The sequence below is a fragment of the Amblyraja radiata genome, chromosome 14, assembly GCF_010909765.2.
Source record: "Amblyraja radiata isolate CabotCenter1 chromosome 14, sAmbRad1.1.pri, whole genome shotgun sequence".
Taxonomy (NCBI): domain Eukaryota; kingdom Metazoa; phylum Chordata; class Chondrichthyes; order Rajiformes; family Rajidae; genus Amblyraja; species Amblyraja radiata.
In genome coordinates this window covers 17,480,300-17,624,478 of record NC_045969.1, presented here as the reverse complement: position 1 = coordinate 17,624,478, position 144,179 = coordinate 17,480,300, and the positions used below count along the sequence as shown (strand labels likewise).

Sequence of the window (144,179 nt, the reverse complement as noted above, 5' to 3'; positions counted from 1 at the left end):
ACAGGAAATGCAGAAATCGACCACCATCTGTTGGATTCAAGCTTCTTTTCTTCTGGTGCAGATGTCCTCCAGCTACATAATGAAGGTGCAACACCGATAACAGGCATTAAATTGTGTAATTCACCTGAATACACGGAATGATTAACCTAACACAGGCAGCAAGCTATTTTCAACAAGGTTAGACTGTCCCGGTTTTTGACTTTGATGCATTGAATTTCACAGTAAACGTGCTTTTTCTTACGATTTTATTTCTTTTGAAAAGTCAACAGTTAATGAAATTAAAACAATAATTCCATGGACCTTATCCTGCACCAAATATTATTCCCTTTATAATGTATCTGTACACCATGGACGTCTCGATTGTAATCATGTAAAGCCTTTCCATTGACTGGTTAGCACACAACAAAAGCTTTTCACTATACCTCCGTACATGTGACAATAAACTAATCTAAACAATACAGTGAAGGATGAATTTCACAGTAAACATGCTTTTTCTTACGATTTTTATTTATTTTTAAAAGTCAACAGGTAATGAAATTAAAATAATAATTCCATTATTATTCTAGAATATCTATTGAGAGATACGGTATGATAAAAAAAGGTCTGGCCCTCAACTACTGTCATAGCTACATGGACATTAACAGATAGTGACTATGCTGGAAAAAAAACTTGACCTTTTTCTGTTTCGCAGAAAACAAAGTAAATATTAAAAGAGTGAAGGGTGGGCCATTCTTGTCAGAGTCCTTGACTGTTTTTGAAGCAGAGTAAGGAGGTGGAAAAGCCAAATGTGTAGCATTAAACTAATAAAACGCTGTAGCTGTGGGCTTCCTCCATTAAAATAGTCGCCTAGAAATTAATTTGCCCCTGAATATAAGCATTAAAAGTGTGCTTGGTTTTACCTTTGCACTTTAAAAATAGTACACTATCTTTACGATTTTCAGAAATTGCAAATGAGAGCGTGAGTGCCATTTTAAATTGGTCATATGTAGAACAAGCAGTCATGGAAATCCAAATTTGAAGAAGGCTCCCGACCAGAATCTCTTGGACAACTTTCCATGTGTTATCAGATGGTGGCGGCATGCTGGTTGTGGAAAGCCTGGCCGATTGACTCCAGAGACGGTGACCTGCTTTGAACTAGGCTGTTTTGCATATGATCTCCTTGGGTTTAAGCCTCCAAATTGTACAAAATTAAGATATGAACGGGTACAGATTTGCCAAATGAAAAGTATGTATGTGATTTGTCAGACAGAACAGGAAACCAGCAGAGGTTCCAATAAAATAACATGGTTTACACCAACTTTGGATGCCATTGAAAGTTCTGAAGCTATTTTTATGCCAGAATAACAAACATTTATTTCAATGTACCATTTGCTAAGCTACTTCAGAACCATTTGCATCTAAAGAAACATTTACTTCTGAGGCAAACAGGTTCACAATTGGATTTGTAGCCAACATTTGGTTCTGTCAATTCTAGACCTCACAAGCTCTCTCAAGTAATCTTAAAGAACCTACAATATACCACAGGCTGTTAGCGAGTGAGGAGGATTGTCACTGGAATAAGTCTGAAAGAATGTGTTAGGATTGTTGCCTCCACTGTGGCTGCCATCGCTGCTGACCTTGCTATTGCTGGGAGCCACCTCTTCTTTTCCCTCTGTGCATGTCCTCATGCTGCTGTGACCAAGATACTTCTCCTTTCGTGTCACTGCTCTGTGTTTCAGATGCTGAATCCCCTTCTCTCAGGCAAAGTCTGGCTGGTATCTCCCACAGCATTTCTTGCGACTTATTGGCTACTAATTGCCTCCATCTTTCTACATCAACCTCACTGGCCTGTCTTGGTAACTGACTTTCAGCTGAGATGATGAGTTGGTGAGATCTTCGGAGGCATTTGGTATTTTTACGTAGGATAACGAGACAAACATCACACACTATCTTTCTGTTGATCAAATAAAAGCACTTTCTTTTATTCCCGATTGTTCCCGATGTTGGGGAAGTCCAGAACAAGGGGTCACAGTTTAAGGATAAGGGGGAAATCTTTTAGGACCGAGATGAGGAAAACATTTTTCACACAGAGAGTGGTGAATCTGTGGAATTCTCTGCCACAGAAGGTAGTTGAGGCCAGTTCATTGGCTATATTTAAGAGGGAGTTAGATGTGGCCCTTGTGGCTAAAGGGATCAGGGGGTATGGAGAGAAGGCAGGTACAGGATACTGAGTTGGATGATCAGCCATGATCATATTGAATGGCGGTGCAGGCTCGAAGGGCCAAATGGCCTACTCCTGCACCTATTTTCTATGTTTCGATGTTTCTATGTTTCTTCATTAGGCAGTGTTTTCATAGTTGTCTTTGTTTGGAATTCAACATAGCTCTCTCCAAAGATAAGAAGCTGGCCAAACTGTAAACCTGGATAACTATTTCTGTTTGCTTTCCTAAATTTAATGGAGAAGGGGGAGAAAATAATTTGCACATACTTTCTTTCACTCACTCATTATTTAACTGCAGCTGTGAAGTTGCTTAATGCTTAGTATATTAAGAGGTCATTTGCAATTGCCTGAAAGTATTTATTGACAATAGCAGGAAGATGAGGGTGGGCAGAAATGAATAATTTGCATTGCATACTTCTCTTTGGGGGAGCATTCCTCTGGACCCTGCAAGGAGACCTCCCATAGTTCTCAGGTCTTCATTCCATTTCTCGTATCTAAAGATGATCTGAAAGTGGCAGAAGGTCCCTGATATTTCCGTCAGATTTTCTGGCACAGAGCCAGACAGCAAAATTGAAATCAGTGGCTAAATTATTCTGGGCCTTATTTTTTAAATTGGCAGGTGAGTTTTTGAATCATAGTCATGGAATCATAGAAATAGGCCCTTTGACCCAATTCGTCCAATCCAAACAAGATGTCCATCTGCGCAAGTCCAGCGTCTGCCGCTGTTGCCGACTCCCTCCAACCTGCTCTCCGGTTCCCCGTCTTCGGAGGCAAGAATTTTACAATCAAAAAGGCACAAGATAGGAATGTTACTTTTCGACTCCACAGTCAAAAAGCCACAACAGAGGATGTACTTCCTGCGGCAGCTGAGGACGCAAAATCTACCACAGGCAATAATGGTCCAATTCTATACACCCATTGTAGAGTCTGTCCTCACCTTCTCCATCATGGTCTGGTTTGGCTCAGCCACCAAGCACGACATCTGGAGGCTGCAGCGAATCGGCCGATCAGCTGAGAAGGCTATTGGCTGCAACCTTCCCTCCATTGACGAACTGTACACTGCAAGGGCCAGGAAGCGAGCGGGTAAGATCATCTCTGACCCCTCTCACCCTGGCCACCAACTCTTTGAATCACTTCCCTCTGGAAGGCGACTCCAAACTGTCAAAGCTGCCACAGTCAGACATAAAAACAGCTTATTTCCATGAGTAGTAGCTCTACTCAATAACCAGACATCTGTAGCCTCCTTTTGCTCTGGTATTTTATTTAATTCACGTTTAATTAATAATGTTTTATGATTAATGTTTAATGTTTTATGTGTCATTCCTAACTGTCACTGTATGTCATGTTGTCACTTGCGGGCGGAGCACCAAGGCAAATTCCTTGTATGTGAATACTTGGCCAATAAACATATTCATTCATTCATGTTATGGAAATGTCTCTGCACTTGACTGCATAAGGCCAGCTCCTGCAACTTACGAATTTGACATAATTCAGAACAAAGCAGCATCTTAATTAGCATCCAATTCTTCCATCATGAGCCCAGTGACCATAGTGTGTAACATCTGCAATATGCATTGCAGTACCCATCAACGGTTCCTTTGCCATTACACAGAAATACAAATAGAGCAATGTATTTTGGATCACTATCATCTTTGGGTGCCTTCAATTCAAGAAGCTGCCTCAATACTGCCCTCTCAAGGACGTTTAGAGATGTGCAATAAGTAGTCTTATTCCATAAATTTCTACAAATCCACATTGCGTCACAAATTTTGGTAAAATAATCTCATCTACATTCCTCATTTCATGTTTCATTGTATTTTCCTTAGGACTTCAGCAGCGTTGTACTGGTGATATTATGAAATCACACAAGAAGTAGATCAGAGAGAAACACATTGACTATATTTCATCTCTTATTTCCCTACTTGTGAGATGTAGAATTCTGTGTTATTACCTCTATGCCTCTATGTATGCCTTTATTACATATTTTCAAAATATTTATAAACCCTAAAACTAGGAATCATTCCACCAGAGAAAAAAATATCATAGAACAGTAGTATGATGGCAAATAGGGTAATCAAAGAGACGATGTACTTTGCATAATAGGCACTAGATGGAGGCAGTGCACTATGTGGAGATCAGTGTTGTAAGTAGTGTTGCAAAAGTAATAGGGCAGGTTTTGCAGGGTAATACCACCATATTCAGGAACCACCATCCTTCATGAACATGGATGTCCTGAACTTGTTGGCCGCCCTCCGGTAACCTTTTCTGAGCTGTGCTCCGACATAGAGTCCAGTGTCAGAGAACAAAATTGTGGCATTTGCGCACACATTAGAATCCCGGCCTTGGAGCATGCGTGGAGGACCCACTACAAGCTAGTTAATTCTTATTATGTTTTAAAAATTCTTAACATGTTTAGGAAAAAACAGAAGATGTAATTTATGAACTTGAATACAGCGCTATAGCAAACGTAGAAAGCAAATGGGAAATATATATAAGGAAAAAGTAAAGATTAATGTCCAAAGGTATCAAGAGTTAAGAGTGTTTTATTGTCACGTGTGCCAGATAGAACAATGAAATTCTTACTTGCTGCAGCACAACAGAATATGGACACATACTACGCTGTAAACCACTAAGAATAGATTAATTTATCATTCCAACACGTTATCATTCACAATCAAACTGGTCTCATTTTTTAGAAACAAGGAACTACAGATGCTGGTTTACAAAAAAGGACACAAAGTGATGGAGTAAGTCAACAAATCCGGCAGCATCTCTGGAGAACTTGGATAGAAACATAGAAATATAGAACATAGGTGCAGGAGTAGGCCATTCGGCCCTTCGAGCCTGCACCGCCATTCAATATGATCATGGCTGATCATCCAACTCAGTATCCCGTACCTGCCTTCTCTCCATACCCCCTGATCCCTTTAGCCACAAGGGCCACATCTAACTCCCTCTTAAATATAGCAAGAGGGAGTTAGTTGCATAAATATAGCAAGAGGGAGGGATAGGTGATGTTTTGGGTCAGGATCCTTATTCAGACTAACCATCTGAATCTGAAGGGTACAGATGATCAAGCTGCAGAAGGTTCCCACAACATCACCTATTCGTGTTCTCCAGGGATGCTGCCTGACCCGCTGAGTTACTCCAGCACTTTGTGTCCTTTAGTCTCATTTTGTTGGTATAATTTATGATGTCGATGTATATTAGTGATGATTAATTGTCTGCCCAATAAGAGGGATTACATTCTTCATCAAACTTAAATAAAATATTCTTTATACTGATTCTATCCATATTAAGATCAAGTGTACTTTCAAATTAATCTTAACATTTTGTTACAATGACATTAGGATATTCCACTTCTGTTTCTCATTATTTTAACCACTAGACTCTGCTTCATGCCACGAGCATGCAATGACATCTTTTAATTCTGGTGCAAATTATGGATGAGTGATATCATTTGACATCATGCTTCCTGTGTAAGCCACATCTCCAGCATTCTCACTGAGTCATTGGAAAAAAATACTGTTGAATCTTCACACCATAACCAAGCTGTCATGAAGTTCATTTGTGTATATTTCTTATTGGAAAGTTAAAAAAAAAAATTTAACTAAAAAGTGAGCACAGAACAAGGAAATTGTTGCCCTGGCCCTCATCTTTCACCAAACCAGCCTCCGCATCAAGCATACCATACTCTGATAGGTGGTCTGCATAGACCATTCACTTCACAACTTCTTGGGTCGTTCAACCTGTTCCATCTCAGCCACTTTCCCATACAACTGCAGGAGATGTAACACCTAAAGGGCCTGTCCCACTTGAGCAACCTAATCTGCGAGTTCTGGCGAGTTTGCCCTTGACTCATACTCGCAGCATGGTCGACACAAGGTCGTAGCAGGTCTTCGTAACTTTCTTCCATGCTCGAGAGTGGACTCTGCGTACTCGAAGCCTCAGCTAGGTCGTGGTGTTTTTTTCAATATGTTAAAAAATGCCCGCAAGTAAAAAAGGTCGCCATGGAAAAAATTGATACTTTTTTTACTTGTAGGTTTATTCGTAGTAGGTCGTAGTAGGTTGTAGTAGGTTGTAGTAGGTCGGCATGTTAGTCGTAGGTAATCGAGGGTAGTCGAAGGTAGTCGAGGGTAGTCATAGATAGTCTTCATCATAGTCGAAGGGAGGTCGAAGGAGATCGAAGGAGGTCGTCTTCACTCTCCACTATTCGGATTCCAATTTTCCCGAAGTTAGTCATAGCTAGTCGTAGCTAGTCAAAGCTAGTCTTCAACATAGCCAAAGGAGGTCGAAGGAGGTCTTCTACATAGTCCAAGGATGTCTTCAACGTGTCATTTTTTCAAACTCTTCTTAACTCGCCAATTAGGTCGCCCAAGTGGGACAGCCCCTTTACCCTCCAGCTCCTCTTTCACTTCCATCCAGTGACCCCAGCAACCATTCCAGGTAAGACAGCGGTTCACGTGCACCACTTCCTACCTCATCAATCGCAATTGGTGGGACCTATGTGGCCTCCTTTACATCAGTGAAACCAAGCATAGACTCGGTCATGATTTTACCGAATCGTATGCTCAGTCCGTCGACTCCATCAGTCTGAAGAAGGGTCCCAACCCGAAACGCATCTTCCATTCCCTCCACAGATGCTGCCTGACCTGCTGAGTTCATCGAGTATTTTATTTTTTTGACATTAAACACTATGCTATAATCAATAGAGTAAGAAACTTTTCAGAAGTACATGTGATGATAATTATCTTCATTACTGTATTATATTGAGGGCATCATTTAGTTGAACTGTAAAAATTATTGGTGAATCATTTTATTCAAGCGTTCGTTTCATGCAATGCCACACCACACAGATTTTGTTGACCATTCAGTAAAATAAGAAAATTTAGAATGTAGAAACAATGAACTGCCTATGCTGGTTTACAAAAATAGACACAAAGTGCAGGAATAACTTTGCTGACTGCATTGTTAGCAAATATTATTGCTTGCAGCTTCTATGTCCACTGAGAGTGTAGACAAAGTGATTGTGGAATATTGATTATATATCTCACATTTTAGCTGCCATCTGCCTGGAGATTATATGTTCAGCAGGTTTTTGTCAACTGGCAATATTTAAGAATCTTCATATAGATTTGCTGCTAACTGATTTTTACTGAATTATGCTAAAGGCATTAAATGCTTCCTATTGTTTATTCAAAATCCTTAGATGTTGCCCCTCTACCAGCTAACGACCAGCCTCTCATCAAAGGAACAGCGGCAAGCAGTTTTGTGCAAGATGCTCATGGGGGTGCCGCAAGGTATAAGGAATTTTGAACAATTGAAATACTCAACAATAAACATGGTTCCCAGGCTTTCATTTTAGAATGCAGAAATGACAGGGAAAAGGAGCAAAATACACGCCGAGCAGGATACGCTGCTGGAAGAGAGAGAAGATAGAGGAAAAGAAAGGGTCACAGCAAAGGGCCTTGTACCCAAGATCTCCAAGAAGCAATTTTCCTGTAAAAGCCTCAGCAAAAAGCAGTGAGATAGCTATAAAATAATAATATTGGCCCATACTCAAATATGGTCCATTCTTTGTAGACTGGGGTCTTGCTGTGTTGGTTGGGGAGAGGGTACTAGGGTTATGTTTCTGATTTTCAAACCTGCAGTAAAACTCATTCAGGTTACCAGCATTTTCCATTTTTAATCTAATATGAGAGCATGGACAGTTTTGCCAGTAGCCATCGAGGTTACCCGAGTCGTGAACGTTTACACATCATTTTATTCCAGGCTGGATCTGGAGATAATTAGAATATGTCTATAATTACCTCAGAGAAGTCACTGATGTAATGCATTAAAAAACAGCTGAATCATTTTCTCTTCTCAGAGATACCACAGACAACGAAAGCACATGCTTAATGAGAATCACAGGGCTCCCCATTTCAGGGTGCAATTGAATGTCCTTGCGTCACTTTGCACATGCCAATATGGAGTTTTGCTTTGTGTAGTTGATTATTGTCAAGTCTACTGAGATACAGTGAAAAACGTTTATTTGCATGCTATCCAGTCAAAGAAAAGGCTATTTATGAATAAAATCAAGCCGTCCACAATGCACAGATAAAGGATAAATGGTACAACATTTAGTGCACAGATATGACATTGAAATCCAATAAAGTCTGATTAAAGAAAGTGTAAAAGTCTCTAAGGAGGCAGATATGAGGTCAGGACAATACTCTAGCTGATGAGAGGACCTTTTGGTTGCCTGATAACAGCTGGGAAGAAACTGTTACTGAATCTGGAGATATGTGTTTTTAAACTTCTGTATCTCCTGCCTGATGGGAAAGGGAGTGACTGGGATGAGACTGGTCCTTGATTTTGCTGGCGACCTTGACCAGGCAGTATGAAGTGTAGATGGCGTCAATGGAAGGGAAGAAACCAAAATGTAGAAAGAAAGAACTACAGATGCTGGTTTGTCCCAAAGATAGACAGACACAAAGTGTTGGAGAAAATCAGCGGGTCGGGCACCATCTCAGGAGGAAATGGATAGGTGACGTTTCGGGTTGGGACAATGGAAGACAGTGTGTAAGAAGGCACTGCAGATGTTGGTTTACACCAAAGATAGACACAAAATGCTGGAATAATTCAGCAGGTCAGGCAGCATCTCAGTCTAATGAAGAGTCTTGACCCAAAACGTCACCTATTCCTTTTCTCCAGTTGCTCCAGCATTTTGTGTCAATGCACAATGCAAAGGAGGTTTGTTTGTGTAATGGTCTGCGCTATGTCCACAACTCTGCATTTTCTTGCAGTCTTGGATGGAACTGTTACCAAACCAGCTTGTGATGCATCCCGACTTAGTCGCTTTCTGCCTGGGCAGTACATGGCCAACTCATCAAACTCCCAATCAGCTACAATCTCTCCCCTCATCTGTTCATTTGTCCTGAAGGATGACTTTCAGCTCTGGCCTAGATGCCCGGCTTAGGATTTCACTCTCACAGTATGAGGTGCAGCTCGGTTCACTGGCTGACTGACAACAGAAAGAATACTGGCAGGGTGGGATCCTCAGGAGTGCCAACATGCACTCCACTGAGCCACAGCTACTTCCCAGATAAGGATGGGGCAAGGAGCTGACTCGGCAATCCTAATATCCTGTTGGAGTGGACTACTGTGGTACAATGCAGGCCATTTCAAACACAGGTACCTATAACTATAGTGCAATGTATCCAATCTCCCAGGACTAAACTCATGACTACTTCCTAATGTTCCCAATGTTGGGCGAGTCCAGAACCAGGGGCCACAGTCTTAGAATAAAGGGGAGGTCATTTAAGACTGAGGTGAGAAAAAACTTTTTCACCCAGAGAGTTGTGAATTTATGGAATTCCCTGCCACAGAGGGCAGTGGCGGCCAAGTCACTGGATGGATTTAAGAGAGAGTTAGATAGAGCTCTAGGGGCTAGTGGAGTCAAGGGATATGGGGAGAAGGCAGGTACAGGTTATTGATAGGGGACGATCAGCCATGATCACAATGAATGGCGGTGCTGGCTCGAAGGGCCGAATATCCTCCTCCTGCACCTATTTTCTATGTTTCTAAAGTGCATTCAAACATTGTGTGCCTTCCACTTGTGTTACAAAAGAAACTCTGATATGGTCACTGGATGATGTGTTGGGTTTGGGTCCGCACATGAGCTAAAACCCCCTCCCTACAAACTCTTTGTAAGAATTATGCTGCATTCCCTCTGCTCTTTGACATTACATGCAGGCTTTATGGCAAGTCTACCAATGCACCAAGCAATTATTTTGGCATACCCATCAGCTTGCATAATAGTGAGTACACCGTCTGTAATTTATGAATCACAAGAAAAAGCCGAATAGATGGGATGAGAGAAAGTTAATTATTTTCAGAATACTTACAATAGTGGCATCTAGCATCAATGATCCCCACCATCTGGGTCATGCCCTCCTCTCGTTGCTACCATCAGGCAGGAGCTACCGAAGCTTGAAGTTACACACCACCACGTTCAGAAATAGCTATTTTTCTACATGGGTCAGTTTCTTGAATCAACGCACACAACCCTAATCCTTCTTAACAACCAAACACTACAGGCTACCGCTTGCACTACTGTGAATCTCTTTTCTTTCTTGTTCAAGTCAAGAGTGTTTTCTTGTCATATAACATAGGACAATGACATTCTTACTTGCAGCAGCACAACAGAATATGGAAACATAGTACACTGTAAACAATATAATAAATGTGGAAAAAAAGTTCAATGTGTGTATATACACACACACACACACGCTTACGTACACTTAAAAAACAAACAATAATAGTGCAATGATAGTCTATGTGGTTCAGAGCTTATTTGAGGTTGTACTGTTTAATGGCCTAATGGCTGTAGGAAAGAAGCTGTTCCTGAGCCTGGACGTTACAGTTTTCAGGCTCCTGCACCTTTTCCCCAATGGTAGGGGTGAAATGAGTGTGTGGCCAGGGTGGTGTGGGTCTCTGATGATGCTGGCTGCTTTTTTGAGGCAGTGACTTCGGTAAATCCCTTTGATGGTGGGGAGGTCAGAACCCATGATGGACTGAGCAGTGTTCACGGCTTTTCCCAGTCTTTTTCGCTCCTGGGCATTCAAGTTGCCGAACCAGGCCGTGATGCAACCAGTCAATATGCTTTCTACTGTACAACTGTTGACGTTCAAGAGAATCCTCTCTTACATACCGAGTTTCTGAAGTCTCACAGGAAATTTTATTTCAAATATTGTTTTGCACTAATGTCTTATTTTTTGCAGATTCTTTTTTACCGTCTTGCAGAATGTTGTGTATAATTTATGTTTTTGTGTGTGTCTGCGTCTATGTGCCTGTGATGCTGCTACATGCGTGATTTCCGGTTTTCTCCCACATTCCAAAAACGTACAGGTTTGTAGGTTAATTGGCTTGGTAAAATTGTAAATTGTCCCTAGTGTGTGTAGGAGAGTGTTGGTGGGTGGAGATCACTGGTCGGCACGGACTCAGTGAGCTGAAGGACCTGTTTCCGCGCTGCATCTCTAAACTAAACTAATCTGTACCGCACTATACTTGTGCATATGACCACAAGCTCAACTTGACTTGACTGTAAAAGACAGGTATGAGATTTACGACAGTGTAAGAGGGCACTTATATCCAGGCTATCAAACAGGTTTTCCGTAGTAGATTAATGCACAAGGTCAGAGAATGCAGAATCAGCATTGAAGATCTGAGTGGTTTGCAGAGAGTAGGTGCCACAAGAATCAGTGCTGGAAATACTGTTGTTCTGTTAGGGCCTTTAATTCAAAATACGTTTTCTAAATTTGCAGATGATACTAACAAGAGGCAATAGCCAATATTGAGAAGAAATCAACAAATTACATTCATTAATTTGTCATTAATACATTTGGGGAATGGCAAATTAAATTAACCCCAAGGTGGAACATCTGGGTGGAAGAATAGAGTCCAGGTAGTTAAGAGTCCAGGTAGGGCAGAGGAAAAACAGGTTTCAGAAAATAAAAGTAAAAAGACTGAATTGAAAGTAATAAAGTAAGAAAGTTACACTAAACTTGCGCTGAATGTTTGTTAAACCACATTGAGTGCATTGCTTATTGATCTGGTATCAGTATCATGAATAGGAGTAGTAGCACTGAAGAAGACACAGAGAAAATATATAAGGATGATACCAGAAATGTGCAGGTATACGAATCAGAAATGGATGAAAAGACTGGATTTCTTTTCTCTTGAGATAGGAATAGTAAGGGATCACCTAACAGCTCTTGAAAACCATAAATAATATTGGCAAGGTGAATGCAGATGAAATAGTTCTAAAGGGAAGAGGGTAACTAAAGCCTGTTATTATGAAGCAGTCTTATATCTTCCCTTACATATCTAAGGGGGAATTCCTTATCCAAAAAATTGTGTAAATGTTGAACATAGTACCTCAGGTGAGGCAACTAAAACAGATACATTTAGTTGGACAAGCGAGAAGCGAATAGGAAGTTAAGAAGAACATAAACATTGCCTTGGACTGGTGGGCCATATGGCCTGTTTTACTCTGATTATCCCATATTATATGTTTGTACAAGATTAATGTCACAACATGGAAGGTTAGTTGTCTTACAAATATGTAACTGGAGGGGGCTTCGACTATCTGTTGCTGTGCCACAAATGGGAAATGTCAACAGATACTGTAGTAAAATTACAACAAACATCATATTGTTGCTGGAGGAGTCAGACTGTGAGATTGAGGAGAAGCAGAGAGTGATTCACTGGGATTCAGATAAGGATGGTTAAATAGTCTGGGTTGTCCAGGCTGGTTAATCACTAACTTTGAGCAAACTATGATGTTGTAGAACTCGCGGATGGAGTGTAATCCGAGCAAGTACAAGGTCAAATGTTAGGAAGAAATATGCAATTATTGGCAAGACCCTTAACAGCATGATCTTGGGGTCCAAGTCCTTAACTTACTGAAAGTCGCAACACAGTAGGTGTGGTAAAAAAGGGTATGGTATGCTAGCCTTCAATGGTATAGGCATTGAATATAAAAGTCAGTAAGTTATGATGCAGCTTTTTAGGACATTGGTCAGGCTGCATTTGGAATAGTGTGTGCAGTTCTGGTTGCCCCATTAGAGGAAGGATGTGAAGGCTTTGGAAAGTGAGTCCACACCAACCAGTGATCAACCATGCACAAGTTCCATCCCACACACTCGGGATAATTTACAGAAGTGAATTAACCTTAAAAACTTGCACATCTTTGCAAAGTGGGAGGAAACCAGAGCACCTGGAGAAATTCCATGCAGCCACAGGGAGAATGTACAATCTCTGTGCAGACAGCACCCGTAGTCAGGGTTCAACCTGGGTCTCTGGCGCTGTAAAACAGCAAGACTATCACTGCCGGATTATGGGGTATTGGCTATAGGGAGACTTGGATTGTTTTCTCTGGATCACCAGAGGTTGCAGGAGACCTGACTGAAGTGGATAAAATTATGAGAGGCATAGATATTTTTCCAGAATGGAAATATCAAATACTAGAGGGCAAAGTTTTATAGAGGGAGTTTTTTATACCGGGAGTGGTGCTTGCCTGGAACCCACTGCCAGGTGTGGTGGTGGAGGCAGATACGATAGTGGCATTTAAGATACTTTTGGAAATGTATGGTATGGAGGGATATGGCATGAGTGCAGGCAGGTACAAATTGGTCTTGGCATCATCTTCAGCACAGATAATGTGGACCAAGGGGCCTGTTCATGTGCTCTGCTGCTCTATGTTCTATACATTGCAAGATGACAGCTGTAGAAGAGACTTTTGCCTTACCTTTTGACTTATCTTTGCCTTCATATATGCTGCTTTAGCTGCTGAGTTCCTGCAGCATTTTTTTTTGCCCCCAGATTCCAGGATCTACAGGCCCTTTTATTTTCAACATGGTGATTCTGGCAATTTTAGGAACTCCCTCCAGGGTTTATAAAGTTTGAAACAATAATAACACCATTAGCATTGCAGAAGTTTCCAAGGAATTTTGCAAGATGCATTATCATAAAAATGTCATAATACTGACATATCAAGAGATTTATAGCGATAGATCAAAAGAATTGTCAGTGACTGGAATTATTAAAGCACTGCACTCTAATGTTCAAGGTAGTTCTGTTATCTAAGCAGTCAGATAACCTGGTGCTGATTCAATGAAATAGTTCCCATCTTTCACATGTAAAAAAAATGTTTCTTTCCTCTAGAAAGTTACAATTCAGTCAGAAATTACAGCCTTGAACTTAAAGAAAGGTAATTACCTAAATATTAGATTAGATTAGATATAATTTATTGCCACACAGCCAGGCTGGTGGAAATTTGGGTTGTCTGCAGCGATACAATAATAAAGAACACACAACCACCATAAAACTGTAACACAAACATCCACCACAGCATTCATCACTGTGGTGGAAGGCACAAAATTTGGCCAGTCCTCCTCCATTTCCCCCCCGTGGTCAGGACCAGAGTCCAGAGTCAGTCCAGGATCGGCTCTTCCTCACCGGAGACCGCGGCTTTAAGTTGTTGTAGGCCGCAGGCCGGCGGTCAAGATTTAAAGTTCTAGTTAAAGTCGGGGGAATTAACTAGAGCTTGGGAAATTAGATTATAAGGTTTAACAGTACGTAATAGGAAACATTTAAAAATACATTACAGTTCTCAATGGTTGTGTATTCCATTCAAAAAATTAAAATACAGTATGAAAGATGATTTGTCTGTAGCAATGAGAAAGCTAGGAATGGCGTTTGTTCATTTTAATGGGAAGCACTATAATTGAAAAGTAATCAAAAAATTTGTAAGATGGGAGATAATAGAACATGATTGTAAACTGGCAAGAGATATGAAAAGAAAAGAAAAAAAGAATGGAAGACAATAACACAAATAAAATTGATGCAAGGTCATAATAAGAGATAAAGGAAATAAAATGACTGGGCCATTAATCAAGTACTTAATTTCACTGTAGAATGCACAGTAATTATCTTCCAAATATCCTTGGATTTCAGCAGATTTGAAGATAGCAAATGTAATGCTTATGGAAAAAAGGAATAAAGAAGAAGATGTCGATCAATAGACCAGTACACTACCAACAATTACTAAAACTTCAGAAATCTATATTAGCTATCTGGCAACAGGTGACCAGAAAATCAGAATCTGATTAGACAGAAACAACATGAAAAGAAACATGTATTTTTGAAGAGTGTAACTAGTAATGTACAGTATTTGGCGGTAAGAACAAATCCCTGGGGGAACTCAGCGGATCAGGCAGAATCTGTGTGGAGTTGAAGCCTAATGGGCCTATCCCACTCAGGCAATTTTTCAGGCGACTGGCGGCGACTGTAAAGTTGTAGCAGGTCGCTGAAAGACCAGCAACTGGAACGGCGACTGTCAGAGTGGAACACACACACACATAGCTTCCTTCACCAGCCAGTTATGCAGGCGGGGGACAGGGCAAGCGGGGGAAACGCTGTCTGAGTGAAATTCACACGGTGCAAATCCAATATGATACAGACACACACCGCAATGAACAGGAAGGTTGGCACTGTAATTAAGATGGTGAAACACAGTGTACGGGAAGGGTCACTTAAGTCCTTTAGAAGAGGGGGGGAGAGGGGGGAGAAGGAGTGGAGACAACTTTTAAAAAGCCAGAGATACCAGGCTGTGAAGCTCGGCTGGCATTAACATTACCGGTCGGTTATCCTTGGTTCTGAAAACTGCTGTTTATGGGTTTTTTTTCCCAATAAGCCAATGAAATTCACCGGTCAGCACCGGCGACAACCTACGACAACCTTCGACCTCCTGGCAACTCACTACCACAGCACCTACGTCATGAGAATTGTCGCTACTCTCCATGGCGTCAAAATTCTGGTCTCCGCTAATTTTTCTACATGTTGAAAATTTAGCAGCGACCAGAATGAAGCTGCGACTGGTTACGAGAATGCGGGAACTATTCACCACCATGCAGGCGACACCCCGGCAACCTCCGGCGAACATGAGGCGACCTTGTGGCGACCTCACATTCTCCTGTAGTCACCTATAAAGTCGCGCAAGTGGGACAGGCCCATAAAACATCATCTATTCATTTTCCTCCACAGATCCCACCAGACATGCAGAGCTCCCCCAGCACTTTGTTTTTTTGCTCAAGAGCCCAGCATCTGCAGTCTCTTGTGCCCCCAAGGTATTTGGGAGATTCAGGTGGATATAATATATCTGGATTTTCAAAATGGAGTTGATAAGGCTTGTCATAAAATACTGTTACGTAAAGCAATGAAACTTTAGGGTTGGGAGTAGTTTATTAGCATTAACAGATAATTAGTTGTAACAGGGTGTTAAGAGGAGGAGTAAATGTAATTTTCAGCTATTAGGCTGTTAGTAGTGTAGTTATTACTTAGATACTGGCATCCAAATTGCTAATTTAGATGAAAATAGAGAGTGTAATATATCCAAGCTTATGGTTGATGTAAACCTATGTGAAAAAGTGATCTGTGAGGAAGAAACAAACAATCTGTGAAAGAATACACAAGTTGAATGATTGGGTAACATGGTGGCAGGTGGAACATAATTATGTAGTACGAACTAAACAACAGAATACTTTATAACTGGTGAGAAACCAGTAAACTATCTCAGCCATGATCTTAGCCTGAGAGCCATGAGCTTACTCCCTCAGGGGAATCCCTTAGGAGTAGGTTTAAGTGACCAGATGTTTCTACACCTGCTCTTATTTCTTATGTTCCTAGAAATATTGGTGCATGCTTCTTGATGAAACACAAACAAAGTAACATGAAGATACTGCAAACAATTAGGAAGTCAAATGGTATGTTGCTCGTCATTGAAAAATGAACAGATGGCGAAAGAATGGTTAAAAAGGAACTGCAGATGCTGGAAAATCGAAGGAAGACAAAAATGCTGGAGAGGCTCAGCGGGTGAGGCAGCATCTATGGAGCGAAGTAAATAGGTGATGTTTCGGGTCGAGACCCTTCTTTGGGCTGATGTGGGGGTGAAGGGGTGGGAAGAAGAAAGGAAGATGCGGAGACAGTGGGCTGTGGGAGAGCTGGGGAGGGGGGGAAGAAGGAGAAAGCAGGGACTACCTGAAATTGGAGGTCAATGTTCTCGACTGGGGTGTACCGCTGGAGTGTAAACTACCCAAGCAAAATATGAGGTGCTGCTCCTCCAATTTACGGTGGGCCTCACTCTGGCCATGGAGGAGGCCCAGGACGGAAAGGATGGATTTGGAATGGGAGGGGAGTTGAAGTGCTGAGCCACCGGGAGATCAGGTTGGTTAATGCGAACTGAGTGGAGGTGTTGGGTGAAGCGATCGCCAAGCCAACGCTTGGTCACACCGATGTAGAGCAGCTGACACCTAGAGCAGCGGATGCAATAGATGAGGTTGGAGGAGGTGTAGGTGAACCTCTGCCGCACCTGGAAAGACTGCTTGGGTCCTTGGATGGAGTCAAGGGGGGAGGTAAAGTGACAAGTATAGCATTTCCTGTGGTTGCAAGGGAAAGTGCCAGGAGAGGGGGTGGTTTGGGTGGGAAGGGACCAATTGACCAGGGAGTTACAGAGGGAGTGGTTTCTGCGGAAAGCCGAAAGGGGAGGAGATGGGAAGATGTGGCCAGTGGTGGGATCCCGTTGGAGATGACGAAAATGTTGGAGGATTATTTGTTGTATGTGACGGCTGGTAGGGTGGAAGGTGAGGACAAGGGGGAGTCTGCCCTTGTTACGAGTGAGGGGATGGGGAGTGAGAGCATAGTTATGGGGTATAGAAGAGACCTTGGTGAGAGCCTCATCTATAGTAGAAGAGGGGAATCCCCGTTCCCTAAAGAATGAGGGCATCTCCGATGCCCTGGTTTGGAACACCTCATCCTGGGAGCAGATGCGGCGTAGACGGAGGAATTGGGAGTAGGGGATGGAGTCCTTACAGGAAGGAGGGTGGGAAGAAGTGTAGTCCATATAGCCATGGGAGTCAGTGGGTTTATAGTAGATGTCGATCAGTAGTCTGTCACCTGCGATGGAGATAGTGAGGTCTACAAATGGCAGGGAGATGTCAGAAATGGTCCAGGTGTATTTGAGTGCCAGATGGAAGTTAGTGGTGAAATGGATGAAGTCATTGAGTTCTGTATGGCTGCAGGAGGTAGCACCAATGCAGTCGTCGATGTAGCGGAGGTAGAGTTCAGGGATAGTGCCATGGTACACCTCGAACAAGGATTGTTCGACGTACCCTACAGAGAGGCAGGCATAGCTAGGGCCCATGCACATGCTCATAGCTATACCTTGGATTTGGAGGAAGTAGGAGGAGTCAAAGGAAAAGTTGTTAAGGGTAAAGACCAGCTCCGCGAGGCAGAGGAGCGTATCAATAGACGGGGATTGGTTGGTTCAGCAGTCGAGGAAGAAACGGAGGGCTTTAAGACCCTCCTGGTAGGGGATGGAGGTGTAGAGAGACTGGACATCCATGGTGAAGATGAGGGAATGGGGTCTAGAAAACAGAAGTCATGGAGGAGACGAAGAGCATGTGAGGGTTCTTGAACATAAGTCAGGAGGGATTTAACCAGGGGGGATAGGATGGAGTCAAGGTATATGGGAATAAGTTTGGTGGGGCACGAACAAGCAGAAACACTGGGTTTGCCAGGACAGTCAGGTTGAAACAATGGGTCTGCCAGGTAGAGAAAGAAAGTGTTTCTGGAAGTGTACAGAGATCTTCGGTAAGACTATATCAGAAGTATTGTGTGTTACTGTACAGGTACATTTGGACAGGTACATGGATAGGACAGGTTTAGAGGGATGTGGGCCAAATACAGGCATGTGGGACTAGAGTAGATGGAACATGTTGATCGATGTGGGCATGTTGTGCCAATGGGCCTATTTCCATATTGTATGCCCTCTATAATGCCAAGATCGAGCTGGTGAATCTTCATTACACCCTCAATCGCAAATATATAATAATTGAGTAGGTTAGACTAATACACTTGATTTGTTTTTGTTGGAGCAAAGGATACTGAGGGGGGAGTTGATAGAGATGGACATAATTATGAGAGATAGGATAATATATCAGGAAACCTTTACCCAAGACAAAGATGTCCATAACCAAAGACCATAGGTCTAGGATAAGAAATAAGAAGTTTAAAGAGGATCTGATAAGAACATTTTCACCAAGATGGTAGTTGGAATTTGGAATGCACTTCTTGAGGGGATGGCTAACATAGTTACTCTCACAATATGCAAGGCATATTTGGATAAACACTTGAATTACCAAGGCATAGAAGGTTACAGATCAAGAACTGATAAATATGATTGGTATAGATGGGGTTTGATAGTCAGCATGAACATGATTAGACCAAGGGTCTGTTTCGATGCTGTATGACTATGACTCAATGGCAATATTCTAGATGTAGTCTCACTGGGGCCCCAACATCATTTCAATAAGACATCAATATTCTTGGATTCAAATTTGTGGGGTCAGTTCTTCTGCTTCAGTTGCTTATGATTTTATTATTTGTACCTTTGCACTCCATTAAGTGCTGAATGAAGTATCGGTTTACACTATCTGGCATTATGAAAAGATGTGATGAAGGATCGTCAACCTGAAACATTAACTGTGTTTGTCTTTCCATAGATGCTGCCTAACTTGCTGAGTGTTTCAATCATTCATTTGTTTCAATTAAGAAGTTGTTTGGTTCTTAATGATGAAATATGAAGGTTATATTTAATCCTTTGGCATTAAGTACCGTACTTACATTTTATGATTTTCTTTTACATTACATTCCATGATTTAACTACCTTGTGACACTGCAGTGCATCACTTATGATAATACATCAAGTAATTACCTGACAATTTGTGAGACAGATGGTCTATGTTCAGAAAGACTGAGTATTGGGCTTTGTTGGTTTCTCGTGGCCATTTAATGAAAGCCAAAAGCTTGTTTACTTCAGCCTTGTGATTTATGCCAAACATCTAATAAAGGACAACATGCAGAGTAAATTTAAGTCACCTCATTCACAATGCCACCCCACACTCTCTCACACATACAAAGAACTGGTAGCTTTATATCATTGGAAGTTTAAAAGGTTAAGCCACCCTCTGCCAAAGTGAAAGTGATTAAGTTTAGTGGAGCTGGAATGTTAAGCTGTTTGTCCTGTGGCAGCAGACAGTGAGTACTCCCTCCAGAATAATGTTTTACATTCCCAATGTTCACGATTATAAAGCAGGGGCTCTGCAGCAATAATAAGAGTAGGTATGTTTTCTAGTATTTTGATACTTCCTTACTAATTGGGTAATATTTTCCACACATGCACTTATTCATGCACACATGGACCCCATGCCCAATATTTGTTCTTCATTCAATATCATTAAAATAATGTTACCAGGTCATAATTGCTGCCACAGAATTGTGCCACACAGCACCAGAGATCTGGGTTTGATCCTGACCTCAGGTGCAGAAACAGTATGTGGAATTTGCACATTCTCATTGTGACCACGTGGGTACTCTGGTTTCCTCCAACATTCCAAAGACATGCAGGCTTGTAGGTTAATTGGCTGCTATGAAATGCCTCTAATGTGTAGGGATTGGATGAGAACATGGGATAACAGAAATAATCTCTCTCTCTCTCTCTCTTATGGGAGAAAGCAGGAGAATGGGGTTAGGAGGGAGAGATAGATCAGCCATGATTGAATGGCGGAGTAGACTTGATGGGCCGAATGGCCTAATTCTACTCCTATCACTTATGATCTTATGATATCCTGAGATCATAAACAGTCTAGTATAATGCTTACTTAAATTCATTATAATTTTGCCCAATAACAAAATTTGAAAATGTGCCACATTGCGAAAGCCAGTTTTGTGGTCATTCCCTATTAACCTTTCAGAAGGCAGTCATGATCTTTCTCTTGAAATGCTGCAGGTGTGATGAAGTTGTTTCCAGCAATAGTGCCAGGAGGAGGAAACAAGAGGATAAGGCAATATCAAATATGTCAAAGTTATAAAGAATAGGAACAGGAGTGCGCTGTGCGGCTCTCAAACCATTGCTGGCTTTGTACCTGGAAGGTAATGTGTTTCTAGGCATCCAATATTCTTGTTTTTCCATGTATGAGGTTATAAAAGCACTGTCAATAAAGCCTTAGTGAGTTGAATCAGTGCATCCTGTAAACAGTGCACAATGCACCCACAGTTTGTAGGGATATTGAGCACAGCAGATAATGTTGGAATTATTCAGCAGGACAAGCAACATTTGTGGAGTAATGAACAAAGTTAATGTTCCACATCAATCACCTTTCATCTGATTTTATTGGAAAATATCTGTACCGGTGGCTCCTGGTGAAAGGTTCAGCGCCGCCGCCTGCAGCTGTCCGTTTTTTCTCTCTTTTTTTTATTTTTAGTTAGTTGAGTTTTTTGTTTTCGGAGTTCTAGCCTTTTTATGTGGGGGGTGGGGAGGGAGCTGGTCAGAGAGGCAGCTTTTCTCCGGGTTGCACCGTCGACCCGTCCTCGCGGCCTACCAGCGGGCCTGGAGCGGCGTTTCCTGAGGGGACCGCCCAGAACCTCGGCTTCGGTGGCGGCACAGCGCTGGAGCGCTATAGCGGAGCGGGCGATGCCTTGACCGGGTCGCCGCACTGGAACTCCGGTGAGCTGAAGACCGGCGAGTAAAACATCGCGGAGCTGCGGGACTGTAGAGCGGCCAGCTGCGGGCGGCGGCGCTGAACTTTTCACCGGGTTCCTGGGATCTCTCGGTGAGATCACCAGTGGTGGAGCACCATCGAGCGCGGCTTGTTGGCTTCGGAAGCCGCGGTCTCCAGTTAGGAAGCGGCCGCTCCAGGTGTCCCAAGCCGCTGAGAAGGTTCTCCCGACGCCGGAGCACCATCACCCGGCGAGAGCGGCCTGGAACATCGGGCCGTCGCAGCGGCGACTGCGGAGGCCTCAATAGGCCCGACTATGGGTGGACATGGGGATGGGGACTGGGCATTGTGCCTTCCCTCATAATGGGAACCATTGTGGGGGGATGTTTTTTACGTTTATTGTTCAATTCTTTAATGTTGTGTCTTATCTTTATCTGTGTGCTGCATGGCAAGTCAAATATCACTACATCAATTGGTGTACGTGACAAATAAATGTCCTTTGTCCTTTGTCCTTACATTATCTGACCATACTTAACTATGCCTTAGTAAATTATGATTCTGGAGATTTTAAGGAGACTGGCCCTAGATTCTCTTAGATTTTGAAATATGAGAGGTGACCTCATTGATCTCATGAGCCTAACAAGGCAAATGGGGGATGTTATTTTGCCTTAAAAAGAGCAGGTCAGACAGCACCCGCAGAAAGAAAAATAGAGTTAAGTTGTCATCTCAACTGAGTTTTTGACCTACACCTACAACTCTTCTTTGCAGGGGTGGGCAGAGTGTAGCCAGAATTTGCTGTTTTTACTCTAGTTTTCCAGCGATTTAAAAATTTTTCATAATGCTTTGCCCGCCCAGAAAATAGAGGTTACAGTCTGAAAACAAATGGCTGGACAATCAGGACACGGATGAGAAGACGTCTTAACGTATAGGGTAGCGAGCCCTCGCTGGGGCTAGCCAGATGGGTGCGCTCCATTTCGCTGGCCCGCGGCAGCCGGCAGCCTGAAGCCGCGGTCTGCAGAGCTCCAGCTGGCGCGGCGTCTACAACCCGGGATCTCACGTTGGGGACCCGGGGAGTAGAAGAAGCTTCCACCGCCGGCTCGCGGCCAACTTCTACCGCGGGCCCGGTGGCGACTTACCATCACCCCTGGAGAGGAGCTTCGTCTGTCGGCCCTGCAGTCTGCGGTGCTTCTGGCTGCGGCGCAAACTTTAAATCTTCGACCGCCGGCCTGCGGCCTACACCAGCCTGAAGCCGTGGTCTCTGGTGGGGAAGAGCCGATCCTGGACTTACCTTGACTTTTACCTTGTCCTTTTACCATCTGGACGCCCGCAGCGATGGCTGCGGAGGGTTGAGGTCCCGACCACGGGGGAAAATGGAGGAGGACTGTCCAATTTCTGTGCCTTCCACCACAGTGATGAATGCTGTGGTGGATGTTTGTGTTAAATTTTATTGCGTTTGTGCGTTATTTATCATTGTACCGCTGCTGACAAATTCATTTCACTTGCATTTTATGTGCAATGTGACGAATAAAACTGATTGATTGATTGAGTGAATGCTTGGAATTCACTATCAAGAAGACTGCAGAGGCTGAGCATATTCATGACAAAGGTCCATAGATTTGTAGATATTAAGGAGTCTCGTGGGAGTATATAGAAGAGAACATAAGAAAGAAATTAAGAGGGCAAAGAAATGAGCAGTGAAATATCCTTGCCAAGCAAGATTAAGGAGAATCCTAAAACATTCGACAAATACATCAGGAGTAAACAAATACCAAGGAAAGAGTCAACTCTAATTTTCAAGGGCTAATTATTTGTGGAGCCAAGCGATATGGGGGAGGTTCCAAATGAATACTACTCAAATGAAATACTATTCATGATGGAAGACATAGAGGACATGGAAGATAGTGAGAGAACAGGTGATAATTAAGAAGCAGGTAGACAAAAATGCTGGAGAAACTCAGCTGGTGAGGCAGCATCTATGGAGCGAAGGAAATAGATAACGTTTCGGGTCGAAACCCTTCTGAAGAAGAGTTTCGACCCAAAATGGTACCTATTTCCTTCGCTCCATAGATGCTGCCTCACCCGCTGAGTTTCTCCAGCATTTTTGTCTACCTTCGATTTTCCAGCATCTGCAGTTCCTTCTTAAACATAATTAATTAAGAAGCAGTTCATTATCAAGAATTAAGAATTGTTAGATGTCATGGGATACATAAGAGTTGATAAACTCCCAGGGCTGTATAAGGTCAGGGTGAAACAGGAAGAAAGAGAAGAGATAGTTGAAGCAGTGATGGAGATATTTGCATCTTTCATCTATCCCATTACATTGCAGAATTGCAGAGATCAATCCAGGAAATGGAGCCACGTAATTATTTGTCTGATAAAAATATTCAAGGACAGAATAATAGCATTGGGATTTGCGGGCTTTAGAATTTGTTATTGAGAAATACAGAATATGCAGCTCAGAAACAGGCTATTTGGGTCAGTCAATCCATGACAGCTCATTGACCAGCTAATCTTGATTGTTTGACATAAATAATGGGATTTACAGCAAGAAAAGTGGCAGCTATGGTAACATATATTGATATAGTGGATAGAACAGGACATAAAGCAATCCACTAATAGCTTGTAGGAGCATGCTGTTGAATTCACTATTGGCTTCCCTCTACTATTATATCAACCAGCTCTATTTGGAACAAATAAATCAACCAAAATATTGCCATCGAAGAGATCCAATCCAATAAGTATAAAACCGGTACTTGTCTTCCAATATATTTGTTCTCAGAGAAGAAAACTAAACGTTTCTGAACTAAAATTTCAACTTGTCTTCCTACAAAATATTTACATTGTCACAGGAAGTAATTGTGCATTAATCAGAACAAAGGCTTTCCTGTATTACTGTGCAACAACTGTGCCTTGGTGGTTGTAAGTGAATGAGAAACTATTCAATGCAATCTTTCAAATGTTACTGAGTTCAGATTTTATGAAAAGACGTAACGCATTTATGTCACAATTCTTCAAATTCTAGCTCAACGCGTTGCCTGTTTACAGACTTTCCCTGGATACTGGTGAGAATTTCACACAGAGAGTTGTGAGTCTGTGGAATTCTCTGCCTCAGAGGGCGGTGGAGGCCGGTTCTCTGGATACTTTCAAAAGAGAGCTTAATAGGGCTCTTAAGGATAGCGGAGTCAGGGGATATGGGGAGAAGGCAGGAACGGGGTACTGATTGTGGATGATCAGCCATGATCGCATTGAATGGCGGTGATGGCTCGAAGGGCCGAATGGCCTACTCCTGCACCTATTGTCTATAATGCCTGTTCTGCAGGGGATGCAGCTGGAGGCAGGAGCTTGCCATCACAAATGGCTCAGATGCACTGGAGGGTGAAAAAAGAGCAATAGTGGAAGTCTAGGACCAGAGGGCATAGTCTTGGAATAAAATAACACACCTTCAGATGGAGAGGAGATGGAATGTTTTGAGCTAGAGGTTTGTAAATCTGTGGAATTCAGTGCCACAGACAGCTGTGGTCCAAGTCATTGGGTATTTTTAAAGCAGAGATCAATAGGTTCTTGATTAGTAAAACCATCAAAGTTTATGGGGATTAGGCAGGAGTATGAGATTGAGAGGGAAAAATAGATCAGCCATGAGCAAATGGTGGAGAAGACTCAGGGCTCTCACTTAACTTTTTTTCTCTGTTTTCAACCTAGGCAGCTTTTTAGGTTGCCAAATGAGAGTTTAGGTGGTTATTTAAGACGGCTTGCATGACGCTGGCGATAATGTGCTCGGACGAAGTGCGTGGTTACCAGTCAGAATTATGCTCAATGAAGCATTCGCATATTATTTCTGCTTCAAATAAAGTTCCAAACTAAACATATTCACCATATATACCACAATGACATGCAGCAAAATTATAATACAGTATATACAGTTTCTCAACTCTTTTTACATGTTGCAATGAATGTCATTTCTATTCTTTCTTTCCACTTCCAAACAGAAATGTGGTTGGATTATTCAGCGTATGATCAACCTCGGTGAGACCAAGCGCAGGCTTGGCGATCGCTTCGCAGAACACCTCCACCCAGTTCGCAATAACCAACCTGATCTCCCGGTGGCCCAGCACTTCAATTCCCCCTCCCATTCCGAATCCGACCTTTCTGTCCTGGGCCAGAGCGAGGCCCACCGCAAATTGGAGGAACAGCACTTCATATTTCGCTTGGGTAGCTTACACCCCAGCGGTATGAACATTGGCTTCTCCAATTTCAGGTAGTCCTTGCTTTCTACCTCCTTCCCCTCCCATTCCTAGCTGTTCCACAGCCTATTGTCTTCGCCTCATTCTTTTGTTTTTCCGCCCCCCCCCCCCCCCCATCAGTCTGAAGAAGGGTCTTGACGAAACATCGCCTATTCCTTCGCTCCATAGATGCTGCCTAACCCGCTCATTTTCTCCAGCTTTTTTGTCTACCAACGAGATCCCACTACTGGCCACATCTTCCCATCTCCTCCTCTGTCGGCTCTTACCACAGAGACCGCTCCCTCCATAACTCCCTGGTCAATTCGTCCCTTCCCACCCAAACCACCCCTCTTCTGGCACTTTCCCTTGCAACCGCAGCTACACTTGTTGCTTTACCTCCCACCTTGACTCCATTTAAGGACCCAAGCAGTCTTTCCAGGTGTGGCAGAGGTTCACCTGCTCCTCCTCCAGCCTCATCTATAGCATCCGCTGCTCTAGGTGTCAGTTGCTCTACATCAGTGAGACCAAGCGTAGGCTTGGCGATCGCTTCGCTGAACACCTCTGCTTGGTTCGCAATAACCAACCTGATCTCCCGGTGGCTCAGCACGTCATCTCCCCCACCCATTCCGAATCCGACGTTTCTGTCCTAGGCCTCCTCCATGGCCAGAGTGAGGCCCACCGTGAATTGGAGGAGCAGCACCTCATATTTTGCTTGGGCAGTTTACACCCCTGCGGTATGAACATTGACTTTTCCAATTTCAGGTAGTCCCTGCTTTCTCCTCCCCTTCCCAGCTCTCCCTCAGCCCACTGTCTCCGCATCTTCCTTTCTTCTGCCCGTTTTGTTTTCCAAGACACAAAAAATTATACGTTGATAACTTTGGTTATTAAAAAAAAAAAACTATCCATTTTCAGTCTTAAATCTCAAGTGACGCTATGTCCCCATTTACAGCTACTGTATGTTTTAATTCAGTTCAAGAATATGGGGCAGTACATTGGCCATAAAGTTGCTGCCTAAAAGTGCCAGAGACCCGGAATTGATCCTGAATATGGGTGCTGTCTGGATGGAGTTTGCTCCTTTTATCTTTGATCGCATGGGTTTTCTCCGGGTGCTCTTGTTTCCTACTACATTCCAAAGGTGTGCAGGAACCTTTTTCAGACCCAAACCAAAATGTAATATTTTCCTTTTGTCAAGGGATTCTGCCTGACCTGTTGAGTTATTCCAGCTTTTTGTGTCTATCTTCAGTTTAAACCAGCATCTGTAGTTCCTTCCTACACACACGATACCATACGATAGAGCTTTATTAATCCCAGGAGGGAAATTGTGTGTGTGTGTGTGGGTATATATATTATACACACACACACATATATATATATTTATATAGTTATATATTCATATATAAATATATAGTGTTTTGTTTTCTCCTTTATAACATTGTTTACAGAGTACTATGCTTACATATTCTGTTGTGCTGCTGCAAGTAAAGGGCTTGTCCCACCAGCATGCGATTGCATGCGTGTAGCGCGACCAAACGTGTTGGCTTGAGGCGTACGGCCTTGCGGGGCCGGTCCCATTTCCAACCACGGAGCCGTCTGGAGTTGTGCGGGGCTGGTCCTGGCATCATACTCACCAATCAGCTGGGCAGTAGGCAGGCCGACTGAATTTGGACGTCGCACGGCGTCGGGCGGTTACGTACGCCATCAAGATGCTGCGTACGGCGTCGAGACGATGCGTACGCCCGTCGAGGCGCTGCGTACGGCCTCAATGCGGCTGCGGGCCGACAGGCCGTTGCCGCGCGGAATGTTTGGACAGTGTCAGTTTTTCGGAGCCCCGCGCAATGTCGGGACCAGCCCCGCACAACTCCATACGGCTCCAGCGATCGAAATGGGACCGGCCCCGCGAGGCCTTACGACTCAAGCGACCACGTTAGGTCGCGCTCGCCGCATTCAGTCGCATGCTGGTGGGACAGGCCCTTAAGGATTTCATTGTTCTAACTGGGACGTGAGGGAATAAAACACTCTTGACTCGTGACTTACGTCGCTAATGTGTGGGATAGAACTAGTGTACGGGTGACTGGCGGTTGGCGTGGACTTCATGGGCCGAAGGGCCTGTTTCCATGCTGTATCTTTAAATTAAGCTAAAAACACTAAAACCAGAGGAAATCTAAAAAAGGGTCTCTACCCAAAAAGTCACACAATTTCTTCTATCCAGAGATGCTGGCTGCTCCAAGGAGTTCCCCCGCACAATTAAAGCATGTAATAGTCTTCACCCTACCATTGTAACCCAAACAGACGCAACTAAATTTAAGGTAGCGCTTTTTTCCCCAAGAACCTTTTTTTGCTTAAGTCCGAGTCAAGAGTCAAGAGAGTTTTATTGTCATGTGTCCCAGATAGGACAATGAAATTCTTGCTTGCTGCAGCACAACAGAATTTGTAAACATAATACAGAACAAGAGATAAAAGTTCAGTGTGGCTATATACCTTTGACCATGAACATACACAATAATTAAACAGATAAAGTGCAACAGGCTGTTATTTTTCAGAGTTTGGAGTTTGGTGGTGGAGGGTCCACTCCAGTTTATATTCTATTTGGAATATTTTTGGAGAACCAGGAAACCAAGAAGCAAGAGTTACTCCCGGAAGTTACTCCAGCTCCAGGGAGTGATTCTGCGTTGGTTTTCAGCGGTCGTGGCGAGGCAGTGACCGGACAGCAATGGCGGACAGATCGCCCACAATGCAAAGGGAGGGAGAAAGTGCCCGACGCCGACCAGTTGCCGTGGCAGTGAGCATGTGCAGGGCGTCCGATGATGTGCTGGCTGTGGTTGTGCGCATGTGCAGGGGGAGGATAAGCAGGCTGTGGCAGTGCACATGTGCAAGGCGGCCGGCTGTGCCGGCGGATGAGGAGCGGGTGGAGAGTGGAGAGCGGAGTGCCGGCGGCCCAGACGCAGATACGGATGGCAGGTGGAGACGGAGAGTGACAGAGAGAGAGATAGAGAGGGGGGCCCACTCAGAGTTGAACGATAGGTGTCCCGGGTGCTTGCCAAGCCCGGCAAAATGGCATGGGTTTTAGGTTGCCCGGCGGGTCTATAGGTGGCCATTGGCACCCGGGCAACCGTTAATTTAGAGCCCTGTGACAGTGGATTGAATGGCCTAATTCTGCTCCTATGTCTTATGGTCTTATGGGGTTCAATAGTCAGGGGAACAAACAACTGTCCCTGTAATTACATCAGTACATAATGGTAGTGACCTTGGCTGTGCAGAACATGGTATAGAATGAGGGTACTAGTTAAAATCATATTAATGTTCTTTATATGTGTAATGAGTTGCTAATGGTAAAGTTATGGGGGATGTCCAGTAGCTCAGACTACACAACAAAAAAGAAAAAGGTTAAAGAAAAACTGAACCAAAAAATGATATGCAGCAATACTAACAGAAAGAGAGAGTAAGTTACTTTGTTGGAGAAATCTATATTGAGTCCTGCAGGCTACCACATACCCAGACATATGAGATTTTGACCCTCTTTGGTTGGGCCATGTTGTTTCAGTGCAGGCAGCCACAGGCAAACGCCAGAGTGGGAATGGGATGGGGAATTAAAGAGGCAGGCAACTATCTATGCTGACCCATATGACAGCTATCTATGTGACCCATATGACAACTATCTATGTGGCCCAATCTATGCTTGGTTTTTCCAGTCTATTGGAAGGAAATAGGAAGGTATCTTCAGACTACAGGAAGGTAAGAGCTCCAAAGTTTAAAGGAGATGAGCGGGGCAAGTGTTTGCACTAGATGGACCCATTTCTGTGCTAGAGGAGACCATATTATGAACACTGAATGCAGTGCAGTAGATTGGGAGAAGTGCAATCAATGAAACACTGTTTAGGTTCCTGGATGGTGGGAAGGGAAGGTATAAAAGGACAGATGTTACACCTGCTGTGACTGATGGGAAAGTACCACAAGAAGGGGAGTGGTGAGCAGGGAATGAAGAGTAGTTCTGGGAGTCATGAAGGGTGAAATCTCTCCAAAATGCTGAAAGAGGAGGAGGGCTTGGAAAATGTGTCTGGTGGCAGAAATTTAGAGCTGGCGGAAATTGCAAAGGATGATCCACTGAATTATGAAGCCTGGTGGGATCAAAGATAACAATCTAGGGAACTGTTCATGGTCTGTCCAGGAAAAGGGGGCCAAGCAGAAGTGCAGGAAATAAATTAGATGCCATTGAGCTCCTTGTCCACAATGATAGAGGGGAAGCCACATTTCAGGAAGAAGGAAGTTAGATTAGAGGCATCTGTGCGGAAGATCTCATCATCGGAGCAAATGAAACAGTGAGAGACAAACTGGGAGAATGGAATGGAGTCCTGCAGGAGCCGTTAATAAAAATAGCTGAGGGAATCTGTAGTCTTGCATTAGACGTTGGTAGCTACCATATCCTCTGAAATGATTTAGTCGCTACAAACTGATGGGATGCCATTTATGTTGGCCATCATTTTGGCTCAATCTCCTTTTTCTTTTTCGTTTAATTGCATGGTCTGGCCTGCTGGCCTTGTTCAAGAACCTTACCTTTAGCAAGACCGGCAAATAAGTTTAATCTAATTTTAACTGCTGTACACTGGAGTGTAGCACTGTAAGCCATTTCAAAATAACGGATAAATATATATATTTTTTTAAAGGGGAGAAATTTATTCACTCAGTAGATAGTGAATCATTGGAATAGTTTACACTGGGCGGGGGGGGGGGGGGGGGGGGACTCAGACAGTGATTACATTTAAAAAGAGATTGATGGATTTGTGGATATTAGAAAAACCATGGGAGATGGGGAGAGGGCAAGGAATGATATTAAGGCCGAAGATTAGTCAGGATCTTGTTGAATGGTGAAGCAGACCCAAGGAGGCAAATGGCCAAATGCTCAATTCCTTATGTTCTTAATTATTCTTGTCACTTTTCCTTTTTTCCCTCAATATTATGTGATAATATTAAACAGCTTTTTGTTATTGAGTATCATCCACACTAGCCAATAGTTCCCTCAGGCACCAACCCTCCCTAGAATTATAACCTTCTCCAGCCACACAATCAACTGCATAATTTCTATTATTGCTTTTTTGGCAGCCTCCATGTTAATCATCTTGCTGTTAATAGCTGCCATGTACTCATCCAAATGTCTTTTAAATGTTGTTATTATACTTGGCTCAACTACCTCCTCTGGCAGCCCTTTTCAAATACAAACCACTCACTGTTTAGAAGAGGTTGTCCATCAAGTTTCCATTGGGTTTTTCTCCTTTCACCTTAAACCTATACCCTCTATTTCTTGATTTCCCCTCCCCTGGGAAAAGACTATGTTCCTCCACCCTATCCACTCCCCTCATGATTTAAAAAACCTCTATATGATCACCCCCTCATCTTCCTGCACTCTTAAGGAATAAATTGCTTGCCTGCTCAACTTCACCCTATGGCTCAGGCCCTCGTAAATCTTCTCTGTGCTCTTTCCAGCTTAATAGAGTTATTTCTTACACCAGTGACCCAATCAGAACATAATGCTGAACATAATGCAGTCTCACCAACGTTTTGTACAACTGTGGCATAACGTCCCAGCTTCTATACTAATTTCCCTGACTGATGAAGCCTTCTGCACCATCATATCTAACTGCGATACCACTTTCAGGAACTATATACAAGTACTCCTAAATTCCTCTACTCTATGATAATCCCCAGGACCCTCCGGTTCACTGTGAGGACCTGCCGGGGTTTAACTTTTTAAACTGCGACACCTCACACTTATCTGAATTAAATTCCATTTGACGTTCTTCAACCCACTTGCCCAGCTGCTGAAGATCCTGCTGTAATTCTTGATAAACATCTTCACAATCTATGACCCCACACATTAGCGTCATCTGCAAACTTACTAATCATGTCTTGAACGTTCTTATCCAAATCATTGATATAAATGATACAGTGATGGGCTCAGCAGTGATCCCTGAGGCACACCACCAGTCACAGATCTCCAGTCCGAAAAACAACCCTCCACCACCGCTTCCAGCCATGAAACCAATTTTGTATCTAGTTGGCTAACTTTCCCTCGATCCCATGCGATCTAACCTTCCAGAGCAGACTGCCTTATGGAACTTTATCAACGACCTTGTTAAAGTCGATATTGCAGCATCTACATGCCTATCCTAATTGTCCTTCTAGGTTACATCTTCAAAAAAGTCATCAAATTATTGACACCTTACACCACTTTTGATCTTGTTTTGATAACCAACTTGGGAAGTGTCTTTGCATGGTTCACTACATAAAGATACTTCATAAAGCTATTACTTTGGGAAGAAATGCAGAACCTTCAGGATCCAATAAGAGTATTGAGGCTAATTCACACCCTTCAGAGCTGAAAAGGACAAGCCAGAAAATCCACAGCATTATCCATGGATCAGATTCTGCAGATGGTTCTCATCTAGTTGTTTTGCACATTGCAAATCATCAATGAGGCATTACTCCCGGATGAGATCAATGAATTCTACGCACACTTCCATTGGGAGAACACTGATGTGCCTTCTTTGGCCTCATAGAATTACATAGATAGTTTTGCAATTTCAGTCATTTAGGACGATAGCAGAAGATCCTTCAGGAAGGTGAACCTTTGGAAATCATCTACACTTGATGGCGTACCTGGTCACGTTCTCAACACCTACACAGGCCAACTGGCTGGAGCATCATCAAAGACCCATACCACCCTGGCCACACTCGCATTTCATTCTTGCCATCGGGAAGAAGTTAAGGGAGTCTAAAACTGTGACGCAGAAGACTTGGCGGGCTGCAGCCTGCAGGGGAAAGCTGCCAAAAAGCTGGCCCCTGGTCATCCTCTGAAAAACAGAGACCGGAGAGGAGGGAGCTGGTGACGGCGGACGTGAGGAGAAAGGAATGATAGGAGAGCGAGTTAGGGTCTTGCCTTCTGCGCTCTCAAGGTCATCTGTGGGTGGTGATCCCAGGGCACAAAGGGGGACTGGCAAGGAGAGGGACGTTGGTTAATTGGACGAGCCAGACAAAAGTGACGGCTGGAGGCCGTGCAGCAGGCTGGGCTTGCCTGGATCAGTTGCCACTCATAGAAACATAGAAACACTCATACAGCCTAGACTTTGAACATGGTGCCAAAACCTGGCGCCTCTTGTATGCAGTCACAGTGGACTATTTCTGTACACCTTGCTAATCAGGGATTGTGCTTAGGTATAGCAATACTTTACTAAACTGTATGCAAAAAAAGAATTTCACTGTGTGCGTTTGCACATGTGACAACAAAGCACCATTGACCACCAGGTTCAGGAACAGCTTCTTCCCAACAGTCAATCAGGCTATTGAATACTACTAACTCCAACTAAACTCAGAACTACCAACTGTCTTGGATGCACTAGGAACTGCTGGTGTTGTTTGTTTTGCACTAATATTGAGTGTCGCTAATATTTAATGAACATTTTTTGTTTGTTTATTTGGGTACCTATTGAGTGGCATGTTTACAAACCTTATGAAGGAACTGCAGAAGCGGGTTTAAAGACAAAGATAGACACACGATGCTGGAGTCACTCAGTGGGTCAGGCAGCATCTCTGGAGAAAAGGAATAGGTGACATTTTGGGTTTACCAAAATGTCACCTATTCCTTTTCTCCAGAGATGTTGCTTGACCCGCTAAACTACTCCAGCTTTTTGTGTCTATCTTTGTGTTTACAAACCAGTTCTGCCACTGCAAGTAAGAATTCCATTGTTCCATTTGGTACAGATGACAATTAAACACTGACCATCAATTGATCACCTCAAATATGATAAAACATTTACATTGCTAGGTCTTGTCCCACTCGTTTCCAGCTCCCCCCCTCTAGTCAATGTGAAGAAGGGTCACGACCTGAAAAACATCGCCTGTACATTCCCTTCACAGATGCTGCCTGACCTGCAGTTACTCCAGCGCCTCGAGTTTTGCTCAAGATTCCAACATCTGTCATTCTTTGTGTTCTTTATAAAAACATTCACGTTGCTTTAAATAAGTAACTGAAATTAAAAAAACAAAACAGAAAACAGTGGATAAAAAAAACTTCAATGAAGAGAAAGAGAGCTATTGTTTCAGACATTAACACGGATTCTCGCTACATAGCTGCTGTCTGATCATTGTGCTATCTGGGACATGTGACAATAAAACACTCTTGACATTAATTGCAGGTCATTTCTGCCGTAGTCCCCGAAGTGCGGAGAAAAGGCGAGTACAGATGTGACCCTGTGTTCAAGAAGGAACTGCAGGTGCTGGAAGATCGAAGGTACACAAAATTGCTGGAGAAACTCAGCGGGTGCAGCAGCATCTATGGAGCAGATTTGACCCTGTACAGATCATCAGGGAGCAGGCAGTAAAGGAGCGGGAGTGAGAAGGGAGAGGATGAGGGCAGGCACGCAGTGACCAGGCGAGGGTGCGGGAGGGCGGCTACACTGTGTCGGGGTTGGGAGGGGAGGAGGGGGGGAGGCTCGCAGTGTCCGGGCTGGAGGAGTGTGTCCAGCATACGGACTGCATTGTGGGATGGGCGGAAGCGGAGGAAGTGGTTGACCAGTGATTGAAAGCAAAGATCCTTGATTGAAAGTGATTGAGAAGTGAGTGAGTGTGTGCGCGTGTGAACCTAGCCAGGGGGAGAGAGAGAAAGAGCAAGAGCAGGCAGCCGCAGCGCGATCGCCCAACGACTCCGCCGCATTATGCCTTCCTTTCCCCTCTCGGCATGGAGGCTGGCACCGTGAGAGGAAAACACACCAGAAACACCGGCATCTTTCTCTGCTTGATTGCGACGTTGAGCAGCGCGATCGGCCAGAAAGGTGAGTCGCGCACAGAGCCAGCCAGTGTAAAACTCTCGGCCCCTCTCCCTCCTATAGTTTTCCACTCGAGGTGGGCTGTTTGACTTCACTTGAGTGTAGTTTGTACTCTTTACAAAGTGTTCGGTATTTCTACACTCACCCCCTCCACCTCCTTCAGTGAAACAGTGGAGTGATCTTTTTTGGAATAGTTGAAGATTTAGCTAAAGCTTGTGATGGGGGATGGGGTTCCATTGAAGATTTAAAGTGGTAGGATCTGTTTTCTTTCTGTGGCCTACAGGCCAATTTTCTCTTTCCAGTTGTCAAGCTTTTTGCTTCAATCAATTTAGTAAGCTGTTAACTGGTTAGATGGTGGAGGTGTGTTATGTCTGAACGGCGGCGTTTTAAGGGTTGTAGCCGTCATGTTAATAATTGGTCAAAGCTAACTTCAGTTTATCTGTACCTGTTTTCCGGTTTCAACGGTGTCACACTCAGTGCACCAGCTCTAGAAAACAGTTTTTCACTTTGAGCAAGATTTCCAGAATTTCAATTGTGTAGTAAAAAACCCCACAAAGTGTTGGGATTAACTCAGCAGGTCAGGCAGCATCTCTGGAGAACATTTGATCAGGTGACGTTTCGGGTTTCTTTGTTTTCTACGTTTTGTAAATAAGTAGTACTTTTTTGATCGTGAACAAACAAGCTTCTTGAAATCCTGAAGCCGAAGTAAAGAACCATGTATATAAATATATTTTCATTTGAGGGGGTTTAAGGGAATGAATACATTGTCAAACAGTGATTAAATAACACTCCCAGATATTTTTCAACATGTATATTCCTAATATAAATGTTTGCTTGAATTCTGCTAAGATAGAGTATCAGTTTAAATTAAATCCCAAATATACTTTCAGTGGATTTATTGTCAAGAACCAGCAATATGTATGTCATTAAATGACAGTATTTACTTGTACAAGAAAAAATGAGATATATCTTTACTATTTAGTTGCAGGGTAACTTTTTGTAATAAACAAAAATGTTAAAAAGGATCATATTTTATGCTCTCCTAGTGTCTCCAATTGTTCCATTAACTTAGCTTCTACAATGTTATTAATTCCCTTTTCCAACTCCCCATGTTCAGTCCAATATACTAAAGCTTCCCTCCTGACGCTAGTTTTCCAATCTTCATTCCTACATTTGACCATAGCTAGCAGCTGTGACTTGATTAGTAGTACAGTCACTGTTGAGTCAGAGGGGGCATTGATTCAAATTTCCATTTCAAAGACTTAAGCAGAGAATTTGGCCTGATACTTAAGTCAAAATACGCATATGCTGGAAATCTGAAATAAAAATGCTAATCCTGGAAACGCTCAACAGTCAGGCTGCCTGTATGAGAGAATTAAAGTTTCAGATTTAAAAAAAAAAGATGGGTCTTTGTCCCAAACAAAAAAAATCTGTGTTAGAGTTGTTTACTTCTAGATGACATGCTTAATTAAAGCCCCAAATACCTTCTCAAGCAGGCAGAAAAGATCAAACAGTGCTCTTTGAAGAAGAGCTCTTCCCCTCCCCCTCCCGAATACTATTTCCTGGCTATATTTTATGTCTTAATCAATGTCACAAATAAAGAGCATTTATATTAGTCTTTGTATTTCACACAGTGACTGCATCTTTGAAAGTTCCTCTTTGGAAGTGAGGTGTGTTTGGATTGTGAAAGTTGCCACATACAGTGCCCTCCATAATGTTGGGACAAAGACCCATCATTTATTTATTTGCCTCTGCACTCCACAATTTGAGATTTGGAATAGAAAAAAAAAAAAGCACTTTGGTTAAAGTGCACATTGTCAGATTTTATTAAAGGGTATTTTTATACATTTTGGTTTCACCATGTAGAAATTACCCCCCCCCCCCCACCCCACCCCCAGAAACCTGAAGGGGACTAGCCCCCCAAAACAAGCATAAGCTAAAGATGGCTGCAATACAGACCTGGCAAATCATCACCAGAGAAGACACCCAGCAACTGGTGATATCCATGAATCGCAGACTTCAAGCAGTCATTGCCTGCAAAGGATTTGAAACAAAATGCTAAACATGACTACTTTCATTTACATGGCATTGCCGTGTCCCAAACATTATGGTGTGCTGTAATGGGGGGACTATGTATAAACACTGCAGAAATGTCTACATGGTGAAACCAAAATGTATAGAAATGGCCTTTATTAAAATCTGACAATGTGCACTTTAACCACATGCAATTTTTTTTAAAATTTCAAATCTTAAATTGTGAAATACAGAGGCAAATAAATAAATGATGGGTCCTTGTTCCAAACATTATGGAGGGCACTGTAGACATAAATATTTTATTTTGTATTCCATTTTTTCACCTATCCACTTATTTGTAACATAGGATCGGTTGCTCTTGCCACACTCAGACTCTCATTCAGCTGATGGTTAGTTAATCTCTGGCTTATTTAGGTCCATCAAACTAATGCTCAACTCTAAAAGACAACTCCTTAATGCTCAACCTCTGATCCAGTCAGCTGGATCAGTATTACTGCACCATTGACACACCTGTGTGCATCACACCATAAAAAGTTAACCTCTATTACTGTTTTTGACCACCTTGTATTACAGCCGATGTGTAGACATTAATGCAAATCTTCAACAGAGTCCACATATATACATCTGCTCAACTGTGCTCCAGTCAAATTAAACTGGAACTTGCATATTTACAACAACAAAATTTTTTTGACATCATCTATCCTGAGTTCCATACTTGTTTTGTGAGTCTGGATTTGGAGGCCAAGAAATGGCAGGAGATAGCAATTCAGAAAACCCTGCCAATTTCGCCCACTGTAATGTCAATTGCTTTTTGCAAACAGTCTGACAATTTAAAATGTTCGAGGCGTACCATAGCCCTATCCCCGAACTCTACCTCCGCTACATCGGTGCTACCTCCTGCACCCATGCAGAACTCACTGACTTCATCCATTTCACCACTAACTTCCATCTGGTCCTCAAATACACCTGGACCATTTCCGACACCTCCCTAACGTTTGTGGACCTCACTATCTCCATCGAAGGTGACAGACTACTGACCGACATCTACTATAAACCCACTGACTCCCATGGCCATCTGGACTACACTTCTTCCCACCCTGCTTCCTGTAAGGACTCCATTGCCTACTCCCAAATCCTCCGTCTACGCCGCATCTGCACCCAGGATGAGGTGTTCCAAACCAGGGCATCGGAGATGTCCTCATTCTTTAGGGAACGGGTGTTCCCCTCTTCTACTATAGATGAGGCTCTCACCAGGGTCTCTTCTATACCCCCGTAGATCTGCTCTCACTCCTCATCCCCCCCACTTGTAACAAGGGCAGAGTCCCCCATGTCCTCACCTTCCACCCTACCAGACGTCACATACAATAAATAATCCTCCAACATTTTCGCCACCTCCAATTGGAGCCCACCACTGACCACATCTTCCCATCTCCTCCCCTTTCGGCTTTCCGTAGAGACCGCTTCCTCCGTAACTCCCTGGTCAATTCATCCCTTCCCACCCAAACCGCCCCCTCTCCTGGCACTTTCTCTTGCAACCGCAGGAAATGCTACGCTTGTCTCCATCCAAGGATCCAAGCAGTCTTTCCAGGTGCGGCAGAGGTTCACCTGCACCTCCTCCAACCTCATCTGTTGCATCCGCTGCTCTAGGTGTCAGCTGCTCTACATCGGTGAGACCAAGCATAGGCTTGGCGATCGCTTCGCACAACACCTCCGCCTGGTTCGCAATGACCAACCTGACCTCCCGGTGGCTCAGCACTTCAACTCCCCCTCCCATTCCGAATACGACCTTTCTGTCCTGGACCTCCTCCATGGCCAGAGTGAGGCCCACCGTAAATTGGAGGAGCAGCACCTCATATTTCGCTTGGGCAGTTTACACCCCAGCGGTATGAACATTGACTTCTCCAATTTCAGGTCGTTCTTGCTTTCTCCTTCTTTCCCCTCCCCCTCCCAGCTCTCCCACAGTCCACTGTCTCCACCTCTTCCTTTCTTCTTCCCGCCCCACCCCCACATCATTCTGAAGAAGGGTCTCTATCCGAAACGTCGCCTATTTCCTTCGCTCCATAGATGCTGCCTCACCCGCTGAGTTTCTCCAGCATTTTTGTCTACCCTTCGATTTTCCAGCCCTTCAGTTCCTTCTTAGACAATTTAAAATAAATCACTGATTTATTTATTTTTTTAAAGCTGCTTTAAAATAAAATTAGTTCAGTGCCACAACACTTGAGTGGCAAGTATACATTTAAATTCATATCCTTGAAGTCTGCTCTATGTTACTCCTGTCTCCAACATGCTGTTTTGAAAGAGCTGAGCAAACAGCTGCATTCCAATTCCATTGTGCAGTCTTTAAATTGCAAGCATAATTAACTCAGTGGCTAACTATATTGAAAAGTAATTAAATTGAGCATTGCATTCCAGTAGTTTCATTTTCTAACACATTTGAAAAATCTATGTACATTGGCCCACAATTTTCTGTAATTGGAGAGCAAGTAATTATTGTTTCTCTAGGTTTAATTTTCATGTTACTTTGTATTGCAGGTTGCTATAAGCAAGAGAATATATTCTCAAATCGGGCACAAAAGAGAAAGTGCGGGTGATGTGAATTGGTGGGAGTGAGCAGGATGTTAGGTTCTGGCATAGAGATTTTAGCAAGAAAAGATAATAACATTGAGAAATATGATTTTTGTGAAAGGTTAATGTTGGGGTCATTGTTCCATGTTTCTGAGTTGATTGTGAACTTAGACATAAAATAAAGACAATTCTGGATTTTTATGCCAGAAAATAGAATAATTCAGCAACCCTATCTCTAATTTATACTTATCAGAAACTTTTTTTATGCTGCAGAGGAAAACAGTGTAAAATGCTTTAAATACATTTTGGATGTTGAGAGGAAACTCAATAAACCAGATGAGAATTAAAATCTTAAATTTTATGTGGAGTGAATGTCAAATGTAACTTGCATTGAAATTGTTTTGTTCCTGTATATTTTGTATACTAGAGCCAGTTAAATCTTTCAGCTGCATCTCACCAAATTCGTACCATTAAATACTGCATCACTTAGACCTTTTGAGTAAATTAAATGTCACAATGTTAAGGGTATGGCTGTGTCAGAAGCAGTAACAAATGTTTAGATGGCAAAAAACACTTGGCATTAAAAAACGTTTGATTGGTATAAATAGTTGTATTCACCATAAATCAAGTTTTTAGTCACCAGGGAAATCAAGTAAGACTTGGGTCTGAGGAAGGGTTGCGACCCAAAACGTCACCAATCCTTTATCAACAGAGATGCTGCATGACCCGCTGAGTTACTTCAGCTCTTTGGGTCTAAAGTCTTGGATAAAGTCAGGAGTATGCAAATCAACAAACCATGAGCAGCAGGTGGAATAGAAAGATAGATTGAAACCTATTAAAATATCTGTAGTTCCACATTATTGGTTTGTCTATCTGATACGACACCTTGTTGCTCGTCATTTAGCCTGAGACATTGTTCCTGCTCATGTTGATTTCAATGTCCTTGCGATGATCAGAGATTGTTGCTGATTGCCCAGGGCATATTAATATATGATATCAAATTCAAAAATGTTAAGATTAGTTTAACAATCTTTACTGTAGGAAGAGCTGCTCAGTTTGATATTTTACTGGCTTCAGTATTTCTTCCCCACCCAGATGACTATCCTTGAAGTCATTTATTTGGCATATAAACACAAATCTCTGGACAATGGGCTAATTAATAGAAAATAATTAATTTACAAACAAGTCTCGTGAAATTCACTTTGCATTTTAAGTATATTGCTGTTTTTTTATATAATGCTTGTTCCATTTCAGCCCAAAATGGGAATTGTAAGCAGAGGTTTAATTTAGTGATACTGCATGGGAACAGAGTCTTCGGCCCACCGAGTCCACGTCGACCTTCGATCACCTGTTCACATTAGTTCTTGTTATCTCACTCTCGGGTCCACTCCCTACACATTAGGGGCAATTTACAGCGGCCAATTAACATACAAACCTGCACATCTTTGGGACATGGGGGGGGGGGGGGGGGAATCTGGAACACCCGGGTGGAAACTCACTCAGTCACAGGGAGAACATGTAAACTGCACACCAACAGCGTCCGAGTTTTGGATTGAACCTGGATCTCTGGACTGTGAGACAGCAGCTCTACTGGCTGCACCACTGTGCTGCCCCAAGTTATTTGTACAATCTTCCATAGAAACATAGAAAATAGGTGCAGGAGGAGGCCATTTGGCCCTTCGAGCCAGCACCACCATTCATTGTGATCATGGCTGATCGTCCCCTATCAATAACCTGTGCCTGCCTTCTCCCCAAAAACTCAGTGCGGGTTTTGCAAATGCAACAACATTGGATCCAGACGCTTTCCAAGGGTTCACCCTCCTGAATGATCTTCTGAGGTCAGCCTCGGTGACTGGGATTGCAATATCTTTGGAGCTATGGAGGTCCTGAGAAGGCACATCCGTGCATGGACCGCATCTGGAAGTGAATCCTCACTGTCACGAGCTGCCACTTGGCTTTGCCTTGCCATAGCTGCAAAAATTCCGTCTCTACCTCCAATTTAGAGTGAAATTCCCTTGTAGCCTCTTTGATGACCCTATCTTACCTGGATTTCTTGTATGAATCTGTCACTAGGCATGAATGCCTGAGGTCTGGTCCTCAGATTGTGGACCTCCTGGTTCATCCAAGGCTTCTGGTTGGTTGTCACTAGGATGGTGTAAAAGGCATCAGCTTTTAAAACAAAAATCAAGCCAATCTGGCCATCTAGCACAATTGTTCTTTATCTCTCTACATCAACGTCCATATAACCATATAACAATTACAGCACGGAAACAGGCCATCTCGACCCTTCTAGTCCGTGCCGAACACATAATCTCCCCTAGTCCCATATACCTGCGCTCAGACCATAACCCTCCATTCCTTTCCCATCCATATAACTATCCAATTTATTTTTAAATGATAAAAACGAACCTGCCTCCACCACCTTCACTGGAAGCTCATTCCACACAGCTACCACTCTCTGAGTAAAGAAGTTCCCCCTCATGTTACCCCTAAACTTCAGTCCCTTAATTCTCAAGTCATGTCCCCTTGTTTGAATCTTCCCTACTCTCAGTGGGAAAAGCTTTTCCACGTCAACTCTGTCTATCCCTCTCATCATTTTAAAAACCTCTATCAAGTCCCCCCCTTAACCTTCTGCGCTCCAAAGAATAAAGCCCTAACTTGTTCAACCTTTCTCTGTAACTTAGTTGCTGAAACCCAGGCAACATTCTAGTAAATCTCCTCTGTACTCTCTCTATTTTGTTGACATCCTTCCTATAATTAGGCGACCAAAATTGTACACCATACTCCAGAATTGGCCTCACCAATGCCTTGTACAATTTTAACATTACATCCCAACTTCTATACTCAATGCTCTGATTTATAAAGGCCAGCACACCAAAAGCTTTCTTTACCACCCTATCTACATGAGATTCCACTTTCAGGGAACTGTGCACAGTTATTCCCAGATCCCTCTGTTCACCTACATTCTTCAATTCCCTACCATTTACCATGTACGTCCTATTTTGATTTGTCCTGCCAAGATGTAGCACCTCACACTTATCAGCATTAAACTCCATCTGCCATCTTTCAGCCCACTCTTCCAACTGGCATAAATCTCTCTGTAGACTTTGAAACTCTACTTCATTACCCGCAACCCCACCTATCTTAGTATCATCTGCATACTTACTAATCCAATTTACCACACCATCGTCCAGATCATTGATGTACATGACAAACAACAGTGGACCCAACACAGATCCCTGTGGCACCCCACTCATCACTGGCCTCCAACCTGACAAACAACCATCCACCATTACTCTCTGGCATCTCCCATTCAGCCACTGTTGAATCCATCTTGCTACTCCACCATTAATACCCAACCATTGAACCTTCTTAACCAACCTTCCATGAGGAACCTTGTCAAAGGCCTTACTGAAGTCCATATACACAACATCCACTGCTTTACCCTCATCAATTTCCCGAGTAACATCTTCAAAAAATTCAAGAAGTTTAGTTAAACATGACCTTCCAGGCACAAATCCATGTTGACTGTTCCTAATCAGACCCTGTTTATCCAGATGCTTATATATATCATCTCTAAGTATTCTTTCCATTAATTTGCCCACCACTGACGTCAAACTAACAGGTCTATAATTGCTAGGTTTACTCTTAGACCCCTTTTTAAACAATGGAACAACATGCGCATATCTCCCGTTTCCCTTATCCCCAAACAGTCTGAAGAAGGGTCTCGACCCGAAACGTCACACATTCCATCTCTCCAGAGATGCTGCCTGTCCCGCTGTTACCCCAGTTTTTTGTGTCTATCATTGGTTTAAACCAGCATCTGCAGTTCCTTCCTACACATCTAGCAAAAGAGTTGGATTTGGGACAATATTTTAAGTTTACCAATTACGGAGAGGATGAAGCATCATTTTGAATACAGCATGCGCATTGCATTGCTAATGAGGGATATTGTTAAATGTGTAAATAAGACTAGCTCTACTGCAATGTTATGATTGTCCCAACATTACCATTAACTCCCATTGGATTGTACCACCTTAGGGCGATGTACAGCAGTCAATTAGCCTACATGATGTCAATGCCGAATAGTCTGAAATTAGTGGTGGACTGTGGAGGAAATACTGGAAATCCAGAATCAAAATTCTGGTTTTGCTCATTATATGAAATTGTTGAACTTAGTTAAGTTTGGCAGACGGATACACAGCTGTTTGGAAGATGAGATGTTCTCCGTTGGGCTTTTGTTGATCGACTTTGGAACAGAGTACTGCGAGAGGACAGAGATCAGAGTGGGAGTAAAATGGAAAGTTAATATGACAGGCAATGAGGCGCCAGCTCTACTGCATTTGGTTATTCCATTATTGTACTTTAATTTGTTCCACTATTTAGATTTTGCACTTAACCCCCCTGGCACCATTCTGCTGTTTTGCATTTTTTTTTTGTTATTTAGCTGTACACTGAGCTTCATGTGAGCAAGGATTTCATTGCACCCTGCTGTACATGACAATAAACTGATCTGCCCTGAGTCCTGGGTCATGCTTGTTGCCAGCAAGTGGTCACAAAACATTCAGTAGGATCAAAAATATCTATTGTGCGCTGTGGTATAGAAATATGTAGGAGTATATTTCGGAGTTACTTGATGTTCAAAATCTGATTGCTTGGAGATAAAATCTACTATGATCTAAGCACATACTAAAGTCTGAATCTGCTAAAGGGAACAAAGTCCCAACATGTTATATTTATTTAAAGCCATGAGTGAGGTAACGTCTTGCAGTTCCATCCATTATTCTTTGGTAATGTATATTGGGCTATGAGAAACAGACAAGATAGCTATGATAAAGGAATGAACTGAAGAGATGATGAACATCCATTTCAAGCACATGCAGCAGGCCAGGCTATGCACAGAGAGGAACAGAATTATGAGGATGGTAGGCTGAGCATGTTATCTGAAGAGAGCAAATCCAGGGCACAGAAGAGGAATGTGCAAAGTGTGTCAATGATCCAGATGGTTTCTTTAGTCATTGAGAAATGGGGCAATAATGTTAAAATGTTTCTACTGAGTTCTCCTGCAGCTGGACTGCCAGTTGGTCTAATTAACTAGTCTTCCTCTAAAATTCATTGCTGCCTTGTTATCCATTATTCCAGTACTCTCGTGGTTGGCCATCTACCCTGCCTAGTCGTACTCGTGTAAATGCCTGTTTAGACTTTACATTGTACCTTAGAGATACAGTGCAGAAACAGGCCCTTCGGCCCACTGAGTTTGTGCCGACCAGCGATCACCCTATGTTACATCCTATATATTAGGGACAATTTAGGCACTATCCTACATATTAGGAACAATTTACAATTTTCACTGAAGCCAATTAACCTACAAATCTGTATGCCTTTGGAGTGTGGGAGGAAACCGGAGCACAGGGAGAAAACCCACGCGGTCACAGGGATAACTTACAAACTCCATACAGATAACACCCACATCAGGATTGAACCTGGATCTCTGGTGCTGCAAGGTGGCATCTCTACCACTGCGCCCCTGTGCCACCCCATTTGTTCACATCAAGTCTGCATCGCCACGACCATTATACTTACTGCATATATTCTCAGATTTAAAAAAAATAAAGATCCTTGTTCAAATCCCTTCTAGTGTCTCCCTCTTCCTCAGAAACTACTTGGGGCCCTGCAGCCACTATAATCACTGTTATTTGTGTGGCCCAAATTTCATTTGTTCCTTCATAGGTAAATAACCTCTCAACTGCTTAGTCCCATCGATCTGAAAATCCCATCCCTAATCTTGTTTATGTAACTTCCAAGGTGCTTTAAAAGATTAGTTCTTTTTGACCAATCATTTTGATCAACCTGTCGTAATAGTACTTCTGTTTTATGTTATCCAATTTGACTCGGTATTTGTCCTGTGAAGCTCCTTAGAAGTTTCTACTACTTCTAAAAATGGGCATTGTTATTGTTTAATCCTGATTTAAAAATCTAGCTATCTGCTTTGCGCACCAGCCAACTTTTCCATTGATACAGAGGGAGGGGGGGGGGGGGGGGGGGGGGAATCTGCAATAAGCCACAATAAATCTACATGCCTGCAGAAACGTCCGTGGGGAGGAAGGTGCAGCACAAAATTTGCCTATTGCTGTTCCAAAATAATAATCATGTTTTTTCCTTCTGGTTAACAGAGGTTTATCCCTTTGCTTCATATGGGTTGTGTTCAAAATTTGGGGTGGAATAAATATCTGCCTTAAACATCATTCCAACTGGAACATACCCAGTAACAATTATATTAAAGTCATCCATATAAAATATCTATGAAGTACTGTTAAACTGTTCCATACCACCACAAACGGCTTACTAAACAGCCTGCGGCATATAATTAAATATATTATTTTTATTAAATTGAGTGGAATACACTGCAGCTGACATAATTTTTGGAGACTCAGCTATTCAACTCGTTGGATGAGACACGTGACCCATTTGTCTCCAGAAACCAGCAACAGAATAGACATTGCTTGAAAATACACAGCTTTCCCCACAGTAGTTAAGCAACGTTGTACGATTTTCATAAGATTTGTAATTGGTGTCACAATCCCCAACTGCAGTTGACATCAAGTAATTATTTGATGAGATAACTGGTGAAGACAGTAACTTTCTATTTCAAAAATAAACTTTATTCATAATAAAAAAAGATCTATATGAAAGAAAACAATGTAACACTCTTAATCCACTCAGTGCCGGTCTGTACATTCAATATTTATTGAACTCGTTGATTTAGTTAATTTTACAGCTAACTTCCATTCTGCCCGCAAATTAACTTGAACTATCTCTGATAACCCCTTCCCTTTCTTGATCTCTGTAGCCATCACAAGGGACAGACTATCAACTGACGTTTACTACAAACCTACTGATTCTCATAGTTATCTGGGCTTCACTTCTTCCCACCCTGCCTCTTGTGTTATTACAGTGCCCTCCATAATGTTTGGGACAAAGTTCCATCATTTATTTATTTGCCTCTGTACTCCACAATTTGAGATTTGTAATAGAAAAAAAAATCACATGTGGTTAAAGTGCACATTGTCAGATTTTAATAAAGGCCATTTTTATACATTTTGGTTTCACCATGTAGAAATTACAGCAGTGTTTATACATAGTCCCCTCATTTCAGGGCATCATAAGGTTTGGGACACAGCAATGTAATGTAAATGAAAGTAGTCATGTTTAGTATTTTGTTGCATATCCTTTGCAGGCAATGACTGCTTGAAGTCTGCGATTCATGACGTCATGAGTTGCTGGGTATCTGCCTGCATCCCAAGCATTTTCCATTCTTATAATAATACAGCACAATGCACCATAATGTTTGGGACACATGGCTTCACAGGCGTTTGTAATTGCTCAGGTGTGTTTAATTGCCTCCTAAAGGGGCTGTCCCACTGCGGTGACCTAATTGGTAAATTTAGAAGAGTTTTTTTTTAAAATGTCATGTTGAAGACCTCCTTCGACAATGTAGACTGTATGGCACTGTATGTCAGCAAGATGGCAGATTATTGACTGCTAAAGAAGATTTTCCATTGTGTACAAAAATAAGAGAAAGCAGTATTAGGGAAGCCAGGATATAATTTAATAGACACCACATCAGCGATGGTTTTTCAAAATTGCCTGGGCTGCCCAGCGGTAGAGTTGTTGCTTTACGGTGCCAGAGACCATGTTTAATCCTGACTGTGCTGTCTGTATAGAGATCGTATGTTCTCCCTGTGACCACATGGCTTTTCTCCGGTTACTCCACTTTCCTCCTACACTTCAAAGTACAGGTTTACTGCAAGGCAACAACTCTGCCAACGTGCTGCAAGTCTAAAGTATGACAAATGCACTTCACACAGTTATGGGGAAGCCAATACCCATTGCTGCATATACTTTACTATATGAAGCTGAATTCCCAGTAACATTAAGTTGCGTTCAAGATCTTCAAATCTGACAAAATATCAATATATTGAGGGAGCCTATATTGCCGTGTTGATTTTCTGTGATGTGATTTGTTTATGAACGTTTCGGTTTTTTTTTCTTTACAGGTGATGGCTGTGGACACACTGTACTTGGTCCAGAGAGTGGAACATTTACATCAATAAATTATCCACAGACTTATCCCAACAACACTGTTTGTGAGTGGGAGATCCGTGTACACCCCAGTCAGAGAATTATTTTTAAATTTGGAGACTTTGATATTGAAAACTCTACTTCTTGTCACTTGAGCTACTTACGACTTTACAATTGGATTGGTCCAGGCCGAAGAGAAATTGGTAAGTAAAGCATAATCTATTCTTGCTTGACTATTCTAAGAGTAACATCTGCAGTATGTATAGGGCATGCTTAATAGTTATGAGACCTGAATAGCTTTAATCTTGAGAAAGAAGATAGACACAAAAAGCTGGAGTAACTCAGCGGGACAGGCAGCATCTCTAGAGAGAAGGAATGGGTGACATTTCGGGTTGAGGCCCTTCTTCAGACCCGAAGTCTCGACCCGAAACATCACCCATTCCTTCTCTCCAGAGATGCTGCTTGTCCCGCTGAGTTACTCCAGCATTTTCCGTCTATCTTCGGTTTAAGTGAGCATCTGCAGTTCCTACCTACACATTTACTCTTAAGAAAGCCGAAAAAGGATTAAAAGGCATTTGCTTAGAAATTCAGTTGCGTGCATTATACAGTTGATGATTGCTTTTCATTATGAAATACAATAAATGCATGTACGGGTCATTTTGTGTCAATCTGGAAATTTGGCTGGGTGCTTTTTGTGAGTCCCATGACATGCATTCCATGTTGAGGTCCATTCTCTTTGACATCACTTGCTCTGCTGTGGTCATTGCAGGAAAATCAGCAGTGTTGGCCCGGGAGCACTATTGCTGGATACGCCAGAGAGAACCTGGTCCTTGCAATGCCGTGCTAAACTGCAATGCTAGTATCCTATCAAATATCCCAGCCAGTGCATTCCTGGGGCTGAACCAGTCACTGCATAACAAAAAAATAACATCACTGATTATTTCATCAATCATCTTTTCATACTATGTCCGCAGGTTATTGATGCTATGGCAAATGGGAATGGTTTCTCCATGTGCTCTGTCTGTACCCTTCATATTTTTTTTATTTTTATACCTCTGATCTCCTTGAATCTGTTTATAATCCAACAAACCCAGATTCTTTAGTTTATTCATAATTTTGAAGTTCCTCATACCTGGATTTTTTGTAAATCCCTTCTGCACTCTCTCCAAAGCCTTAAGTTTTCAGTTTGGTGCCCAGAACTGGACACTATCCCATTTATGCAAGAAGGAACTGCAGATGCTGATTTAAGCCAAAAAGCTGAATTAACTCGGCGGATTATACAGCATTTGTAAAAAAAAAAAGGAATAGGTGACATTTCAGGTCAAGACCCTTCTTCAGACCGGAAACGTCACCTATTCCTTTTCTCCAGAGATGCTTCTGACCTGCGGAGTTGTACCAGCATTTTGTGACTATCTCATTTATGCTGACCCAGTGTTTTTTACAAAGGTTCATCATGACTTCCTTACTTTTTCAATGTATTCTTCTATTCATTAACCAAGAACATTAGCAAAAATTGTTTTCTGTACCAGTTATTGATTGGAAGATGTATTTTGGACAGAGTGGGGGCTTAATTTATTGCTTTCTTGATTGTGAAAGGTCTTGCCTCTTCATGTAAGATTGGGATTTGAAATACAAAATAATGTTTTGTACCCAAAATATTAGAATTATTCTATATTTTGATTCAAGTAATTCCAGTCAACTGCACACAATTACCTTTCTTAAAATATAATTTAAAGTACAAAGAGTAGACTTGCATAAATTGACCAAAGTCTAGCTGGTATTGCCTTTTTCAGCAGCAGTCTTGATATTATTTGGCCAATAATTTTACTGCATAGATTGTCTAAATATGTGGAACAATAATTGTGTGTTCAGCATGTCCTGAATATTTCAGCTAAGTATATTCAATGCAAACTTTGAGGTTATCATTTGACAACTTATTAAACACAGCAAAAGCACAACATATTATAGCATCACGGCATACAATCGGAATGATTTAGTTACAATTCTCGTTCACACTGAGCTGCTGATTTTACTACTCCTGGCTGATGCTCAGTGCCTTGGTAGAAGATGTACAATGGTATCAATTCTATGGTGGCCACTTTAATATTCTGCCAGTGTTCGTCCTGAAGTCAGATTGTTTGAAGGTATTATTGGGTGAGAGATTGGAATCAATTAAAAGCTCTGATGACGGAAATATGTAGAAGGAAGTCAATAACTTTGGAAATGGAGGGAGAGAAATGTTGGTGTGGAAAATGTTGGTGACCTCTTGCATATTTTACTTTTATTTGTAGCTTGAGCTTATAGATTTTACTCTTTTTTTTTTTTTAACCTAAAAGTTGGCTAAAGCAATTTATAATTTCCACACTGATTTCTAATCGTTATTTACATCTATAATTGAAAAATGTATAGGAAGGAACTGTAGATGCTGGTTTATACTGAAGATAGACACAACATGCCAAAGTAACACAGCAGGTGAGGCAGCATCTCTGGAGAAACATAATGGGTGATGTTTTGGGTTGTAACCCTTCATCAGACACTGTATTGAAAATTCTTAATTGATAACTTTTTATTTTTGTCTTTTGTTTAAAATGTAATGCAAATCTGTTTAGCAAATCTTCATTGATCTGTTGATTTTCCAGGTAAATACTGTGGACCTGGATTTCAGTGGGAAAGGGTTATAGAATCAGAGAGCAATGAAGTCACTGTTCAGTTTATGAGTGGGATTCACATCTCTGGTCGAGGGTTCCTTGTGTCATATTCTACATCAAATAAATCAGGTATGTTCGGTGTATTTCATATTACTGTATTACCTGTTTATATCATTACTATTTCACAGATTTATTGTGTCAACTCGCTGTTCTTATGTGACAAAATCTCCAGTCTTTCAGAGACAAAGGATTTCAGTCAAAGACATAGTTCAGTGAATTATTAAATGTAATGAATGGTGAGATTAAAATCGTGCATTTAAAAAAATAAAAAATTACTTCAGACAGCTTTTAGTGGAGTTCCTGTCTTAATGGGTTTGTATTATGAGGAAGAACAGGATCTGAGGTAGTACACACATTTATTTATTGCAGCTTTTGCTACATGCTTTATTATAAACTGCTGTTAAATGGATCATGTATAGCAGTGCTTTCATGTATAAGTAGCAATCTTGCAATTTGAGATTACATTTGGAACTAAAGTCTGCTGGGACTAAAATTGAAATGGATTAAATAGACAAAATCTAGATAGGAGGAGGAATAATAATAATTGCCTTGTCACAATGAAATGCTTCAAAGTGTTGTACATTACAACTGTTGTAAGCAAATGGAGAAACCATTTTGTAGTAACTCGGTTCTGCATGTTGTGAAAAAGATGTATTCTCTGCACCTGCCAACCGTGCACTCATAGTTGAGTGGAAATGGTTCAAAGCTAAGAATTGTGTCGAATCATTCTTAAATATTGGTAATTCTTCAGCAAATCTAATGAGCTTGGCTTGATTGTTTAAGAAAGAACTGCAGATGCTGGAAAAATCAAAGGTAGACAAAAATGCTGGAGAAACTCAGTGGGTGAGGCAGCATCTATGGAGCGAAGAAATAGGTGACGTTTCGGGTCGAGACCCTTCTTTTGAAGAAGGGTCTCGACCCAAAACGTCACCTATTCCTTCGCTCCATAGATGCTGCGTCACCCGCTGAGTTTCTCCAGCATTTTTGTCTACCTTGGCGTAATTGTTATAAAGGCACTAAGTTCTGAAAATACTTAGCTGGTCAGACAGCATCTGTGAAATAGAAAATGTTAACATTCAATTCCGTACTGAAAACAAGAAATCAAGTTACTTAACAGCAACAGAGTAGGGAGGGGAGGGGAGGAATATCTTGAGTATTTGCAGGATTTTTTGTTTTTATATCAGTTTTCCAACAGCTGCAATTTAAAATTAAAAACATAAATAATTTCATTCACTTTTGTAAATATTTTCGGTGATTGGAAATAGTAAAAGATATAGATTCCCTATATCAATTTTCATTCACTATTTCAATACTTTTCTTTGCTAGTCTGCTTTTATCCCTGTGGTGCTTCACTGAAGTGTTTTGTTGCTGTTAAATTATGTTAGAGTGCATTATCAAATCTTGTGGCAATGAAAATTAACCATGAAATACAATGTACTTGAAGGCAAATTGAGATTACACAGTATGTGGCATCGAAATCATGTGTGCACTTATGGTGCACCACATTCTAATATGTAACGGTTGCCTTCCCCCTGCACTGTAACCATATCCACAATTACATGCTGTGTTGGACAGTCACAGCTGCTGAGATCCAGCTGGACTTCTTCATTGACACCGATTCCTTTCACACCCATTTCTAATTGCCACATCTCTCGGCTTCTCATAAGTCATCTAGTGAGACATTATATGCTAGTCTCTGAATATTTCAATCCAAAAATGGAATGCATCAGCTTGTTCTTCACATTATATTGCATTGTTTGGCTTGTGTTATAAGATACTGCAAATGAGTTGGACGAAGTTCATAGTAATCATTCCAGGCAAACTACATCCTCGAGCCCTTGCCAGGTAGTGTATGCAATCCACCTACCTTTTTTAAAAATATTTTTTATTTATTTATTTATTTATTTTTATTTTTAAATCTTCAGAGAACATTGTTTTCAAAACTTAAATACCTTGATCATGAATGGTCAGCCCAGTAGGATTTTCTGGATTAAGTTTTTAAGATATTACCAAATAAGATTTAAGAACCTCTTGGAATTGGAGCCTTTAAATGAACATGTCTTCAGTGACGTTACAATAGTTTATGATAGGTATTTAAATTGGGCTCGTGTGCAGATTCAGGGAAACATGGAGCATGATTTGTCTGTAATTATGATTGTATAAGAGCAGTTTGAAGATCCAGCCTCTCTAGCCTGCTCCATATTCAATAAAATCATGGTCAACCCAATTTGGCCTCAACAATATATTCCTGCTCTCACCCCATCTCCCCTGCCTTCTTTGTAGTTTAAATATCTGTCAACGTCCACATGCATGGTTCAATGGGGTAAGAAAATCCAAAGATTCACAACCTAAAAAGAACAAATGCCTCCTCCATCTGAACTGGACAATCCATTATCCTGAAACACCTCCAAGATCTAGAGGAGACATCTCTTTAGCATTCAGCTTGTTAATCCCCCTCAGAATATTTTATGATTCATTAAATCACTTCTTGTTCTTTACCAATGAGACTACATCCCTTTCAAGCGCCATCACTTTCATCCCTGGAATCAACTTTGCTCTGGGCCGCCATTGCAAGGATATCATTCTTTAAATACAAGGACTAGAATTTTTCATAGTACTCCTGGTGCAATTTTACCAGCAACCTATAAAGTAGTATCAAAATCAAAACTTCTCTACTCTTACATAGAGATGACCATCCGTTGCCCCCACGCTGTGAAAGTTACCAGACCAGAATCCAGACCCCCAGATCAATTCCTACCAGAAGGGTCCTTGCCTGAAACATCACCACAACATGTTCTCCTGAGATGTTTCCTGGTCCACTGCGTTACTCCAGACTTTGTGCCTTTCTTTGTAAACCAGTATCTGCAGTTCCTTCTGTCTCTATCTCTCAAATCCTACCATAAGAGCTGTGGAATTTAAATTTAAATTCTGTTAACCTAAAATTTGGGAAGTTTTTAATGAAGTTATATCCAAAGTGATTTTACAATATATATGCCCTTGAAAAGGCATTACAGTAGAATGTTTAAGACAGTTACAGTGCTTAATAAAGAACTATAAAAAGTACTTTAAAACATGCAATGTATTTTATTTAGCTGGTCACAATGTACTTCAGCAATGATAGCACCTGACTCCTTGTAACACACTACCTCTTTCCTTTAGGCTGGCTGTACTGCAGTAGTTTCAGGTAGAAACATAGCTCGGCATCAAATTGTGGCCACCAGTCTTTTAACTTGTGGCTGGTTGTGTTCCTGAATGTCCAACTACAACAGTGCAAATTATGCCTGAGTAGATCTTACTTCATTAAGCACCTAAGTGCATCCGTAAGCAGATGTTCATACATGAGGAAATCAGGCTATCACTGTTGCTAAATTAATTCTTAGTCATACAGCACAGAAACAAGTCCTTTGGCTCAACTCATCCATGCCAACCAAGATGCCCTATCTAAGCTAATCACTTTTGCCTGCATTTGCCCTATATCCCTCTAAATTCTTCCTATCCATGTGTCTGCCCAAATCTCTTTTAAAAGTTGTTGTTATACCGACCTCAACTACTTTCTCCACAGCTTATTCCAGTCTTCATTGCTTTGGCAGGCAGAAAAGTGCATGATCTCAATAAATATTTGCTGCTTTTCAGAAAGATGATTTGTGAGCAAATAGAATAATCTTCCACTTTGAAATTGTTAATAGCATCAAACTTTGCTATCTGTGGCATTAAATGTAATAGAGTTGTCTGTGGCCACTTAGCTACAAATTGATTTGACATTTGAAGGAAATCTCTGCAGTAACACCGCGACTTTCCCATTTCCTGTATTGACTGTCCTGTGACCTCCGAGCTGAACTGTATTATTAGTGCTAATTGCGGCATATTTAACAGCAGTGTTTGGAGCTGATGTCCACTGGGAACTAAATTGAGTCTGAGCAACTTATGTCTTAACAGCTGCAGAAACCCTGACAGATGGTATACAATCTGTGGCTCCAGATGCAAACCTATACCACTCAAACACAAGAAAGCACACTACATTCTTTCCTTTTAAATTTGTCTTGTCTCCATTTGAATGAAGTAATAAAGAAAAATAAGACTTCAAAAAAATGTCAGCATGTGTATTTGCAAAGAACGTTGAATTACCAGAGCATTAATATAAAACAACAATGGAACAACATTCTGTTCACAACATCCATTTAATATGAAAGAATTAAACTGGTTCATGTTTTGGCTATCCTCATAATACAAGATTTTAGCCGTTGCATTTCGCCTTTGGGTTAAAACATTGTGTGTATCATTGCAAAGACTTGACCTAAAGAATCGAGAAATACAATCTGCAAAGGAATTTGGGCATCTTCAATTTTCATTCAGATTTCTTGCCTCTGTGCTATTTTGCTATTGTAACCTAGATGACTCTTCAGTGAATTATCTAGGATGTAATAATCTGTTGAAGATCTTATCTTTCATACGAGTCGTTACTTTGGCACTCCATTTATCCAATCAGATGAATGCAGCAGGCCCTAATAAAATATGAAGATCAGGGCATTCCATTTATCCTTCATCAACCCTTCTCCTCCTCCCGTGTTCAGGTCAGCATTGGTATGAGAGAAATTTTAGTCCAAAATCTCATTTCTGTCTGTGGAACCTGCTGTGCAGAAATTGTATCTTACGTTGTCTTGTGCCATAACTGTGACTATGTATTTCATAAACCGTGAGGTACTTATGGATTTTTTTAGGTCGTGAGGAGGTGTATATGAAATGCTGAAGAAGGGTTTCAGTCCGAAACTTTGCCTTTTTCCTTTGCTCCAAAGATGTTGCCGCACCCGCTGAGTTTCTTCAGCATTTTTGTCTACCTTGTATGAAAGCAAGTTGATTCTGCACCATCTTCACTTTACTAACTGATTTGCTGTGTATTTTATAACCATATAACAATTACAGCACGGAAACAGGCCATCTCGGCCCTACAAGTCCGTGCCGAACAATTATTTTCCCTTAGTCCCACCTGCCTGCACTCGTACCATAACCCTCCATTCCCTTCTCATCCATATGCCTATCCAATTTATTTTTAAATTATACCAACGAACCTGCCTCCACCACTTCCACTGGAAGCTCATTCCACACCGCTACCACTCTCTGAGTAAAGAAGTTCCCCCTCATGTTACCCCTAAACTTCTGTCCCTTAATTCTGAAGTCATGTCCTCTTGTTTGAATCTTCCCTATTCTCAAAGGGAAAAGCTTGTCCACATCAACTCTGTCTATCCCTCTCATCATTTTAAAGACCTCTATCAAGTCGCCCCCTTAACCTTCTGCGCTCCAGAGAATAAAGACCTAACTTATTCAACCTTTCTCTGTAACTTAGTTGTTGAAACCCAGGCAACATTGTTTCTATCTTTTACGAAACAATACGATAGAAGCTTGCATCCCAGGAGGGAAATTGTTCTGCCAACAGTCATAAAACACAACAAGATGCATGAAACATGAAATTAAAGTGACGAGTGGAAAGTTCAGGATTTGGGATGTGCAAAGATCGAGGGGAGGGGAAAGGGGAACGGGAGTCAGTCTACCCCACGACAGAAGGTGGAGAATATGTACAGTTTGACAGCTACAGGGAAAAAGCATCTCCTGTGGTATTCTGTGCTGGTGGAACCAATCTTGGTGGAACCAGTCTGTTGCTGAAGGTGGTCCTCAGGTTGACCAGTGTGTCATGGAGGGAGAGAGCTGTATCGTCCAAAATGCAAGTTTGAGGAGCATCCTCCCCTCCAAGACCACCTCCAATGAATCCAACCACTCCCAGGATGGAGCCAGCCTTCCTGATGAGCTTGTTGATTCTATTGGCATCTGCGTCCTTCACCCTGCTACCCCTGCACACTACAGCATAGAAGATGGCACTGGCCACCACCGATTGATAGAACGTCAGCTTTATTCTGTTACTTGCAATTTAAAACTTTATTTGGCCACTCCAGTTTGTTTTTTTTTAATTGGTTTCATCTTCTTCGTTGTGGTCTTTCACTATCTCTTCCAAATGTTTGTTCTTAACATGGCAGCCTAGGCTGTGATGGCCTGTGGTTTAGTTAACTGTGCCGGCATCATAATAATCTGGACCGGTGGGGATTTGTGGTTGCTGGATAATTGTTTTCCATTATTTTCCTTCAATTAGGGATGATGAGATCTTTGTAGCATTACTGCCAACTTAGCTGAGATCAGCCAGATCATATATGCTGGGAACATGTAAATATGAAATAAAAGGCTAGGTAAATACTTTATTATGGAAATATTTAAACCAAAACTTTGACAAATGCAAGGCACAGGAGTTTCTCCACTTATTACTTCCCAGCCTCTGTCACTATATCCACCCTTCCCTCACCTAACTGAATCCTTCTGCCAATTAACCCTCCTCACATGCAACTACCTTTCGCTTGCTGCTTTTGCCCATGCTCCCCTGCCTCTTTCCATTGGCTATCTCCTCTCTACACCTATAGTCTAAATGAAGGATCTCCAATGTGAAATGCTAACTGTCCATTTCCCTCCACTGACGTTACCTGATCTGCTGCGTTCCTCCAGCAGCTCTTTTTTTTTTTTCCCCAATGCAAACCTTCCTGTCCAAGTTTTTCTTGTATAATCTCAAATTTGCTTATTTAAAGCTTCCTTTTGGCACTTACAAAGATCATTGTTATTTTAAAATTAATGTTGATTAGTTAGTTCACTGGAGTGGTGCATAGACTCCAATATTCTGTGTCCTGGAGGAGTATGGCACAGTGGCACAGCGGTAGAGTTGCTGCCTTATAAAGCTTGCAGCGCTAGAGACCCGGGTTCGATCCCAACTACAGTCGCTGTTTGTATGTAGTTTGTGCTTTCTCCACGTGACGTGCTGGGGTTTTCTCCAAGATCTTCGGTTTCCTCCCACACTCCAAAGACTTATATACAGGTATGTAGATTAATTTGCTCGGTAAATGTAAAAATTGTCCCTAGTGTGTGTAGGATAGTGTTAATATGTGGGTATCGGTGGGCCAAACAGCCTGTTTTCGTGCTGTATCTCTAAACTAAACTAAAGTACTATCGAGGGTTATGGAGTTATGCAGCGTGGAACCAGCCCCTGGTCCACACTGGTCATCAAACATCCAGTTATGCTAATACCTGTTTATTCTCTTCATACATGCCCATCAACTCTACCAAAATTATAACACTCACCTACACAATAGGGATAGTGTAAAGTGGCCATTTGACTTACAAATCCCTACGTCTCTGGGTTTAGGAGTAAACCGGAGCACCCGGAGGAAGACAACATGGAAGGCATTAAATTCCACGCAAACAGAACCAGAGGTCAGGATCGAATATTGTTCATTGAACTGTAGTTTTCCCCAATGGTGAGGGAATTGTTCTGAGCTAGACATTGTCTTGTGGGAAGGGCTGCGGAATTAGGTCTCTTGGACATTCAAAATTATTTTGTCGTCAGTAAAATGGCAGCAGGTAGTAATTAACTGATGTACACTGAATCTCATTTCCCACTAGGAAATTCATAGGGCAAACTTAAATGCATTTTTCACAACTGTTTATTCCTTTACAAATTTGGATACATGTTTCAACCTCACTGGAATAACACAATGTAAAGGGGGCCTTGCTAGGAGTGCATATCAGAAACGGCAGCTTTGTTAATTTGGGGGATGTATGTTGCATTGAAATTTATTTTGATTGTAATATATTCTACTTGCTGTGGGTTATATACAAAGCTATCACTCAGTGTACATCCTAATGCTTTACTTTGCAAACATTACTTTGCATCTTTTATTTGCAAGCTTGGGGCATCTGTCACTGAAAAATGTACTTAGTACAATTGTCAGGCTTCACATTGAGAGCAATCAGATTATGTCAGTCAGACTGTGATTGGCACTTAGGAAATATGAGCACAGCCAGCAATACATCTTAGTCACTCAGACATTGCCCTGTAGGTAGGAAATATGAGAAGATATAAACCCATCCATTAACAGCGTAATCTTGGAGCCCTGTCTGACCTTGCATTCGCATTATCGGTTGCTTGTCTTTTCATTTGGCATGCTTCAATTTATCATTTTGGTCTATGATACCGTTGCTATTCTATTGGGAAACTAAATTATACTGTGTATGGTTTATAAAGCACCAGTGTATAAAATGAAGTGTACTTGTATTTTGTATTATAAGTCTATGATTTGTGGTTGCTAGGTTTGCGTTAATCTTCGTATTGCTTTTTCATCTGCTATATTGCGCACATAGCCTTTCACGACTGGTCTTGAAGCAGATGTACAGAGAAGAGTAGAGTGATGTGATTTGACTGCTGCTGTTCTGCCTGACTCTTTTTTTTGGGTAACTCCAACTGATGGAGGACTAGAAATGAATTGTGTGAAAGCTTGTGGGCCCAGAGGTTGGTTTGGCCTGATACTTCACTATGTTGGGCCACAGGGCCTTTTCCTATGGTGTGCTGTTCTATGTTCAAGATAGTCTATTATATTTGCAGTTTGTTTAGCAGGAAGGATGAGCCAATTTCCAGCTGAAACATTATTTGCATTACATGGGTAAGGAAAGAGGTGTCCTTGAAATAACCTTAGCCAGATATACAAACATAGAAAATAGATGCAGGAGGAGGCCATTTGGCCCTTCGAGCCAGCACCGCCATTCATTGTGATCAAGGCGGATCGTCCCCAATCAATAACCCGTGCCTGCCTTCTCTCCATATCCCTTGATTCCACTAGCCCCTAGAGCTCTATCTAACTCTCTCTTAAATCCATCCAGTGTCCTGGCCTCCACTGCCCTCTGTGGCAGGGAATTCCATAAATTCACAGCTCTCTGGGTGAAAACGTTTTTTTCTCACCTCAGTCTTAAATGACCTCCCCTTTATTCTAAGACTGTGGCCCCTGGTTCTGGACTTGCCCAACATTGGGAACATTTTTCCTGCATCTAGCTTGTCTAGTCCTTTTATACTTTTATATGTTTTTATAAGATTTTCCCCTCATCCTTCTAAACTCCAGTGACTACAAGCCTAGTCTTTTCAATCTTTCCTCATATGATAGTCCCGCTATCCCAGGGATCAATCTCGTGAACCTACGCTGCACTGCCTCAATCACAAGGATGTCGTTCCTCAAATTAGGAGACCAAAACTGTACACAATACTCCAGATGTAGTCTCACCAGAGCCCCATACAACTGCAGAAGAACCTCTTTACTCTTATACTGAAATCCTCTTGTTATGAAGGCCAACATTCCATTAGCTTTCTTCAGTGCCTGCTGTACCTGGAAGCCAACTTTCAGTGACCGGTGTACAAGGACGCCCAGGTCTCGCTGCACCTCCCCCTTATCCTAACCTAATCCCATTGAGATAATAATCTGCCCCCTTGTTTTTGCCGCCAAAGTGGATAACCTCACATTTATCTATATTATACTGCATCTGCCACACATCATCCCACTCACTCAACCTGTCCAGGTCACCCTGCAACCTCCTAACATCCTCTTCACAGTTCACACTGCCACCCAGTTTTGTGTCGTCCGCAAACTTGCTAGTGTTGCTCCTAATTCCCTCTTCCAAATCATTAATATATATGGTAAACAGTTGCGGCCCCAACATCGAGCCTTGCGGCACTCCACTCGCCACTGCCTGCCATTCTGAAAAGGACCCATTCACTCCTACTCTTTGCTTCCGGTCTGCCAACCAATTTTCTATCCATGTCAACACCCTACCCCCAATACCATGTGCTCTAATTTTAGTCACCAGTCTACCGTGCAGGACTTTATCAAAGGCTTTCTGAAAGTCTAGGTACACTACTTCCAATGGCACCCCTTCATCCATTTTACTTGTCACATCGTCAAAAAACTCCAGAAGATTAGTCAAGCATGATTTCCTTTTCATAAATCCATGTTGACTTGGACTGATCATTTTGCTGCTATCCAAATGCCCCATTATTACCTCTTTAATAATTGACTCCAGCATCTTTCCCACCACCAAAGTCAGGCTAACTGATCTGTAATTCCCCGTTTTCTCTCTCCTTTCTTGACAAGTGAGATAACATTAGCTATCCTCCAATCCACAGGAACTGATCCTGAATCTATTTCTAGAGCCACCTCCCTGAGGACCCTGAGATGCAGACCATCAGGTCCAGGGAATTTATCATCCTTCAGTCCCATTAGCCTACCCAATACTATTTCTCGCCTAATGAAAATTAATTTCTGTTCCTCTACCCCCTTAGATCCTCTGTCCTCCAGTACATCTGGGAGATTGTTTGTGTCTTCCTTAGTGAAGACAGATCCGAAGTACCTATTCAACTCTTCTGCCATTTCCTTGTTGCGCATAATAATTTCACCCGTGACAGTGGGTCCTTTGTAGAAACAAATAAGGGCTTTATTGAGTTTCACTTCTACATGATTGTTTTCTAAGTCATGGGGTATTGCTTTTTTTATCAAAGAAACTTAATAGGTGCTAAGGTGTAGGAAGTGCATTGTTTTAAGTCGGTTTAGTACAATAAAGAACGTAGAGCTGTAGAATTATTTAAATTTCAAGAATGTCATAATTTGAATGTAGACCTACACTCAGTTACCTTCATATTTCATAAATTAATGAAGGGATAGAATACAACAAAGCAAATGTGAGAAAGTGACCTGGCTGTGTATGCAGAAAATGTGTAAAATTATGAATGCATTCTTCCTTATGGAAGAGAGGGTTGATATGCATATTCACATACAGGAGAAAGAAGGTCAAGCTGGGAAATATTAGTTTTTCTTGAATGACCACACACTATAGAAAAGCAGAACTGAGTTCCTTTAGCATTCAGTTGCATTAGAATGTGGAGTATGAAGGCAGGTTCATTAGTCCAGTGAATTTACTGGCTGAAGGCCAGCGGAGGAGTCACCAGGGTAGGTGGTTTGCCTGCCAAATCCTCAGTGGGTGTTGCTTTGTTAGGATGCCATCACGGTGGAAAATGTTAATTGGAACAAACTTGTCTCTATAAACCTATAAGAACCAGTGTTTCAACTAGCAGAAGTTGAAGAAGCATCAACAGTTTCAAAGCTATTGTTTGAAACAACTAAATCATTGCCATTGCTGGAATTCTAACTCTAATGAAATGAGAGAAAATATAATGTTTTAGCGTAGGTATTTTTTTGCATAATCTGTCTTGATGTGGTTATGATGAACTTTGGTTGAGAACTGATGAGCATTCTGATGGAATGACTTGCACCAGCCCTTATATATTGAAGTGACAAAAAAAAAGATTAGAAGCTCAAGTCTGCACCAGATTGTTGCAAAGCACCCAAGAATGTAAATAAACCAGGGCAGAACTTTCATAGTGAAAGGTAAGAATTTGGGAGTGTTGTAGAGCAGAGGGGTGCACGCACATACTCATTTGAAAGTGGCATTGTGGCTAGATCCCACTTCGATCGCCGGAGCCGTATGGAGTTGTGCGGAGCTGGTCCCGACATCACGCGGGCTCTGAAAAACTGACACTGTTCAAAAATTCCGCGCGGCAATGGCCTGCCGGCCTGCAGCCGCATTGAGGCCGTATGCACCGCCTCGACGGGCGTACGCAGCGTCTTGACGGCGTACGCTTAGCGTGAACTTCCCGCGGACTTCGCTCGAACTGCACGTCAACTCGTACGGGATCACACGACCTCCGCGCGGCCCCCGCTTCCTAATTTGGTCGCGCTCGCCGCATGCAGTCGCATGCTGATGGGACAGGCCCTGTACGGGGATCACTCGACCTCCGCGCGGCCCCCGCTTCCGGTTTGGTCGCGCTTGCCGCACGCAGTCGCATGCTCGTGGGACAGGCCCTATAGGCATTAAATTAAGACACTAGACCCTCTTTAGTGAATATAAAAGTTACTATGATTATTTCAACAAACAGCAGGGATGTTATTCAGGTACGCAATGCAATAATTGTTATTGGTTAAAAAATAGTATATTTGGTTACTAATGTATTCTACCTGTGAAACCGTGCTGCAAAGTGTTGTTGCATTTCAGTGACATTGAAAACGCTTCAATAATTGTCAAATGCTTTGGAACATACTACAGTTGCATAAACTGCAGTATAATTTCAAATCCTTTTATTGAAACCAGACAACGCTAAGTTGGCTATGTTGCAGTCAGTGGCCTCGGGTGAATCACTCATTAATTTCCCATAACTGTTTATCGTCATTATTAAAGTTAGACTTAGATTTGGAGCCCAGACTCAGACATATATTGCTGTCCTCTGGTTAATCAGGATAGACCTAAAAACATAAATGCTGGTGTAGTTGCTTCCCATGCACAGTTTAGTTTGTTTAGAGATACAGCATGGAAACAGGCCCTTTGGCCCACCCAGTCTGCACCAACCAGCGATCCCTGCATACTAACACTATTCTACACACACTAGAAACAATTTGCAATTTTACCAAGCCAGTTAGCCTACAAACCTGTACGTCTTTGGAGTGTGGGAGGAAACAAGAGCTCTTGGGGCCACTATGTCACCGGGAGAACGTACAAACTTCATATAGGATCGAACCCAGGTCTCTGGCACTGTAAGGCAGCAACTCTCCCGCTGTGCCACCGTGCTGCCCAATGGTTGCTACTGAATGTTTCTTTGCACAATTCTAACTCTGTGGTTGTGTCAAACAATTACAGTTCTACCTGTTCCTTCTGGTGTATAATCGACAATGTTTGAGTTAGCTAGTACACAGTTGCACTGATATTAGTAGACCTCCTGTAATTCGCGTTTGGGTTATCAAAGTACTTGACATTTTTTTCTCTCCTTGAAGGAGTTCCTTTTTGTAGCGACGGTCTTGTATTTCTACTATTCAGGATAATTAAGACCTATTGGCGGTAAATATTTGATAATTAGTTTGATGCCTTGTGACAGCATTAAAATTTCAAGCAGACAGGGCTGGATATCTAAAGTAAAGCCAATCACTCTGCTAACAAAATTTTACATCCTCCATCGCTTGGAATGTACTTTCTTCTGCCTACAAATAAAGCTGAGTGATCCAGGAATTACAGCAGATTGTTCATGCATGCTAGGGCATGGCTCTCTTTGTTCAAAGACGGAGAGGCAGGCAGATTGTCAACCCTTCATCTGACACTCCCACTCTATCTTACATCTGTGATATTGAGGGCTTCAATTAAACGTTGCTGCCTTTGAAATGTGAGTACGCGGTTCACAAATGTATACTTCCTCAGCTGTTGTGTGAAGGGAATGCAAGAACGGAATGTTTAATAAATCAAGAGGAAACAAGAGAGTTGTGGCACCGGATAGTGAGGAGAAAATTGGCAAACAACGTGTGGCAGGCTGGGGCAGAAATTGTTAACAAAAGTATGCAGCACACAGAAAATTCAAGTAAGTAAGAAGTTTAACTGTCTTTATCTGAATGCAAGAGGCATTTGCAATAAGGTAGATGGGTAGACAGCGTGTATAGCTATTATGGAGATATGGTTGCAGGATGACTAGGCTGGGATGTTCAGCAGTGCAGGCTACACGATATTCCAAAAGAAAATACCAAAAGAGAAAGAAGGCAGGGTAACATTGCTGATAAAGGAAGGTATCAGTGCTGTGTTGTGTCCGATATGGAGGTGATGGACAGTAATGTAGAATTGGTTTGGGCTGAAATCATTGGACTAAAATTACAGTTTTCAACTAAAATAAGGGCAATTATAATGGTGTGAAGGTGAAATTATTTATGTTGGATTAGAAAGTAAGCACAGAAAATGGGTCGGGAGTTGAATGGTGGCAAATAAACAAATAACTGGCCCACAACTCAACAGGTTTTTATCTCAATTGCAAAGAGGGATTTCATGATGGGGCATCAAGGATAATATTAAATTGAGGACATACAAAGTGGCACGGAGTGGTATTAGGACAATGGAATGGGAATGTTTTAGAATCCTGTAGCAAAAGAATAAAGAGCTCATAAGGAAGGTTTGTGTATAATATGAAAACAAACAGTGATATATAACTGGGAAGAATGTAGTTACAGTCGTTATGGGAGCTCCAGAGAAAAAGGCTGGTGAATTAATTACTGGAAACAAAGAATTGGCACAGATGTTAAATCAGTGTTTTGCATCGGTCTTCACTGTAGAAACAGTAAATATCCCAGAAAAAAACCAGATAAGCTAATTTCAATCAACAGGGAGAAATTTGCAGAAATCTAAATAGCAAGAGATAAAGTATTAAAGAAACTCATGGTGCTAAATGTGAATGAATTGCTGGGACCTAAAACACTCTTTCAGGTCACCAAAGATTCACATGCTCCTCCTCCAATGTTATCTACAGTATGTTTGTGATTTTGATTTGACGCATGCTGACCTGTTTGTCCTCTACAACCCAATGAACGTTGAACTTTCCATTTTCAGATCACCCAAGCCTCCTGTGTCCCTTTCTCCTTCTGATTTACCATGGTTCAGTCAACCCCCCACGCCCACCCCCCCCCATTCTCCTACTAACTCGGCACTCCCATGACTCTGTTTCATTCTCCACCTCCCATCTGGTTCCATGTGTTCATCACCCACGCACTTTATCAGCTGGGTCTCCTGTTCCCCTATTAGTTCCATCTCTCATCTTCCTCCCTCATCTGGTTCTATATATCACCTTTCTTATTTAACAGATTCCTGCGTTTGCAGCCTCATGTGTCTCCACTTATTACCTTCAAGTTTCAGCCTTTGCCTCAACCTCCACCTCCTCTCCTACCGTACTCAATCTGCACCCTTTTCCTCTCAACTATTTCTACCTACAATCACCCACCTGTCTCCATCTGCTTATCTTCCCCTCTTTACTGTTGCTGCCAGCCCTGGTCTCGTGCTGCCCTCTCGCCTCTTAATACTCTTTACACGCTCAATTTTGATGCATTGTCTTGCCCTGAAATATAGACCATCCATCAGCCTCCACATCTGCTGCCTGATCCGCCGAGTTCGTTCAGCAGTGTGTTTCCTGTTCTAGCCAATATGGTTTTATGAAATGTAAATAATTTTATCAAATGTGCTTGAATTCTGTAAGAATGTGATGGGGATAATTGACAGCGGGCAGTCTGTAGGTATAATGTACAGTATTTATATTTCCAAAAGGCATTTGACAAGATGCCATGTAATAAGCTGGTGCATTAGTTCATACCCCCAAAGTATTGGAAGAAGCGTGTTAGCCTTGGATTGAAAACTAGCCATCACATAGCAAACAAAAGGGGTGAAATAAATGGGTTATTTTCGGACTGGAAGAATGGAACTAGCGGAGTGCCACAGAGATCAGTTTTTGACACTCAATTGTTTACTATTTACATTGTTGAGCTGGACAACATGACAACATGTAAGGTGTCCAAGTTTTGAGATGATGGAATAAAAAGTGGTAGGGCATGTTGTGACGAGGACATTGGGATTCCATGACAAGATATAGATAGATTGAATGAATTGGGCAAAAACAAGCAAAATGAGCTTAACACGGGGGAAGTGTGAGATCATGCACTTTGGTAAGAGGATTCAAAAGATGGATTATTATCAAAATTGAGAAAGAATGCAATTGAGCGAAGTTCAGTGGAATCTAGTTGTAGTGCACGAGTTACCAAATGTTAGCAGTCAGATCCAACGAGTAGTTAAGAAGGCAAATGACATGCTGGCCTTTATTGCGGAGGGTTAGGGGTTTAAGAATAGGGATGTTTTGTTACAGTTGTGTAGTGAGTGGGTTGATGACACCATACCTGGAATACTGTGCGCTCTTTAGATTCCCTTGCCTCTAAAAGGACACGGTTGCATTAGATGTAGTCCAAAGAAGATTCAACAGGCTAATTCCTGGGATGATATGGTTGTCCTGTCAAGCGAGGCCAGATAGTTTGGTTTTGTATTTCTAGGAGGTCCAAAGAATAAAAGTGACCTTATTCAAACGTGTAAGATCCTAAAGGAGCTTGACAGAGCAGATATTGCAATGTTTTCATTGGTTGGAGAATCACGAACAAGGGGATACAGCTACAAAATATGGAGCATGTCATTTCTTTCCTCAGAAGGTAGTAAATCTCTGGAATTCTCTATCGCTGAGAAGGCCAGATCATTCAATATATTTAAGGCAGAGATACATGAAAGATTGAGTAATTGAGGGTTAAGGGGAACTGTGTCAGAAGAGAAGATGAGGCCTTCATAGATCAACTTAGTTCATGTTGAGTGGAAGGACAGACTTGAAGGCCTGGTTCTCTACTCCTGGGCAGGTTTTCTTGTTTTCAGTGATGTGTGCTACATATATTTGGAAAGGGTAATTCATCACCATGGGTTTATAGTTAACAATCTTGCATTTGTTGATATATTGGCCTATTTGTAACCGGTCTGGTCTTGACAGAAAGTTAACGGCTGAGGAAAAATTGATGATTTTATACCAACGAAATGTAGATAAACAATATAGTTTAACCAAAGCAGATCAAATATAAATCATCAGTATCATGCGTTAAAGAAAAAGTGCTGGGTGTGTTCAGAGGCAGCTACGTATATCCAAGACGGATGCAATTGAAAGTTCACCATATTAAATGTTCTACATGGCAGACATTGTGATTGTTGTGAACCATGTGCTCACCAGTTCCATGGTTACTACAATTTGCCAATAATCCTGCTCAATACTGCACTTTGAGCTTCCTGTCAGTGGGTTATTTGCAGGGCTGCCAACTCTCAACATTGAGCGCGAGAATCACGCATTTCGCCAAATTCTCACGCATTTCGCCAAATTCTCACGCTCTCATGCTGATCACAAATTTATCACGCTCTGTCGTGAGAAATTCTGTGATCAACAAAAATTTCAAAATTCATATCAATTGCATGGGCGGCGGGTGTTGGAGAGCCTGGGCTGAGAGAGGGATGGAAGCAGAAGCAACGGCGGGGATAGATGCGGACAGGGAGCCAGGGCTGGCGAGTGTTTGCCGGGCTGGTGATTCGCTCGCTGCAGCTCCGGCCATGGAGCAGCCTCGGTGCAAGAGTCCCGGAGCATCGGAAGCATTGTACCATTGTACCTGGAGGATAACCAGTGGCTGCTGGAAGTAAGTACCAAGCACTGGATAGAAATGGTGGAAGATAGTGGCCTTCAAATGTGGGTGGTTGGAGAATGCATCCTGCTTGTCTGCTAGATTTTCACTTACTGTAACAGCTGGAAAAATATTCCTGATGTTGGTGGAGTTCAGAACCAGGGATAACAGTTGAAGAATAAGGGGTAGGCCATTTAGGTAATTAGGAATGTAATTTAGCCTAACCTTATTCATAGCTAATCCAATTTAAAGCATAAATATTGCATTCAAGTGAAAGTTAAAAGATTCGCTACAGTATGCACCAGTTGCACAATTTCAAGCTGAAAAATGCAAAAGCTCTGTACCAATGGGAGGGGGGACATCCCCCTCCCACACCCTCACCCCTCGGTCGCTGCGGCTCCTTGGACTGGGTCTCTCGCAATTTCTCACTCCCAACTCTCACCCAATGTTGGCAGCCCTGGTTATTTGGCTCATGTTATTCAAAAAAGCCCCAGTTGTTTGTTTAGCCTACAAGCAGATGTTTTCAGCTCGACCGACCAGGATAAATGATTTGGGTCCAGAGGTTGGACCACAGATTTAAACAGAAAAGAAGCTTTAAGGGCCTGTCCCACTTTCACGAGGTAATTCACAAATTCTCCCGAGTTTTCCCCTGATTCAAACTCGCAGAATGTTCGTAACGAGTCCATAGGAGGTTGCAGGAATTTGTAGATATATTGTAGTGACTCGTTATGCTAGCCGTAGGTACTCGTGGCATCAGGTAAGTTGGGATGTTTTTTCCTGCCCGATAAAAAATGTCCACGAGTAAAAAAGAAATGGTCGGGATGAAAGAATTAAGTCGTTAAAGTGGGACAGGCCCTTTAGTCAGGATATTTTACTGACCTTTCCTTGACCCACTAAGCCTTTGTGTCTTGGTGGAAGAGCAAATTTTGAGTTGAAGCCAATTGGCAACAGACGATTCTTTTTCAGTCTGGGGCTAAACTGAAATAAAAGCACAGCCGCATGCTGTAACTGTTTGGTGTATACTTGTGTAATCACCGATTTTGTCCATATGATTGAATGTTGTTTGAGAACCTGAAGTTGTAATGATGCAATTTTGCATTCTGGTAAACCTCTTCTGCACCCTCTCCAAAGCTAACACATCTTGAAATTGGGCAACCAGAACTGCATTCAATATCCCCAATGTAGCACAACCAAAATCTTGTAGAGCTGCATCATGACTTCCTTACTCTTATTTTCAACGCCCCTAGCAAAGAAGGCAAGCATACCAATTGCTGCCTTCACCACCTTATCTATTTGTGTTGCCACCTTTAATAAGCTATGAACTTGGACTCCCATGATTCTTCTGCACTTTAATGCTGTTAATTGTCTTGCCAACTGTATTCTCTCTCCTCGCGTTCAATCTCCCAAAATGCAGCACCTCTCGCATGCTTGGGTTAAACTCCATCTGCAATTTATCTCCTCATTTATGCAGCTGATCTATACCCTGCTGTATCTTCTGTCTGCAACTCCTCCAATTTTAGTGCCATTAGCAAACTTATTCACCAACCTATCTATATTTACATCCAGGTTACATCTACATAACTACAAACCAGTGACTGAAGTAAAGGATACAGTGGCATGAGATGGTGCAGATCTTGAGATTTATTAATAACAAAGTTACTGACCATATTAATGTTAGGTTTAAAGCACCCAGTGATTTAAAAAAAAAAAAAAAAAGCAGAATCTCTCGCTTTCTAGTACCTGTGGCCATTTATATTGGAATGATCATGTGCTTGGCGGAGGGTTCTTAAATCGGGGATTTCCTGTACTAAGAATGTAATTACTGGATCATAGAAACATAGAAAATAGGTGCAGGAGTAGGCCATTCGGCCCTTTGAGCCTGCACCGCCATTCAATATGATCATGGCTGATCATCCAACTCAGTATCCTGTACCTGCCTTCTCTCCATACCCTCTGGTCCCTTTAGCCACAAGGGCCACATCTAACTCCCTCTTAAATATAGCCAATGAACTGGCCTCAACTACCTTCTGTGGGGGAGAATTCCAGAGATTCACCACTCTCTGTGTGAAAAATGTTTTCCTCATCTCTGTCCTAAAAGATTTCCCCCTTATCCTTAAACTGTGACCCCTTGTTCTGGACTTCCCCAACATCGGGAACAATCTTCCTACATCTAGCCTGTCCAACCCTTTAAGAATTTTGTAAATTTCTATAAGATCCACCCTCAATCTTCTAAATTCTAGCGAGTACAAACCGAGTCTATCCAGTCTTTCTTCATATGAAAGTCCTGACATCCCAGGAATCAGTCTGGTGAACCTTCTCTGTACTCCCTCTATGGCAAGAATGTCTTTCCTCAGATTAGGAGACCAAATCTGTACGCAATACTCCAGATGTGGTCTCACCAAGACCCTGTACAACTGCAGTAGAACCTCCCTGCTCCTATACTCAAATCATTTCGCTATGAATGCTAACATACCATTCGCCTTCTTCACTGCCTGCTGCACCTGCATGCCTACTTTCAATGACTGGTATACTATGACACCCAGGTCTCGTTGCATCTCCCCTTTTCCTAATCGGCCACCATTCAGATAATCTGCCCATTCCCTCCACTGATTCTACCCGACCCACGAGTTCCACCAACCATTTTGTTTGTTGTTTAAGATTCCCTAAAAGCCACTCTCTTGTGTCTTCATTAAAATCTAGTCAGTCTTATGTGTTAATTGGCATAGAAGTGGCTGTTGTGTCACTTGTTGGAAGGCAGTAGGTATGAGGGATTTTATTACTGAATTCCAATTCCATGTTGGCCTGTATTTTACATTTGGTTAACAGCTGGTGCTTTCTTCAAGCCAACCATGATGTCAACTATCTTTCTTCTTGGGCTGTCCCTCAGAAGCAAGGGTAAATGTTTTTAACTCTGGATCCATGTTCTGAGATGACTGATAGAGATGTGGCAGGACTGTCTCATGGGATGGGCGTGGATAGTATGTGAGATGATGCAGTCCTGTGTTTTACACTAGGTTTATATGTGCTTCTAATGTATGGACTTGAGGTTCTCAGTGCAATTCTGAATGCTCCTTTTCTGCTTTGAATGGTTGTGGATTAAGGTTTCCCCAGAAGTCATTGGAGATCATTTTCAAAGAACACAAAGTGTTGGAGTAACTGGTCAGGTCTTTTGCTTTTCACTTGAAAGTTGCAGCATCTTTGCAAAACATGGATAGGTGACGTATTGGGTCGAGACCTTCTTCAGAATGGCCAGCAGACAATATAAGCTTGTGAATTATTTATTCTTCCGCTGGGATGACCAGAGAGAACATAATAAGAATTGCTGACATTCTTGAACAGGCGAGTAAAATTTGCAGTTTACTGCCATCCAGAAGGAATTCTCAGGCTACTGCGATCCAGAGTGGGTTCATGGATTAATGCGATTCAGTATTATTTGTAGTTCCATATCTTTATTCAGTCATCCATGGGTCTTAGACGCTGTTGCCAATAGCAAAATGAATTACCTTTCCTCGGAAGCCCTTGAGAAATGTCGAGCATTGAATAGAAGAAAATATTGGAGAGCAGAAAAATCAGACTATCATTTTATCTTCTGTAAGAATGTTTGGCTCTGGTCACATATAAAATACAAGTAATACTATTATACACCAGCTGTAATCACTTGTGCACAATTTGTATTAACTTCAGTGGATCTGACCGCTAGTTTACGTGTGCAACAACTGGTCAATACTCTTGCCATAGTTAGCTCTGTTCACCAAAGATACATTTCTCTCCTTCATGGTTTGTATCCAGAACATTGCCACATTCAATCTTTACTAAAAAATCATAATGTTAGAAAAAGGGTATTCAAAGAACTGAGAAACATCTGGTTTCCAGTGTCTGTTTTGTCAATATTTTGACATCTTGTGTGAGCTGTTGGCATCTTATTTTGGGGACAAACTGCCACCAAATGATTTGTAGTTAAAGAGTGTTAAAAATTAAAAACACAAAGATTTCAAAATTAAAATCCCCAAATCTCCAAAGACATACAGGTTTGTAGGTTAATTGGCTTGGTATAATTGTAAATTGTTCCTAGAGTGTGTAGGGTAGCAATAGTGTGCAGAGATTGCTGGTCATCACTGACTTAGTGAACCGAAGAGCCTGTTTCCATGTTGTATCGCTAAACTGAGCTAAACTTAAAGTAAAAACTAAGATGAAAGTAGAAAACAGTTTAGAAGTATTTCAGTGCTTAAAGCAAAGGTGTGCCTTCACAAACTTCATGTTGTGCATGTGTGCACTGTTTGAAGCTGCTTTGTGGTGCATGATAATGTATAAAATGCACTGCATTTGCTCACTGTATGTTACTCTGACAGCATCTATACAACCAATGACCGACACTACCAAGAAAGTCAAGCAACAGGTGCTTAGAAGCATGTACCTAAAGATTCCTCTCCAAGTCACTTATTATACTGATTTAGAAACATACCAATAGTCCTTCATCACCGAGTCTAAGTCCTTTTTGGCCCTAAGGACCAGACACCAGTACGAACACCAGAAAGGTGCAGTGGTTGAAGAAAGCCGCTTACCATTGCCACCTTGTGGGCAATTGGGATTGGGCAATTATACTTGTTGGCTAAACCAAAGAAGTTCCTTGAAAAATGAACAAATAAAATTAAAAGTCAGAGTTGGACTCATTATTATGTCAAGTCTTTTCACTTTAAACCCGAGCCGTCCATTTCAGAATTCAAGCCACTTTGTCATGTTCATTCAATTAAATAACTTTCTAGGGTTTTTCCATTCGTACAATTTTTTTTTTTAAATCAATGCGTTACATAATATGTGCAGCTCTCCTCTAAGAGGAGAAGAATACTGGAAATACTTAGCATGCCATGCAGCATCTTAGGAGAGATAAACTGAGTTATCATTTCAGATTGACCTTTGATCAGGATCTCTTGCAGAGGACGATCTGCTGCAAGAATTTGGCTTACTATAACTTTTCTGTTGGCAAGCAAGTCGGGAAACATACAGGGATGTGCAAATCACTAGAGCTCTAGTGTAACACTGATCTCTTAGGATTGTTGGCAGTAAAGGAAATAGTTGATTAGCTGACCAGCCAGTTAACTATGTTGTACACAGAGTGGAAAAATCTGTTTTCTGACATAACAGCGTTGGCGCGCAGAACACAATCAGCACAGATTGAATCAGTTAACATTGTTCTTGCACCATAAATTTGTGAAATTTAATCCTTCAGTTTAATGCTCAGGGTGAGGAACTTTGCATGTCAAATTGTATGATAAATTAAACAGTTACAAAACCTCATAGATTTTGATTATGCCCAGTAGGATGTACATAAAGGGCCCCCTCCCACTTAGGCGCCTTTTCAGGCGAATGCAGGAGACTCTGCGCTCGCCTCATGATCGCCACATGGTTGCCACATGTTCTCTGGTGGTCTCTGGTGAGTCTCCTTCATGATCGCGAGTAGTTCCCGCATTCTGGGAACTAGTCGCGGCCTCAGTAAGGTCGCAGCAAATTTTTCAACGTGTTGTCGTAGGTGCAGTGGTAGTGGGGTCGCTATGTAGTTATGGGTAATCGAGGTAGCCGTAGGTAGTTTTATTTAATCTCCTTTGCTGGCCGGGCATTTTCTTTGGCTCATTAGGGGGGAAAAAAACGTAAGCACGAGTTTTCAGAACCAAGGCAAACCGACCGGTAATGTTAAATGCCTGCCAAACTTCACAGCTGTGTATCTCTGGCTTAGTAAAAGTTGCCAGGCTTCTTAAAAGTGTCTCCACTCCTTCCCCCCCCCCCCCCCCCCCCCCCCCCCCTGGCTCCTGTCTTTGCGATGTGTTTGTGTGTGTTCCACTCTTAACACTCGCAAATCCACTTCCGGGTTTTTCAGTGAGTGCCGCGAGCTTCGCACTCGCCAGTAGTCCACTGAAAAATCACCTCAGTGGGACAGGCCCTTAAGTTACCTACTTTTGTTTCCACTTAGATGTTATATTCTGTTATGGGATATTCCTTGGTCACAATGAAGTCTAAATAAACTACAATAAGACCATTTGTTTGAATTTATGCAGTATTGCGCAAAGATCATATGAAGACTCGCATTCATTAGGCTGCAAACAATTTTCAGTGGTGTCTGCTTTTATAGTACTGAAGGGAATAGGTCAACCAAATAGTTACAGTTCTGAAACTGATATTATGGCCATGTTATTATAATTGAGCTAGACTTTGTGCATCAGTTTCAGCTCTCCTATTCCTTCGGTATAAGTGGCCTCTGGGCAGTGTCAACTGCAACCATGAGAAACCGTCCATGTATCCACTGAGATCATACATACTGATCCTACTGGCTTTAACACAGAACTGACCCTCCACTGTCCAATTACGGATATGGTGGACTTTTTTTAATATAATAGCATTGTATCTTCAGAATTTATTCCATATTGCTCCAGCCTGCTTGACTGGAATGGTAAACATGGGCGTGAAAGTTATGCAATATTATCTTTGAATCTGAATTGTGTTGTTGGAAATTCGTTTTTAATTTTGGTTGTATTCTGCATTGTATAAGAAGCAAATAATAGTTACAATTTCTCGGTTTGGTTTTTACTTAGTTTTGAAAATGTTTTTCTTCCCCACAGATCTTATTACATGCTTGGACAAGGGGAGCCATTTCTCAGAGCCTGAATTTAGGTAAGGATTAATTTAATGGATGGTACAGGGATTTAGTTTCGGATTTCCTTTCAGGTAAATAAGCAGTAAAGATTTTTAAACAGCCTAGCGGTTTTTCGTTCAGCTTTTTGTAATATGCTACATATTAATATGAGCAGTGCGAGTTATTGATCACTGAATTACATTGACTTGAGAACACAGAATCCGATCTTTTTGGAGTTTATTCACCGTATGAGCAATCTTATTTGCCTGCTCATGTACCAATCTCATGTACCTTTATATCCTTTCACCGTCAATAAACCTAAATGGTGAAGTGTTCTCTCTTTGCCTGGCAGACAATTCAAGAACATCAGTGTAATATATTTTCTATATATGTTACATTTAGTCTTGTAACCATGACAACTATTGTGTGTTCTTTTTTTATTGTACCACTGCTGGCAAATTAATTTCACTTACACTTTATGTGCAAGTGACGAATAAAACTTGACTTGAAAAGAGGAGATGGTCGAGAGCATTTACCCAGCTGTTAAAATCGCCCGACATTTGCCCTGGACCAACCAAATTAAAGCTATGGCTAAGAAAGCACACTAACATCTCTACTTCCTCAGTAGAGTCTCCAATGAAACTCATCAATGTCTACACTGTAGAAAGCATCCCAACAGATGCATCATAGCTTACTTTGGAAGAAGCTCTGCACAAGATTGCAAGAAATTGCAAACATTCGAGAGAGATGTGGATGTAACCCAGTCCATTACACAGACCAGGCTCCCCACCAATGACTCCATATACACTTCACAATGTGTCAGGAAAGCAAACTGGCACCTAGCCAACATAATGAACCGTTTCTGGGTAATATGAAGGAATGTCATAGGTAGACAAACGCAGGCCAGCGGTCGAAGATTTAAAGTCCGCGCCGCAGCCAGAAGCACCGCAGACTGCAGGGCCGACGGTCGGAGCTCCCCTCCAGGGGTGTCCGGCGAGGGACCCCGCTCAGGAATGTGAGTCTATGCTGCGCCCGTGGTAGAAGTTGGCCGCGGGCCGGCGATCAGAGCTCTTCTCCCGGGTCCCCAACGAGGGATCCCAGGACGCAGCGGCAGCTGGAGCTCTGTAGACCGCGGCTTCAGGCTGCCGCGGGCCAGCGAACGGAGCGCTCCCCTCCGGCGACCCCCGGCTAGGGCTTGCCTGCTCCGCGACGAAAGAGTCCTCGTTGCGCCCGCTGCCGAAGCCCCGTGCGCGGCTCCGGGACAAGCCGCACCAATCCTTGCTCTTAGGCCACGGGGGAGGTGACATGGAAAAAGTCACCTCTCCGTGGAGGAGGCGACCGAAGCAGTTTCCCCCTTTTATCCAGAGATGCTGCTTGTCCCGCTGAGTTACTCCAGCATTTTGTGTCTGTCATTGTTGTAAACCAGCATCTGCAGTTCCTTCCCATCCATCATTTTATTGATGATTGCGAGTAGTCTGATTGGGCAGTAATTTGCTGGATTGGATTTGTCTTGCTTTTTGTGAGCAGGACATACGGGTACCTAGGTAATTTTAGGCTTTGTTGAGCATACGGGTTGAGTGTTATGGCTATACCAGGAGAGATTGGCTGGATGTACCAGGTCTCCAATAGTACAACTGGGGTATTATTTGGTCCCGTAGCCTTTTTTGTTTCGTGTGTTCTCAGCTAAATATTTTAATATTAAATGCAGTGAATCAAATTGGCTGGAGATGGGCATCTGTCATGGAGCAGAAGCCACAATAGACTGTCAGCATATTTGGCCAAGCAAAGTTGCAAATGCTACAATATTTTCTCTCGTACTCGTGTGAGGATTGGGATGTTCTTGGCACCTCCTCCACGTATTAATTGTTTAACTGTCCACCACCACTTACAACATGATGTGGTTGGCCATCAAAGTTTTGATAATCCTTTGGTTACGAAATGGCTTCATTCTGTCTATTGAATTTTTATTTTTTTTACATAGTTTGGAACACACATGGTCCTCTGTTCCAACTGCACTTGGCTAGCTCCTCTTCATTTTTAGATGTGTGTTGCTGTTTCCAGCCAACACTTCTACATTCCTCACTGAACCAGGCTTGATGTCTTCCTTTAATGGATGAGTTATGCCAATTCACAAGTTTACAGATTGTGGTTATGCACATTTCTGCTGAATTTCATGTTTTTCAGACAGTATCTGAAGGGTGCCCAGTTTTGAACTGACAACTCTGTTCTGAATCTATTCCATTTAGCACAGTTGTGGTGCCACACAACACAATGGAGGCTGATCTCATTGTGAACTGGGACTTTGTCCTCACAAGGACTTTGCCAGTACTCTCATGGACAGATGCATCTGTGGATTGTAATGGAAAAATTCAAGTATAATTCAAAAAAATTGAACAGATTGGCATATATCTTGTTCATAGATGTGGCAAGGATATCTGCTGACGTTACCTGCCCGCAGACCCAGTGTGACAGCTATTTATTTTTATGCCCAACCAGCCTCAATGCAAGATGACATTATTGAATAATATTCACAATTTAGATTGTAGTGAAAACGGAGTCATGATGTGCATAGCACCGAGTAGATTACATTTAATGTTAATATGATAGGAATAGTTTAATATTATGAAACATTCTGTAGCTGGTAAACATGGACACATCTTCAAAAGTACGCAAGAAATAGAAGGACGAGGAGGTGATACAGCTTCCCAAACTTCCCTACCGTTCATGAAGATCATGGTTGATCTAACCATGCCCTCTATTTTGCTGTCTGTTATCAAAACCCATGTTTTAGTAGTCAACTTGCATCATTTAGCTCCCACCAGTTGCACCACTAGCCACATTGATAGCAGCCTCTGCCTACAGTTTTTCTCTCTTTTTATTTTAAGTCAGTTTTAAAAGTTTGTTTTGGAGATTTTAGCTTTTCTTTGTGGGGGAGGGGGGTAGGGTAAGGGGGAAACCGTTTCCCAGTCACTTCCTGGCGAGGATGCGACTATTCTCCGAGTCGCGTCCTCCCCCCCCCCCCCCCCCCCAGTCTACCACCTGGATTGGAACGGTCTTTCCTGCCGGGGACCTGGACCAGAGCTTCAGCAGCAGCGGCGGCGCAGCGCTGGATACATCGCGGAGCAGGCGATTGCTTACCTGGATCGCCGTTGAAGCTCCGGAGTGTTGGGCCTGCTGCTTCAACATTGCGGTGGTTCATAGAGCTTCAACATCGCGGAGTCCTGGACCCCTTTTCCGAGGGCCGTCAGCGTTGAATCTCCGCCCTGCGTGGCCATGGACTCCAGTAGAAGGTGGCCGATTCGGATGTCCAAGCCGCCGAGGATGTCCTCCAGTCCTGACGTCGGACTTCCATCACCCCAGCGAGCAGGCCTGAACATCGGGCCGCCTATAGCGGCGACAGCAGGAGGCTTGGGAGTCCCCCGACCACGGGAGGACAACGGATGAGGATGGCTGAATTTTGGAGCCTTCCCTCACAGTGGGAAACTTTGATCCCGCTGTATCGGGATGTCTGTGTTAAAGACTATCATGTTCTGTGCTCTTTATTATTCGTATGGTTGTATGGTGACCACACATTTCACTGTATCAATTGGTACATGTGACAAATGTATCTTGTATCTTCTTGTTTAATTTAGAGATACAGCACAGAAACAGGCCCTAGGGCACACTGGGTCCTCGCTGACCAGCGCGATCCCCACACATTAACACTATCCTACACACACTAGGGACAATTTTTACATTTACCAAGCCAATTAACCTACAAACCATGTCTTGCCTTTAATCAAAAAATCTATCTGTCTCAGCCTTGATTATGTTCAGTGATTCTACCTCTACAGCCCTCTGAAAAAAGAACTGCAAAAATTAATAAGCCTTTGAATGAATTCCTCCACATCTCCCGAGGCAACCTCTTATTTTGAATCCATATCCACTGGTTGTAGATTTCCTTTGGAGCATCTACTCTATCAAGGCCCCATCAGAGCGTTGTATGAGTCACTGTTTACGGAAAGAGAAAATTAAATGGATCAGCATGTTTCTTAAAAAATAATCTGCTACTGATATCTGCTGAAATAAATTAGTAGCACTGCTCTTTCCAGTGAAATGTGGAACTATTTACTGTGATAGAGCAGTGTGGTTATTTTGTAGTTGGTTCTGCACTCGAGTCGTTGAACTCTCCTGTTCCCAATGTGCAAGAGTCTTGTTAAAGCTATAAAAGTTATAGAAATTGAACTTGTTGCAATTTCAGTGGTTTCTGTACAAATGATTCGCAGTTCTTTGAGACCCCATAAACTAGGCAGCATGGAAGGTCCTTTCTAAAACAGTGTCATGCAGTTTTCTAAAACTGTGCCCTGCTGTTTTATTATTATTTTACTATTTGGTATGCATTCGGGTAAATGTGCTTTTGTTTTCATTGGTTGATCTTATTTTTTTAGGCTTTTTTTTGGGTTTTGCTTTTTTTTTCATGATGTTTTAGTGAGTTTTTGAACTAATTTCAAGCAGCTAGGTTTTCAATGAGCATTCACCTGAAATTCCTCCAACTGAACCACTTAGACATTATGAAAGAGATTTCATTTTGCACCTGGCATTTAAGAACATGGAATTGCCTTATCATGACTTTTTGCCTTTTAACATCTTCAATAATATTATCACAATGATAATTGAGCTGTCGACCTACAATAGCCATCAACTTGCATCATTTAGTTCCTACCACTTGCTGAAACAATGTGGGGTAACTCCCAAAAATAGAAAGCTTCAGAATCCAAGTACCATATTAGCCCGCACGCACACACACACACTTCTTCAGCTTGGGTCTGTGTCCTTAAATTATGCCTTGTGTATGCAGAGGAGCAACAATATGCTGAACAATTTTGATCCTAACCTATAACACTGCAATCAAACTGTTACATTGACAAAGGGAATGATCTTCTGGGAGAATCTGACTGTGGTGTAAAACTCTCCGCAGGACTCGTGCTAGTTTCTCTGGGATTGTAATGTTTCAACAGCCAGGCAGGCAATTTCCTCTTTCAGATTTTCTTCTCTTCTTCGCAATATTGTATGTGCCTATTTAATTCTCTTAAGAGTTATTGCAACAACTCTTGTGGTGAATAATCAATTTCATATTCTAATTACTCAGTTTATAAAGAATTGGTATTTTCTATTCTTTTTTGTTATTCTCTTTTGTGCTTGTGATTATCTTAAAACATATCTCTCTTCTCAGTGTTTAACTTTAGAGATACAGCATAGAAATGGGCCATTCGGCCCACCGATTCCGCGGCACCCGGCCCCATACACTAACACTATCCTACACACTAGGGACGATTCTACAATTTTTATTACCGAAGCCAAGTAACCTACAAACATACGTCTTTGGAGTGTGGGTGTTATTTCTTGATTATCTCCTTATTGAATACTGGGTTGATATTTTGTTTGTTGTTTTAATTTTCAGTAGGTACTGTCCTGCCGGATGCTTGACTCCTTTTGGTAACATCTCTGGAACTATCCCTCTTGGCTATCGTGATGTAAGTATAGGAAGAAAGAACAGGCTTACTGATGGTGATTAGCCAAGTGAAATCCGCTAATCATAATGTATCACCTTCTCATCCATCTCTACTCTCACATCTGCAATTGAGTTGTTTTTTGTTAAGATAATTTAGATTGCCCCTTTAGTTTTGGTATTTTTTATTATCATGCACCTGAATGCTGTTTTGTAAAATAGCATTTTTAAATAACACAAATCTCATTAGATTGGCACTACCCTCCAATGAAGGTCTTATCGAGGAAAGTAAATTGTACCCTTGAGTATCAGATCACTGTCTAAGATTTGTTTTTTTAATCTGCCATGCATCTGTGTTCTTTTTTCCTTGTTGCTACTGCAAATTGCTGTGTTACTGTTATGTTAATAGGTGGGGGGAAAGTTAATTAGTATATAGCAATAAAACCATCCAAGAATGGGCAGGTGTTAAGCTAATTGCCTTTCATTGGCCTGGGTTCAAAAGCTGAAATGCTTATTTAGACAGATCCTTTTTCACGCTGGCAAGGTTAATGTTTAGTTTCTATTGTGCCTTATTACTCAAATATGTGATAGGGGCAATTAGTGTTATTTGTCCAGAAACGTAGCTTCTCTTTTCTACCACTGCAAAAGGCACACAGTGCATGGGTCTGGTCAAATTGCACACAACTTGAACAAAATACTATTTGTCTTGCATTCTGCCATTTTGGGTAAAAGGTTCAGCTTTTTGTTTTGGTGACTGCCTTTCTCCAGCGTTGGAATATGTAGAATCTTACATTTTTATGACATTTAATATTGTCATAAAAATCTATATGATTATTTTGAAGTGAAACAATGATTAAGTTCCTCTGTTAAATCTAATAATGGATGATTAGGTAGACTAATTTGCAATACATATGATTACAGATATGAGTTGTGTTCAGACTTACTTATATCCTAAGAAGTGTTCCCCCTTAATATTTTCTACAGCTTGTGACAACTTGTTATTTATTTATTACCAATGTATTTTAAGTGTTTACTCCACCCAACAACCACTCCCGATTGAAGAGCTAAGCTAACACCCCAAGGAGATTAAAATTAATTTTATGGCCCTTTTATTTGTTGTTGTGGGTTCTTGTTGAGGGCTAAATGATTGCCAAACTTGATAAAATACAATGCTGATCGTACTGAAAAATTATTGGGAATGAAATACTTTGAATTTCTCAATGTAGAAAGGCATTTTAAAAAGTAATTAAATCTTTAGTTGTAGAACAAAAAGAAAATTGCAACCTGACCATGTGGAGGATTAGCATTCCATACACTGGTTAAACCGCAAGCCCAAATCTGCCAACACTCAGGGCACATATTTAATTTAGTTCATGATAGCTGAATTTAATGATGCTTTAAAACTAACAAAATAATATTTACATTTTGGTGAATGGTAACTTTCAAGTCTCCTTAAAGTAATCCAGGATCAGGCAACTCTCCCAAATTTCTTTGGTCAAAATTTCCCCCCACTGTCTCCATCAACATCATTTTTAAACTTTGAAACACTTGGAACAAAAAACTAATTGAAAATTACACTGGTGACAATTGAACTCCCAGTCAGGATGTTCCCAACAACATTCACAGGTTTACCTCTGTTATTGGTGCAACAGGCACAACTGAGATACAGGTTTTGGTACACAAATGTAAGTGTTTCTTTCAATGTTGGCCTTTGGCTGCAGCGCCCATTATTGGGCGAGTATTGGGCAAACCCAAAACGCCAAACTATTGAACTGAGTGCCAGGAAGACTAATATCTTTCCCGTGTAGTGGCAGATCTCCGGACTGCTATGTGTTTGATGCCATACGAGAGAACCTTGTATATCCTTCAAGAACCTGACTGTTATAAATCTCTTTGTCCAATATATGTATGTCTGTTTTTATATGCCTTCAAGTTATTTTGTTACCAAGCCAATGAGAAGACTGGAAAGGAATAAGCAAGGTGGTGGGCCTCTTGTTTTTATGATTATTCAGCAGAAAGACACTAATCCAAACATATTATTAAATTAATGTTGCATATAGGTGCTGCCACCCAAGCTATGGATATTAAAGTTGTACATTGTGGAAATGTAAATTATGTCAAATCTGCACTGCTACACTTACTATTAACTTACCATAAACTTATGCTGACTGCATTTGCCATAAATGTCTCCCGCAAAATGTTTTCATTAAATATGAGCAGCCTCATATTAGCATTCATTGGACTAATATTTCCTAATTTACAATATTTCTTATTTTGTTGGATACATTATGGCAGGCATCATAACAAATATTAGTGTCTGCCTCAAATTAAAGTCAGCCCTTTGGTCAAACTTGTCTACATCGATTAAGTTGCCTAACCAAGCTAGTTCCATTGACCTGTGCCTGGCCCTTATCACCCCAAAACATTTCTATCTATGCACCTGTAGAAATTTAAATGTCATAATTATACCCACCTGTGCCACTTCCTCCAGCAGCTCATTCCATATACATGCCACCTGTGTGGAAAAGATCACCCCTCCAGCCCCTTTTAAAAACGTTTTCCCCATACCTTAAACCTGTGCTCTCTAGTTTAGATTCCCATATTCTAGCAAAAGGCTGTGGTTATTCACTTTATCTATGCCCTTCATAATTTTATGTACCTCTAAAGGTCATCCCGAAGTGTCCTACGCTCTAGGGGGAAAATGTCTTAGCGTATCCAGTCGCTCCTTATAATTCAAACACTGAAGTCCTGGAAACATTCCCATAAATATTTTTTGCATCCTATCCAGTTTAATGGCATCCTTCCTATATCTGTACAACTAGAAATGTACACAGTACTCTAAATGTTGCTTTACCAGTCGTGTACAACTGCAACGTACAAACTATATAACTGCAACCCTAGGTGTCCCTGTTCTATAGCACTCTCCAGGGCCTACCATTTTGTGTAGGTTTTCTCACATTTATCTGAATTGATCTACATCTGCCATTTCTTGGCTCATTTGCCTAGTTGATAATGATCTCCTTGAGCCTACATAAAATCTGGGTAAATCAATTTAGCAGTCAATTCATGACATGCATATATGATTTACTAGGTTATTATGTTTAGGTGCCATGGGAAGGAATAGAGGGATCTGGATTTTGTGTATTGTGAAAGGGCGAATTGCTGATCTGGTAGTTTCAGGAAATTTAGAGAATGGAATGGAATACTTTATTGGCATTGAATACTTTTGTCGCATGTGACAAGTCAAAGTGAAATTCTTTGCTTGCGTACCCAAGGTGTGCAAATAGCGGCCGCCTATGGCGCTGACAAAGTACGCTGGCTCTTCTGTTGCTCTTCCCCCCCCCCCCCCCCCCCCCCCCACCCTCCCCCCCACACAGCGGTTCCTCCATGCTGGTTCCTATTGCCCATTGTACTTCTCTTTCCCCCCCACCCCCCTCTCACGGCGGTCCGTAATGATCATAATATGATGGCATTTTTATACAAAAATTAAAACTGATTTTGTTCAGTCTGCAACCAAAGCCAAAGGCATGAACATGAGTTGGCCGTTGGATATTGAATAACTGCATTGAAAGGTATGACAGAATGCAGCAATGGCTAACCGTTACATGAGTAAAGAATCGCACAAAGTTTGTACGTAATACAAAACCCTGTGAGGGGAAACAAAACAGGAAAGATGGTCCAGCTGTGGCATTAAGATTAAAAAACACATAATATTTGATCAAAGAAAAGGACTCGGCATTGCCAAAAAAGCAGTAAGCAGAAAATTGGGAACTTTTCTGAATTCCGCAAAGATATTGATACGGAGAGGAAAAGCATTACATGAGAATAGGGTAGCAAGAAATGAAAACAGATTGTGAGAGCTTAAAAGAAAAAGATTCGCGAAAAATTAATGTGGAGCCCTCTAAAATTGGGACATAGGAAATGACACAGAGCAATAAGGTGAGGAGAGTACCTCTGGGAATATTGGAAAGGTATATTTGCAAATGAAGATGTGCAGCAAATGTTGGCTAGATTGACTTTGGAGTTGCCAGTTTGTCATTTAATCAGGCTGACACACTACTTTGTAATTTAGAAAAGTGGGAGGTGATCTGATTGAAACCTATTAAATTATTATAGGGCTTGAAGGTTGATGTGGGACAGATGATTGCACTGGCTAGAATGTCTAGTACAAAGGGACACAAACTCAAAGAAATGACTTGACAGTTCAGGACTCTGAGAAGAAATTTCTTCTCATAAATGGTGGTAAATCTTTCATTTTCTATTTGGGAGTGCTGTGCAACCTCAGGCACTTGGTATAAACGAAACAGAGATCAGCTGCTTAGATATTAAAATCAAGGGACCGAATAGGAAAGTGACAATTACATAAAATATCTGTCATGATTGTATTGAATGGTAGAACATGTGTGCAAGACTGAATGGCCTTCTCCTGCTTCTATTTCTTATGTTATGTTTAACATTCAAAAGCACTCAAGAGTATCCTGAGCATCTCACTGCTTCTGCAAAGCGTCTTCAGAATTCCTGAGGATGCAGAAGGCTCTAAACAAAATACAATTTCTTTCATAGTTAGCCAAGAGTAACCTTATGGGGTCATGGAGTCTATAAACAGGCCTTTTGCCAATGACAACCAAGATGCCATGCCTACACTAATTCCACCCGCTTGCTTTTGGCCATTGTCCCATAAAACATTTCCTGTCCATCTACCTGTCCAAATGTCTTTTAAATGTTGTTATAGTACCTGCCTCAACTACCTTCTCTGGCAGCTTGTTCCATACCCACTGTGTGAACCTTGTAATACTTTATTTCAAAAGTAAAAGGGAATATTTGATTTGTGGTACTTTTTTGTCAATTCAAAGGGTATGTCTACCCTTCAATTTGTACAACAACAAATCGAGATCATGTTTTTCGTGGGTAAGGCAGTGAGTAGATTGGAGTCAAGTTGGTTTCAACATTAGCTCATCCAGAATCAGCCGCAGCAGCCAACAGTCCAACAGTTGGTGGTGATTTGAGCATTTGCAACATTTATTTAAGCTGTGCAGAAGCATTCATTTGATGAGGTTTATCAGATCCTGCCTCAGAACTTGCACGGAGCCATCTGGATTCCAACAATTTGCAGGCATGAATCAGCGGGGCTGAGGATATTGATTTCACCCAGACAGATTTTTTTTTTCCAGGGCGTTTATTTCATGCATTCCAAATACTGGACACATCAGCTGCAATCATGCAATACCAAAAGAGCATTCAAAGGTTAATCAAATACCAAACCAATGGTGTCATTTTAGTGTGTAGGAAGGAAGAAGGTCTGTCGAAGGGTCTCAATCGAAAACGTCATCATTTCTTCTCTCCAGAGATGCCGCCTGTCCCCCTGAGTTACTCCATTTTGTGTCTATCTTCGGTGTCATTTTAATGATCTCTTTATTAAGAAGCTACCTTCACTGATTTCAATTAGTGATTTTAGCCTTTAGAGATACAGCACGGAAACGGGGCCTTCAGCTCATTGAGTCCGCGTTGCATCACCCTGTACACTAAAACTATCCTACACACTAGGGACATTTTTACAATTTCTTTGGAGTGTGAGAGGAAACTAGAGCACCTGGAGAAAACCCATGTGGTCACAGGGAGAACTTACAAACTCCATACAGCAGCACCCGTAGTCAGGATGGAACCCGTGTCTCTGGTGCTGTAAGGCAACAACTCTACCGCAACGTCATTGTGCCGCCCAACTCTTTGAAAGAAATCCTAAAAATACTAGCTAAATATTTACTATGGAAAACAATCAAACAACGTTCTGAAGTTTGCAATTAAAAATACTGTGTAGTTCCTGGACTGCATGCCTATTCCTCTGCTCTTTCTACTTCTACAACTTCTTGCAGCCACTGATTAGGTTGAATCATGACCTTCATGTAGTGGTAGTTCACACTGCTGCAGAGCCAAGAGACAGAATGTGTGGGCTGGATCTGTCCTCTGGTGAGAGGGACTGCAGCACACTGGCAAATGTACATTTTGATCATTATCTGATTCTGCACAAGGCTCAGGTCCTGCATATTTAATTTCTTAACCTCTGGCCTGCTGAGTTTACTGCAGTTCAAATAAATGACTTGTACCTTATGCTTAATAATAATGAAATTTCAGTGCTTTATATGGAGTGAACTACTCCAGCACCTTTTTCTTCCTAAAATTCATCAACTGTTATCGCAGAGTAGTGGAATCCAACACACTGTGGGCCAGTTGTCTTGGTGCCTCTTTGGGGGAAATCTCCATTTCGTCCCACTTTTTTAAAAACCTTTTTATCTATAGCTCTGAAAGTTTCTATATATTTAGCTACTTCCATGTTGTAAGCTACCATTTAATCTCCTTCACCACAGTGGGACAATATATTTCAGATAATTACAATTTGCTGCATTAAATTATATTTCTCTCTTCTGCCCCACACCACATTATATTGCACTGCCAGTTATCTTAAATCTGTGCCTTTGAGCTAACAGTCTTCCTGTCAATGGGAACTTTCTCAGGATTTAATACAAACCATCATCTTCTTGAATATCATTATTAAATCTTCTCCTAACCCTTGCTCTGGGGAAAGTCACCCTTTCTTCTCTAGTTTATTCACTTGGCTAACATCCATTTTGACAGCTGTCCCTCCTTTCCTAGAATTTCTTTAATGGACTATTTAAACTTTCATGCGAAAGTTAGAATCTCAATTCTAAGTTGTATTCCAAGTATTACTTACAATCTCCATTCTGTTATTTGTTGATTGAAGTATCCGTAATGTTGAAATGGAGTAATTTATTTTAAAATGTTTTTTTAATTCCCATGGTGAGAAATGTTAAAGCATTTTAAAGTGTAACTGAGGAACTCAACAGAAAAATGAAGATGCCAGGCTAACGCATGAAATACAGCAGACCCAACTGAATCACAAGCTTCCAGTCTGTTGGGTCATTTTCAGACTGGAGAATGGAAAAGTGTGTAATTCAATTTCTGCTATTACTCACTGATATGAAGCTTGTTTATGCTAAATGTGGTTTCTTATAAATGTGATGATACAGTGACTGGTACTGTTCAGCCCAGTGATATGTGGTTACAGTTACTAACTCACAACATTCCCCACAGAAGCAGCCTGTTTCAAATCTTTGTTTGAATCATTCCCTGTGGTGAGACCCAATGCAAATCATTTATCTTGCACCTTGACAGTGTTACTGCAGGTTTACGGACGTCTCGAAAAGATGCATTGCAATTTATCATATATCCTTCAGCAGCTCATCAGTGAAATTTAAAATAAATAGGTTTAACACCACCTCCCCCCCCCCCCCCCCCTAAAATATCAGACAAATGAATATCATGTATATGCATGCATTTATCCTCATCAGCATTAGCTTCTGCCCTTGAATTAGGAGAATGCACTTTTTCATCTTGCTAAGATATATCTAGCGTAGCCAGAGTTGGTCTCACTTGAAATGCTCGGGCCCAAAAAAATGAATTAAAAAAATTGATTCCACAAGATTTTACTTCACTCTCTTCAACAACATCCTACAGTATCTGAAGTAACTGCAAACATTTCTGCACCACAATTCTTTCCATGAGTTGGTCATAATTAATGAATAAGATCTTCATAAAATTATGTGGAGATACAAGGAACTGCAGGTGCTGGTTTACAAAATAAGTTACTAGGTGTGTGAGTAACTCAGTTGGTCAGGCAGCATATTTGGAGAACATGAATAGGTGATGTTTTGGGTCAGGACCTTCTTCAAACTGAAGAAGGGTCCTGACCTTGAGTCACCTAATCATGCTCTCCAGCGATGCTGAGAAAGTTATTCCAGCACTTTTTTCTTCCTAAAATGAATTTGTCTTTTCCCTTTGTCTTGGTATCGTGGTTTAATTTATGCTAGTGTTCCGTAATGCAAGGTTTTCCATTGATTATTTTGATTCTATCTGTTCTTCCCTTAAAACCATATTCTGAAGGACAATAAATGTTGCCCCTGCCCAAAGTCCTAAATTGAATTAAAAAAAATATGTATTCTGAGAAATTTGTAGGAAATTGTATGTCAGCATGTAATATGGACCAGTTTTATTAATTCCATTAAACATTTCAAGCTTACTTGGAAATAGAAAATGCTGGAAGTTGTCATACTTAAAATTTCCACCCCTTAGAGTGACTTTTTATTTATTTTGGATTGACTTATTTAATCTTTCATGGCTTCATAATTGATCGTGTACAAGTAGGTAGTGCAATTCTTTGATGACATTCAGACAACTGTTGATAAGTGGCTCATCAGATTTGCCCTGCAATAGTGCATTGATAACTTTTTTTTGCAGTCGTAATTTAATACAGCATGAAAGCATGGCAGACGTCGATGACTCTTGTTATTCTCGTACTTGCATGCATCATGCAACAGTGTAGGATACTTGAAAAGGTACACTACCACCTCTGATCTTCCAGTGGAAGTGGATTGTTACATTATCATGAGATTTTTTTCTCTCCCTCGTTCATTATATTGTGTACAGTACTATGTTTCCATATTCTGTTGTGCTGCTGCAAGTAAGAATGTCATTGTTCTATCTGGGACATATGACAATAAAACACTCTTGACTCTTGCTATTTCCATGAAGTTACTCAATCGGAAAACAGCTATGGCGCAAAAAGTGGTGATATGGACCTAGATTTAATTGAAGGCAGGCATTTAACTAATCAGCCTCTGTACTGCATTTAGTAAACCAGTTATTTATCTTTTCATCAGAAATGTCTTAATGAAGCGTGAAAGTTTAGTTTTAATGAGTTCCAGTCTTGGAACATGAGAGATGGAAGTATGATCCAAAATCCCATGGTCGAAACAAACTACATTAACCTATTGCTCCTGGTGGGAACATAAGGAAAGAATGATGAAACTGCCCAGGAAACCTGGATGTATCAGTGTGCACATTGTCCAAGTACTGTGCAATCAAAAATTGGAATTATTTCATAGGTACTGATTTTTTTTTGAAGAAACAAAATGACACTTGGTTTTAGCTTGCACTATGATCAATAGGAATTTAATTAGCATCATTAAATTACAATATAAGCCAGTAGGTTTTTGTGTGTGTCGGAAAAAGCCATTAGGCCTGTCATGCTTAAGGGAAGAACTTACATGGTTCTCCCAATTTCCTCCCAGTGGTAAATTTGTTGAAACCCTGGAAAAACAATATAAATAAGCACTTTTAATCATTTATACTGGTCCCCAAACGAAGATCTGAAGGTTAGCAGGAAATTGCGAGAATCCCTCTGGAAATTCCAAATGTTAGTTTTGCTGATTGAATTCAACTTCACTGCTATCCTTCCTTAATGTTGCCCTCAATCACTTCCAAAATTTCTGACTGGCTCACAGAGGTCTTCCTTGGTGATATATTCCATAGCATGTCAGCTTTTGGGTAAAAACAAATTTAATATGCTTTTCAATTCCCGAATCCCCAGTTTTAACTAATCTTCCAGGTATTAAAATCCTTGGTCTTCAACATTGTGAGTAATTTGATCAAGATCAACATTATGTAAATTAAATAAACTATTTTCAACGGATAGAGAAAACAGCTGCCGTTCAAGCCTGTAAACTATGGTGTAAATCTGCAGTGAGTTGGTATGCATGGTGAATGTTGACCATCCTTTCTTTTCCAGTCGTCACTGCTATGCATGGCAGGCATTCATGCTGGTGTGGTATCACATTTCCTGGGTGGCCGGATCAATGTTGTGATCAGTAAAGGAATTACATACTACGAAAATACTGTTGCAAATAATGTCTCCTCAAAAACGTAAGTACACAAACTGGGGGGGAAAATCAATGCCACTCTTTATTGGAGAGGGGACGTTCATAATTGTGCACCATTCAATTGAGTAGGGAAATAAATATTTTGTGTTGGTGCAAGCAAAAGGAACATAGAAACATAGAAAATAGGTGCAGGAGTAGGCCATTCGGCCCTTCGAGCCTGCACCGCCATTCAATATGATCATGGCTGATCATCCAACTCAGTATCCTGTCCCTGCCTTCTCTCCATACCCCCTGATCCCTTTAGCCACAAGGGCCACATCTAACTCGCTCTTAAATATAGCCAATGAACTGGCCTCAACTACCTTCTGTGGCAGAGAATTCCAGAGATTCACCACTCTCTGTGTGAAAAATGTTTTCCTCATCTCGGTCCTAAATGATTTCCCTCTTATCCTTAAACTGTGACCATCTAAGGATGTCCAGCACCTCCTCGACTGTATTACAGATTGTGCTCAAAACATCCCCATTAATTTTCCCAAGTTCCCTCTTTGTATCTTTCTCCGCAGTAAAAACAGGCGAGAAATATTCATTGAGGAACTAGACCTTGTCCTGTGGATCCACATACATATGCCTACTTTGTTTCTGAGGGGTCCTCTTCTCTCTCTCGATATTCTTTTCCCTTTAATATACTTAGAAAATCTTGTTGGATTATCCTTAATCTGCTCTGCCAGAATTTGAGTATGCCCCTTTTTTTTTTTTTTTTACCTGCCTGATTTCCTTCAGTATGGTCCTCAAATCTCCTATATGCCTCCATGGAAACACTTGTTCCTTGCTGCCTATTCCTCATCTATGTCCCCTCTTTACTGACCAGCTAAACAGCTACCAGCCTATCCATTCCCCTTGACCCAGCAGGTTTATGCTTTCTCCTGTCCATCATTAGGCACCTATTCCCACCTCCACTATTCACACTTTTATTGGAATTAGGCATCACCCAAGATCCCAATCCAAAGATCTGAAATGGTGACCCCCTCCCCCTCCTCCATGCTACCCTCACTTGTAGGATGGCAACTGTGGTTGATCTGCAGTCTCTTTGCTTTCCTGCCATGTAAGTATTCAGTGTCTCCGTCAGGCTTGGCAACAGGCAGTAAAATTGCTGGAAAGAAAGGCATATCATGACATTAAGGTTGCTGAATGTCCTGGTCCACACTAAATGCTTCATCTCGCCCCACTTCTTAATCATGAAGTCACCCACATGTAAATATTGGGTGCACAGAATTAGTCAAATCGCTGCATGGTAATAATTCAGAAGGAAGCTTTTCATAGAAACATAGAAAATATGTTTCAACCCTTTGAGTCTGTGCCAGCTTGCTGCAAGAGTGATATATCTAGTCCTACACCCTTACCGTTTCCCCATAGCCCTAAGATTTCTTCTCTTACATGATTGATCCAATTCCCCTTAAAAGCAATGGATGAATCGGTGCAATTTAGGCGTGAACCAAGTCACTGCATAAAAGAGAAAAGGATCTTCCATGTCTTTTTTTGCCAGTTACATTGTACGTCTTCTGGTTATCGACCCTTTGGTTAATAGGAACAGGTTACCTTTGCACTGTCTAGATCCCACGTTATTTTGAACTCTATTGTCTCAATATTCTCGACTGTAGTTTCACTAGCATTCCCCTGAAGTACCCTTTAGCTTTCCATTCATTTCTGTTGTCCTTATTAAGGTCAGTAGTATTTCTGTCACCCATCGCTAATCCATTATCTAAGTCATTGGCATTAGTTTAGCAATTCCTCTTGCACCTCACGAGATAGCAAGCACATCTGTCAATGGTATCGTTTTTTTCATTTTTTTCAATAGGTGCCGGAGTAGGCCATTCGGCCCTTTGAGCCAGCACCGTCATTCAATGTGATCGTGGCTGATCATCCCCAATCAGTACCCCGTTCCTGCCTTCTCCCCATATCCCCTGACTCCGCTATCTTTAAGAGCACTATCTAGCTCTCTTGAACTCTTTCTTAATCTTACAAATAACTATTGTCTGTAAAGTCCTCAATATTGTTAATACTTGCTCATAACATAAAAAAAACATATGTCCATCTACTTGGCCTGCATATTATCTCTTTTATTTTCTATTTAATGGACACGTGTACTAATGCTGCATTATGATGCTGTATAATTTAATCTTATCAGTCTCCTTAATATTACAGAGGACATTTATCACGTCACCTGTTTACATTCAAGACAAATGGTGAGTATTCAATAAATAAAGCCGTCTAATTTACGTGTTGTGTGTAGTCTTAAGTATCTAGTTACTCAGTTTAAATTAAGTCAATAAACAAGTTATTTTGTGCCATTTATTTTTTTTTTTAAACAATTATTTCCTGATTTGATACTACATCTGCTCCTCCCTCCAAAACACAGACACTTACCTTTACAGAATGTAATTTTTCCCATTTTCTTCTGCCTGTGATTCATGCTGGGTACAGTTCCAAGGGATATAGCAAGCTTCCAGTATGTTGCCTAAATAACTATTATAAGTGTACAAATAAACAACTTCACATCACTGTCCTGCCTGATCCGTTCACTCATTACCCATTATTCTGTAGTACATAGTCATACAGTGTGGAAACAGACCCTTCGGCCCAACTTGCCCATGCCAACCAAAATGCTCCATCTATGCTAATGCCACCTGCCTGCATTTGGCCCATATCCTTCTAAACATATCCTGGCCAATATATCAAATGTTTTTTAAATGTTGTGATAGTATCTGCCTATACTACCTCTTCCAGTAGTTGTTCCACATACCTACCACCCTTTGTGCAGAAAAGAAAGTTGCCTCTCAGGTTCCTATTAAATCTTTCCCCCATCACATTAAACCTAGGTCCTCTGGTTCTTGATATCGGTACTCTGGGTAAAATACACTGCATTTGCCCTATCTATTCCTCTCATGATCTTGTACACCTCTATAAGATCACCCCACATCCTCCTGCCCTCCAAGGAATAAACTCCCAGCCTGCTTAACCTTTCCCTACAGCTCAAGACCTCAAATCCTGGCAACATCGTTGTAAAGCCTTCTTGACCACCCTATCTACCTATGATGCCAATTTCAGATCCTACAGTATTTTTTGACAACCGTCTTCACTCTCTACAATACTAACAAACTTCACTGCCAACTACAAACTTATTAATCATGCTTATACATTCTCATCCAATTCTTTGATATAGATTACAGCACTGAAACCTGAATCATACCACTAGTCGCAGGCCTCCAAACTGAAAAAAGACCTTCCACCATCACCTCCCCCTTCCTTTCATAAAGCCAATTTTCTATCTAGTCGTCTAACTCTCCTTGGATCCAATGCGAACTAACTTTCCAGAGCAGTCTACCATGTGGAATCGTGTCAAATTCTTACTGAAATCCATATGTGCAATGTCTACAGTTTTACCCTCAACAACCTTTTTGGTCACATCTTCAAAAATCTTCAAAAAATCTTGAATGAAAGCCTCGCTGTATGTTCAAGAAACTCTCATTCTGCTGGATGGTCCTGAGATCATCCAGCTGTAGCTCCAGTTCTCTAACATGGTCTTCAACGAGCTGCACTTGGACACAAGTCCAACAGGTGTAGTCATCAGAGACACCAGCAGTTTCTGTGACTTCCCACATCCTGCAGGAGGAGCAGTGTACCAACTTAGCTGCCTTCACTTTTTAAGAAAGACGGGAGAGAAAAAACAGGGAATTATAGACCAGTTAGCCTGACATCGGTGGTGGGGAAGATGCTGGAGTTGATTATAAAAGATGAGAAAGCCGAACATTTGGATAGCAGTAACAGGATCGGTCCGAGTCAGAATGCTTGACTAATCTTCTGAAGATGTAACTAAGAAAATGGACACGGGAGAGCCAGTGGATGTAGTGCACCTGGGCCTTCAGAAACCATTTGATAAGGCCCCACATAGGAGATTAGTGGGCAAAATTAGGGAACATGGTATTGGGGGTAGAGTGCTGACATGGATAGAGAAGTGGTTGGCAGACAGGAAACAAAGAGTAGGGATTAACGGGTCCCTTTCAGAATGACAGGCAGTGACTATTGGGGTACCGCAAGACTCAGTGCTGGGACTGCAGCTATTTACAATATACCTCAATGATTTTGATGAAGGGATTCAAAGTAACATTAGCAAATTTGCAGATGACACAAAGCCGGGTGGCATTGTGAACTGTGAGGAGGATGCTATGAGAATGCAGGGTGACTTGGACAGGTTGGAGGAGTGGGCAGATGCACGGAAGATGAAGTTTAATGCGGATATATATGAGGTGTAAACAGGAAGGCAGATTACTATCTAAATGGCGTCAAGTTGGGAAAAGGGGAAGTACAATGGGATCTGGGGGTCCTTGTACATCAGTCTATGAAAGTAAGCATGCAGGTACAGCAGGCAGTGAAGAAAGTGAATAGCATGTTGGCTCTTTATAACAAGAGGAATCGAATATAGGAGCAAAAAGGTCCTATAGTAGACCTTAGTTTTATTCAGGTCTACCAAAAAGTAGACCTGAATAAAACTAATCATTTATCAGGGGTCTTTATCTATTGGGTATTTGAAAGATGAATTACCGATTAATTTGTTCAGAAGTGAGGAAGATTTTAACTGGATGACACTGAAGATTTATTTGGTATTGAGTTACTTTCTCCTACTCAACCTCTAAACAGGATATAGTCTAATCTAAGTTAAAAAAAACTGCCTTGTTAGAGAATAGTTTGCCTACTAGCCCAGCTACAATAATAGGTAATTCTTATATCAATATAAGGCACCTGCCAAACAAACCTATATTATTAAAACCCAACGTGTTCTCCAGCCTGATCAACTGAGTTACTCCAGCTCTGTTTTACTCAGTATTCCAGCATCTGCAATTTCTTTTGTCTTCATGCTTGTCTTATTTTGTATGTCTTAATATTTTATACACGCATGGAAGTTAATGATTTTGGGTGTTTGTCGTATGGCCTCCAGGTTGCTATGGAACACTGGGAATGGAGTCTGGTGTCATCAGAGACGGCCAGATCCATGCATCTTCAGTTCTGCAGTGGCACGATCTCTCTGGACAGTTCCACTCCTGGGGGCCAGAAAGAGCACGCCTGAAAAAACCTGGCTCTGCCTGGGCTGCATTTCACACTGATGAAGCCCAGTGGCTGCAAATAGACTTGAAGAAGGAAAAGAAAATAACAGGTGAGGTTAACAGTAATTGTCTTGTCAGTGGAGATTGAATTGATGTCCTGGTCTCAGTTTCAGACGCAGTGTCTGAGAGAGGAGGCATTGTCGAATGTTTTTCAGTCATTTCATTAGTTGACCCTTAACTTTTAATCCCTGTTATGTATTATGCAGTAACACTGGATTTGGTTAAGTTACATTGTAACATTTATAGAATTGTTATTGCATTGAAGGCGATCATTCAGTCTATCAAGTGTAAGCCAACTCCAAGTAGATTCTCAACCATGAGCTCTCTCATCATTGCCCTCCATTTTATTCTATCTAAAGTGCCAATTGCCTTTTGAAGGCATTGATTGATTCAGTTTCTTCTATCATTGCAAGTGCATTCATGATAAATTTGTATTCAAGATTAAACTGTTGGCACATTTTCCCATAGGAATGAAAAAAAGCAATGGTGCATTTGTGCAAATAAAGAAAAATGCATTTGTGCATTTTTCAGGGAAAATGTGAACATTTTGGAGAAGGTGCAGATGAGATTTATCAGTATGATTGCAGAGATAAAGGAATTTCATAATGTGGATGGACTAGGGAACTTAAATGTGTTGTCCATGGAAAAAAGGGTGTGAGGAGACCAGATAGAAGGATTTAAAATCACGAAGGATAGGGACAGGGTAGTCTCTGAGAAACAATTCACATTGGTGTCTGGGGAAAACATGAAATTAAAATGATTGGTAAAAGAACCAGAAGTGACATTAGTGTTCTTATGTTTAAAATAGTGAGTGGCAAGGTCTGCCCTGCCAAGGGTAATGAGATGGACTTAATGGTAGCATTCAAAAGGGAACTGAAAGGCGAAAATATTTTTCAATGTCTTGGGGAGAGAGCTGGTCAGACGGGGTGGATCGCTTTTGTATCTTACTGGTACATACTCTAGGCGACCAAATCACCTATTTCCATGCTGTAAAGGGCCTGTCCAACTTGGGCGACCTAATCCTCGAGTTCTGGCAAGTTTGCCCTCGACTCATACTCGCAGCATGGTCGACACGAGATCATAGCAGGTCTTCGTAACTCTCCTTCATGCTCGATAGTGGTCTCCGCGTACTCGAGGTCTCAGCTAGGTTGCGGCGTTTTTTTCAATATGTTAAAAAATGCCCGCGAGTAAAGTAAGGTCGCCATGGAAAAAATCTATTCTTTCTTTACTCATAGGTTTAGTCGTTGGAGGTTGTAGTTGGTCGGCATGTTAGTCGTAGGTAATCGAGGGTAGTCGTAGGTAGTCTTCATCATTGTCGAAGGGAGGTCGAAGGAGGTTGTCTTCACTCTCCACTATTCAATGTCCAATTTTCCCGAAGTTAGTCGTAGCTAATCGAAGCTAGTGTTCAACATAGTCGAAGAAGGTCTTCTACATAGTCGAAGGAGGCCTTCAACATGACATTTTTTCAAACTCTTCTAAACTCGCCAATTAGGTCGCCCAAGTGGGACAGCCCCTTTACAATTCTCTGACAGGTTTAATGTCACTCATGTGTGAACTTCATTTGTCAACAGTTCTGTGTATCTTGAATTTGTTATGTTCATAATTAGATTTATGTAGCTGTCCCAGGGTTATTAATTGGTCACATTGTTGCTAATGTTATCAGCTGAATCCAAACCATCACTATAGAAAACACACCAAGGAATTTCACAGAGCATTACATTAGATAAACTGCAAGGTGTTGTAATTATGATGAATGATTTAGACAAACTATTTCATTTAGGCAAGGAGTTAGATCAAAGCTTTAGAGCTTGGATGGCTGACGGTGTAAATTAAAAAAAATATGTATTTTTTCACCATTCAAAGCCATGACACATCCCAAAGTGATCTTGGCAATTGGGTATTATGGATAAAACAATGGCAGTGTGCTTTGGTGCAGATGTATTGATGATTTAAATTTGTTATGTGAATTCATGAAATAGAACAAGGAATAGACTTCTAACCTAGCCTCATTAACATAAGCATCTAACATTTAAAGTTAGCTTATTTATTTAAAAAATATTGTTTCTATTCACAGGTATAATTACTACAGGTTCTACCCTGGGTGAATACGCTTTTTATGTCTCTGCTTACCGAATCTTCTCCCGTGAAGATGGAGAGGATTGGAAGGTTTATAAAGAAGCCAACACTGACCTGGACAAGGTCAGACTCTTTAAACTTTTCTTGTTATTGCAATAAATCACTGTTCTATATGACATATAATGTTAATTCATAATATTCACTCAACAATATTAAAATATGAACTATATACATTGGGTGGTTCAATTAAAAACTGCTGTAAGTTTTCGAAATTAGATTTTAAGTGACTTCACTAAATGGTTATCATATTTTGTATAAACATACTTGAGATTTTAAAGTCAACATAGGAGTTTTATTAAACATGAGTATGCAGGAGGGGTCTTGCCCCGAAACGTTGCCTATTTCCTTCGCTCCATAGATGCTGCCTCACCCGCTGAGTTTCTCCATCATTTTTGTCTACCTATGCAGGAATAAAAAGTGTGTTTCAGAGTATTTGAATTTCATTTTTGGTTTATTGATCAATGATATATTGATATGTTCTTGTAACTTTCTCTGGTAAGTCAGTGGATCAGAATCTTAAGACCCAATGTCACTGATGCGAACAGAAGATTACTTTTTATAAATCCAGACATTTTGACTGGAATTTTCCATCTAATTATTCTAATGGGAGGAAAAAATAAGCAGCCAATATACTTCTGTTTTTCACATGAATCAGTGCTATCCAACAATTATTCATCTCACTGCTCAAAGCTAATTTGAAAACAGATTGTTACTTGCATTATTGATTAATAAATGAAAAAGGAGTAATAAACACCATGTAGTGTAAGCTATCACTTTATGTGTTTTCTTCCTCTTGCACAAGCACTTTATTAGCAAATGCTCAGATAGTAAAATTGTAAGAGAGAAAATAGACTTTTGGAATCTTGTGCATGTTTTATTTCCTTGGTTACGGCTTTGAGTATTTTGTAAAATCCTGCATAATGTTAAAAAGGAGATAAATTACATTTTCATCACTGGCATTGCGAGTGGGTCAGGCAGCATCTGCAGTGAACATGGATAGGTGACATTTCGGGTTGGGACCCTTCTTCACTAGGATTATTTTGAGGACACTGGTAAGTGAGGTGGGGTTTCCATAAGCTTCAAGATCTGATGAAGTCTTCTCCCCAGTAAATAGAGAGGGTCTTGGTGTTTGTTTGAAATTTCTGGTAATGAGGCTTGCGGATCCTTGAGAGTTTGCTTGGGGAACGAGATTGAGGCATTTGCGAAACCTTAGAGGACACTACCTGATTAACATGATCAACGGTCATTCTGTGAAAAGGTGGAATGGCACAGTAGAGATGAATGGGGAAAATACACAACAATTATCCAAATGAGATATGGTTGTGCAAAAAAAGAATACTGGGAAAACTCAATAGATGAAACAGCACGTGACAGCAATGGGATGTTCAATGTATAGGGTCAAGACCCTGCATCAGGACTGAGAATATATGTTGGTGATCAGCCAATGGAATCAGTAGTGTTGCATCCAGGAAACAAGGGGAGCGGGAGTTTGAACAAAGAAAGACACTGAGTGGACCATTGGGAATGTGAAAGGGGTGGTGGGTAAGTGTAAATCAAAAACTGTTATATTCATAGCATTGGGATGTAGACCACCCAAATGCAATATCACATGTTGTTGAGGTTTGCTTTAGGCCTCGCCCCATCAGTGGAACAGGTTGAGGACAGACGGGTTGGTGTAAGAATGGGAAGAGGAGTTGAAATGGCATAACAGCAGAAGCTGAAGACTGCCATTGCGGACAGTGCACAGATTCTTTGTTCTATGCTTGCTGTTACAAATATAGAATAAGCACCTCACCAGCACTGAATGCAATATTCCAGGTTGGAGGAGGTACATGTAAATCTCTGCCTCACCTGGAAGGACGTTTTTTGGTCCCAAGATACTGGTGAGGGAGGAGGTGTAGGGACAGTTGATTTACCTCCTACGGTGGTATAATCTGTCGGGGGGGGGGTGAATGGGTGAGGAGTTGTGATCAGACCAGGGAAGTCACGGAGAGTGTGGTCCCTGTGAGAATTGAAAATGGGGGCAGGGGGGAAGAAGATGTGGCTGGTGGTTGGATTCCATAGGAATAGGTAGATATTGCAAATAAATATATTGTAGGGGGCAGTGCAGTGAAAGATGAGGACCATGAGAACTCTTAATGGTTCTATGAGGAGTAGGGCTTTGAGAGTAGACCTGCAGGAAGCAGAAGAAATGTTCATCAACTACTGTAAATTGTAAACCTAATTCCTGCAAAGGAAATATCAGAAGTCCTAGAGTAGAAAACCTCATCTCAAGAAAAGATGTGGTGGAGAAACTGAGAGAAGGGAATGGTGCTCTTACAGGAGACAAGCTGGGAGAAGGTGTAAAAAAGGACACAAAGTGCCGGAGTAACTCAGTGGGTCAGGCTGCATCTCTGGAGAACATGGATAAATTATGTTTCAGTTTGGAAGCCTTCTTCAAACTGGGAATGTGTAGACAAGCTAAAATAATTGTCATAAGCTTAACGGAAGAATGTTTATCTCACGGGATGGCGACGAAGAGATCCATTAAAGAAGAGGTGTCAGAAATAGCCCAGTTGGATTTGAGGGGTGGAAGTTGGTGATAAAATTGACAAGTTCAGCACAAGTGCAGGAAGCAATACTAATGCAGGAAAAGAAGAGAGGAGAGTTGCCAGAGTAGGCTTGGAGCAAGGACAGTTCCACGGAGCCAACATTATACCTGTTAACTCTACAGACTCGCTCACTGTCTCATGCCCTGAGATTAGGCACAAAGAGTCACTGTAATGGCAATTTAAAACTTTTCTAATGTCCAACTTATTATTGCCGTTACTACACAGGTAGGGAGGAGTGGAATTTATGCAGTCGATAACAAAAATTAATCCTCCAGTCGTTCTTTCCAGTTTAATTGATTTTTATTGAAGTAGACAAAGAAGTGAACATACCAGATCCTCTTTAAACAAATTGCAGCTATCTGTTCTTACTTTATGAACTGGTAAAAAACTGTATTCTTTCTCCCGTGCCAGCTCCAGTCGATCTGACCACTCACTGTGGTTTCGCCAGCCTAATCCGATGTATGTCACGCCCATCTACGTATCAAAAGCCCACCTCAAGCGTGCAAAATAATTCTGCAAGAAATATCTAGACAAAATAATAAAATATGCTAACAGTAACTAGCCTAAGCGAGAATGGCTCCTACAGTCACAGCATTCACACTTTTCACATCAAATTGACTTGTTATTGAAATTCGCATCTCTGGACAGCATTTGCAGTTATATTGAACAAGCTCACACCTATTACTTGTTTCATTTGAGATGTTGAGCAGAAGTTTCCATAGGGAGCAATAAAGAAATGTTCTCAGCATTAATCAATTCATGATAGTTGTGGAATGACTGAGGGGTCTTCTCTGATGCACCTCTTCCCATCTTAGCTTGAATATGGTGACTATCATAAAGAAAAAATACCCATAGAGGGGGGAAAAAATGAAATAAAATAATTTAAAGAAACAAATGCACCGTCAGAAAGAAAATGTGTCTCATTTACTTTTTTTTAAACATTTCTTAAGATTTTCCAAGGAAATGCCAATAATTACCAAGAAGTTCGTAACAACTTCATCCCACCTATTATGGCCCGTTACATCCAGATCAACCCAGTGCAGTGGCATCAGAAGGCAGCACTGAAAGTAGAGTTATTGGGTTGTCAGCCATTTCAGCCGTCTTTGGGTAAGTCTCCATCAAAATACCTGATGACCTCAAATTACACACAATTGACAACTTTATATATCCAACTTGGGTCCTTTTCTGGCGAATGTCCATTGCTTGCTGATTTTGCTGTGTAGTATCCAAGTAGCCCCATATTGCAGCTTCATCTGGCTGATAACTCGTATTTATTACGGTATTCCTGATACTACTCACTTCTGCATGCCTCGCTGAACCAGGAGTGAGCCCACGTCAGTGCCAGATGGTCTTATTGTTCTGTTTGAATGTGGCAGTAATGGAATAACTGAGTGGAAGTTAAGAATCACGATAGATCGGATTGTTTGATGATTGGATCATCCGATTCTGCAGTGTGAAGACACTCTGCAGACCCAGGTGCTTTTTTGTGTCACCATTGTCGTTTCTTCCCAGGATTCCAGATGATTAACAAATTTTTAATTTTATGTTTGCCATGGTGGGATTTGAACTCTGGCCTCTGGATGGTCGGTGCTGGTAGAGTGAGGATGTTGTCAATTGTGGTAGTGAAATAAATTTCTGTTGTGGCTGATGGTCCACAGCAACTCATGGATTCTTCTTTGAGCTGCCAGACCTTTTTTTGACTTTATTTCATTTAGCATGGTTGCAGTGCTACACAATAGTATGGAGTATGTGCTTTGCATGAAACTGAGACCTGGTATCTATGAGGAATATGGTGGTCAATTCTACCAATGCTACCTTGTATGTCAACCATTGATAGAATGGTTAGAGCAAGGTAAAATAGTCTTGTCCCAAGTGATGATTTACTTGCTGTCTGCTGCAGAGCCAGTCTGACAGCTTTGTCATCAGGACTTGACTAACTTATTCGATGTTGATGCAACCAAGTCTTTTACTTGATATGCATTATATGTACACAGAATGTACATTCTGTGCCCTTGCTACTTTAAGTGCATCTTCCAAGTTTTGGTCAACATGATTGAGCACTAATTCATCGGCCGAGGGAGCATTGCTGATGGTAATCGGGAGGATTCTTTGCCCACGTTTGTCCGCTTGGTATGAGTTCATGGGTTCTGGAGTCAACATTGAGGCCACAGAGGGTTATTCTATTCTGTCTGAACAGCAGCATGCCACCATCTCGAATGGGTGGATCATCTCACTGAATTATGATTGTCTGGCATGTGAGTTTGTGATTAGAACTATGTCACCAAGTGGGATAGGTCTGGCATCATAGATGGGCCAGATAATGTAAGGATGGGATATTTCCTCGCCTGCAGGACAACAGAGAACCAGATGGTCCTTGCGTCATTTTTGTTGTTGTTCCAATTTTGAGTTGATACTGTTTTTCTCTTAAGCACATATTTTTTTGCCAATGATTTGACCTTGGCAAGTGCAGCGTAGTTGCAGTGGGTGCACTCGGGTCATCTTTTCTCAAACATTTTACTCCATCTGTTATTAGATTACACTTGTGAACAACTGCAGAAAGTACTATCACTGTTGTATATATGGTTTGAGCTTGAGTAGGCATTTTGCTTCCAATATGCAAGAATTGATCTTGTAGTTAGTTGTTTCTTTAGGAAGGTACAGAACCATAGAATTGCTACCAGGAGCCAGGAAAGAGAACTGGTATTTTCAGCAGCATTAACACAATGTTTAAATAATTTTCCTAGCTAATTCTCCAAATTTCTGATGTGTTGCAGCTCGAGCTCCAGTTCAATCTCGACCTCCTTTGCTCACCACGGAAATCACTCCAAAGTTGGACAAAACAACATTTACACCAGATGTCAAGAATAATTCAGTGACTCCCAACATATCCAAAGGTAATCCAAAGCCACCCATGATATTGTTTACTAATTGAAACGTTGAAATTAAAATGAGAATGACGACACTCATTCAGGTTTAGCTCCAATACATCTAGTTGGAAATAATAATAGAAAAGTGAGATAGGAATCAATTTTACTCATAAAATGAAACCGTTAAAATAATAGCATTAATAGTTACATGTTTCCTTTAACTACCCTGATGTAAGTTCCTAGCATAATCAACGATTAAATGCTATGAGAATTACTAATGTACATGGTAGCATGCAACTTTAGCATTTGTCAAAGGACTTTGTAAATGGTTGTTATTCAATACTCAGGCAATGTACAGTGTGGCATAACAATCCACAATAATTGGAGCTGACTACTGGTGTTCATTTTACCAGAAATAAAATTGATCCCTAAGGTGCGAGTAAATGTCTAGAAATACTATCCTATTTAAACACCATTTTAAGTATCTTATTGAAGCAGCAATGCACATTAAAATGCTTCTGCACATGATTCTGCAATTGTATGCCAAATTTAGCTAATGGATATTGTTTATTTTAACATACAATTATTTTCAAGATAAACCTTTTCTTGATTAGGTCTTTCTTTGTCCTTTAGAGCTCCTTGCATTAGCTCTGATTCTATTTGGCATAGCACGCCATATCTCCCAGTTGTGGACCATTAGTATACAGCACAAAGAGTGGGTATTAGTTATGCTATTTTTAACCATTTGCCTCTGTACACCACAATTTGAGATTTGTAATAGAAAAAATTCACATGGGGTTGAAGTGCACATTGTCAGATATTAATAAAGGGCATTTTTATACATTTTGGTTTCACCATGTAGAAATTACAGCAGTTTTTATACATAGTCCACCCCATTTCAAGGCACCATAATGTTTGGGACACATGGCTTCACAGGTTTTGTGATTGCTCGGGTGTGTTTGTCTCCTTCATGCAGATATTAGAGAACTCTCAGCACCTAGTATTTCCATCACCGTTGGAAACTTTTATTGTTGTTTATCAACATGAGGACCAAAGTTGTGCCAATGAAAGTCAAAGAAGCCATTGTGAGACTGAGAACCAAGAATAAAACTGTTAGAGACATCAGCCAAATTTTAGGCTTACCGATATCAACTGTTTGGAACATCATTAAAAAGAAAGAGAGCAATGGTGAGCTTACTAATCGCAAAGGGACTGGCAGGCTAAGGTAGATCTCCACAGCTAATGACAGAAGAATTCTCTCTATAATAAAGAAAAATCCCCAAACACCTGCCGGACAGATCAGAAACACTCTTCAGGAGAAGACGCCCAGCAATTGGTGATGTCCATAATCGCAGACTTCAGCAGTCATTGCATGCAAAGGATATGCAACAAAATACTAAATATGACTACTTTCATTTACATGATGTTGGTGTGTCCCAAACATAATGGTACCCTGAAATGGAGTGACTATGTATAAACACTGCTGTAATATCAACATGGTGAAACCAAAATGTATAAAAATGGCCTTTATTAAAATCTGACAATGTGCACGTTAACCACATGTGATTTTTTTCTATTACAAATCTCAAATTGTGGCGTACAGAGGCAAATAAATAAATGATGGGTCTTTGTCCCAAACATTATGGAGAGTACTGTACATTGACCATGCCTATCCAGTTCAACTGTGTAAAATATTATCCTAGACTATTTGAATATCTACAATACCTGTGTAAGTACAACTAATAATATTGAACTTTCCATTGTAATATGCAATTTAAAAAAATTGTCAATCCAAATGTTATTAGTTTACCTGGTACTTCAACTGAAATTTTAAATACAAACTGTTAGGTTTTGCATTTCAGATTTAAGCACAGAAATATGAGATTGCTGCTCTATATTCTTTGAAAAAAAATTAGTCTGTACTTGGCCATGGCTGAAACGCAGCTGTTTTCAATGGGTTTCAGATGTGGCGTTGGCGGCTGTCCTGGTGCCTGTATTAGTCATGGTGCTTACTGCTTTTATACTGGTTCTTGTATGTGGCTGGCATTGGAGAAACAGGTGAGCATGCAGATCGCCAAAGCATTGCAATCATATAAATAAAGTTTATATACTTTAAAAAAAAAAAAAAAAAAAAGAATAGCCTTGTTAAAAATATCAGAATATTATTCCTTTGGCCCCAGCAATTGAATAGTAAGATGCAATATTTTTAATTAAATAGCCTATTTGTATGTTATAAGTTGAAGCTATTCTCGAGAAGTGCACGTTATAAAAGTCTGGAAAATTGATTATAACTTTGCAGTCATAATTTGTTGTTTATATAATCTCTCCAGTCGCATCTAGATGTACAAACTGTTTATTGCTGGGTAGTGTACACACATTTCCTGTCTGATGTAGAATGTGCAATATCCATGAATGTGTTATTCCAACTGTTCAGCTGATAATTCTTGCTTCCATTGCAGAAAGAAAACTGTTGAAGCACCATACAGCCTTATCTATTGGAATCGAACAGGTACGTAATGACTTTGAATAAGACACCTTCATCACTGTGAGCATTGCTTCCAAACCACAGATGATATTGCACTGGTGTATCAATGCAATTTGTACGTTGAGTGCTGCAGTGGGACTTCAGTGAACATTCCAATCGGCAGTGCTAACGTACAAAATACAAATTGTTGTGGCAATAAGGAATATTTTCAGACTAAAATTGTAAATTTCTAGTGTTTCCCATGATTTCTTAAGTGAAATTCATAATTCCTGCCTGTAAAATTTCCACGCGAGTTATACGGCTACTTTTTACTTAAATGTCTGAAACGGGAGGAGAGGATCAAGCACAATGTAAGCACAAACAGGGGAATTACATTAGGACGTATCAATCGGGTGGCAGCACGAAATGTGGTATATCTAAATGATGGCTTGCATTTTGAAACGGGTCCAAAGGGAATGAAAAGAATAATTATGCATTTAATAAATATAATAAATGAAACTATTATCCAGTGTTTTAAGTTTCATGTTTCAAATTGACAGAGTTCTTTCTCAATACAAACATGCTCCTAACTGTCCTTATTCTATACAGTCAAATATTTAAATGGGAATAATATACTTGAACTATTCCCTGGTGCCTTTGTTCATGTTTTAAGATCCCCACAATAGGAATTCTAAAATGAAAAGAAAATTATGATGGATGAAAGAGTTTACAATTTAGGTCAGTGAAAAAACAAGTTAGTATCGGACAAATGTAACATTATAAAGCACAAAAGTTTAAATCTATTGGCTTTAAGTATAATGGGTGCGAGGAAACTAGCATGAATAAAGAGAACAATTGGTTTAACATGAGGCAGGCATGTTAGTAGTTAATGATGGCATAATCAGCATTGATGATTCTGTATGTACATATGTGCGGTAGTGTACAAAACCATCTTTGGTGTAACCAAAAATATATATATATTTTTAAAACAAGTAGAGACGATGGTCTTGAGTGATCCAGCCCACTTTACAGAAAGATAGTCTTCTCATAGAATCATACAGCATGGAAACAGGCCCTTTGGCTGAACGTGCCAACACCAACCAAGATGCCCAAATTACGCTAGTCCCAGTATTTGGCCCATATAATCCCTCTAAAACTTTCCTATCCATGTACCTATCCAAATGTCTTTTGGATGTTGTTATAGTTGGTGCCTCAACTACCTCCTCTGGCACTTCAGTTAACATTTTTATCCAGTTTCCCCCAATTTTTATGATCCTGAACTACAATGGTACAAATACACAACATTAAGCAGGTTTCACACTGAAAGGGAATTTGATAAAATATCTGAAGAGAAATGATTGATTGCCATGGGTAAAGTGTAGAAGAGCGAGATTAACTGAATAAATCTATAACAGTGCTGGTATGAGCAAACTACCTGGGGGTTCTACTTTCATTAGAATCATTCTAAGGTTCTAACATAGCTCAGAAAGTGGCATTTTAAATAAATCATGTCCACTTAGGAAAATGCTACAAACAAATATAAGGTTTACTAAATTGCTCATTGGACAGAAATTGTCCATTGGATTTGGTGTGATTGCAGAGTGATTCTATTTGCATCATATCTGCTTATTGCTAAATGCTAAATTGCTAAATACAATTCTCCTGATAACTATCACAGTCGCTGATGTTATTTGGAGAGCAAAACAAAAGTCAGTTTCGCTCTTCTGCCCAACAGTACAATATGTCTCAATGTTACTAACTGGGAATTATGGTACAGGCTGGTGGAAGGGAATGAAGCAGTTTTTGCCTGCGAAAAATGCTGAGCCTGATGACACCTCCGTGCGCTACACCAGCAGTGAGATGAACCGGCTGAGAGCCCGAAATGGCAGCACATTGATCCAAGCAGAAACTGCAGGTATTCCAGAAAGATTAAGCAGTTACTAAAGGCGCAATGTCATGAAGCTGCTCACCACAGCAGAACATTAATGAATCGATAGACAGGATAACAAGTGCAATCTCCTTTCCTGTCAGAATATTCATTACTGAAAATCTATATTTGCTCTTAATCATAGAAACAGGCTTTTCAGCCCAACTTGCCCACATTGACCAGTGGAAATCATTCCAAATTTCTTGGCCTCTCCTAGAAATAAAGTGGTAGTAATCTAAAACTCTGATACATGTCTTAACGCATATCAAGGCCCACTTATCCACCTCTCAGTTGAAAAATCAATTAAAAAAAAAATTAAAAAAAATCTTATCTGTATTTTCTAATCTCTCTTTGGCCTCATTCCTTCTAATCTTAGTGATTTTTTGAATCCCCATATGTCTGCCCTTCTCAAATTCTGGTCTATTGATCATTGCCAGATTTAATTGCTTCACCTTCAGCTGTCAAGCATTACACTCTAAATGTGCTACCCCATCTTAATTATCTCTCTTTAATGCTCTTTTTCAAGATGCTCCTTAAATCCTAATAGTTTTATCAAGCTATTAGCATGGCTGCACATCAACGTTTATTTGATAACCAGCCTACTAACAACCTTAGTAAATTTTGAAATGTATAAATAGGAAGAATAGTTATTCTCATTGAACAATGCGCAAGATTTCTGGAAGAGGAATTTAGCTTTAACATTACCTCAGCTGCATGGCATTTGGCCAAACAACCTTCCAACTGTTTCTATCCCAAACAAATAGAGGCATTTGCATGTGGCATTTTGCTCTTTAACCACGACTGAACTTCAAATAAATGTGCAGTAAATATTGCTGACACTTTATTTAAATTTATATATCAGCTATGGTAAAGATGCAGATTATAAAAATAAAATTAAGTAACAGTCTGCAATTGCTTGCTGAAAACTGATTCATGGTGTAGGCAAGAGAACAAACTCAGTCCTCTTTGAAATTAGATCTATAGGACTAAGCACTTTCTTTTAAGCCTGCCTTATTCCCAAGCTTGACTAAATTGGTTGTGCCAGAGTTCACAACACTGTCCTTAAGCTTTTTTTTCTCCAACAGAAATTTATTTTGCTTTATGTTGGTCTTATCCTAGGATCCTTAAATCCGAGTCCTTTCAAAAAAATGAGAGCTCTTCATTAGATTATGCTCTTCGTGTTAATATTTGTCCTCCAATCTACTCCATACACCTATGTTTGGGTCTACAGTTGGTCAGCAGACTTTGACTCTGCAGCTAATAATGTAGAAACAATGAGCAAGAATCATGTTGCTGCCCTGCATTCTCACCTCAGACTGACTTGATTAACAATATTCCACAAATGAATGGGAGAATTACGTTTCAGCTGGAATGGAAATGGAGGTTTATTTGATCACTGGTCTGCTGTAACACTTGCTAATTTTCTAGCCATACCACGCATGACAAGGGGAAGGCTGAGAATAATAACCGCATGTATCATACTATTATTTATTGGACAGGAGTAATGAGGTCACCAAGCCTTTACATTGTTCATGGTGATAAGAGTGCATTTTCATGTGTACTTTTTTTCAGAATATGCCCAGCCACTTGTGGCAGGAGTTACGGGAACATTACGACAGAAGTCCACTTTCAAGCCAGAGGAAGACTCTGACGCAGGATACAGTGACCCAGATGGCAATGGGCACTACGATGCACCTGTGCCAGAGATCTATCATGCCTATGCAGAACCTTTGCCAGCTTCAAGCCCAGAGTATGCCACTCCAATCATTATGGAAATCTCCACTCACCCAACAGGAACCTTGGGGTCTGTGGCTGCCTCCACCTTCAAATCATCGTCAAGCACAGGGCCTTCATTGGCGGGTAATATAAACCCCTCTTTACCCCGGACTGAAGGAACTCCTTCTGGGCAGACAGGATATGATACACCAAAAGGAAAGATAATCCCAGTGTCTGCAGAGGAGCAAGTATACCAGGTACCAAATAGCGTATCACAGATACCAGCAACATCAGATGCTGAATGAACCATGGAATGAGGTCATCATGCAGAGGGTACTTTGGTGGGGAGAAGGAAGTGATTTCAGATGACCATTTCCACAGTGAAAGAAACGATTGTCCAAAGCTAATAGGTAGGCATTGCTACCGTTGGTGACTGCTGAGAAACTCTTGCCTATTACCTCCAATGGATGGAACAAGGATCCTTAAATATTTCTGTTCTATTGCACGTACCTGTAACGTAGACGTCGATTCATACTGGCTTGGTATTTAATGTCATCTAATACCAAAGGGTTAGATCATGCATGACGCAAAAAGACAAATTATTTTAATTCTGGTTAGTCCACTCAGATTTAGTTTGCCTCATTTCAAACTGAAGACAAACCATTGTAACATCTTCACTTGAGTATCCCTCTTTCAGATCTCAATATGATAGACAAATGCTAAATCCAAGGGCACATGATGCTTTAATTGAGTATTGAGATTAGTGTTAACTGTGCGAAGCGAATTAGTACCGTAGGTCAAACTCTGGCTTGATTCCCTTGCATCTATATCACGCAGCATCTTTGGTTTAAAGGTAGATATATATCCTGGTTTGAGTTTGGTTATATGAAGAAACTAACCTAGTGATGTAATCCTTAATAAAGTCTTTTTTTAAGGGTTTAAATGGTCATTTTCCTATTTGATATTAAATGTCCTGGAAAAGTATAGCATTGTACAATTGGCTTTCTATTCATCAGCATCCCTTTGAAATTAAACCAAAAAACCCCATGAAACTGCAGTGCCTTTGTATTTAATGATACGCTACGATTAGTTTTAATGTCACAATTTTAATGCAATTCGTTCAACAATTTTGATTTAACTCTCAACTGGATTGATTGCAGTCACCTAATTTATTTGTGCCTTGAGAGAAAGATGGAGATATTGCGCTGAAACAAGTTCCACATTTCTTCTTGTAACCTATTCAAGTAATTGACTTGCATTAATAATATATAAGGGTAATATACTTGCAATATAATAATATATATTACAAGGACATTTGCTAACACCTCTATCCCTTGCATGCCTGAGAATCTAGTATACCCTTGGCGGCACGGTGGTGCAGCTGGTAGAACTGCTGCCTCAGATTGTCAGAGGCACAGTTTTGATCCTGTCCATGGGTCAAGTAGCGTTTGCATGATCTCCTCGTGACTATATGGGTGTCCTCCGATTTCCTCACACATCCCAAAGCCGTGCAGATTTGTAACTCAATTGGCCTCTGTAAATTGCCACTATTGTTTATTCAAAGGATGTGAATGTAGGATAACATAAAACTAGTTGTGAACAATGGTTGGAATGGACCTGGTGGACCAAGGGGCCTGTTTCCATGCTGTACTTTTTAATTCAATTTAATTAATTTCAAAAGAAAATTGTACACCAAGAATTGATGAGAATACCCATAAACTTTAGGTTGAAACATAGGTGAACTTTCAGACACTCAGCCCCTTGCATAAAGTTTTACGCAATAGCAAGACAAAGTGGAGATCAGTATGCCCAATTTTCTGAAGAAAATTGTCAATTGAGTAAGATTTTATCGTGAGAGAAGTTGCCATACAATCTACTGATTTACCATTAATCATTTTGCTCATGGTTTCTCCAGCTCAAACCTTCCCTCTAATGATCTACCCCAGTCAGCTAATCTCTCTCTCTGTCCTCAAGGCTGGGTTTGTAATTAAAGTAAATGATCTTTAAAGTATAGTATCTTTACCAATATCTGGTAAATTGGAATTAGTAAGTAATATGATTTAATCCAAAGGACATTGAATTATGTGTAATTATATCTAACCACCTTGGCAAAGAAACATGAGAAAGGACATTTATTTTGCACTCCTACCATTTGCAATTTGATAAGAGTTAGGACTGTTTCCATTTGGCACTGGACCCCCATTTTGTTGACCTGCTGGTGACTTATTCCAAATTGGGGTTTTTTTCCCCATCTTAACATGGCATTTAACCTCCTCCCCCAGTATGAATCAAATCTCTACAAGGATGTACTTTTTGTTGCTTTACACATTTAGTCGGTATATTATGTGTATATTTTGGTAGAATTTAGAATGTATACATAGAATGGAAGATTTTTTTTGATGATTTGATATGTGATAGAAATATATCTCCACAAATTACCAGATGGGTAATTGATAGAAAATGATTGGAACCCTCAGTCCCAACAGCATTATTTAACTGGTTGAATCTTTCTAATGCTCTGTTAGAATGGCTTAAATTCATTCCACGCTGTAAACTTGTCCTGGATTGAGGCCATTTGCTTTAAAACAGAACTTAAATATTATTTCTTCAATATCTGAATTTTATTGAAATTTAACTGTTCATTTTCAAGAATTCATCAAACGTTGTCCACGTTCAAACCAAGAAGTTACCACAGAGGTAAGATGGATTATAGTGATGTCCATGCTAGCCCAGTGAATGGAGCTAGATTGAAAATTTAGACCACCATCACAATAAATGGATGCAATCATTGTAATAAAATAAGAAATGCTGGACCATGTCAGGCAACAGTAATAAAGAGAGAAGCAGTTAATGTTTCAGGTTTAACTGGAAAAGTAAGAAAACAGGGGCGATTTACATTGTAGAGAGGGGGTCTGTTTTTGCCTCCTCCGAGGACTGAATAAGAATCGGAGAGGAAAAGATAAGGAGGAATAAATCGAGTCAGTGGGAGAGAAAGATCCAAAACATTATGGTGTTCTGATGCAGCATAATGTCTCCTTCATTTAATCTAAAGTTAATGGGGTGTAAGTGTCCTTGATCTGAAAGGTAACTTTCTGTTCAGTGACCACCGGAAAGGGAAAGATTTCTGATAGGGGGATTTTTGCCTTTTTTATATAAGTTTTGAAAGAAACAATAAGGTTCTTTCAAGGATTGAAGAACAAAATAATATTCTATTGCTAGTGTAAGCGGAGGTCTTCCTCACTGGGTATCCAAACTGAGCCAAGGAAACTAAAGGTATCATCTGAGACATCAGAACCCTGAAACTGCACCTTTTAACGGAAATTGTATATATGTAATTGTATTGAAAATTCCATCTTTAAATTTCACTGATGGTACAGTAATGAAATGTGTCCTGCAGATGGCGCTATTGTGAGCCTGGACAATTCTGATCTGTTGAGATTTGTTGAAACTTCCAGGACATCCACAATTGCATATTTTGTCTGAAAGGGTGGTGGAAGCAGGGTTTAATTAATTCTTTCGAAAAGAAGTAGGACAGAACTTGAAAAAGGAAAATATTTTGGAACTGGGGGGAAAGAGCAGGGTCGTGACCCTAAATGGCCAAAATTGTTTTATCACTTTTATCTCTACTTGGATATTTCTACTCTTTTATGGGACATTTGGGAACTATGAATGATAGACAATAGGTGCAGGAGTAGGCCATTCAGCCCTTCGAGCCAGCACTGCCATTCAATGTGATCGTGGCTGAAAGTATTCAACTTTAGATTTCCAGAATTTCCGAAAGGTAAACTCCCTGTTATATTAATGGCCTACTCCGTTTTGTAGTACTTTTGATAAACACCATTTCCATATGGTCAGGAAAAACTTTCAAACTTACTTTGAACAAGAATATATTTAGACTTATGTGGTGAATGATCTATACCAGAGTAGGTTGATATAGTGGTTTAATATAGGACTCTAGATTCATGAAGTAAAAGACAAAAGTTATAATTATCAAATTAGGATATTTTGAAAACGTTGAATTGAGGATATTTCTCCATCGAAAAAATGTATATCACAGCATCCCTTTATTTTAGTTCCATTCATATACTCTATTCTAATGGCTTTAATAATTCCAAACCCTATTTAACCTTTGTTCTTATAAATTTATTAGTCTCGTCAACTGGAACTTGGTGCTCTTCAGCATTCACAGAATGGTGAATGCTGAAGAGCACCAGGCGGTGATTGTTTGAAGGCACAAAAGTGATTTTAATTTTCCCTCCAAGACTGCCATGGTGAGAAAGAAAATCTGTTTTAACATTTGAATAGTTTTAAGTGTCCTAAGATCAGATATGATACCAATGTTAATTAAAAATCAGTTTGGGGTAGATATACTGCTTCAACTCAGAACTTTATTTTATAGCGATGAAAATTCATCAAGCTTATCAAAATGATAAAAGCAAATGTGAAGTGTTTTCTTTAAAGCATGACTAGTTTACATATTTAAAATTGCTAGACAATGCACTCAAAAAAACTATCCCAAATAAAACCACGTGTGGTAACCATAACTGAGACAGTGGTTTTGTCTGGTCCTCAATAACCTCTCAGCTATTGAGGTCAAGTTGAAATCAATGAAAAAAGGAGCAAATCAAAATGTCACCAACAACTTATAGCTTTTCAAGAAAATTCAACCAGTGAGACTGAGGATATTTTAAAGAGGAACTAGAGAGTGATTGCAGAGTCCCTGCTTGATAAAAGGTACGTACTGCTGGAAAATTGGAATCCCTAATGAAATTCCATAGAAAGACACTACTGCCGCTACTAGGGAGGCTTCTTTGTTCTAGTGTTTTACAAAGCTTGCAGTAAGGAGTGATAGATCTTTCATATTGATTTATTTCTGTGAAATAATGGTCTCAATTAGTATTTGCTCTACAATACGACAGTGCAAACTGCATTCTTTTAGTAGGGTGTAATTGCCAGCACACCACATATTTTATGATTATATTTTTAACATAGTACATTTTGAATCTGTTCACAGAAGAGGCAGTAATTTCACAAAGACCTCCCCTGGCACCTCTCCGTTGCTGTCCAGTACTACCAGGATTTTCTGCATACTGCATTCTTTACTGAGAGTGTAATTGCCAACACAACAAAATATTTTATGTAAAAAGTACTTTTTAAAATCTGTTCGCAGGAATGGTATTTTACAATAATCACATGACCTTTCCTCTGGTGTTGCCCAAACCACCCGTTTTTATCCATCTCTTATCAGCACAGTAATCACATCTTATTAATTGTCTTTATTATTTTTAACCTGGCTTTGTGTGTGCACTTCAGCTTTATCTTTTGAGGGTTTGTAAGAAGTTTTTTTTTTAAATGACTGGAGCTGAGCTTATTTTACTCAGTCGGTGTAATGCACACAAAATGTGAACAAAGCCTGGAACTTTGAAATGTTACGTAAAAAGTAGATCCAGTGCAGAGAATCACTGGTGATGTTGCAACACAAAATTAGACAGTCAACCAATGTGTGTGGCCTTGCACAGCGATTTGTCACTGTCTGTATTTTGTAAGATGCACCTTGTTATTTTTATGTTAATCACTGAATTTGTGTTGAAACTGCAAGAGATTTTTCGTGATAGAAGATTGTGAGAGTTCTATTATTACAGCCTTGTCTTCACCTCAATATTTTTAAGACAATCTTGGTTCAGTTTTTATCAAAATATGCATAGTTTTCTGCCTTAATTTTGTATAGGTGTCAAAAAACTGCTTTATTTGAATTTAGTGCGGACAGTTCTACACAATGTAGAAGCCATTAAGTTTATTCATTTTTACTTAAAATTTTTAAATAACTTAGTGCGAATACTGTACTGTCACAGTTAAAAAGAACTGTTGATTTAAGTGAATTTCGTATGTAGTAAAATAAAAACAATGAAATAATGGTTTATGGTGATGCTTTTTACCACCACATCAGTCAGACAACAAAATACACACATATACACTGCACAACAACAAGATGCCGGCATAAAAACCATCTCTTTATATTCACTAGTATCTCTAAAGGGGAGGGGAAAAAAACAGACTTCTGGTGTCTCCTCAGTTGTGGATATCAATGTCCATCTGCAGTGGCTGACATGTTGAGACAATGCCTTCATTTTTGAGTGTCCCTCATTAGCCATTGAGCTTGCATTAGTCTTGCATTTGGGTGAAGAACATCTAACTGTGCCAAATGGAGACACACACTGAGCACCACCATCTGATCGAGGAGAAAATGTAAGGGTAGGAGGCATTGTAGGCTTTGGTCAAGGGAATAAAGGGGCGATCTTCTCTCCTGCTGCTTATTCAAGTATTAATTAATTAATTTGAAAATTAAGCTAGTGCAATTTTTGATCTTCACATTTTGAGTCAAATTGGACAGAATGTCTGGGCAAAAGGCACTGAAAAGGGGTGAATTCTCCGAGAGCTAATAAGAGACCGATTCTACTTTTCTGAGTCTGAAGATGGGTCCCGACCTGAAACGCCACTCAGAGATGCTGCCTGTCCCGCTGAGTTACTCCAGCATTTTGTGTCTATCTTCGGTTTAAACCAGCATTTGCATTTCCTTCCTACATACTACTTTTCTGCACCTCCAACCCACCTCCCATAAAGTAGACTGGTGTGTGTGTGTGGGGGGACATTAACAATAAAGGGAGAGAGGGGAGATATAAAGGAAGAAAAAACTATTAGGTAGGAGTATTGGATTTCTGGTAGCAATCCATGATAGTCAGCTGTCCTTGCCTCAGTGGATGATGCCAGCACAATATGAGGGCCTTGTGTCGTAATTGCTTGTGTGGATAATCTCCGGAGGTCATGACCACTGGAGTTTATGTACACAGAGGACTTGGAGAAATAATTTGGAAATGTACCAACAAATTAGCACATTAGGTGATCATGATTTTGATAAAAGTCTGTTGGGTGGCATCATGTTCAAAGTGGCCAGTATACTGCATTATTACCACAGATCAGTCAAGTTTTGGGCTTTCCATTAGGCAGAGCAGGACACAGGTGGAAACTAGGCCTAAGGAGATTTTCCGTCCGCCATCACCCTATTGATGAACAGTAGCAAATAATGTTTGTACCACAAAAGTGCCAGGCAATGGCCATCTCCAACAAGGCAAAGACTAACCACCTACCTTGGATAACAATACCACTATCAGCAACGGGTCCTCTTCAATAACGAGGTTAACTTGACCAAAACTTCAGTCGTACCAACCATACATTAATATTATGGCAACAAGTGACTGGATATCGATACCATAAGACATAGTTGCAGAATTAGGTCTGTAAGCCCATCGAGTCTGCTCTGCCATTCCATCATGGTTGATCTATTTTTCACTCTCAACCCCTTTCTCGTATCTTCACACCATAACCTTTGACACCTTTACTAATCAAGAACTTACCAATCTCAAAATTTTAAAACTTATCAATTTAAAAAATACCCAATGACTTGTCCTCCACAGCGGTCCGTGGCAATGAATTCCACAGATTTACCACCCTCTGGTTAAAGAGATTCCTCCTCATCTCCATTCTAAAGGTACATCCGTTTATTCCAAAACTGCTTTCTGGTCCGAGAGTCTCTCACTCCTGGAAACATCCTCTCCACAGCCACTGGACCTTTCATTATTCAGAATTTGTAATTATTCATTTTTACCTGTAAACCTTTTCAGCAACTGCAAGATACAAGTCTGGGTCATAATGGAATTTTCACTGCTTGCCTGGATGAGTGGAACTCCAGCAGTAGTTAAGAAGCTCATCACCATCCAGAATGAAGCGACGGCCTCATTGGCACCAATGATCGGCACCCCATCAACTGCCCTAAACATTCCTGCCATCAGTACAATGGGTTTCAATGTGTACCATTGGAAAAATACACTGCAGTTACTCACCCAGCACCTCCTAAACCTCTGAGCTCAACTATCAAAAAGAATATGGGCAGCAGATACATAGAAACACCACCACATGATTCCCCTCCAAGTCACACGTAGCAATACAACACAATATAGAAACATAGAAATTAGGTGCAGGGGTAGGCCATTCGGCCCTTCGAGCCTGCACCGCCATTCAATATGATCATGGCTGATCATCCAACTCAGTATCCCGTACCTGCCTTCTCTCCATACCCTCTGATCCCCTTAGCCACAAGGGACACATCTAACTCCCTCTTAAATATAGCCAATGAACTGGCCTCGACTACCCTCTGTGGCAGAGAATTCCAGAGATTCACCACTCTCTGTGTGAAAAAAGTTCTTCTCATCTCGGTTTTAAAGGATTTCCCCCTTATCCTTAAGCTGTGACCCCTTGTCCTGGACTTCCCCAACATCGGGAGCAATCTTCCTGCATCTAGCCTGTCCAACCCCTTAAGAATGTTATAAGTTTCTATAAGATCCCCTCTCAATCTCCTAAATTCTAGAGAGTATAAACCAAGTCTATCCAGTCTTTCTTCATAAGACAGTCCTGACATCCCAGGAATCAGTCTGGTGAACCTTCTCTGCACTCCCTCTAGGGCAATAATGTCCTTCCTCAGATTTGGAGACCAAAACTGTACGCAATACTCCAGGTGTGGTCTCACCAAGACCCTGTACAACTGCAGTAGAACCTCCCTGCTCCTATACTCAAATCCTTTTGCTATGAAAGCTAACATACCATTCGCTTTCTTCACTGCCTGCTGCACCTGCATGCCTACTTTCAATGACTGGTGTACCATGACACCCAGGTCTCGCTGCATCTCCCCTTTTCCTAGTCGGCCACCATTTAGATAATAGTCTGCTTTCCTGTTTTTGCCACCAAAATGGATAACCTCACATTTATCCACATTATACTGCATCTGCCAAACATTTGCCCACTCACCCAGCCTATCCAAGTCACCTTGCAGTCTCCTAGCATCCTCCTCACAGCTAACACTGCCCCCCAGCTTAGTGTTATCCGCAAACTTGGAGATATTGCCTTCAATTCCCTCATCCAGATCATTAATATATATTGTAAATAGCTGGGGTCCCAGCACTGAGCCTTGCGGTACCCCACTAGTCACTGCCTGCCATTGTGAAAAGGACCCGTTTACTCCTACTCTTTGCTTCCTGTTTGCCAGCCAGTTCTCTATCCACATCAATACTGAACCCCCAATGCCGTGTGCTTTAAGTTTGTATACTAATCTCTTATGTGGGACCTTGTCGAAAGCCTTCTGGAAGTCCAGATACACCACATCCACTGGTTCTCCCCTAACCACGCTACTAGTTACATCCTCAAAAAATTCTATAAGATTCGTCAGACATGATTTACCTTTTGTAAATCCATGCTGACTTTGTCCAATGATTTCACCACTTTCCAAATGTGCTGCTATCCCATCTTTAATAACTGACTCTAGTAGTTTCCCCACTACCGATGTTAGACTAACTGGTCTGTAATTCCCCGTTTTCTCTCTCCCTCCCTTCTTAAAAAGTGGGGTTACGTTTGCTACCCGCCAATCCTCAGGAACTACTCCAGAATCTAAAGAGTTTTGAAAGATTATTACTAATGCATCCACTATTTCTGGAGCTACTTCCTTAAGTACTCTGGGATGCAGCCTATCTGGCCCTGGGGATTTATCTGCCTTTAATCCATTCAATTTACCCAACACCACTTCCCGGCTAACCTGGATTTCACTCAATTCCTCCAACTCCTTTGACCCTGCTATTTCCGGCAGATTATTTATGTCTTCCTTATTGAAGACGGAACCAAAGTAGTTATTCAATTGGTCCGCCATATCCTTGTTCCCCATGATCAACTCACCTGTTTCTGACTGCAAGGGACCTACATTTGTTTTAACTAATCTCTTTCTTTTCACATATCTATAAAAACCTTTGCAGTCAGTTTTTATGTTCCCTGCCAGTTTTCTTTCATAATCTATTTTTCCTTTCCTAATTAAGCCCTTTGTCCTCCTCTGCTGGTCTCTGAATTTCTCCCAGTCCTCCGGTATGCTGCTTTTTCCGGCTAATTTGTACGCATCATCCTTCGCTTTGATACTACCTGATTTCCCTTGCTATCCACGGATGTACTACCTTCCCTGATTTATTCTTTTGCCAAACTGGGATGAACAATTTTTGTAGTTCATCCATGCAGTCTTTAAATGTCTTCCATTGCATATCCACTGTCAACCCTTTTAGAATTAATTGCCAGTCAATCTTGGCCAATTCACGTCTCATACCCTCAAAGTTACCTTTCTTTAAGTTCAGAACCATTGTTTCTGAATTAACAATGTCACTCTCCATCCTAATGAAGAACTCAACGATATTATGGTCACTCTTGCCCAAGGGGGCACGTACAACAAGACTGCTAACTAACCCTTCCTCATTACTCAATACCCAGTCTAAAATAGCCTGCTCTCTCGTTGGTTCCTCTACATGTTGATTTAGATAACTATCCTGCATACATTCCAAGAAATCCTCTTCCTCAGCACCCCTGCCAATTTGATTCACCCAATCTATATGTAGATTGAAGTCACCATTATAACGGTTTTGCCTTTGTCGCACGCATTTCTAATTTCCTGTTTGATACCATCTCCAACTTCACTACTACTGTTAGGTGGCCTGTACACAACACCCACCAGCGTTTTCTGTCCCTTAGTGTTTCGCAGCTCTACCCATACCGATTCCACATCCTCCAAACTAATGTCCTTCCTTTCCATTGCGTTAATCTCCTCTCTAATCAGCAACGCTACCCCACCTCCTTTTCCTTTCTCTCTATCCCTCCTGAATATTGAATATCCCTGGATGTTCAGCTCCCAGCCTTGGTCACCCTGGAGCCATGTCTCCGTGATCCCAACTATATCATAGTCATTAATAGCGATCTGCATATTCAACTCATCCACCTTATTACGAATGCTCCTTGCATTGAGACACAAAGCCTTCAGGCTTGTTTTTACAACACTCTTACCCCTTATACAATTATGTTGAAAAGTGGCCCTTTTTGATTTTTGCCCTGGTTTTGTCTGCCTGCCACTTTTACTTTTCACCTGGCTACCTATTGCTTTTACCCTCATTTTACACCCCTCTGTCTCTACGCTCACACATTTAAGAAACCCTTTCCCTTTAACTCCATCCTCCACTATCCCATTCGACACCCCACCCCCCTTATTCAGTTTAAAACCACCCGTGTAGCAGTGGCAAACCTGCCTGCCAGAATGCTGGTCCCACACCTGTTAAGATGCAATCCGTCCCTTTTGTACAGTTCCCCCTTACCCCAAAACAGATCCCAGTGATCTAAGAATCTAAATCCCTGCCCCGTGCACCAGTATAGACCCTTTGGCACAATTTGTTTGTGCCGACCAAGATATCCTATGTCTAGCTCACATCCCACTTAGCCTTTCTTATATATGCACCTGTCCAAAAGTATTTTAATGTTGTTATTGTACTTGCCTCTACCACTTCCTACAGCAGCATGTTCCCGACCCACCACCCTCTGTGTGAAAACGTTGCCCCTCAAGTTCCTATTAAATGTTTTCCCTCTGATCCTAACACCTATACCCTCTGGTTGATTACCCTATCCTGGGAAAACAGACCACCCTGATGTGGATATATTTTCCAGTTTCTCTCATGTTGGTCTTTCCAAATCATGAAATGTGTTATGCAACAGCATTACTAGACTATCTTGTCCAGCATGACTGGAATGATTCAAGGTGGTGACTCACTATCTCCTTTCCAAGGGCAGTGACGACAGGCCTTTCCGGCAATGTTCACATTACTGAAAATGAATAAATAAAATTTTAAAATAGCACAAGGACTTAAATATATTTTAAAGACGTTTTCCCTTTTTTAATATATATATATAGCACTGAAAATAATTTAAGTGCAGAGCGGAGTGGAGGGCCAGCGAGATCGCATCCACCGTTGATCTGTTGTGGCGGTAAGCGAACTGCAGTGGGTCCAGGTTTTTGTCGAGGTATGAGTTGATTTGCGCCATAATCAACCTCTCAAAGCACTTCATCACCACAGGCGTTAGTGCCACTAGTCGATAGTCATTGAGGCACGTCACCTTACTCTTCTTGGTCACTGGTATAATTGATGCCCTTTTAAAGCAGGTGGGAACCTCAGACCTCAGAAGTGAGAGGTTGAAAATGTCCGTAAAAACTCCAGCCAGTTGGTCCACACAGGTTTTTAGAACACGGCCGGGTATACCATCAGGTCCTGGCGCTTTTCGAGGGTTCACCCCTCTGAAGGATTTCCTGACGTCGGCCTCTGTGACTGAGACTGAAATACCATCACAGCGAATGGGGGCTCGGGAAGGCACATCGGTGTTCTCCCTATTAAAGCGTGCATAAAACGCATTGAGCTCGTCAGGGAGTGATGTTTCGCCGACATTCCAGCTGCCTCCTGAATTTGCCTTTTAGGAGGTGATTGCATTCAGGTCCCACCACAACTGCCGAACATCTGTCATTTCCTCCAGTTTGGAGCAGTAGCCCCTTTTGGCCTTTTTGATGGCCTTACCAAGGTCGTATCTGGACTTCTTGTCGACCACTGTATCATCAGACATGAATGCCCGGTGTCTGGTCTTCAGAAGAGTGCGGATCTCAAAGACCACAGAATCTTAGAGCACATTAGGCCAACTCTTTGAACGTGCATTTGAACGTTGGATATATTAAATAAATATTTTTTTCCCATTTTAAAATTAAATGGTTTTATTTTCCATATAGAAAAATAAATATCAACTCCTTTTGTCAAAGTAAAGGAATAAATTATACAGAAAGATCCATGTAGAATGTAACCTGAGACTGTTGTACATACATGATGACATTATCAAAGTAGTGTTGCATACAGACCACCAAACAGCAGTAGGGAGGTTGGGGATAGCATCAAGCAGGAAATTAGGAATTCGTGACTCAAAGGTCCAGCAATAATCATGGGTGACTTTAATCTACATATAGATTGGGCCAACCATATTGGTAGAAGCGCTGAGGAGGAGGATTTCCTGGAATGTATTCAGGATGGGTTTTAATACCAATATGTACAGTAGAAGAACCAACTAGAGGGCAGGCCATCCTAGACTGGGAAGGATTAGTTGGCGATCTTGGTGTGCTGAGCCCCTTGGGCAACAGTGACCAAAATATGGTGGAATTCAACGTTAGGATGGAGAGTGACATGGTTATTTCAGAGACTCGGGTCTTGCACTTAAAGAAAGGAGACTTTGAAGGTATGAGATGGGAATTGGCTAGGATAGGCTGGCAAATTATGATAGATAGATAGATAGATAGATAGATAGATAGATAGATAGATAGATAGATAGATAGATAGATAGATAGATAGATAGATAGATAGCCAGCCTTTATTGTCAGTTCAAGTTTAAGGGTTGATGGTGAAGATACAATGGCAAAGATTTAAAGACCACATGGATGAACTCCAAAAATTGTTCATCCCTGTCTGGCAAAAAAATAAAACAGTAAAGGCGGCTCAATGAGGAAAATCAAGGATAATGTTAAATCCAAGGAAGAGGCATATAAATTGGCCAGAAGAAGCAGCAAATCAGAACTCAACAGAGGAGGACAAAGGGGTTAATTAAGAGAGGGAAAAAGAGCATGAAAGAAAGCTTGCAGGGAACATAAAAACTAACTGTAAAAGTTTCTTTAGGTATGTGAAAAGGAAAAGATTAATGAAGGCGAATGTAGGTCCCTTACAGTCAGAGACAGGTGAATTTATAATGAGAAACAAGGAAATGGCAAAACAGTTAAACGAGTACTTTGGTTCTGTCTTCACTAAGGAAGACACAAACAATCTCCCGGAAATACTAGGGGACCAAGGATCTAGTGGGAGGGAGGATCTGAAGAGAATTCACATTAGTCAGAAAATGGTGTTAGGTAAACTGTTGGGGACTGAAGGCAGATAAATCCCCAGGGCCTGATGGTCTGCATTGCAGGGTACTCAAGGAGGTGGTCCTAGAAATTGTGGTGCAATGGTGATCATTTTCCAATGTTCTCTCAACTCTGTGGAGTGGAGGGTAGTCAATTTTTAAGTTTCCACTTTTTAAGAAAGGAGGGAGAGTGAAAACGGTGAATTATGCTTGAGTCGATTGTTAAAGATGTTATAGCAGTGCAATTGGAAAGCAGTGACAGGATCGATCAAAGTCAGCATGGATGTATGAAGAGGAAATCATGCTTGATTAATCTTCTGGAATTTTTTGAGTATGTAACAAGTAGAAGAATGGATAACGGAGAGTCCGTGGATGTGGTGTATCTGGACTTTAAAAAAAGCCTTTGACAAGGTCCCACACAAGAGATTAGTGTGCAAAATTAGAGCACATGGTATTGGGGGTAGGATACTAACATGGATAGAGAACTGGTTGGCAGACAGGAAGCAAAGAGTAGGAATTAACAGGTCCTTTTCAGAATGGCAGGCAGTGACTAGTGGGGTACCGCAATGCTCGGTGCTGGGACCCCAGTTAGTTACAATATATATTAACGACTTAAACAAAGGAATTAAATGTAACATCTCCAAGTTTGGGGATGACATAAACCTGGGTGGCAGTGCCAGCTGTGATAAGGATGCCATGAGGCTGCAGGATGACTTGGATTGGTTGGGTGAGTGGGCAGTATCATGGCAGATGCAGTATAATGTGGATAAATGTGAGGTTATTCACTTTGGTGGCAAGAACAGGAAAGCAGATTATTATCTGAATGGTGTCAGATAAGGAAAAGGGGAGGTACAACGAGACCTGAGTGCGCTTGTACATCAGTCACTGAAAGTAAGCATGCAGGTACAGCAGGCAGTGAAGAAAGCGAGAGGATTTGAGTTTTGTAGCATGGAGATCCTACTGCAGTTGTACAGGGCCCTGGTGAAACTGCACCTTGAGTATTGTATGCAATTTTCATCTCCTAATTTGAGGAAGGACATTATTGTTATTGAGGGAGTTCACCAGGTTAATTCCCGGGATGACGGGACTGATATATGATGAAAGAATGGGTCGACTGGACTTGTATTCACTGGAATTTAAAAGGATGAGAGGGTATCTTATTGAAACATACATTTCTTAAACGATTGGATAGGCTAGATGCGAGAAAATTGTTCCCGATGTTGGGGGAGTCGAGAACCAGGGGTTACAGTTTAAGAATAAGGTGTAGGCCATTTAGTACTGAGATGAGCAAGCATTTTTTCACCAGAGAGTTGTGAATCTGTGGTATTCTCTGCCACAGAAGGCAGTGGAAGTCAATTCACCGGATGTTTTCAAGAGGGAGTTAGATTTAGTTCTTAGGGCTAAAGGAATCAAGGGATATGGGGATAAAGCAGGAACGGGGTACTGATTTTAGGTGATCAGCCATGATCTTATTGAATGGCGGTGTTGGCTCGAGGGGGAGAATGGCCTGCTCCTGCACCTATTTTTCTATGTTTTCTATGTTTCTTTGTTCATCTTACACCACCATCTACTGGTGAGATTGGTAACTGCATTAACACTCCACAAAGGGAGGGGCTTTCTGCAGTTACTTGAACTATTGCCCCGCTATACCAACAACAGAAGAGCTGCACATATTGGAGGGACATACAATATTTGTACCATTGTTCCAACATTTCCATGGATCTTTTGCAATAACAATAGGAGACAAGCAGGTAACCCCCTCTAGAGAATCAGCAGTGAGGTACCAGATTTCAGGAGCTTGGTAAATGTGATTCGCCTTTGCAAGAAGGGCAGCAGGGAAAAGCCTGGCACTTACTGCTCTGTGTGATCAACATAACCAGTAGGAAAGTTATTGGAAAAAAATCTGAAGGACAGGATTAATGATAATTTGGAAAGGCAAGTGTACGATTAGAGTTATGAAAAGGACAGATCTTGTCTGACCAATCTGACTGATTTGTTTTGAGGAGGCACTGTGTATTGATGAGACCAATGCAGTAGATGTGGTGTCTATGGATTTCAGGTAAATTCTTCAACAATAACCCACATGGGACTGGTCCAAAATGTTAAGGCCCATGGGATCCAGGACAAGTCAGTGTATAGATATGATAGGCCACAGGAAAACTTTCCCATTATTAGTGGTATATAAAACTAGAGGGCATAAAGGGGTAAGATATTTGGATGGGATCTGAGTGGGACCTTTCTCAGTTCAATTCAGTTTATTGTCACATGTACCGAAAACTTTTTGTGGCTTGCACAGTAGAATGACAATACAGGATTACAATTGAGCCTTTTACATGATAAGCAATTAACGTTTAGTGCAAGGTAAAGCCAGTCTGTTCAAAGATAGTCCGAGGGTCACCAACGGAGTGATGGGTATCAGAATACAGTGTCACCGACGCCATTCAATTCTTTAAATCACCTTGGCACAGCACGTTATGGGCTCAGTGCAGGAAGATGGGATTAATACACAAGGGTGCCCACTGATCAGCATGGACATACAGTAGTTGGCCAAGCGACACATTTCCATGCTGTATGACTCCAATTTTACTATCACTGGAATGAATGGCTCATCAGAATTTTAGCATGCTATATGAAATAATTATCAATATTATGAGAGACACGATAAAGATACAACAGAGAAATTAAATTAGATAGCAGGGTTTTACAATGGTTTGATCATTTTGAGGCGGAATATCAAAGTTGAATCTTTTTGATTAGGTAATTTGGAAAGATACTGGGTAATTTAACAGGATATGTTGCATGATATCTGGTGATAACACATATCTAGACTCTTTCATATTATTTCACTGTGTTGTCCAAGTATTTGATATTCATGATGCAGCTCTCTAGGCCTTTGGTTCGGCCGCATTTGGAATATTGCGCGCAGTTCTGGTCACCCTATTACAGGAAAGTTGTGGAAGTTTTGGAGAGGGTGCAAAAGAGATTTATCCCAATGCTGCCCGGATTAGAGGGTTCAGCCACAGGGAGGGGTTGGATAGACTTCGACTGTTTTCTCTGGAATGTCGAAGATTACGGGGAGACAATAGAAGAATATAAAATGATGAGCGGATATAGATGGGGTATACAGTCAGAATCTTTTTTCTCATGGTGGAAATGTCCAACACTAGAGGGCAGTGGAGGTTTTTTTTACATACAGGGCGATGGGGGCTGGAGCACATTTCCAGGGGTGGTGGTGGAGGCAGATATGATAGTGGCTTTTAAGAGGCTTTTAGATAGGCACATGGAAGTGCAGGGAATAGATGGATAAGCAGTCAGATGAGATCAGTTTAACTAGGCATCATGTTCGGCATGAATATTATGGGCCGACGTGCCTGTTCCTATGTTGTATTATTTTATATGTTTTAATTGATGGCACAAGAAAAGAATATTAATGTTATTAAATTAACCTAGTTTATTTCACACTTATGAAGTCCATGATTGGATTTACAATAACATTACATTATTGGAATTGCTGTAAACTAAACTAAGTATTTGAAAATTATCCATGATTAAATGATGATTTAAACTTCACATGTGGATAATACTAAAATTGGACGTATAGTGGACAATGAAGATACACCTGGATCTAGATCAGTTGGGGAAATGGGCCAACAAATGGTCAATTTGATTTGGATGAGTGTGAAGTGTTGCACTTGGGTAAGTTAAATCAAGACTGGACATACAGGAAACAGTGGGGCTCTGGAGCATGCAGAGGAACAGAGACCCAGGGGCACAGGTACGTATTTCCCCGAGAGTAGAAAAACACAGGTAGACATTGTGATGAAGAAGGCATTTGGCATTCGTGCCTTCATCGATCATGGCATTGAGTACAGGGTTTGGGAGTCACTACATATGTACAAGATAATGGTGTGACCACACGCAGAGTATTGTGTAATTCTGGTCGTGCTGGTCGCTGCAGAAGCAGCCCGCGAGCCGCTGAATCTCCGCAAGCTGCTCAACACACTGCGCCCCTTCAGCTTTTTATTCTCCTCGCCGCGTTATTGACAGCGGGTTCCGGAAAGGGGCAGTTTTTACGATTTTTAAACCTTCATAACTTTTGTACTATTTCACCGATCGGAACAAAACTTATTTGACTTGCAGCAGAGGAGAATGGTAAGGTGGCAAAAAATTGTAGAGCTATGGGGGATCGTTTTTGCGCAAATTTAATTACAATGCAGACCGGAAGTAGTCAATATGAGAGTTTTAGTAATAGTATAGAAGATAGATAGATTGGTATATGGACAGGAAAGGTTTGGAAGGATACGAGGCAAACTCAGACAAATGGGACGAGTTCAGGTAGGCACCTTGGTTGGCATGGACTGGTTAGGATAAAGGGTATATTTTCACGCTGTGACTATAACTGTGACTAATAGCTCAAAATCTCTGCAAAAGGCTCAAATTTGATCATCTATGATGAAACTCAGGTCATGATTGCATTCTCAGAGACAATCTATATAATTTAAAAATTTGATCATCTATGATGAAACTCATGTCATGATTGCATTGACTCAGAGACAATCTATGTAATTTAGCAATATCATTATTTTAAGGTGCCCAAAGAGTATCTTGTCCAACACACATAATGTTTACTTGCACTGACCAATCTCAACCAAAGAAATCCACTAGGATTAGTCCTCACTCTTCCATAATGCAAGCTCCAACATTAATGTGCAAAACTTTCAAAAAGTAATGATCTGGTGTCTACGGACAGCAGTGAGATACGTGCATGGACCTGAATTGCCAACAGTGAAAACTACAGACTAAGTTCAAGTGTGGATGGTTACCTGATAGTTGGCATGGCCAAGAGACCCGTTTCTATACTGTATCGCTTTATACCGTCACAAGTTATAATGTCACACACTATTGTAAACTGAAAGTTCTTGCAACCAGCATAACATTTTTAGGGTATTTTATAGCAAGGATAATTCAAAAGTGGCTTACCTTCTTATCGGATCATTTATTTATCTTGATTAACTGTAGGTAATTGGAAGAGATGAAAATCAATGGTAGCATTTTTTTCATTTCCACGATTCATCTGAATAGATGTGTACTCCAGTATTTTTTGCTGTCAGTTCGACGGGGCAAAAAAAGCAGCAATATGGATCGATTGACATTGCTCAATGTCCATTTTATACATATTAAAAAACAAAATAGCATTTGTGTACATTTTCATTTTAGCATAATATTTAAATAATTTATTCATATATGGTTCTGTTCTACATTATACATTTCCTAAAATCATATTTTATAATACTACTGGCATTAGTTGCAATATGAAAATAGATTTAGAGATAAAATAACATGGACAAATATTTATTTTCCTTTGAAATGTTTTAGGTTTTCATTAGATAAACTTCTGCACCATAATTTTGTCTGAACATGAAATTAAATGTACTTCACTTCTTAATAAGTTTTAAGTAATAAATAATGTAGAACCAAAACCTCATTAAAATCTCACTTCGTCATGGTTCACATACTATGATTCATATAAAATGGTCATAGAGTGATACAGTGTGGAAACAAGCCCTTCGGCCCAACTTGTCCACACATGTTCCAGCTACACTAATCCCACCTGCCTGCGTTTGGTCCATATCTCTCCAAACCTGTCCTCTCCATGTACCTGTCTAACTGTTTCTTAAACATTGGGATAGTCCCAGCCTCAACTACCTCAGTTTGTTCCATACACCAACCACCCTTTGTGTGAAAAAGCTACCCCACAGATTCCAATTAAATCTTTTCCCCTTCACCTTGAACCTATGTCCTCTGGTCATAGATTCCCCTACTCTGGGCAACAGTCTGTACATCTACCCGATCTATTCCTCTCATGATTTTGTACATCTCTATAAGGTCACCCCTCATCCTCCTGTGCACCAAGGAATAGAGACCCTACTCAACCTCTCCTTATAGCTCGCACCGTCTAGTCCTGGCAACATCATCATAAATCTTCTCTGAACCCTTTAAGCTTGACAATATCTTTCCTATAACTCAGTGCCCAGAACTGCACACAATATTCCAAATGCCAACGTCTTATACAACTGCAACATGACCTCCCAACTTCTATACACTATACTCTGATTGATGAAGGCCAATGTGCCAAAAGCCTTTTTGACCACCTTATCAACGTGCGACGCGACCTTCAAGGAACCATGCACCTGCACTCCTAGATCCCTCTGCTCTTCAACACTCCCCAGAGGCCTACCATTCACTGTGTAGGTCCTGCCCTTGTTAGACACCTCACACTTCTCTGTATTAAGTTTCATCAACCATTCCTCAGCCCACATGGGTAATCGATCAGATCCTGCTGCAATCTTTCACAACCATCTTCACTATCTGTTGTCAAATAATAGCCCACGTCTTTTGTCAACTTGGTAACTAAAATTTTCTTTTTAATATTTTTGTTTACTTCGATATAAGTTTCCAACTCTGTGTACAGCTGCATACATCTGGATATCAAATGACAGTGAATTAGCAGTACCTTTGTGAGTAGCTTAAAGGGCCTGTCCCACTGACGCGACTTTACAGCGACTGCCTTCGTCCTTCAAGGTCGAGGACACTCGCCTGGAAAAGCTCGAGCTGGATCAACCGTCAGCGATGAAACCGCGAGCCGGATCGACCATCTGCGCACACACAAACACATCGCAAAGGCGGGGGCCAGGGAAAGCGGGGGAGCGCTGTCTGAAAATCACACCTGCGATGAACAGGAAGGTAAAAGACAGCTGGCACTGGTCGGTAAGTCCTTTAAAGAGCGTGGAGAGAGAAGTGGAGAGAAGGGGAGAGAAGGGGGAGAAGAGGAGTGGAGACACTTTTAAGAAGCAAGACAACATTTAATAAATTTTAACAGGCATTCTTACTTTTTTTTCTCAACGAGCTTTACCTTTGATTAACTTCGATTGACTTCGACTACCTAAAAATAGCATTATGACCTACTACGACTAAACCCACAAGTATAAAAATATCAATTTTTTCCATGGTAACCTTTTTTGACTCGCGGGCATTTTTCAACATGTTGAAAAAAACATGCACGACCTAACTGAGGCCTCGAGTACGCGGGGACTACTCTCGAGCAGGAAGGAGAGTTACAAAGACCTCCTAGGACCGCATGTCGACATGCTGCGAGAATGAGTCAAGGGCAAACTCGTCTGAACCCGCGAATTAGGTCGCCGCAGTGGGACAGCCCCTTTACATGTCTGAACCTATTAACTATATTTTCCAGAGGACCCTGAGATTTGAACCTTTTTTTGTACTTCAAAGATTGAATGGCTTCAGTGCTTTAAGGCATGTACTGCATTTACTACCTTGGAGGGGCTGACAAGAACTATTTCGGAGCAGTTGCGGTCCACTCTTTGTCCTCAGATTAATGTGTTTGCTTTTTATTCATTCCAATTAATTCTTAACCTTTCCTTCTCACATTGAATCACATGGTAATTTATTTTTATCAATGAAGATTACACCAGAAAAAAAATCAAATTTTGAACAATTTGCCCACATCAAAGAACAAAATAATAACGGAAATTTCATGACCCAAATTCTATGCTCCAATAATTAGACATCACAATTTGAGGAGAAAAGTGACATTCGAAGAAAATGATTAGTCTTGACATGAGTGCCTGTGGTGTCTGTACTTTGGATGTATCATTTAGTCAGCTATGCCAAGCACCACACATATCTAACAGCACTATCCTTCTAAGAGCTTCTTGGATAGCAATAGAAATTCAGACACTGCTTTACATGGCTAAAGAGCAGCATTGGTTCCCCTCTATCCCATCAAATCCATTTGAAGATCCATTTATTTTTCCTTTTAAAACATTATTGCCGTTCTTTTCAAAATAAAAATGCACAAGCTGAGAGTAGAACTTCTGTGATTTTTATTAAGATTGGCAGTCATACCCAATGGCTACTGCACACTGCCTGCTTCAGCTTCCTGATTAACGTTAAGCCACTCACCCAGGAGTGATCTGAGCCCCACTTATATAAAATGTCATGCACAGCCATGGCTTTTTCGTGAACTACTTGTGACCGCAATTGTGATCTGCATCAACTGGATATGTAAAGTCAAAATCAAAGTGAATGGAATATTGTTTTTGTTCTAAGCTTGCCTTTTTAAGTATCTCTACTCTGCAGATTGTCTAAGGCATCTTAAACCTACATTCCCTGAAAATGTTGCATTTCACAAACCCGAATAGTTTTGTATCTATTCGAAAAAATAGTCCATGACGGCACATGAAGAATAAGAAATGCTGCAGGTATTGAAGAACTGGAGTTATTGCTTCTTGTCCTGCTTTGCTTAGAGATGCTCTGGATTTGTTAAATACAGCACCTAACTAAATAAAGGGGCATTTGCAAAGGAACCAACTTGGGGTTTCTTCCACTTAAATCAAGAGAAGAATTTGGTAGTTATCCAGTGGCTACTGCACACTGCCTGCTGCATTCTTAACCCCACAAAATTACAGACTAAAATTCCATTGGAGGTCTCCTGATCACAGTTTTTGAGGTTTTGCCAGTGCTACAACAGATTATTAGAGAATCTTACATGCTTACAATTGTAAAGAGTTTACAAACTTACAAGCTTTTTAGCAATTCCACTCATCTGCCCCAAAAGTCCATTCTAAGTATTGATCATTCTTTGCATAAAGAAAGAACTAAATAATGTAGACATAAGTTTATTTGTTACTATTTTGAACTTTTATCCTCTTCGTTCTGTGGTTCACACTTTGTTCTTCACTGTATCTTGGTATCAAGTCAAGCGAGTCAAGAGTGTTTTATTGTCATGTCCAAGATAGAACAATGAAATTCCTACTTGCAGCAGTACAACAGAATATGTAAACATAGTACACTGTAAACAATATAGTGTCTGTGACAATAAAAAACTAATAATATGATAGAAGGCACGTGGTAGGTGGGGACAGAATAACGAGCAATGAGGAGTTGGAAGGGAATGATCACTTCGAGTCTGTTTCGGATGGTGGAATCTCACTTGTTGCACATGTAACACAGACAAAGAGGGATTTTCCTGCAACTGCAGGAGATGCAACATCTGCCCTTTCACCTCGTCCCTCCTCGTCAGTCAGGGACCCAGTCTTTCTAGATGAAGCAGTGAATCACATGCACATTTTATAATCTAGTGCACTGTAGTCATACGGTGACAGGTAAGAAATGCACCCTGCCCAGCAATGACCAAAACAAAAGGAAGGATTTACTAAACATATTTAATGTCAAAATACTGTGTTTTAGCAATAAAATTTGGGAAATACCTCCACTTTGTGATAGTTTTTACAATGTAGATTTGTGCATGAAATGTGGACTTCACTGGTATGTGTTGCCCCTGCCTAACTTATCTATGAACCGAGGAAGTGGTTAATAGTGAATAAGTCTGCACTGCTGAATGGGATTCTATGAGTTAGACTAATTTTGATCAAATTTAACTTGCTTAGGTACCAGGGCAACAAAACATTGTAAAACATCTATATTACTTAACGAAACCATGCATCTGCTGTGATTGTAAGTGATCCTGGAATCTTTATTCACCCATTACTCACTTGCACTCTCAGTCCACAGTCAGGTCCTGACAAACATATAACTTTGGCAAGAAATATTATAGTTGGGTCAGAATCATACATTTCAAATTGGTGAGTCATACATCCCCTATCCTCTGCTAAATCCACACTAGATTTATGGGCAATGCCATGGCCTGATAGAAAATAAAACAACCAAGCTGCTTGCAAAGTATGCTTGACATGCTTATGACAATGTGCCAGTAGCTGTCTTGCCGATGAAACTGCACAGATAACAAAATGCTTCCATGGCAAGCCTAAGTTGCAGAATAATCACACGCTTCATATTTTCATCACTGGCTGCACAAAACTGTGCCCTCTGTGGATAGCTGATACAAAATATGGCCATAATAGTTCAAATGTTCATCCAATAATCCAAATTGATGGTTTCCACTTCTAGCGTTTAAGCAATAAGAACCTGCCATATTGTGTGAGATTGTAAATCAAATTACAATAAACTGCACTGCAAAGTGTCCAGTGATTACATTACTAAGTATGTAATCCAGAGGTCCAGACTAATAAACCAAAACATTGTTCAAATCTCAACGTGACTGCAGAGGAATTTAAATTCAGAATTTAAAACAATTATGACTAAAAATTGTTCAATATATTTTACAAAGGTCTACCTGGTTCACTTGCGTCTTTCAGAGGAGGAAATCTTTCATTTGTTGGTCTGGTTTAGATGCGAATCCAGACCTACAGCAATATAAGGAACGGGGTACTGAATTTGGATGATCAACCATGACCACAGTGAATGGCGGTGCTGGCTCGAAGGGCCGAATGGCCTACTCCTGCATCTATTGTCTACTGTATATTGTCTATTGTCTATAATTAACACTTAAAACCCAGCAAGCAACTCCGCTGTGTTATAACCATTACATTAAAAAAAAGACTAAAATCAGACAGACTATCCACATTGACAGAGGCAGTGTACTTGGACGTTGTTCACAGTCCAGTTCACCTTGTGAAGTCTTCCTTCCCAGAAACTCAACTGCCCAGTGCTACTAGTGATGACGGCAAATCAGAAGCTGCATATTCTGCTCACCTCCCGACACCCCAGGTCTATTCTGTCATCAATAAGGTATGTCAGAAAGGTGATGAAATAAACAGTTCAGGGTTACAGCACAGAAACAAGCCCTTCAGCCCATCGAGTCCACGCTGACCATCGATTGCCTATTCACACTAGTTCTAAATTATCCCACTTTCCCATCCTCACCCTACACATTAGGGACAATTTTACAGAGCCACTTGACCTACAAGCCTGCATGTCTTTGGGATTGGGAGGAAACCGGAGCAACCACACAGTTACAGGGGGAATGTGCAAACTCCACACAGACAGCGCCCCGAGGTTCGGATTTAATCCGAGTCTCCGACGCATCAAGGCAGCAGCTTTACCAACTGCACCACCCACAAATACTCGCTACTTGCCTGGATAAATGCAGCTCCAACAAATGTCCAGAACCAGATATCATCCAGGACCTTTGGGACCCCATTGAATGTCCTAATCATCCATGACTCCCTGTACTAGTGCAACATGTCTGCAGTGTATGCCAACAACAAAATGAACCACAGTGTGCATTATCTACGTATTTCTAAAGAGGGTTCAACTCACTTTTTCTTTGGATTGTAAGCACCTGGGAACTGATGAAATTTTTCATATTGTGGGCAGGCATTGTGTTCCTCTAACACCAAGGAACACCAGCAGCAACAAAAGGGCATCTGAAGGGTCTCTTCCAAAACACACCTCATGCTGACCTGGGATTCCTTATTGTCACTGAATCAAAGTTCTGTATTTTCCTTCTTAGCAGTATTATACTATAGCTATACCTTCACCAGGACTGCAACCGTTCAATAAGTGGCTCCTTAACACTTTTCCTTGCTCATGCCAATGAGGGGTGAGCAATAAATGCCAGCCTTGTCAGTGATACATCTCAAAACTTAATAAAAAGAAAAGGTTCTTAATTCTAAAACTGGGAATCTCATTGCAGAATTGAGTAATAGAGTAATCCCACAAGTACAAAAGACGAAGGTTCATCTATTTTATCTTTAACCTAGCTGACAGCAAGAGACTTTTAATTAGTCCTGAATGAACCTTTAATTAAGTGCTTGGGCTTTAGCAGAATTTGGTGGACTGGTGATACCAAAGAAAGACAAATTAGTAACCAACAAGCACATTTGTTATATTGTACATTTTAATTCAGCTTGTCTGCATTTAATAATAGTCAATTATGATGTAAGACAAATAAAAGCTGGATATGTTCAGCAATTCTGTTGACGAGACAAATACAGTTTGTATAGGATAGAACTGCAAATGCTGATTTAAATCGAAAGTAGACACAAAATGCTGGAGTAACTCAGCGGGACAGGCATCATCTCTGGAGAGAAGGAATGGGTGGCGTTTCGGGTCGAGACCCTTCTTCAGATTGATGTCAGGGGAGTGGGCGGGACAGAGATAGAATGTAGTCGGAGATAGTAAGACTGGTGGGAGAACTGGGAAGGAGGAGGGGATGGAGAGAGAGGGAAAGCAAGGGCTACTAGAAGTTAGAGAAGTCAATGTTCATACCGCTGGGGTGTAAGCTACCCAAGCGAAATATGGGTAGCTTAGGGGTCACAAGGGGTCACAAAAAAGGGGTCACAGTTTAAGGATAAGGGGGAAATCTTTTAGGACCGAGATGAGAAAAACATTTTTCACACAGAGAGTGGTGAATCTCTGGAATTCTCTGCCACAGAAGGTAGTTGAGGCCAGTTCATTGGCTATATTTAAGAGGGAGTTAGATGTGGCCCTTGTTGCTAAAGGGATCAGGGGGTATGGAGAGAAGGCAGGTACAGGATACTGTTGGATGATCAGCCATGATCATATTGAATGGCGGTGCAGGCTCGAAGGGCCGAATGGCCTACCCCTGCACCCATTTTCTATCCATGTTTCTATGAGGTGCTGAAGAAGGGTTTCGGCCCGAAACGTTGCCTATTTCCTTCGCTCCATAGATGCTGCTGCACCCACTGAGTTTCTCCAGCTTTTTTGTGTACCTTCGATTTTCCAGCATCTGCAGTTCCTTCTTGAACACATAATCTTCCTTTCTTTAAAATTTTGAAATTAGATAAAGTTAAAATTTTAAATGTGGGACAAGTTGTACATTGTTTCAAATCTTTTTCATGTCTTCTCTATTTTGCATCTTTTATTTTATTCTTAAGTTTGTCATTTTATTCAGCTACTCCCAATCAAAAGTTACATTAACAAGCCTTTTGTTGGGTCCCCAACAACAAGTAATTGCTTTGAAGGTTTAAGAGAACAACATAGGTAATAGTAACCCCAACAGGAGTCACACATTTGAATTACTCTGGACAGCTCCACCATTACAGTATATTACAGTTCTCTGTAATATACGGGGGGGGGGGGAGTTCTAATCGAGAGAAGTTCAATTTGGCTTTGTTAAAATTATTTTCAGGAATGATTTACCTGAACTTAGTTGTTTGGGTTTGCTTAGCAGTCTTTCAATTGGTACATAAGAAAACTACATGAGTATTTTGAACATAATAGAACGGTATGGAGATTGTATCGGGGATAATGAAAAATTTACAAAGTATACAAAAATAAGATATATCAGCAAGGGGCTATCAATTTTCAGTTATTCTGAACAATATTGACAGAAACACACTTCCTTTGAACACCACCATCAAATATTTAGATCAATGATCATTGAATTAGTGTTGTGTGGGAGTGGAAGACAGTCCAGGAGTAGATGGAGAAAGAAGGCCTCAGTGAAGCTTGGAGGGCAAAATGTCTTCTTGAGAATTAGAGGACAAGAAGACATTTGGACAGATACATGGATAGGCAAGGTAAATGTGACAATGGCTTGGTTGGCATGGCTGATTTCGGCTGATGGGCCTGTTTCTGTGCTGCATGACTTCACAACTATGACTAATCAAATACTGAAATGTTAATTGAAGTTTCAATGGGAATTCAAAGAAAAATACATAGAAACTTCAGGATGTTGTAATCTGGTACAAAAAACAAACTGCTGGAAGAACTCAGCAGGTGGAGCAACATCTGCGAGGGGAAAGGAGTTATTAAAATTTCCGGTCAAGATTGGCACCAGGGCCAATTAAAATACCATTGTTCTGCCAGCTCATCATTAATAATTAAAATTGTATTTAAAAATACTTAGATCTTAATAAAATAGTTAAAACACAAAGACGAAGAGAGTCCCTCGATTTCAAGGTTTTCCCTGTGGAATAATTTATTCAGTCTCATATTCTCCTTCTTTCCGATGGTTTTATAAATTACTTTCCCTTATGCACCCATCAAATTCCCACTGGAAAGCCTTAATTATCCCTGTCCTTTGACGAACTCTCAGTCCCAATCTTCTCCAATTGTGCTGATTGATGACTCCAATCTGCTATGGTTACATTCTTGTAGCTTGGATTCATCAGACAGCATGCTTGGAGCATATTCGGGCTATAAGCTCAGGTCATAAGATTTGTTGCAATAGTAACCAATAATTTCCCAGTGCCTACTACAACTACAACTGTAGATTTAATGATCAATATCCTAGACTTCATTGAAGTACTGGTGATCGCTGAGAATGAATGATGTGATCAGTTATAGTGGTCGTCACCAACTTACCAATAACTGCTCCAGTAACAAATGCAGAGTAACAGTTACTATTCACTATATTACATAGGACAATTGAAGTGCACGTGACATCAGAACTATTGGTAACATTGATATAATATAGACAACCGCACGTGCATGGAGAATCTCCAGGAGCATCAGCCTGAACTCGGGACAGTCAGCACCAAAGATCCGCTATAGGATCTTTGGTCAGCACTGTTATCACAGTACAGTATTTGCAAGGCTCAGGACTTTGTGGGTAGCACATTAAGGGAGGCAGACACACTGCAACTTAAGAATGCACAAACAGGGCGGTGACTACCAAGCAGACTGAGAGGAGAAGGCTGGTAGTCCAGGAGTCCAGAATCCCTCTTGTTCATCAATTGATGAGTGTTGGGAGGGAGAAGACTTACCCAAGGAGCCAGGAGGATAGCATCACTTAGCTCAACTGCACATAGAATGAGGAAGAATAAGGGAACTGTAGTAACAGGGAAATCAATAGATAGGTGACAGGCACATATTACTCGATTCACATAAAATAGTAAGATTAAACGAGAACTTACTAGTTTGAAGTTTGATCTGTATTTTATGAGGAGTTACGATGAGGGATTACGTGAAGAACCCGTTCAGCACGCATGCGCGGCATACTTCAAAGCAGCGGTGTGGAATCACAGATAGACACAGTTATTGAAGTAAACATAGTAAAGATAAGGAGACATCAGTTTATGAATTTGACCCATATTATTGAGGGTGGGAGCGGAGGGCACGTAATCCCTCATCGTAACTCCTCATAAAATACAGATCAAACTTCAAACTGGTAAGTTCTCGTTTAATCTTACTATTTTACTTCGGAGTCACGTGAGTGATTCCGTGAAGATTTCAAAGCTCTGTGATTTCAAACCGTGTAACAGTTATTACTACATCACTGCCGAAGTCTTTGAGGGAGGAAGTGTGTTACCGTAACCAACCAATGAATCTGTTTGTAGAAAAACACAATGGTATTTTTTTAACAATAACAACAAAGAAATTAAATTGCTCCCCTGGGCTTAAATTAAATATTTGCAGTCTGGAAAATCTTTCCTGCAAATAAAACAGGTTTTGCCAATGGCTTATTATAAAATTTCTGAACGGTCTTTCCCCCCACCATCCTGCTGTAGCCAGGATGTGGTTTATAGGCACGTCCATTCTTTTAGCCGTCGACGTGGATGCTGCCCTGGTGGAATGAAATTTGTACATGTTATTTTTTATCCCAGCAGCTTTTAGCACCTGCTTGAGCCATCTCGAAATGGCTCGTCACCCGTGCATAAGGTTTTTTATGACTGACCCACAAGGCTTTTCATCTCCCTCGAATATTTTGGTTGTGTCTATGTAGGATAATAGGGTCATGGCACATAACCGTGTTTCTGGCGGGTAAGCCCGGAATTCCACGACTGGATTAGGTGTTCCTGGTCTGCTCTGTTTGATCATTCCCTGGATAACGACAGAGATCTGGTCTGGAGCTGTGAGCATGGTGTCCAGTCGCAATAGGTGTAGTGACTGGACCCTCTGTGCAGCTACAAGCGCCATCAACATGAGTGTTTTGAGCATAGATGGTTCCAGGTTGAGGGATCTGGCTGGTGGCCATCCCCTGAGGTATGTCAGGACCACACTGACATCCCATATATGGGTGTACCTTGGTCTAGGGGGTTAGAGTTGTAAATACCCTTCATTAGTTTGACCACAAGCTGGTGGGACCCCATGGCCTGTTGTCCTGGAGCTGGCTTTAAATAGACAGGCAGGGCAATTCTAGCTGTGTTGATGGCTCTGTAGCTGAGTCCTTCATCGTGGTGAAGGTTCGCCAGGAATTCCAGTACGTTGGTAACTGTAGCGGTTGAGTAGGTGGTCCCTGTATCCAAGCAGTACTTCTCCCATTTTTTGATGTTGGACAAGTGCTGTTTTTTAGTGGATGTTCGGAGGGATGCTGACATGGTGTCGACGGTTTGTTATGATAATCCCCATCCCAGAAGTGGTTTGTGCAGAATCTGCAACCCAGGAGTTTGATTTTTTCATGGCACGGGTGGCTTGTGCCCGACACTGGGTGTTAACAACTCTGGGTCACTGGGGAATACCATCGGAGTTTCAACAACCATGTCATGGAGTATTGGGAACCATGGCTGTGTAGGCCAGTCTGGTACTATCAAAATACCTGAAGCAGAGTCCATTTGTACTGTGCGTAGTCCCCGACTGATGAGGCAGAAGGGAGGAAATGCATAGAAGAAGAATTTCCCCAATCCAGCGCGAACGCATCTACCGCTGCTGCCTCAGGGTCTGGTTCCCAAGCAACTGACATAGGTACCTGGTGATTTAGCCTCGATGCAAATAAATCGATATCTGGCGTGCCATATTGCTTGATAACTTTTGTGAAATTTTTTTTGGGGTTTTAACATCCATTCGATGTTGTCATTAAATTTACGTGACCTGGTGTCTGCCGCTGTATTTAGCTTACCTGGCAGGTAAGTTACTGATAGCCAAATATGTCTTTGGACACACCATTGCCAAATTGTGTTGACCAACTTGTCGCATGATACCGATTTTATGCCGCCCATATGGTTAATGTAGGCCACCACCGTAGTATTATCTATTTATAACCGTACATGCAAGTGATGCATATTTATGCATATGCTTTTAAACCATAAAAGTCACCCAACATCTCTAGATAATTAATGCCCAGTGTAAGTGGTAACGATGATTCTGGGTTAGTCCATCTACTACTTGTGCTGGATATAGAGTTAGTTGCTTCCCAGTCTTGAGCACTGGCATCTGTTTGGATAACTGACGTAGGGTTAGTGATGATAATAGGCTGAAACTATGTCAAACGTTTTTTGCCCACCACTGTAGTTCCGATATTACTTCAGTGGGTAACTTCATGAAACGATCATAATGACCTGTATGTCGTTTTTGGTACAAAGGTCCGAAATGCTGCTACCATTTTCCCAATTACTCTGTTACTTGTCGAGTAGTTGGTAGTTTGTTGACCATTAAATTGTTGCATGATTGTGCCAATTCAACTATGTTGTTTTTTGGCAATGTTACAGTCACGTAGACTGAATTAATTGTGAAGCCCAAGTAGTCCATGATAGAGGATGGCTTCAACGTAGATTTATCTGGATGTAAGACAACCCCAGGGTTTCGAATAACTGTTTGGTAGCTGAACAGCTAACATAGTCAAATTCATGGTCTTGCCTACCATTTAGGATATCATCAAGATATGCAATGACAATATGTTTTTGTCTTCTGAATATTGCCAGAGCTGGTTTTAGTGTCTTGGTGACACTCTTGGGCTGATGTGAACCCATTGGGTAATGCTTTAAACTACTATAGCTGCCCATCCAGGTAAATTTCAGGTATCTGTGATGATTCTTGTGAATGGTACTAAATAGTAAACATCTTTAAGATGAATGCTTGCCATGAAGTATCCTTTGGAATTTAGTTGTTTGGCAGTAACAACCGGTTCCATTTTGAAATGTATATACTTAACAAACATATTTAGTGAAGTTAAGTCAATGATGATGCGACATCCACCATCTTTTTTGGGTTTAGTGAATATATTTGATACGAATTGCAAGGGTTCAGGTTTTCCCATGATACCCTTTGTAATTATTCTCACCCGTTCAGCTTGTCCCTCTTGTTTCTTTAACGGAGAGGGGAAAAAATACCCTCTGGGGTGAATGTTGACCTGGTGGCAATTTTTCTAGTATGAATTGTATTTGTATTCACTAATGCCATTGAGTATATACTGATCACTCGTGATAGACTCCCATGTGTTAGTATTACTCTATATACTGGTAGGAACCAGACCCACCTACTTCCATGATTATGGGTATTCTTCTGTTTCCTGCCGGTCCAACGAGTGTTGCACGTCGTCTGACGTGGCGGTGACGTTGGGGGGTGGCACATTTTCCATGGGGTCCGCTCTGGGCCCTGGTCTAAAGAAGACTTTTGGTGATAGATGCGGACCCCGAGCTTTCATCAGTCCGATATGGTAGACGTTGACTGATGGACGCGATGGGGTGCTGCTGCGTAGGAATTACTGTTTTTGGTTACTCGTCCTGGCCCTGCCCTCATGAGCCGAAAGTTTTGTAAAACCTCTTGCATGTCCTTCATATGCTTTGTGGGGTTTTTGCCAAAGAACAGTGGGTCTGGCTCAGTGGTTGAGGTATGCACAACCTTATGACTTGTTTATGAAGGTTGTGGTCATCTCCGTATTGGTCCATGGAACGAGGAGAAAAAACGATGTGATGGCTGTCGTCAGGCTTTTAACGGCCTCCTGCACGTGGGGTTTCCACGTACCTGTCCACCACACCTAGCAGCTCTTCCTGTTCCTGCACCCCTTGCATACTCCCGAGATCTTCAGCCATTGCCCCTGTTCTTGACCAGCCCAGTCCTGGTCACCAAAGCTATCCTCTGGAAAGGAGAAAGCAATGGACAGTGCACAAGGCACTGTGGAGGGAGTGCCTGACTCCCCTCTGCGAGAGCGCCCCTCCTGGGGTGCACCTCGCTGGAGCTCCTGCTCCAAGAGCCGCTCCAGGCGGCTGTCTCTCCCCCGCCTGGGTGGAGAGACGTCCCCGTCCGATAAGTTGGAGCCACCGGCCGGACGCCTCTTCCTTGGCTTTACATCCAGCCCGCTGCTCAGGCGCTAGCGAGCTGGGCTCAGCGCGGTGTCGGGGTATAGCGGACCGCCCGGTAAGCGGTCCTACCGCCTTGTTGCTGCCCCCGCGAGATGGAACGCTCCTCCGTGGAGTCGAGCGGGGGGCAGGTCTGTTCAGGCGGCTGTCTTTCCCCCCGGGCGGGTGGAAAGACGTCCCGTCCGATAAGTCGGAGCCACCGGCCGGACGCCTCCGTGGCGTTACTTCCAGCCCGCTGCTCATGCACTAGTGGGGCTGGGCTCGGCACGGTGTCGGGATAGCTGAGCGCCGGGTAAGCGATCCTACCGCCTTGATGCTGCCCCCCCCCCCAGATGGAACGCTCCTCCGTGGAGTCGAGCGGGGGACAGGTTTGTTGCAGAGCCTTTCTTCTCTGCCGGACAGCAGAAGGCTCCCTGTGAAAGAAAAACCCGACGTCAGCTTACCTGACGGTCCGTTCTTTCACCTCCATAGCGGGAGCGCCTGACTCCCGCTGTGCCGCTGTTGCTCTGCTGGACGTAATGCCGCGCATGCGTGCTGAACGGGTTCTTCACGGAATCACTCACGTGACTCCGAAGTAAAATGACTGTAGGATGGTATAGTGCCTTCCTGGGGCCACAGTGAAGGACAACAATGAACAGCCTGCAAGTATCCTGAAGGAAGAGGATGCTGAGTGAGAGATTGTAGTTAACATTGATACCCAACAAAATGGAGGACCTGTAAGCAGATTTTAGTTGAAACTGACTTGGCAGGGGGAATGGGATCAGAGCGGAGAGTCAGAAGGGAGAGAAATAAGGTGTGAAGTGAAAATTAGAAATGTCATTAAAATAAAATTCAGCCAGTTAAAGGCAGGCAATATTAGGCAGTATAAGGCAAAAAAATGTTGAAAGGCTCAATTTTAAAGGCTGCATACCAAAATACATGTTGCATCTGTAACATGTTTGATGACCTAATGGCACAAGTAGTCACAAGTGGGTATGATCTAATTTCCTTTACAGAAATACAGCTGCAACGTGACCTAAAGCTGGAAACTAAATATCGCAGGGTATTCATCATACAGTAAGGCAATCATGTGTAAACTTTTTCACACACAGTGTAGTGGATACATGCAACAACCCGCCAAAGGAAGTTGTAGAGGTAGGAGTAATCACAATGTTTAAAAGACATTTGGACAAGTACAAGGATAGGAAAGTTTTAAAGGGATATGGGCCCAATGCAGGCAAATAGGGAAAGCTCAGGTTACCTTTTTAGATCATAAGACATAGGAGCAGAATTAGACCATTCAGCCCATCGTGTCTGCTCCGCCCATCTACCATCGAGTCGGACGGCATGGATGAGTTCAGAGCTCACAGCATGGAAACAGGTCTTCCCGCCCACCAAATCCACGCTGACTCTCCAGAGACGCTGACTCTCCACCGATGCTGCCTGTCCCGCTGAGTTACTCCAGCGTTTTGTATCTATCTGACGAACAATTAACCACTTACACAAGTTCTATATTATCCCACTTTCACACACACACTCTCTACGCACAAGGGGCAATTTACAGAGGCCAACTAACCTACAAACCCACATATCTTTGGAATATGGAAGGAAACTGTAGCTAGCACCTGGAGGAAATCCACGCGGTCACAGGGAGAATATGCAAACGCCACACAGATAGTAATCATGGACAGGGTCTCCAGGTCTCTGGTGCAGTGAGGCAGCAGCTCTACCAGCTGTGCTGCCCTAAATGAACTGGGACAATGGGGCTGTTTCTATGCTGCATGATTCTATGTTCTTTTGGAAAGTTAAACTAAAGAGAAAAACAGTTGGTAGGCAATGCTGGCAAGTAAAGAATAATATATTATTTGCAACTAATGCACACTCCTTTAAGTCATAAGAAGAAATATTAATCCTGAAGATTATCATGATTTAGAAATCAGCAAGGGTGACCAAGAAATCATAAAGAAAATGAAAGTGAGTATTAGAGGAAACTCTAACACTAGAAGCATGTTAGAAGAAAAATAAACTGTAAGAGCTTCTAAAGGTAAGTAAAAGGAGAAGCTGTGAGGGCAAATGCGAGTCCCCTATAAATCAACATTGAAGATTTATGGAAGCACAAGGAATTGCAAATACTGGAATCTTGAGCGAAACACAACGTGGTGTAGAAACTCAGAGAGTCAGGCAGTCTCTGTAGAAGGAATGGACAGACACTGTTTTGGGTCGGGACCCTTCTTCATGCTCTGAATTAAGTGTCTGTCCCTTCCCTCCACAGATGCTACTTGACCCGCTGAGTTTCTCCAGCACTTTGTGTTTTGATGAAAGAGATTATAATGGGAATTAAGGAAATGGTAGAGAAATTTAAAAAATGTGTGTGTCTGTCTTCCCAGAAGACAAAAGCTTCACAGACTCACCAGTGAATCAAAGGACTAATGGAAATCAGAACACAAAAGAAATTAGGATTGGCAAAGAATTTAGAATTGAGGATTTAATGAGTCTGAAAACTGGTAAATCCTAACCCCTTATAGATCTACATCACAGAGATCTATAGAGATGACAGATGGATAACGACTTCTCAAATTCTATAGATTCTAGAATTGTGCCTGCAGATTTGGGGGTATAACAAATTTGATGCCACTTTAAGAAAGGGAAGAGAAAGGAAGGAACCACTAACCCACAAGCCTGACATCAGTAATTGGGAAAATGCTTGAATCCATACAAAGGATATATCGCGAAACTTAGAAAATAACATGGTTTATTTATGAATAGTGCGGATAAGGGGGAACCAATGGATGTGATGATTTTTTAATTATTAGAACATTTTTGATCAGGTGTTACACAAGAGATTGCGTAACAAAGTTAGAGCACATGGTATTGGAGGTAATAAATGGGGAAGGATTGAGAATTGGTTAACAGTTAAAAAATAAAAAGTAGGATGAAACGGGTCCTTCTTGTTTTGGCACATAGAACTGTGGAGCACAGGAACGGGCTCTTTGTCTGTGCCAAACATAACGCCAAGGCCAACTTTTATCTGCCTGCATGTAATCCATGTCCCTCCAATTCCTGCATATCCATGTCCCTATTTTAAGTCTCTTAACTACCGCTATCATATCTGCTATCACCACCACCCCTGACGGCCTTTCCAAGGCTCTCACCACCCTCTGTGTAAAAAAACTTGCCCATTAAACTTAAAACATACCCCTTAAACTTTGCTCCTGTCACCTTATAGCTATGCCCTCTAGTATTTGTTGTTTCCATCCAGGGAAACGGGTTCTGTCTGTCTAGCCTATCTATGCCTCTCACGGAGGATGTGATTACTGATAACAACAGAGATCAGTTCTTGAGCCCCCAACTATTCACAACCTTTATCAACAATTTGGCTAAGAAACCAAATATAACATTTCCAAGTTTGTTGATGCATGAATCTATATCAGAATGCAACTGGTGCAGATTCAAATAAACTTCAAAAGATGAAGACAAGCTGAGAGAGCGAGCAACAATACGGAGAATGGAGTTCAAGGTTCAAGGGGAAATGTGAGGTTGTCCACTTGGAAATAAAAATAAATCTGAAGCACTGAATATTTTTCTTAAATGATGAGAGATTGGGAAATATTGGTCTTCCAAGGGACATGGATGTCCTTGTACACAAGTCACTGAAACATATAGGAGCAACAAGCAATGAGGATTGCAAAATGTATGTTAGACTTTATTGCAAGAGAATTTGAATACAAAGGTAAAAAATAATTTATGTTTAAATTCTTATCTTGCATAAAGATATAACAGACTGGTTCCAGGGTAGGCAGAGCTGTCGTATGAGGAGAGACTACGTGGCCGAGACTATTCTTTTGAAGAATGACAGGAATTCTCATTGAAATATACAGAATTCTCAAAGAGTTTAACAGTGTAGACATGGGCAGCACCGTGGAGCAGCAGCAGAGTTATTGTACTACAGCGTCAGAGACCCGGGTTCAATTCTGACCACGGGTGCTGTATATATGAAGTTTGAATTTTCTTCCTGTGACAGTGTGGGTTTTCTACGGGTGCTCCAGTTTCCTCCCAGACTCCAAATTGGCTTCTGTAAATTGCCCCTAGTGTAGTATACAAAACTGTGATAACATAGAACTACAGT

At 41.2% G+C, this 144,179-nt stretch overlaps 1 protein-coding gene across 3 annotated transcripts; it reads left to right on the top strand.

The window, feature by feature from the left end:
• Positions 1-34,002: 34,002 nt before the first annotated feature.
• Positions 34,003-113,296, top strand: dcbld2 (discoidin, CUB and LCCL domain containing 2). 3 transcript variants are annotated; one of them, XM_033032644.1, is made up of 15 exons: positions 34,003-34,342; positions 46,993-47,220; positions 49,657-49,794; positions 73,289-73,340; positions 78,743-78,815; positions 88,431-88,564; positions 90,724-90,764; positions 93,515-93,730; positions 95,755-95,879; positions 99,358-99,514; positions 101,182-101,301; positions 103,239-103,332; positions 103,734-103,783; positions 105,516-105,653; positions 107,238-113,296. In XM_033032644.1, exons 1-15 carry the CDS (start codon positions 34,249-34,251, stop codon positions 107,684-107,686), a joined length of 2,109 nt encoding a protein of 702 aa, XP_032888535.1. In that variant the 5' UTR covers positions 34,003-34,248; the 3' UTR covers positions 107,687-113,296. The 3 variants fall into 3 exon arrangements, with proteins under 3 accessions (XP_032888535.1, XP_032888534.1, XP_032888536.1); XM_033032643.1 differs by having other exon boundaries at positions 105,474-105,653; XM_033032645.1 differs by lacking the exon at positions 105,516-105,653.
• The last annotated feature ends 30,883 nt before the right edge of the window (positions 113,297-144,179 follow it).

Bases quoted from the DNA above. Each gene is read 5' to 3' on its own strand.
- dcbld2 (XM_033032643.1), top strand. From the start codon at position 34,249: ATGGAGGCTGGCACCGTGAGAGGAAAACACACCAGAAACACCGGCATC. The intron at 99,515-101,181 runs GTAAGTCTCCAT...GATGTGTTGCAG, and splicing joins GCCATTTCAGCCGTCTTTGG to CTCGAGCTCCAGTTCAATCT. The intron at 103,333-103,733 runs GTGAGCATGCAG...CTTCCATTGCAG, and splicing joins GGCTGGCATTGGAGAAACAG to AAAGAAAACTGTTGAAGCAC.